General features: G+C 47.1%; 2 protein-coding genes across 6 annotated transcripts; both read left to right on the top strand.

The window, feature by feature from the left end:
• Positions 1–8,126: 8,126 nt before the first annotated feature.
• Positions 8,127–36,035, top strand: SLC25A36 (solute carrier family 25 member 36). The gene is made up of 7 exons (XM_078607777.1): positions 8,127–8,323; positions 13,265–13,495; positions 21,362–21,439; positions 21,946–22,046; positions 28,015–28,081; positions 30,169–30,485; positions 32,762–36,035. Exons 1-7 carry the CDS (start codon positions 8,283–8,285, stop codon positions 32,953–32,955), a joined length of 1,029 nt encoding a protein of 342 aa, XP_078463903.1. The 5' UTR covers positions 8,127–8,282; the 3' UTR covers positions 32,956–36,035.
• An 8,109-nt stretch (positions 36,036–44,144) lies between these two features.
• On the top strand, positions 44,145–132,495 carry LOC144728380 (SPRY domain-containing SOCS box protein 1-like). Of its 5 annotated transcripts, XM_078607774.1 has the most exons (4): positions 78,592–79,007; positions 80,342–80,438; positions 105,708–106,717; positions 129,193–132,495. In XM_078607774.1, exons 3-4 carry the CDS (start codon positions 106,000–106,002, stop codon positions 129,318–129,320), a joined length of 846 nt encoding a protein of 281 aa, XP_078463900.1. In that variant the 5' UTR covers positions 78,592–79,007; positions 80,342–80,438; positions 105,708–105,999; the 3' UTR covers positions 129,321–132,495. The 5 variants fall into 5 exon arrangements, with proteins under 5 accessions (XP_078463898.1, XP_078463902.1, XP_078463900.1 ...); XM_078607772.1 differs by lacking the exons at positions 78,592–79,007; positions 80,342–80,438 and adding an exon at positions 44,145–44,308; XM_078607776.1 differs by lacking the exons at positions 78,592–79,007; positions 80,342–80,438 and adding an exon at positions 44,145–44,308 and having other exon boundaries at positions 105,708–106,659; positions 129,193–129,319.
• The last annotated feature ends 11,684 nt before the right edge of the window (positions 132,496–144,179 follow it).

The following is a 144,179-nucleotide window of genomic DNA, read 5'->3' as shown; positions in this document are numbered from 1 at the left end:
AGGGTGTCTACACACACACACACACATTGTGTCTAGACACACACACAGGGTGTCTAGACACACACACAGGGTGTCTACACACACACACAGGGTGTCTAGACACACACACAGGGTGTCTACACACACACACAGGGTGTCTACACACACATGGTGTCTACACACACACACAGGGTGTCTACACGCACACACAGGGTGTCTACACACACACAGGGTGTCTACACACACACACAGGGTGTCTACACACACACACAGGGTGTCTACACACACACACAGGGTGTCTACACACACACACACAGGGTGTCTACACACACACACAGGGTGTCTACATCCACACACAGGGTGTCTACACACACACACAGAGTGTCTACACACACACAGGGTGTCTACACACACACAGGGTGTCTACACACACACACAGGGTGTCTACACACACACACAGGGTGTCTACACACACAGGGTGTCTACATCCACACACAGGGTGTCTACACACACACACACAGGGTGTCTACACACACACACAGGGTGTCTACACACACACAGGGTGTCTACACACACACAGGGTGTCTACACACACACACAGGGTGTCTACACACACACAGGGTGTCTACACACACACAGGGTGTCTACACACACACACAGGGTGTCTACACACAGACACAGGGTGTCTACACACACATAGGGTGTCTACACACACACACAGGGTGTCTACACACACACAGGGTGTCTACACACACACAGGGTGTCTAAACACACACACAGGGTGTCTACACACACACACAGGGTGTCTACACACACACAGGGTGTCTACACACACACACAGGGTGTCTACACACACACAGGGTGTCTACACACACACACAGGGTGTCTACACACACACACAGGGTGTCTACATCCACACACAGGGTGTCTACACACACACACAGGGTGTCTACATCCACACACAGGGGTGTCTACATCCACACACAGGGTGTCTACACACACACAGGGTGTCTACACACACACACAGGGTGTCTACACACACACACAGGGTGTCTACATCCACACACAGGGTGTCTACACACACACACAGGGTGTCTACATCCACACACAGGGGTGTCTACATCCACACACAGGGTGTCTACACACACACACAGGGTGTCTACACACACACACAGGGTGTCTACACACACACACAGGGTGTCTACATCCACACACAGGGTGTCTACACACACACACAGGGTGTCTACATCCACACACAGGGGTGTCTACATCCACGTCCGCAACGGTTAACCCTGGGTGTGGGTAGACGCTGAGATCCCCCACAGCCCCACCCCTCGGTGGCAAATTGGTATAAAAGGCGGGGAGCGAGAGGGCTCGGGGTTGAGTGTTGGAAGCTTAACCAGCGAAGACTGAAGACCGGCAGATAGGCCCTGGAACTCCCCTGGCTCGCCGTCCTTCTCAGGACTGAGCAAGGCAAGCCAGTGGCGCGGCCCTAGGGCCTCAGAGCCGGGTCTGTTGGCTGGGTGCCGTGATCCGTGCTTAACTAGGGCCGGATCAGATAGCCTCCCCTAGCACCCTTAGCGGAGGGACCTGGGAGCAGACCAGTTGGGAATAGTGCTAGGGGTGTATCCCAGCTCGGTACGGGTGAAGGGGCCGTTACCCCTTCAAGTGTTGTGTTTATTGCCCTGTGTTGGGAGCAAGTTGAAATAAACAGCGTGCCTCTGTCACGTGTGAACCCACTACACTTTCTCCACCCCTTACTTTTATCAACAGACACAACACAATGAATGAGGTTCGTTTTGCATCCTTACTGGATACAATTTCACATAAAAAAAAACCGCACACACGAGGTGGCATTACTTTTTATCACTACTGTACTCTCACAGACTCAAAATAAATCGACAATTAAGGTGACCTGATGCTGCACGCAGATTGACCTGTGGCTTCTACCCATGCGCAAAGGATGCATCACAGGATGTTCTAATATTGACAGTGTAAGCAGTAACCTTGCACCAGGGAGTGGGTGACCTTATCTCGGATTCTAGGGTCATGCCTACTGCAAATCTGCTGAGCACTGTGTATCAAAGCAAATAAATACATAAACTTTCATCAACCCTCACAAAACAAACATGACTTCATTGTACAATTTTCTTTGATTACAGCTCAATGTATATTTAGCACTGCCGTCTTAGGGCCGTGCCATCACTGTCATGATCAATCCACTGCGGGATGAAGGATTTCCTAAGCTGCTGCCATCTCTCATGGTCCTCCTGTGTTGTGACAATCCGCAGAGCAACACACTGATTTCATTGCTCCGTTTTCACGGCTGGTGATCTCTTGGGCACGTCGCTTTCCTGAGCTCCCGCTCCATCATTATTCTCAATGACCGGCCATCGTCAATGTATTGTCTACTGCGTGTTGTTCAGCACAGACGTGTTACAACCCGAAAAGATTCAGTGCCTGGAGCAGACCCTAGCGCGTGGAGGAAAACATCGGACATCATATCATACCACGTGCAGGAAAACTCTAAACACATTTAAGAACCACCATATGGCATACCTGCGATTACCTATGCAGAAATTGGGCCGTTGATTAGAAGAGCCTCATTGCAATCAGTTCTAAAGTCATCATTGGGTATTGCATAGGCTGCATGATAAATCACATTGCAGGAATCGTTGTAACGGAAGCTATGGGAACCACGTACAATTTAAAAATATGTATAAGAGCAAAAGAGATCCTGTCTAGCAATGGAGTAAACTATTTTAACATTTAAACCATTGTTTTACCAGTCAGTATGTATACACAATGCGCCATTGGGTAAATATTTGGTTGGCCTAGGACACGTGGTCACATAGACTTTGGAAACGTGACCCATTCACCAATTTGTTCCTGGAAATTATTGACAGCTGAAATGAGCAGATTTGTTTCGGAATGTGCAATGTTTAGATTATGCGCATTGCTACACAGCGTTCTAGATCGAGATGTCTCTGGGTTTTTTTTACAGAAACGAAATCCGCATGTTGTAACAAGAGGCCACGTGACTGCACAAGGCCACCCTAACGCGTTCATGACTCTTGATCCACAAAGCATTCACCGCAAGTGAACCCATTTGGCTCAGTTGAAACCGGCATGAAGAGTTGAAACGGCATAAAGAGATCGGAGGTAAGCGCAATGCTTTACGGGTTGTTAAATTGGTGTTTGGAATTGCTGGTAACCACGTGGAAAAAACCTGTTAAAGACCGATCACTAGTTTTCCGAAATAAATATTTTTAAAAATGTGAGCAACAAATAAAAGACGTTGATTTCTTTTTTACTGACAAATTAATGGAGCTGCCATGGTTTAATATCGCAACTGGACTTGCAATCAAAGAAGCAGCCAGTTCGATTACAGTTGAAACAATGTGGTAGCCATATTAAATCACCCCCTCCCCTCCCCCCACCTCTGTCCACCCAGCAGTGTAAATGGGTACACCACCTTTGTTAGTCTATCCGCAGGTAGAATGTGGTGGGGTAAAGTGTGGGTACGCCCACGTCTAACCAGCGCAACATAATGGGCAAAAATACCTCAACGGCTCCGTCCAGTGGAGGAGGACCGGCCAACAGTGACATGAGCAAGCAATCAATTGCATATTGTTAGGTTTTTTTCGGTAAAGTCACGTAGGTAAAAAATTAAAATTAATAAAAGTAAAATCAAACAAAAATGAAATTAAAATCACGACGTTTCGGAGGCAACACAAGCTTCCGTCTTCAGGTGGAACCGTCACATCACGATTGCTGCATCAAGTAAGATAAATTCCAAGAGACCCGTCCTTGTATATATACTGGTTGAGGGTGGGAGGAGCCAAGGCAGGCACCTGGATTGGAGTTTTGTATTATTATTGTGAGGTTGGTGCGGCTGAGGCCACTGCTAGGAATGAGCCTTTGTTGTGTAGACTGGTTGAACTGGGAGGTACCAGAGTTGTTCAGGTGCGGCTGATGTAAAGGTTTTTTTTACCTACGCGACTTTACCGAAAAATCCTAAGAATATGAATCCTTGCAGTCACGAAAGCTTCAAATCTGAATCAATAAATTGATTCGAGGACAAATGTTGTGATGCTGCGACTTAGGCCGCCGTGTCGTTTTGTACATTCGCGTGCCAATCAGTGCATGTATGGTGGGTTCAATAGAGGCACACACTCAACTTGGAGGCAACACTATTTGTTAACGCATAACAACCAACGTGAACACGATACATAAGGTGGTGACATTCCATGTCACTACACATTCATTACGAAAATTGCACCGGCCACGAGTGCCTACACCTGACTTTGAGGAAGGGTAATCGATTCTGAAAACGGTTGACCGGTTATTGTTGAATAGCCCTACTCTCGAGTGGGAATCTTTGAAAAGGAACATTATTAGAGTGACGACGTTTTAGCTAGTTCAGGTTCAAGATGTTTTGCAGTGCTGGATATGACACCAATGACAGTTTCAGTGGAGGGCAGTTGAATGTAACTCAGGAGCTTTGAGTGTTCTCCCCTTGTATGCACAAGATTTCTCCAGGCACTCTGATTTACTCTCACACGCCAAACACTTGTTGGTGAAATTGGCCAAACATAAAAAATGCAGGACCTTTTTGAACAAAAAGAAACACACACAAAGAGCCTAAATTTTAGTCTCAGCGAGGCTTTCCTTCGGTAAATAAACAGCATCGATATTATATTTGGGCTGGAGCAGTGGCACAGTGATAGCAGTGGCTTGTGCACTGTGTTGTGAACCCATTGACCTGAGTCTCATTCATTCAGTCATTGCGCACATCAGTGGAATGCTCTGGCTCACATCAGTGTCTCGCTCCCCCCCACCCAACTTCATCAACCCGCAAAAAGCAAAGTGCTGACGTCCGGTCAAACAACTCCAATGTCGTACACAGTGAAGCTTTTTTAGATAAAGTGTATCATTACGAAGCGTACGCAATAAAGTTAAGTACTTCGTTATTAAAGTTTTACCCTCCCCAACAATAGCTACACTTGCAAGATATTTAACCACATTTGTACGTCTAGGACTGGACTCGTCTCCCATATGAGAAGCCATAACAAGTATAACCCGTAAAAACAAAGTTTTTCACTATAAATCCTTTATATGCGTGGCGGCTAGAGTCCTCTCGTCCTCTGGCTAGAGATGGCTGCCACCTATGGGTCAGATGATTGCATGGCACCATTAAGCAATTGGTAATTAAATATAATATTGTTGTCCTAAAAAGTGTAAAATTTTGGAAAATGTTTTTCACGAACATTAATTGTCACGCACAACGAGTCTGTGCGGAAAATGTCAGCTCGATTGGATCACGGGAAGTGGGTTAAAAAACGACCGAAAGATTTGCACGGTCGTAAGCAAGCAAGCAAGCGCGCACGTGAACTTAATATAAAGGATTTAAGCCAATAATAGCTTTACACTCAGCCATCGAAACGACATGGTAGAATCCAGAACGGTCATTATTCTGTACAGTAGTATAATATTTAGCCGTGTTGTATAGTTCCCGATTAACTGTTGGATTGTCATGCTCCACTAAAGGTAAAACATAGGTGCAGTATTGCACGTCTCGATGTCAGTGTGTGTGTGTGCTATTTATATGTTCCGTTCCACATTACGTTCCATTCTGTCCAGTTTACTTTCAAAGAATGTTTCCACACAGGTCAGGGTACACTGTGTCACTCCTTAGAGAGTTTCCAAAATGGGAAGCCCATCATTTCGAAGCTTTGGCTAACCCAATGTTAAATACATCGTTGTTGCCGACCTACTGCACTGCGCAATGAAATATAATAATGCTTCCCAGGACAGCTTTTATCAGACAGTTTTTGGCACGTGCTGTTTTTAAACAAGCGCCTATCAAGGCTTGCGTGGCACAACGGGGGATGAAGTTCAGATATTCGTGTTAGCCTTGAGCGGGAACTGAATTCTGGTCGCTGAATACATTGTGCAGTGTGCTTACGACTACGCTACCGCTCCCCCACAAAATACAATGTAACAAAGACAAAGATCCACCGTATAGCCTTAACACACTGTTGGGGTAAGTACTGGAACGGTACACGAGGGGGTGGGTGGCCAGCACCACGCTCGACCGCCTTTGTCTCCTCAGTGGCGATGTTTACACACCGCACCAGGTACTCATTTGAGGCTGAGTCGACCTAGGGGAGGCCCAGAACCGGGTAAAATAATCGTCACCGGTGTTGGCTATGAACGGGAATCGAGCTTGGATCGCCGGGTTCATAGTGCAGCGCGCAAACCACTACACTACAGCTCCACACTCAATACCATATACAATTGAAATAGCGACGTTTTTAAATCTCCAATTAGCCAAACATCAATGAATAATTTTAGTATTTAGAATACGGTACTGTATAGGTGATTGTAATGGTGACAAATGTTGTATTAACTATTGTTTAACTAGTGTCCATAACTAAATCACATAAAAGCCCCCCAATCTCGTGAAATCTCGGAAGCTAAGCAGAAGTTTGAGGACCTCATCCAGCAGTGGATCCATTAAAAAGCTCTACATGACCATTAACTGTCGTCTATGAAGTAGTTTAAATGTATGCTGTATTACTATTTTGGGATGTAAATGATGTTTGAGGCATGCCCAATTTTAATGTAACTCGATGCCAGATGTTTCACAATCTGTAGACTGTTAAGTCACAGCACAACGTGAATCATATCTGACTCGATGTGACTCACAACTGAAACACATGTGTGATGTGCCAGTCTCAAAATATATAGAGTCCAACCCGTATTAAACCCATTACGCCCCTTATCTGCAGAGTCTGCTTTTTGTATAATTCCATACACGGTCGTGGTTTGAAGTTTTTCTTTATTTGAATGGCACCCTTTTGCGTGACCCGTTCTAATTCCAGCATGCTATTTATTGATCAGCCTTAGTTACAGCGTGTCCCATAGAATAGAATGTGAAACACCGTGCTGGTTTTTGGCAGATATTTGGCCGTACGGATTGTGAAGTCACGTGACGTGTGTGAGCATAGAAGTTGTAGAGCAACAATAGACTTTTGCTAAACCGCTTATATAGTAAAAAAAACGCTATTGAGAAATTCTGGAGGGCCCATTGAAAGTGGTCCAGAACCAAACTGATCATTAGTGATATTTGCTGAAACATTCCCCGTGAAAACTGATATGAAGTAAATAACAAACTTAAACTCAACACATTAAATATAACAGGTGCAGTTTTGGCCAATGATCCTTCATCTCGAAATAGAACCGTTGCTCAGAACGTCGGCGATTGTATTTTTGACTTTTCGAGCAGTGTTCTAGAAAAATGTGTTCAGAGTGGTCCAGACCAAACTTAGCAGACGTGCATATGTGCCACTGCCAACGCTGTATCACAAGAAAAAATATTCCATCGGTACTGTAATGCGTTCCACAGCATCACTGATTTTCTGTAGTCACAAGTCAACAATAACAAAAATGGGTCAAGGAAGCTGTCTGATGGGGATGTTTATCATAGGAACCGATATAATCCCTAATCAGAACGTGCAAATAACTCCCTTGCCCTTGGAGGAGGGGTGGGGGTTGTTGTAAAATGTGCGCACCCTAATAACTTATTTTAATATCAATGAATTGGCTCTCAACGTAATCAGGCCAAATAATATCGCCGAGTGATTTTCCACCCATTCAAGGTCTCGCCATCCCTCGTGGAGAATAAAATGTCTGTACAAAGTTCACGTTTACCTATGCTAATTAGGCGACGCGGCCATTGGTCAAAAATAAATATATAACGACAGGACGCGCTCCCATTGGTCAATCGTCAATCGTCGTATGTTAATCGATCTCACGTCACACAGCGCGGCCGTCCATTGGTTATAAATAAATAATATCTACACGTGCTGTGGTTGCCGACACGCGGCAGCCTTTTTGGCGATGAGTCGTCACGCGCACAACATCCCGCGGAGGTGGGCTCTCATTGGCCTGTAAATAAATAAACAACGCGGTGCCGTGCTCCCATTGGTCGCCGCGGACGCGGTTCACGTGCGCGGCGCGTGTCATCGTTGCCCCCCTCCCCAGCGGATCCGCGAGCCAATCGGAGTGCGGCAAGCGCGAGTCACGTGGTTGTTTGGCGCGGCGCGTGGAAAACTACCCGGCGGGGCTCGGGTTGCCACTCCTCAGACGCGCGCAGAGAGGCGCGCGCGGCGGACGCGTGACTCTAACGTCTCCTGTCTCCGCTCTTTCTTTGGCTATTATTGTTTTGTTCGAGATAAAAAAAACGTTTCAATTACAACCGCATCATTTCATCTAGACGTCAACGCATTTGCAACGACATGGCACAGCGGGATACCTTTAACCACCTGTTCGCGGGCGGGTATGTGGCATGTCTATACGCACGTTATCATCGCCGCGTTGTTTACGTTTGTAGCGGTGTCGCCTGGAAATGTGTACCCGGAGCCTGCAGTAGGCCCTTGGGAGGAGTCGCCGTTTGGTGGTTGAGTTGGGCGTGTCGAGCTTGCGTGATTTGACTGCAAAGTATGTTCGATTAAATATATATGCGTAACCTATGCTTAGTCCTCTTTAGCGTATCGATAATGGTATTGCGTCTACAGGGTATTGGTGATATTAGTGTGGCATTCATTGCCACGTGTTCTTAAAGGTCACTAGGTCTGGCAAAAAAATGTTTTAATTCCTATAAAAACAACAATTCACTGCTGCATGAATGCCTCCCCATGTCATTTCTATCGTGGGGATTTAACCGCCGTACTTAACGCTGGTCTATGCTGGCTCGTTTATTCATGCGTTGTTACGTGGAGAAATGTGTGATTCTTGGAAGGCATACATATGTGTAGGGTAAAGTTGAGTTCTATTTACGTGTACTGTTCCGTGTGTGTGTGTGCACAGCGTAACTGGATTATATGTCATGCCTTAGATACGCACTTACATATATTCATATGATCTCATGACGCCTGTTATTTATCACCTAACCTGACATACGCACTATCTCAGAATATTAGCTGCGTTGAGCCTGGATATTCCTTGGGGGGGGGTAGTACGTAGTGGGAAGCTGATTACAATCATGCATCGTTGTACCCAGCCGTCTGTTGTCGCCTCCATTCTATCAGCATTGACCACAGCGGTGAAGTATGGTCAAAGAGCCCCCCTCTAGCGTGGGGGGTGGAGACCTTTAGCCAGTGTTGGATTTTTAAAAAGTGAAAACTGTAGCTGCACGTTCTGCATAATTATGTAGAATGTGAAAACTGTAGCTGCACATTCTGATGAAATGTAGAAATGCAGCTCGTTTTAACTTTCTAACTTGTGTCCCAAACCACACGAGTTGTTACAGCTACGTATACGCTGTATCTAGTGTCAATGGATAATTGATATCTAAATCTGGCGTGTGTTTCCACTGGGTCAACTCAACCGAAAGTCACAACACCTTCTTGCTGCTGCCTGGTGTGGTCGACATCTGCGACGGAAAGGCAGAGGTGGAATAATCCTAAGTGATGATTCTGCCCCCGCACATTGCCTCCCTCCGTGTGGTCCGAAATTCGAGTTTTCACACCGCTCTTGATGACATGTTTATTCAAGTTTGCAGTGGTATCTGTTTGCGTGTGTGCAATTCGTGTACTGTATAATGCGTATATATAACACTTTATCGACTATCTTCATGTCCCAGTTTTCCCAGAATACCACAGTTTCTAATGATATTTACAGATATACGAGGCAGTCTATCTCTGTTCTCAGTCCAACAATGGGCTAAGGCCCCCGCACGCCATATCGACCATGGGGTTGTTTTGTTGTAGCGTACTTGACCATGCTGATCAGGTAAGTGGAGGAGAATGGAACAGGTTATGATGATAGCATCATTACGTTGCATGGGTAGGTGTCCACTGCACGCATTTCATCATTTATTTCCACTTTCCTCGGTCTTGTGTCAATATGCTCAAATTAGTGCACATCTTTCAGGGACCAATCTCTAATGTCAAACCATTTTCTCTTAGCTCTTCATCTCCTTCCGGTTACCTTCACTTTTTATGTTAGCCATTGCTGAGAATGTAATTCGGGCCGCTAGGTTTGTTCATTAGCGCGTTAACCACCGTTCGTATAATCCAGAGTTGATGTATGTTTTCATTTCAGCATTGCATAATCATTCTGCAGGTCATAGACATCTCACCCAGTTCAGTTGAATCTACAGCACTTCCAAAAGCTGGCACGGCTTTGCAGACTCGGGGCAGAGAGCTTGAAGATTAATCCCACTTTGCTCGGTTAGGTTTACAATGTTAAAAAGCAAACACCAACGGTGTTATCTGTGACTGGGTGTGTTTGAAGTGTCCATCGCCTCTTGAAGAGGTTCCGACCAAAGGCATCGCTGTGCAAATGGGATCTCGTTAATGAAACCCTGTCTGCTGCACGTAATAGCCAGTAAACTTTGGCTCCTTGTGGCCAAGCCAAGCGTGGGTTGGCAGGGCACATTGCTGACTTGGCGTCAAACTGCCCGTTGTCTGTGCTTGGTTGTTCGTACATCCAGGAATGCAAATTGTATGCCGTACTCATCGCGCGGGCAAAGGTGCACCGTTGTAAGAAGTGTCCCAGATCATCTCTAAGTTTAGATGCTAAGCGGTTGTTCGCATTGCTCGCTGGTGTAGCCTGAACATGGTCTGGTAGCGTACCAATGTGCCAAAAGAAAATAACAGTTCGTTCGGTGTGCACTACAGTACCTGTTATGAAATATGTTTCGAGAAAGTGGTTATTGACACCATATAGAATACAAACTTTAAAGTGCGCAGAGAAGCTGTGGGAGCCAGAAAGAGGAATGTGGGGATTAGAGAATATGACCAAGTCAACCAACCTATTGAGACGGTTGTGCAGAATAGTAATTGATTGTCAACCAATTAATAATGGGAAGCGTCGTAGAGAGAGTGTGTCCACCGAGGAGATGGAGTGAGGACAATCGGTTCGTATGCAGGTGCTGGATGGATTCTGGCGTCACAAGATCGTGGTGAGAGGCTGTGGAGGCTTGTGGAGGCCTTAATCGAGTAGTGGATTTATCATGGCTTGTGATGTCTGGTCAAGCAATAAGTTGAAGATACTTAACTTTTTGTTTGCCCACTTCAGCAATTGTTTCTCGCTGTGGTTGTCCCACCTGATGACGGGCACTTGTGTTGCGCCCAAAACGTCGTGATTTAATTTATTTTATACCAACATGACTTTACCGAACGAACCAAAGAGTATTAACTTTGAGGGTTTATCAGTATTCTCCGTATAATTTTTTTAATGAGTGTCATATAAATTCATCAACATGCACACCCAGCGTTTGCTGGGCTTTACCTGATTAATATATTTAGCTTTACCTGATTAATATATTTAGCTTTCGCCCAGATGATGATTTGTTTTCACCATGTGAGTTGGTACTGGAGCCTGCGGTCTTCTCTTTGGTGTACAGAAACAGGAGAGACAAGTTTTGAGAAATTAGCTCGAGGCATTTCAGCGTTTATGTCCTTTCATTTTAAATTGTAAATAGGTTGCAGTGCACCTTGATTTTCTGACCACTTCAGGGAAACGGGCAATAGCCGTCGAATGGAAACGTTAAAATGTGCTAGTCCTAGAGGCGCACAGCGAGACTTGCTCCCTGCTGGATATGAGTAACCTTGAAAGTTGGCAGCTGGATGGCTTCAACAGAAGGCTGCATATTAACAAGGTGTTCTGTGCCCTGGAATGTGAGTGAAGGTTCGTTCCAATGCAAAATCACTGGTCTTCCATTTTTGCTGCCCCCTCAATGTGTAGGTCACCCAGCATCTGCCTGATTTTGTGTGTGGGTGAGAATGCTCTACTGCTGACCGTGTTATTGTCGATTCGCCCGGGCGTGGCCGTTTTTGGAAAGGCATCCTGGGGATGAGAGTGTCTAATAGATGGGTGAAGGTTCAGGCTGGTGCATAATATATTTCATGACAGCTGTGGCTGTCACCCTGCCAGGTATATATTTGCAATGATTAGTCTTTGTTGGCAAGAGCCTGACTGTCACGCAATTAACAACACGCTTGCACCCTCGCCGTTTCTAGACGTTTCCGAGAATGTGTGGTTGTTTTGTTGTGCTAAAACCACATGCGACACACCATCAGCTCTCCATTGAACCCCTCAGTATATATTAAGTGTGTTAATTCAGGAATGCATTTTGTGGCTTGTTATCTTCACAGTTCATTATGTATTCCGGTTAATTTTAAGTAGAACTCCAATGTAAAAAAAAATGAAATGCAGCGGTGTGATATGCTGGCATCAGTGATGGGTACACATGAGTTAAAATGTACGTTGAACTTTTTTCGCACCGTAAGTAGCCAACGGTGCTCGTTTTGTTTCAAGAGATGAATGCAGCTTAATCTACAGGGCAACATGCTGACTAGCCAGTAAAGACGAGAATCTGAGCATTCATTATGGTCTAATGGCTCTAAGCTGCATGTAGCCTGCAACACTGTTTCCATGTCTGGCTTAAGTCAAGCTTTTAGGGGGGGTCCCTGGTTTGTAGCTGGTGCCAACCGCGTGAGTCACAGCAAGGGAAACGAGTGCTACACTTTTAATAAATGACAATCGTGCAAGACAGCTTCATGCCAAAATGAGGGAGGATACTCTAATATAGCTGGAGGCTTATAATCGCTCTTTTTGCTGACTAAATATCTGCTTAGTAAGTTTTAAAACAACACAATCATTGCAAAAACACCTTTTCAGTTCTTACTGGTAGGATGGTTTTATTTTGGACTCTTGAGGTTAAGTAAAATTTATTCCCAGTCCCAGCGCTTAGTTTGAATGTATTGACCGCAATGACACCTTTAAACCCATTCACTGAAGTTCGCACCATGCACTGATTATTCTGACCTTATTTTGGGGTGTTTGTTTTTTTTCTTCAAATAATCATTACCCTGTTTATGGTTACTTATATTGTGGGGTGGAGTGATGGTACCGTGATTAGCTACGAACCTGGTGACCTGCATTTGTTTCCTCTGTGGGTTACAGTCACTGATTTAGTAACGTCTGAACCTGTCCTGCCCCCACTACCTTCACCAGCTCACACTGACTAACTTTGTGAAGTATGTTCAAACAACCCCGATGAACAACACAACTTTGTGAAGTGCAGTAGTGGTTCTCATACTGGAGACTACTGGCATGGCTAGGGGTCCCACAAAGTAGAATCATGCAGGTGAAGGGGAATGAACCTTGCCAGATCCACGCACGAACACCCACCTTCCTTGCCCTACCCTCGTCGCTTGGTCGCCACCTCGCCAGTCATCGGCTTGACTCTCGCGGTGTCCGCCCTTTGCAGGTGTGGCGGCACGGTGGGTGCCATCCTGACATGCCCGCTTGAGGTGGTGAAGACGAGGCTGCAGTCGTCGGGCGTTATGTCACTATCGACCGTGTCCGGGACAGCGAGCCGCGTGTACAGCTCGCACGTCTTACTGCACGAGCTCGGCCTGTCTACGGTCTCCTCGGTGAACCCTGCCGCCTTCGCCCGAGCAGCGCCTTCCACGCCTCCCAGCCCGCTACTCTGTCTCAAGTGAGGGGCCCTCGTGATCGCGACGAGCTCATGACGCTGTCTGTGCACTCTGTAAAGAGACGATTTCTTTGCACCGTGCATTTGCACCCTGCATTTCCCGCACCTCCGATTATCACGGTTGGCTACGTACGGTGCAACAGAAGTGAAACATGCATACATTGCAAATCACCGAAACGAGCAGTTATATGTGTACTTTACCATAAAACATTTGAGAGTTCACCAGCATTGGTTCAAGCAAGCCTGGCTGCTGAAGAGACACTGAATGTTGAAACCGGTCCAGAGTGTGCTTGTATTGAACCAATTCTGCTGATAAAGTACACTCCCAGAAGGCCGTATGGCTGATGGCTATATGTAAAAAAGGAAGGAGGCATTATTTACTTAAAAATGGATTAGGTTTAGCATCCAATCCCCCTTTTTATTAAATCAAATCTCTGTTAGATGTAGGGCCAAGTTAGGCATGGTGCACGGAGCTGATTGGCTAGTTTTGCTAATGCTGGGCTAAGGCTAAGTTTAGTTTATTACTCTACTGTGACCCCCAACAGTGTGTGCCCATTCCCCTTCTGCTAAGTATGGCATTTTCACCGTATAGTTTACTCTTCGCTGTTGGTGTTTATAGCTCTAAAGGTGTGTGCGACTTTTGCTATCGTTTATCTCCCCATGGGTAGGTGGATGTGGACTCTGCACAGTGCACGATTGTGACAGCGGATCACATTGTGCATCTTTCAGTGAAAACCTATGCCAGGGTGCCTAATAACATAAACATTTCTCCTAATAAAGTTTTTTTTAATAGAGGTTTTTTTTGGGGGGTTAGATCGCGTAAGTATAAATGTGTCGTACCTCTCCACCACCCGACACGGCCAGTAAGGTTTGTCACGTACACAACACGCCAATTAGTTACTACATCAGCCCACCGGTGTGTTGGAGAGTATATCCGCAACATTTACAATTTGAATACGAAGTTTCGCTGGTAATTACCTCCAGCATCATCGTATGATTTGGCAAATTACATTCAGCATCATCGGGCGATTTGTTAAATCGCCCGGTGATGCTGGATGTACGGTAATTACCAGCGAAATGTATTCAAATTATAAATGTTGCGGATATACTCTCCAACACACCGGTGGGCTGATGTAGTTTCTAATTGGCGCGTTGTTTACGTGAACAACCTTGCTGGCTGTGTCGGATGGTGGAGAAGTACGACACATTTATACTTACGCGATCTAACACAAAAAAACTTTATTATGAATAATACTGGTCGCGAAAGTGTACGTGTTACACATTAATTTCTCATTTTACACTGTTAAATTACTGTTAATGCAAATACTCCCAAGTGACACCTTCAAAATGCTGGCTTACTCTCTCGGTTCATAAACTGAGAATGAAGGTTTCCTTGGAGACCGCAACCAGGTGCTGTTTCACTTTTAAAGTATTGCACTGGCAAGTGAGACGGCCTATGAATCACCACACCACACGTTCGTTTTGTTTGCTAATGACCCAGTTTACCTTGGGTCACTTTTAATTATCTACCGGGCAATACCAAAGCCCAATCTGCTATAGGGTAGTGGACATCCTTTGAAAGCGTAACATTTCCAGTTGTAAATTGAGTGCTGTCTGCATCAGTTTGGAAATTACAACTCTTTCAAAGGATTGTAGAATCTCTGGGTCTATACAGCAGATAGACACGTTTTGAATTTGGTGTTAGCTCCCTGATGTATTTTCGCGTTGCACTGCATGTTGTTTGGCGTGATGTCCAATGTTTCGCTGCATGTGGCTGGGAGCTTCTTGAGGAATTATCCAGGAACATCAACAGCTGCCATTTGCTACTAAGCGGCTGTGACATCACCACAGCGCTTGTGCCAGGATAGATGCACATTGATGAACGATACAGCACAGCCATGAAAACCTATGCAGTGGTGTTCGATTTCACGTGTATCTAATGCACATTCATATTTCTCATTAGTTTTGTGAATTAAAATTAATAAAGTTGAAAGGAAAGAATGCTTCTGCTTTTTGGCCAAGTCGCACAAGTACAGTCATGTTTGCATTCCACAACACTTGCATAAGAACAAAACCCTACATTGCTGCGTTAGGAAATGTTAGTGGGAGACGTTTACTGATTACACAGATCCTTTGTGATGTGGTGTGTGACCACGTAGCTCATTCTCTGTCCATTTGTTTGTATACTAACAGAGACAAACACCACTCTCATACTTAGTCGTCTGAAGGGCAATTTTACCATATAAATATAGATTATACACATTTAATATGTCTTACCCAAAGCACACAATCCTGTGTGATTGGTTTAAACCAAGTTGTATAACATCATTACTCAACAGCTCCCCTGTTTTTAACAATCCAGTGTTTAAACTTGAGTTGATCGAAGCCAATGTCTTATTTGGGTGTGGCCACTAGAGTGCAAGTGAATTAGTTGCCCCCAGCATAAAATGTTCTTTACCAAACGTGTGATGTTTTCCCTTCAGAAAAAAACACACACGTGCCTTTTCAAGATGTGCCGTGGCACGTGCGATGTTTTGAGTTAAAACAGTGATTGCATTTAAGTCGTCTTAAGTAAGTTCGGTATCCCGAAGGCGCTACGTTTCAAAGACACGGTCTGCGTTAAGTGTGCGCGTGTGACAAATATCGGTGTCATTGCGTATGCACTCCTGTTGTCCATACAAGTATCAAACCACCGTTGGGCAATAAAGTTGCCTTTCACCAAAATGATTTCACTGTGCAATTTGTAAGAAAGTTAATGGTAATTGTATTGAATACACATTGAAATAATTTCTTGAAAGGCTTATTGCAGCTGTACCCTACCGATTCGCTATAAGCTCATTCTCGGTTATTTGAGATATATTAAACCGAATTATCGTCATTGTTTAGATTGAAGAAGGTGGTTTTCAGTGCCTAAAATACATATCCCAACATTTAACTTCCTCTTGATCAACTTACCAGAGCTGTTCATAAACGCAAATACAAAACATGGCTCTCTGTAACTGTCAATATTAACACGTGTGGCTTGCTCGCCTCGCCTGATCCATTGCGTAATTTTTAAAGCAAGAAATGCTGCATTACGATGACGCCACACCAAGGTGGCCATCGCCTTTGTTGACATGAGACTTCTCATGTCTCCAAAGTCTCTTCTTAAATAGATAGTTCCTTTAACGTTGGCCACATTGGTGATTTGATCTTCATGGCGGTACCCCGGGGTACCAAATAATACAAAATGGATGAGGCAATTAAATATCTTATTTCTGGGACACTTTTTTTCCCAGGGGTGTACTTAACTCCGCGACTGGGGTACCAATCAATCCGAAATCGGTGTTACTCCGCGATGTCGAAACGCAGCGAGGACGATTGCGCCGAAACCCCGAACGCTCGTACACACCATCGTGCACAGCTCGTCCAGACGAGTCGATTGCCGCATCGCCGACCATCAACAGACTTAAATCGATTGCATCAGGGACATTATGCGAGAGCCGGGGTACTATGGTACCCCGGGGTGCCGCCATGAGGTTCATTTCGTATATTGCCCCAGTAGGAAGTCATTTCCGATTTGGATTCTGGTGTCTTAAGAGTGAAGGTTATTTAAGCTTCGCTAAGTCTCCATCCAGACTGTTGTTTTAGGGTCCTGCGTTGGGAGGTTGCTTTGGTCAGCCTCGTTAACGATGACTTGTGGAGTGAATAGAGTACCCAGAGAAAACACTTTATGTAAAGGGCTAACTCTTACACTGTTTCAAATCGATAGCTGTATTTTCCATCTCTTGGCCATCTTAGCCTTAGTGTTGATGTATATATTAAGGCTAATACATTATTTCCGTACTTTTTTCTTATATTGCTATACTGCAGTTGTCCATTGTGTCGATGGCTAAAATTTGCTGTGTAATTCAGCACCGCCTTGAAAAATATACACCGTAGGTTCTTGTCCATGTCACCTTTGACGCCAACTCGAATCTACTGGCACCAGGCATATGCTAACGTTCGGGCTTAAGAGCTGAAACAATGTGCTCTGAAACAACGTGAACAGCTCTCCTTGGTTGCGAATGACAAACATCCGTCTGAAGGAGGAGGCGGTGTTCTTAATAATCAACAAGCAAATCTCTCAGGTCAGATGCGCACGAACAGCTGGAAAAAGCCAGCAAGAGCCTCTGTTATCAGAGCTGCATTCTCACCACGTGAAGCCAGCAAACACCTGCTGTGTGCACATGCCCCTGGTAAGGTCTTTACTGAATGACCATAAACACACGCACGTATTGTGCTAGTCCCTCCCCCCCCGAGATGTTAACTACCTTGCCTTTTATGTAGGAGGTTGTAGGTTCGATCCCGACTCTTGACGCCGGTATATTTGGAGTTTGCGTGTCTCTCTCCGTGGTCGCGTCAATTTTTCTCCTGGTCCTCCGGGTTTTCCCTCCACGTTTAGAAACATGCGTTTGGAGTATGTGGCTGCTATACATTTCCACATGATGAGCCACTTCATTGGGCTATTATTTGTAGGCCAGGTCACTTATGAAAGAGAGCTAGAAAGCTCGGCAGCCTTACCTGGTAAAATAAAAAAAGTTTTTTTTTTTAATGCTGCCCTTCACTTGAAGGTTACTTCAGTGAACACTAATACGCACTCTTGTACCTAATGTAGCGTGTGTAAATATGCTTGAGTGTCAATTGTTTGTATTAGTAAGGACGGAAGTAGGCACAAATACCCATGAAGGCTTAACAATAGAATAAGAACTTGCGATACCCAGTGAACTGATAAATAGAGCTTAGAGTAAGCATAAGTAGGCGCACGCTAAGGGCTAGCAATCACAACGGTACGTTTTTTTACAGTAAGCACGTTTGTAATATCTGAATCAATACATCGCCTCACTGCAGCAGATTCGTCCCGAGTGAAATGGCACCTCATCTTCAGCAGCTACATCGACGGACATAATCTGTAGCGACAGTGTGCTAATTAGCAGTCTTGAGGCTAGCGGTGACAGGTCCAATGTGTGTTAACTAAAGCGATGATGTCATTTGTGGCTGATACACCGAGTCCAGGGAATTGGAAACTGTTTTTTTTCTTCCATTAATCAGTCATCCTAGCGCTTCTATTGATAGCCCTGCAATGGCAACATTGCAAATAAAAAAGTGAAGATTTATTTGTTATGAGCTTGAACGTCTTTTATCATTGGTAGAAGGTGGTGTTTGCAGTGTACATGGTTACGTAGGTAAAAAAAATAATTAAATAAAATTAAAACAACTACATTTAATCACTTTTTAAAAAATGTACCTACGTGACTTTACCGAAAAAAAACTAAAAGTATGGATCCTTGCAGTCACGAAAACTTCAAATCTAGAATTAGTGTATATGGTTCTGTTGGGCATGCAATGTAGTAACGCTTTGTTTCCGGAAAGGCATACAAGAGTGTGGCGTTCATCTTCTTGGTTCTTTCGGTAAAGTCACGTAAAAGGGAAATAATAAAATAAAAAACATAATAAAATGTAATTTTATTATGTCCCTTCTACGTGACTTTACCGAAAGAACCGAGAAGATGAATCCCTGCAGTCACGAAAGCTTTAAATCGAAAAGAGTGTGGTGGTTACAACAATTCTTACAGTCAGCTCGTAGAGTAGTATGTTGTCCTTGTTATAACAAGCTCGCCTTGTCGATGTCTCACCCGCCTCTACTGGACATCTGTGAAAATATAGTAGCTCCATCGCTTATCGTTGTTCTCCAGGATAAATAAAGATTCTGATTTGTTTTCTGCAAAGGTTTTTTGCGACACAGACCAAAGCAGTCCTCTTGGTGCCATCTCGGCCGTGTACACAGCGGTGCATCGTTTTACTGTCTTTGGTTCTGAGTTAAACGTAGAATGACAGACAAACAAACCCACTTAAAAAAAAAGCTGAATAGTTTAATGATGGAACAACTTTCTTTCCATCAAAATGTGTGTGTTAATATTGAAAAATATTGCTACTCGGCCTTCAGTCAATGTATGTTTAAACTTTTTTTCCACCGTGATTAGCCAACCGTGCTAATCAGAGGTGCAACTGGTGTGTGTAGCAAGCAATCACACAACCAAATACTATTCTATTTTTGTAATCAGGTCAGCAATGGTTTCCAGATTTTTTTTTGTTGGTGTTGCTCATGCAATGCTAAATTAAGCTCATGAATTCTAAGCGTTACAATAAGCATCTTGCAAAGAAATAAAGCGTATAATGATATTTTGTGCATATTTTGGGCACATTGCTCTGTGAACATTTTTTCTCAAAGTATTTGTAGACGTAGCATTTTGCATTTAATCTTTTTTTTTGCAAAGTTTTAAAAGTTGAATTTGCCCCCACCCCCTTTCACCGCCAAAGAGTGGTAATTGGAAACATGGCGGTATCACGTGTCCGCTGGATACACTCCGCAGCCTGCGCTTCGTATTTTGTCATGTCCACGCTGCGTGGCGCGTGGCGGGCGCATGCACTGCGCGTGATTTCGCATCTCTTCCTCCAGTTGGCTGCCATCGTCGAATAAGCGCGCGCTTGCACACGTGTGCATGTGCGCATCTCACCTCTCACACTCTTGGTTGGGTTCCAAGCAAGTGGAACCAAAGCTTGCAAATTGGCGACGGCAAACTCGATGCCCACGAGGACGCGAGGACGCAATATTTATAATTTTTTTGTTCAACGGTTTACTTGGAAATAATTTCGGTTGCATCGCAATTGGAACAAAGCAACTAGTGTTCGAGGCACTGTCACTAGATCCAGAATTGTGTTAACAAAATACCGGGGGAGCCGCTGTTATAATTTAACCAGAGGCACATTCCCAAAATGGATTGAGTTCTTTTCTAGCTTGTCTCTTTGTTGTCTGATTTATTTTTATTAACTTTTTGTTAATGTAACCTTTTGCTTATGCCCTTTCACCCACGTGGTTGAATGGTTTTAATTATTCACCACATTCTAATGAGTCTTGTATGCCTGAAGTTGCTGGCGTTTTTTTTAGGCATTAGTTTAATTAAGGGATGATGCTCATCTCTTAAAGATGCAAGTGTGTGAACTATTGATAGAGGAGGCTTCATTGTCTTTTGACCTAATTGTTTGTTTGCTGTTCAAAAACGTGGAAAAAAAAGACATTGAGGTGTGCATACAATATACCTCCAATGACCTTTAAAATCGCCACATCTCCACTTGTCTTATTGTATCCTGATACTGCATGTGGTAATCCCAAAAGAGAAAAGCAACGTAAACCCGTTCAGAAAATATAGTGTTATAACTACACATTGCCAAATGTCATACTTCATCAGTTTCATCTGGCTTTGTAGTATGCAAACGTGAAGGAGCAGCTGCAGTGCGATTGTGTGTAAATGTGGTGCTCCCCCTTTGCATGTGGGAATTGGTGCATTCCATTGTGTACAAAAGGATGTAGGCATCTACTGCATCCCATTGTCCATGCTTTTTGGCCTTGAGTAAGTGTGCCAACAACACTTGCGCGCACTAGTTTGGCTTTTGAAACCTTCACAAGGTGGTAGGCACGGAACAATGCCTCATGGATTGAGAAATAATTATGTAAAATATTTGTATTTGCTTTCTTAGTAGACTGGATAGTAAAATGAATACATTTGCAGGCATCTCTGTTGCCGTGTAAAAATAAAAGTGACATTTTGAGTCCATCAGCCTGTGAACCAAACTCTCTGAACATTTGTTTTCCAGCTGTGTTTGTTTGAAGCTGGCAAATTCTGACTTTTATAACTTCACACAACCCAGAAGTAGTTGGTTTCCAGGCTACACTAAAAAAGTTAATTACTTTGGCTTTTCTGTTCATATCGTTACGGTATTAGCGTTCATTGTTGCTGTGGATGCTACAAACTAACCGGTTTGCATTGTATTTTGTTGTTGTTTCTTTAGAACCATCTTTGAGAATGAGGGCCCTCGCTCTTTATTCCGGGGTCTGGGCCCAAACCTGGTCGGCGTGGCTCCTTCCAGGTACTGGTCACGCCTGGCTCCACACGTATAAGTCACCACGTAGGAACTCGCAGATGTCGTTTCTTCGCAAGGACATCTGTGATTAGTACGGTTGGCTACGTACGATGCGAAAGAAGTTCTCCATACATACACAGTCGTGGGAATGTGTACACCTGGTGTCTTATTCACCTGTGGTTGAATGTTCGTGAGTAAAGCTGGGTTTATTAAACCACTTGCTGTTTGTACAGAGAACTGCACTATATTGGCCCCTTTTCAACATTAACACCAGTTCACAGTAATTCGTGGTTTGTGGTGTTTTTTGCAAGTTTATTTATCAAACCACACTTGATGCTGACTTGTCCAAAGTCGATGCTGTTTTTGTATTGCACGTGTTGCGCCCTTCACGTTTTTTTTTACGACACTGGTGTTGTTTTACAGTTGGTTTTCACAATGCTGCACCAGACCTACTGCAATGTTGTACGTCGACAAGTTCCAAGTATTGACCGCCTCCAATGGTTGTGTCTCAGGGCTATTTACTTCGCAGCCTATTCTGGAGCCAAGGAAAAGCTGAACACCGTGTTTGTGGCGGAATCAACAGCAGTGCACATATGCTCAGCTGCGTTTGCTGGTAAGTGCGATATTTTAAAATGAATACTTTGAATAGTTTTGGCATTTACGGTAAGACAAAACTTTTTCAAGGGCCCTCTCATGGTTCATGAATAAAAGCCACCACTGTTTTTTTTAATTAATTTAGCACTGCTCAGTAGAGCGTAGCGAGATGGTGACAGAAACATATCGTGCCATTGGGTCAGCATAAACATGAGATGGGGAAAAAGGGGCCACCTTGTTCTGCCCGTGCCAGGAATTAGCGCAGCAACACCGAAATGATTGTGAACGGTGTCCGCAAACAAGTTGCGGCTCACTTTGCCGCAACCGCTAACGGAACAAGGAACAGGCAACAGGCGTGGGAGGCCTCTTGCGCAAACTGCTCGGTTTAAATTCCCTTCACTCCTTTGGGCAGCCACACGCACCACCAAACCCGCACCTAGCCGTGCTCGGTGTCCCGTGCCAAGCCACACGTGCTTTTGGATAGAAGCAATGCTTTGGTAGGAGTGGGCATTCGGCATTAGTGTGGGCTCTTTATTCCGTAATAATATTGCATTTTGGTTTTAATTTTGTATGTGAAACGCGAATACATTAACGTTTAAAATAATAACGTTTTACAGTAATTTCATAATACAGTACGCATAGCGTGTATTACTAAGCGAGTATAATTTCCCATTACATCTTTTCAGAGGGAGACCATATAAAATAGGTGAATTGGTACGCATGGAAATAGAAAGGAGAAAATAATACTGCTTGTATTATTTGGCATTAACCCCGTGAAATACAATAATTGAATAGCCCAGTGTTAAACGTAAACTTTAAGAAAGCTAAAAAAAATGTATCCAGTAAATTATAAGTCCTTTGTAACATTGTATTTAGCATTTCCCATCCAGGCTTTGGGCAAACCAAGAGACTTGTTGGTTTAAACAAATCAGGATTCTGGCTTAGAGGTTGCTATAATTTACATCTGTCACACAGAGAATGGAAAAACAGAAAGCTTATTGCAGTTAAGCCGTACAGCCAATAAAGGGATGCGATTAATTTTCTAGAAAGCGGCTTAACGATCGATCTGTGTGCAAGCTGTAACCTGATACACACGTCATCCGCTTAGAGACTAGTGCCTCTTAGTCCTCTCGCATTCTTGCGGGCATGCGCGGCTTATTTTTCACGCGGAATATTAGTTTTAAAGTTTGCGCCGATTTACGTTGCCATTACACGTCCAAGATGCCTGTATGCACATTACGTAACACTGCATATTGTCGATCAGTTTTTATTAAATTCCTCTCCGCTCTATTTCTATAAATGGAGCCTGTGCAAACCTAACGCTGCAGCGACACTCTATGGCACTTTACAGGAATAGCCCGCCACTCGATATACTAGCATCTGCTACGTAAACATGTTGTGGAAGGCTTCTCGCTGCACTGACAGAATGGAACGATGTATAAACGACGCATTGCTTTACCCGTTAAGGGTCCATCATAACACGCTTGCTCCGAGTTTAACAGAAATTGACCTGCTGCTTCGTCATGACCACAATTACACCCGCCGCAGATTGTTTGCATGATAGATATTGTAGATTTTAAGCTTTCGTGACTGCAAGGATTCATACTCTTAGGTTTTTTCGGTAAAGTCACGTTGGTAAAAATAATAATAAAAAATAGAAATAATAAAATGTACTGTATCAAGTGAACTTGATACAGTAAATTTAGCTGTGACGGTCCCACCTGATGACTATTACTATTTAAAACAATTTATTCCCTACGTGACTTTGCCGAAAAAAATCTAAGGGTATGATAAATATTGTGCTTAACCCCGTGAATGCTTCATTTGGCTTCATCTTTATGCAAACAAACGTGGCAGTGCTTGTGAAAGGACACCATAGCAATATTACACATCGCTTCGCCATTTTTGCCATGTCGTGATTGTTAATGCTATTGTGTTTAATCTGATCTGTTAGGAGTTGCTTCGGAATGTAAAATGGGATGTCTGGAAAGTTATTCTAATAATAAATAAGCAATTATTTGACAATTGACCCGATATAAGCAGAATGGTGTGTCTTACACCCAAAGGGCGATGGAGGTTCGTCTTGAAAATCCTCAAATGTTTGTGAAATGGCACATTTTAATAATTATATTTTGCATCCCTTTGTATAGCCACTGCTGGATGAAGACATCCCCACTCCCATGTCAATCATCGGAGTTGTTTCACCACGATTCCCCAACCTCATCAGTGTGGCTTGGTTGAAGAAACTTGCGGACTAATGCACCTCATTCTTTTTTTAAATGGTAACCTATCATCCAGCATTCTTTTTAAATGAGCAGCATATAGTGACAAAGCATGGTTAAACAACCCCAAATCACCAACCCGGCATGGTTATGCTTTCATCCAGCAGATTTGCAAAAAGCTGTACATATATACAATGTGCACTTTAAAATGAATCGCTTATTTGGAATGAAAAATCAATCGACGAAACCGGTATTTTCATTCGATAGCAGCTGCAACGAATGTAAAAATAAACCAATGGCCGACTTAACGCTACGATGCTTTTTTCCAGCCATCCCGTTCTGCTGATGGTGCGCGCGTGTGTGTCTATGTGTGTTCCCGTTTGCCGGTTTGTGTTGTTGACTTTCCTTAGCGGCACTGTGCGTGTGCTCGCTGCGCTTGCTGCCAAAATCGCACGGCTAGTGAGCAACGCTCGGCTCATTTGGGTGGGTACCGTGCCGGCACCGCTGTGCTTGCGACTGCGTTTGCCTTCCTCGCTCACTCCCCGTGCTCTTCCCCCACCGTCACCACCCCTGTAACTATCCCCTTAAAATAATGACACGAGCACTCAGCCCGCCGCGGCGGCGCACGTGTCAGAACATGACGAGTCAATGGGCTAATGCATACCCTCCTAAGGGGGGTAACTTAATGGAACAAACATATTAGCCCGAGCGAGCGGCAGTGACTGCTGCGTTGCTTAGCAATGAGCGCATTCACCAGTCATACGTTTGACTGCCATAGGTAACGTTAAACAAGGTAAAGGTACAGCCTTGCATGTCACTTGCATGCTTGCCCGTGTCACTGCAGACAGAAGTACCTCCAAATAGAGCGGGCAAGGGAGGCTCTAGAGAGCTCCTCTAGAGGGTAATAGGCCTACTCTTCCACACCAGACTCCCATAGCCACATGGTCATGCTGTGCCGTGGACATCAAAATACCCTGTGATATCGTTCATGAGAGCAAGCCTTTGTTCTGGTGTCATTGCTCGTATTCCTGTATTAATGAGTGCCGTGTTGCAATGCACACCTCCGAATAGCATGATTGGCTACGTACGGTGCGAAAGAAAGTCAACATACATAGATGGTGCTTTCAATTTCCCATTATGATGTGTCGGCCTCTGAAACAATTGCTTGCTATCAGCCCAGGCTCACTTAGTCCTGAAACATTGTAATTTTGCTCATTTAAACCTACATCATATCGCTCTCGATGGTCAGTTCATGGAGCGGTCTTTCGGATTGGCGACGTTGAAATTCAGCGAGTACTCGGAAGGCTTTCTATTTGGACATCACAATATAACTCCATGTACTCAAGGGCATGAAATATTTTTTCTAAAGCATCTAAAATTCCTGTAATTGCCATTCACATTTTATGTCAACACTTTCATCTATATATATAAAATCGCAAATCTGTCTGTCTGTCTGTGTGTCGCCGGACCATACGCAGTTTCATTGGACGGCGGTTGCCCCTGGCAACGGGTAGCGACGCATTCGCTGCCGGGTGGACGCCATTTTTAATTCCCGTTAAAAATATGCGCACGCAATTGTCGTATAAACTCGATATACCCAGCGTTGCCCGGGGGGAAAATACATTTAAAATCTTATGAAAACTTTCAAACATTACATACCAATGAAAAAACAACAGTGTAATTACTTTTAAACCCGACGCGCCAAGAATCGATTCTCTGAATCGCGCAAAGGAATGGAAGGTTGTAGATTCCTTTAGATTCGGACGATTCCCGTTTACTATAAGTTGGTTAAAGTCGATATAAACTGCTACGAACGGCAAATATCCGGCGTTGACCGGGGCAAAAATGTAATTAAAAACTCCTGAAAAAATAAAAAAATAAAATGACAATGAAAATGAAACTCTATCATTCAAAATGTAAACCCCCAACATGCCAGGAATCGATTCTTGGAATCGCACAAAGGACTAATCGAAGGTTGTAAATTACTTTAAGATCGCGCTTCCTGTTTAATATAAGTTGCTTATAGAGTTGATATAAACTGCTACGAATGGGAAATATCCGGCGTTGACTGGGGCAAAAATATAATGGTGAGGGCGGTTGTGAGTGGCGATTGTGAGTGGTGATTAGTGAGTGGTGAGGGGAGGTTGAGTGGTGAGGGTGAGTGGTGAGGGTGAGTGGTGAGTGGTGATTGGTGAGGGTGTGATTGATGAGGATGAGTGGTGAGGGAGAGTGGTGAGGGTGAATGGTGAGTGGTGAGGGTGAGTGTTGAGGGTGAGTGGTGAGTGGTGATTGGTGAGCGTGTCATTGGTGAGGATGAGTGGTGAGGGAGAGTGGTGAGGGTGAGTGGTGAGTGTTGAGGGTGAGTAGTGAGTGGTGATTGGTGAGGGTGTGATTGGTGAGGATGAGTGGTGAGGGAGAGTGGTGAGGGTGAATGGTGAGTGGTGAGGGTGAGTGTTGAGGGTGAGTGGTGAGTGGTGATTGGTGAGGGTGTGATTGGTGAGGATGAGTGGTGAGGGAGAGTGGTGAGGGTGAGTGGTGAGTGGTGAGGGTGAGTGTTGAGGGTGAGTGGTGATTGGTGAGGGTGTGATTGGTGAGGATGAGTGGTGAGGGAGAGTGGTGAGGGTGAATGGTGAGGGTGAGTGGTGAGTGGTGAGTGGTGAGTGGTGATTGGTGAGGGTGTGATTGGTGAGGGAGTGGTGAGGGAGAGTGGTGAGGGTGAGTGGTGAGTGGTGAGGGTGAGTGTTGAGGGTGAGTGGTGAGTGGTGATTGGTGAGGGTGTGATTGGTGAGGATGAGTGGTGAGGGAGAGTGGTGAGGGAGAGTGGTGAGGGAGAGTGGTGAGGGTGAATGGTGAGGGTGAGTGGTGAGGGTGTGTATATATGTAAGATTATTAAATATATTTTTCACCCGGGCAATGCCGGGTACTTATGCTAGTATTATATAAAATCATTTTGTTTCAATGGGAAATGTAAGGCTAATTAATTTGCTTTGCTTTTGCTAAAAACTTGGAATTCCCGCATCGAACCACACACATCCGTAACATCAGGAGTTTTCAACGAACTCGTTTTTAACACAGATGGCATAAAACGTCACATTGCATGCGTTGATGACAAGGACAGCATGGCCGTTAGGTACAACATCTGGTGCCACACTCTGGTTTATCTGGCGAAGACTTGATAGCAGTGGAGGGGGGGGGGGCTTTAATAACCCATTTAAGAGTAACTAACGATAACAACTGGGCATAAAAACCCCGTGGTCGCCATGCGGAGACCAAGGCGGGTGGACCAACTCGTATTTGTGCTTTCCAAAACTCGACGCGTTATCCAAAAAAAACACCGCCATAAGGGAGTGAAAATAGATAATCGGTGACGTTTTTGCCAATGGCACTCAATAAACTCGGCTACTAAGAAAAGGGCCATTGCCTATTATGTATTTTTTGCATTTTTAAGGCAGTGTGTTAATAGATAAAAGGCGTCAAGGTGGGCCATTGCCTGAAATGTTGCCTAATATATTTATGAATTTTCATCTTTAGAGCAGTGGTATTGAGGGAATGTTGAGTTTTTTTTGTTCTATTTGCTTGCGCACCATCACTGCCAGTGCAGTATTACCAAAACAGTTGTTGACATTTGTGTTTGGTTTGATTGATCGCGTCACCCCGTTCACGATGAGCCTGAGCAAGACACTGTGGCCGACCAAGCCGCTTGGGGCATTTGCCGGTTGACCTCGCTGCGTTTGACACCCGCCTTCTCGCGTATCCGTCACGCAGGTTTCTCTGCCATCACGGCCACCAACCCCATCTGGCTGGTCAAGACGCGCATGCAGCTCAATGCTCGGTAAGCCTCGGCGGTGCTGTTTCCCCTGTGACCACTTTTGAGGTTTGCCGTTGTGCGCATTCTCTCTCCCCCCTGGCGTGGCTTGACCTGAAGTTGAACTGCTATTTCGTAGTAATACGTGGAATGTATTTTGCTGGAGGCAGAATGTGTGTTCTGCTGGCCAAACTCTCTGATGTTACCGCGTGTTGCCCAGTACGAGTTTGAACGTGTCGGTCTTCATACTGGGAGCTTCTTCAGCTACTGAATGGCGAATGAAAAATTAGAGGGCAGAAGTTGTTACAAGTTCATATTACTAAACTTTAAAACTACGTAACTAAAATACAACATTTATATATTTTTATTTTATTGTTCTCATTTTGATGAGTTTTTCACCTGGGTAAATAAAGGATTGAATTACCAGTATGCTTTCCCGAAAATTATTGTTGACATTTTTATTGAATCAAGTTTGTAATTTCTATATTTATAACACTTGCATTTGATGTTCGGGCAAGCCAAATGATATACCAGACATATTTGGGTTTGATACGTCAGCGCAGCGAGTGAAGCTGCATTGCGAGAGTTTGGAATGGAATTGTCTTCTCATCACACAACTGATATCAGAAATGATAAATTAGACGAAAGAGAAAAATGCATTTGTGGACAATTGCTTAAAATTCGAACGCAATACCCGGCTTTGATGATGTGCGTTAGGGGGGCTAGGATTATTATCATCTGATTGGACTGTATCTTCAAAAGGCACATGAGTGCAGTATACTTGTTTGTTCAAGCCAGCACTGGAAATACTGTGCTTGACCCTGAATAGTGCACACACAAAGGAATGCCTTTGAGCAGATGGTGGTGCCATTGTATCTTAAAACTACCTCTGTAAAGACACAGTAGTATGTACGTATAACTTCTACCGCACTGTATGTAGCCAGCCTTGCTAATCGGAGGTGCAGGGCGCAAGAACAACAAACTAAAGATAAAAAGCAGTTCTAAAGAAGTGAGTTTAAAATCGAGTAGTGCTGGGCACGGAAGTTACGACAGCACACATAATGGGCAATTGTTATTTCGTGTTCCAGCCAGCTGATTACGACACTCGGGTACAAATCGGTGCCCTTTGTTTCGTCAGGCGAGGCCTCGCTGATATTGAATTTCTGTCTGACAAAGTACACCTTGCTCACCCGTGGTTACCTCGGGACATGTATATTTTTAAACGTTGGATTTTTTTTTGCTATGCTTGTAATGGTAAACTCAAGTTTATGTAGCTGCAGTCCATCCAAGGTGTCGTTAAATCATATGTTGAGTTTTAAGAACTTTTAAAAAGAATGAATATTAAGAGCGTCCCAAACTTGAAACACGTGGCATGAAAAAAATTACCCTTCCCTCCAGAGCATGAATCTGTGGTGGTGGCATCTTGTTTATAGACTTTAGTTCACTCCATTTACGTTAATATAAAATCGGCATGTTTAATTTGCACAAACTGTCAAATTATCATTTCTTACATGCTCGATACAACAACACGTCTATCCTGAGAGTAATTGTCTGTTTTAATCCAGAAACATGCTTAGTAATAAGATGTTAATCTCTTAAAAGGTAAAGGTACAGCCCTGCAATTTTTTGCTCACCTCACTCCTGGCGGAAGGGCCTCCCCGATATGGAGCGCGAGGGAACCCCGCGCGAGGGTATTTTGGCCTCCTCTTCTACGCTGGCAAGTCGTTTTGACAAAAAGGGCGTGTGTGCCCACAGTTTATTTACCCATTTAAACTGCTGGGTCGTCCGAGACAGGACAGACTTTAAAAAAATTGCCCATTGTTTCACCTGGCGCGTCAGAAGATGGAACCAGCGAATTCTGGATTGCACGTCCACAGTGTGTGCTAGCCATGCACGACACCAGGGCAGCGTCATGAGAGTATTTGACCGCTACATATTTCCAAACGATGCTCAGCCACTTAGCTGGGCTGTCATTTGTGATAGCCAGGTGGCTTCTGAAAAAGAGCTATATTGCTCAGTGGGCCTTACCCAGTAAATTTATAAAATTATATTTTTTGGTTTATCTGTTCATCTCCTAACGCGGCCGTGCACCTTTCGCTCTCACGGTCTGGCAGGCAGCGCGGCGACCGCGCCATGAGCGCCCTGCAGTGCGTGCGCTACGTGTACAAGCGCGAAGGCCCCCGCGGCTTCTACCGCGGCATGTCGGCGTCTTACGCGGGCATCTCGGAGACCATCATCCACTTTGTCATCTACGAGAGCCTGAAGCGCGAGGTCCTGCGGCGTCGCGCGCGGCCCCTGGGCTCGGGCGACGGCGGCAGCGAGCTCCAGGACGGGGCCTCATCGTCGGAGAAGGACGCGTTCGACTTCATCGGGATGATGTGCGCGGCCGCCACGTCTAAGACCTGCGCTTCCTGCATCGCTTACCCGCACGGTACGAACGAAAACGGTGAAACTAAACTATTTAAAGTTGGTTTTTTTTGTGCCAGGTAATGCCCACTGAGCTCTCATTAGCTATTTTTTTCAGAAGCGACGACCTGGCCACAAATGATAGCTCAACGAAGTGGCTTGTCGTGTGGAAATGTATCGCGGCCAATTAATCTAACCGCGTGGTTCTAAATGTGGAGGATAAACGGGGACCTGGAGTAAAACCCTCATGACCACGGGGAGAGACATGCAAACTCTGAATATACAAGCGTTGGGGTCGGGATCCAACCCACAACCTGCATACCAGGCGAGGGAGATAACATCTCACCATGGCGACGGTTGCCGGTTTGTGATTTCATCGTCGTTGCCATAGACATGAACCGCCGTTGTCGTTTTAATTTGGTCACGCATTGATTTGAGCAAATTCTTCCTCGCGATATTGTACGTTAGACACTGGTGTAACCCATCAACCCCCATCAGAAAATCAATGTGCCTATGCATGCATCTCCTTCGTAAATGGAAGATTAAAGACAAGCCGCCGTGTGTTTGTGGCCAGGCAACCCAAATTATGGACCGTATGGGAAACGACTGTAGTAGGCTTTCGCGACAAATATTATCCATAATTAAGGTGTTTTTTGGTTAGATCGTGTAACCATGAACCTGTCATTAAACCCGCCACCACCTGCACAAGCCAATTAGTAAGGTTTGTCACGTAAATAAAACGTGCCCGTTTGTTACTACTTCAGCACACCGGTGTGTTGGAGAGTAAACCCACAGCATTTACAATTCGAGTACGACGTTTCGCTCGTGATTGCAACAACCAGCTTCGCCAGACGATCAGCCAGAATTGCTAGAAAGTCCGCCTGTTTCGATCTTAAATATAGCAATGCTTTCAGCGGAGGAGGAATCGCAAAACTGCATGAACTCCTTGAGCCGTCTCATAGCTGCCGGACCTCGACATTGGTATTTAGCTCCTGAACGTTTTGCCTGAGGCAAGAATAGAAAAGTAATGTACTATGGAAATTCTACCAATGGAACATCCCCCCCCCCCCCGCCATTCTGTACTTGAAACGTTAATAATTCAACAAGCTGGTGGATGTACGGTAGACTGCTAAGTCAGCTTCAGTCAACCCTGTGGCAGTTGGTTGAGTTGTTTTTATTTGTGGGTGTGGGGCAAATTGACTATCTTATCAAATTGCACCAACTGGTGTGTCCTCTGTGTCCCCACACCCACCCCTGATTGTGCTGTGACTGAGCGTAACAGATTGTTGATTAACCACGAAAACTTGCTTGAAACTTTCTTGCACCCCCCCCCCCCCCCATGTATGTTTATCTTCTTTAGCCAGTACGTAGTAGCTAAACGTGCTCATCAGAGGTCTCAGATGCGAGGGAAGGACAACAAACTTAAACACAAAAAGCAGTTCTCAAGAAATCCGTTTTCAATCTAGATGATGATTTGAAAGTAGTGCATAGCTCCAGTAGCTTCCTAATATCGGAAGGAAGAGCATTCCAGACATATAAATTGTTTTCCAAATGTCACTGCAAACCAGTGAACAGCAACCCCACTCTTGAAAAAAGTATGTTCGAACGTTAAACCTGCGTGGATGAGTAGATGTAGACATTTTATAAACGCGCTTCTTACAGGCACTACGATGCGTAAATGTTTCAAAGCACAGTCACTGTGGATCCGGCGTTAGGTTCGGGAGGTTTCTCGTGACTTTGCGGTACAGTAGGCGAATGTTATGCCGTCTATTTATCGGATTCAATACAAGCCTTGTACAATGTAGAATTGGTAAACATGAGTGACTCAAGGTTAAAGAACAAAAAATACGGTCTTATTATGCTCGTTTGTATTTAAGAGTTATGGAATGCACGCATTGGTGTTGGGGATTGATTAAAATAATAGTGCTGCACCCACAATGCCGTGGTGTCGCGGTCAAGGACAGGAATTGCAATCCTAAATTCACCTCGCCTCTGTCCACCCAGCGGTGTACATGGATACACCGCAGTTTGTAGATGGACAGGTCGCTTGTGGTGGGGTGAAGTGTGGGTACTTTCACCGCTTCCAAGACATCTGGCCTGCATGGAAAGAGGTAGGCTCGCTTGAGCTCCCTCGAATACCCTTTTGGCCAGCAGTAGCGTTAGCAAGTAATTGCAGGGCTGCACCTTTACGCGTTTACCTTGTTAACTAACCCTGGCTCATGTGGCTCCAACCCCCATTCCCACTCCACACCACCCTCTTCTCCTCTACCCCTTGCCGTCTCTTCTGCCGCCGGCGTGCAGAGGTGATCCGCACTCGGCTGCGCGAGGAAGGTTCTCGCTACCGCACGCTGCCGCAGACAGTGTGCCTCATAGTGAGGGAGGAGGGCTACCGGGCCCTCTACCGCGGACTCACCACCCAGATGCTGCGGCAGATCCCCAACACGGCCATCATGATGGCCACCTACGAACTCGTGGTCTACCTGCTCAACGGCTGAGCCCGCGGCCGTGGGTCCAAGCATGGTCGCTAGTCGGCGGCGCCAATGAAAGAATCGACGGCGAGATGGGTTTTGGGAAGTGTTTGCTGACTATCGAGGGGGTTTAGAGTGATCAGGGTGGATGAGAGAGAGAGAGGGCTGCAATCCAGAGCATCGATTTGGCTCCCCCGTGAAGCTTTGTAAGTCACGCTGCTGCTGCGTGTGTGGCCACGGGAACGACTTGAACGTTTTTCTTTTTCCGAAAATGGGAACGGCTGGAGGTGTGGCGAGTCAACTAATGGTCTGTTAACGGATGTGTGAGATGGCAAGAAAAAGTGTCACGTGCTACTGAATAGGAGAGTGAAGTGTGTTGGTGGAACTGCACTGGTATATAATTTAGAGAGTGATATCAAGAAAATAAGACAAAATCCTAGGCCATATTGCTGCACATATTTTGAGTGATATTCAAATCCAACTGGATATTCTTGCATCTTCCTATACAGATGCACATTGAGTTTGGTTAACTACGACATGAGCGGCTGCCTACCTTTGGCACGCCACGTTTTATGATGTGCAATGTCGGCAAAGAAATTGCACCGCTTTGCAAGAGTGCAAAGTTTGTAATGTTGCGATGGATTACGGTGTCATGTTGACGTGTGCAATTGTTGCAGATGCTTATTTTATATCTCAAGAGTTTATGGTTTGATTTTGTAGATACACGTGGCCAAATTGCATCATTCCTTCATGTAAACATGGTTAATGCGTATAAAAAAAACATTGTGTACATATTACCGTTGATGCTGTTGTATAGTAACTTTGTCAGAGTAGGTGGAAATGAATTCCCGCAGAAATCTAATGTGTTTGGTTATAAATGTATATATAAACTTGCGTACATGTAAATATATGTATACACGTGTCGTGTACAGTGTAAGATATTGTATATCTACAATTAACGCGGTGTTTAAGATGTGTTAATGTGAGGAATCTTTTTTCTCACACATTTCCGTTGCGGTGTCAAATCCAATTTGGCTATAAAACTGACCTGGATGTATTACAATACTTATTATCCCCCGTTTACACATGCTGAATCAAATAGTATTACATTCTATGACCTTAAACACACCGTGAAAAAGCTTTAAGGACACTTGCGATTGCACTACCAGAGGGGACGTTCAGGTTTAAATCAAATTTAGCAGTCACAATAAATATGATACGTAAGGCGGCATCCACCTTGTATGATAGTGGTTTGAAGTACAAGGGTTTGTGGTGAATTCAGTTTAAAGCAAGAGGTAATTTCTATAACAGGTATTCTTTACAAACTGAGATGTAGCAAAGAAATACGAAAGCTGTGACGGGGCAAATGTAAAAAAATGTGCTCAATGTCACTTTGCGAGGTCACTGTAAAGCAATGCCAACTTTTACGTCCACAGAATAAATAATCACTTCAAATGAACACCAGTGTGGACAAAATTATGCCATCTTCAATATCGTCCAACAAATCACAATTTAAGCAAGGTGTGACACTTGCACGAAGTTAAATTTTATATTAAAGTTTAAACAAGTTGGGTTTGTTTCATTGATTAAAAAAAAGCTGTCATGTGACTGTTTTAACGGGCAATCGTTTTCAAGTGCTGGTTGGGTTGATATATTTAAAGCCTTGTACAGAGTATGCCTTCCTGTCAAGGGTATATGAAAGTGGTGGTGTTTGTTCAGCATTAACATGTGGAATTTTACCTCCGCATATAAAATGTTTTTTTTAATAAGCTGCATTCGCACAAGCAGTCGTATACTAGCAGTAGTACAAGGAATGGTTTGTGGTGTACGTTAACGTGCAGCCCATAACATAGAAAACATGTGCTGTGAATGTATATTGTAGAGTCGATTGTGAATATGTATTGTACATAGCTTAGTGTTTTTTCACATTCTATACTTGATAAAAAAAAAATCATTACCAAAAGGCATTCGGAAAGGCATTTTTACATGGATCTCAATGCTTGATTTTATTATTTTGTTCTAAATGTAAAAAACAAAACTTTTGCGTTTTTTTCAACACCTTGGATGCATTTTATTCAGTATTCAAAACACGATATTTACACCGCATGTGGTGCGTTGTAACCTGTTCATTTGCCATGGTGCCACCGTGCGTCTTGTCCTGCCAATCAAGCAGTTCGATGTGTTGATGAGCCTCGAAAAGAACGGGAACTCGACACGTGCATCGAGTGTAACGCTGCCTCTCCATCTCTGAGCTGCTCTGATAGACCTCGACGCACGACTGCTTATGCAGCCTCACAACCAAAAACACACACGTGTTTGAGTCTGGGGAGCGGTGGTGTGAGCGGACAGACTGGGGGCTGTTGGCCACCTCGCGTTTGCGCACTACTATTTCCGAGACAACATTGTTCTTGTTTCAACTTAAAATAACTATTTTTACGCTGTTTTTTTTTTACCCCCAAGTTGAACCGATCTAAACATTTTTGCCACTTCACCGTCATGGACGTGAAGTGTTGTACCCCCATCCACCCACCCACCCACTGTTGGACATTTCGTGCCGTTATGTACAGCATTTCAAATTGGTCGCGACATTTAACAAATTTCGGGTGACTTTTAAACGTGGACTGTTGATCTCTTATTCACATTGGAAGTGAAACGTGCCACGTGCCAAGCGTACACATCTGGCGGAGAATGCCCGGCTCCAGCGGCACGCCTTGTACGTTTAGCCACCACATCCTTGAGCACAACCGTAGCTTCGGTGGGTGCGCGCTGCAACACTGCATTGTGACTTTAAACATCTCGAGGGCGTTTCCCTTTCTAGCACGGTCAACAAGTGCTCTTGGAGTGCCGCACCTAAAGTCACACAGCCTGGTGGTGCCTCAAGCGTGGTTCGCAGACAGCGACGTTGAACGTTCTCCGCGGTCGTGCGCCGAATGAATAACGGCCATCGCGGTTTCCAGTAGCGGTGGTGTTGTCGCGGCTTGCTGCTTAAATGTGTGTTTTTGTTGATATGTTTTTGTCATTTGTACGTTTTTCGTCCGTCCGGTGCTGTAAATTCTTTTGTGGAAAACATTTTGTTTGTTTACAATTAAATGAGACTATGGTTCTGGCAGGTTTGCATATGTTTGCTATTATTGAGTGATATTTGCATTTAAAATTAAATGCTTTTCAGTTGAAGGTCATTGGTGGTGCATTTGGCATCGTCACCGTCCCCGTGCACTTTGTCCGTGTCCACAGGAAGGGGATCATTGTGCTCCTCTTGCTTCTCGAGTTACTAAACGGTTGACACTTTTTATTTCACCAGGTAAGGCCCACTGAGCTATATAGCTCTTTTTCAGAAATGCAGGCATCATCAATGAGATGCTACCATAGTGTAATGGTTACCACACCACTTACAATCCCGGTGTTGTTCAAACAATTGGGTCATATCTTAAATCCCTTGTCCACTCATGGATACACCACAGTTATTCAATTGCCAGGTTCCACGTTGTGGGGTAAAGTGTGAGTAAATTCTAGATTTGAAGCTTTCGTGACTGCAAGGATTCATATTCTTAGGTTTTTTTTCGGTAAAGTCACGTAGGTAAAAACATTAAAATTAATAAAAGTAAAATAAAATTAAATCACGACGTTTCGGAGGCAACACAAGCTTCCGTCTTCAGGTGGAACCGTCACAGCCACGACAGCTGTAGCTCCTGCAATCTCTCATTTACTTGATACAGCTGTCGTGGCTGTGACGGTTCCACCTGAAGACGGAAGCTTGTGTTGCCTCCGAAACGTCGTGATTTAATTTTATTTTACTTTTATTAATTTTAATGTTTTTACCTACGTGACTTTACCGAAAAAACCTAAGAAAGTGTGAGTAAACCCACCTCTTACAAGGTATCTGACCAGCATGGAGGAGGAGGCCAAAAATAGGCTCAAGAGGGGCTCTCTAAAGCACCCTCTGGTGGAGGCTCTTCTGCCAGCAGTGACGTGAGCAAGCAATTGCAGGGCTGCACCTTCACATTATTATTTACAATAAATTATATTGCTTGTTGTTGAAAGCCATATGTGCGTTATCATTGTTCCAAGCCACGTGGAGAGCACGTTCCAATGCTATACCCAAACAAACCCAGAGCGAAATGCTTATGCAATAACGTGCAACATCATATCAGCGAGTCATATTAACGCTCCCCATACTTTCAATATATTCACAACATTCAGCTAATTATAGACTAAAATCGCCTTAAGGGACCCAGTTCAATATTTATGCATATAATATTTCACAGAACCACAACATGGTTCAACCTTGTGCCACTCGGCAAACGTGATTGTTGACCTCTAGTAACCGTTGGACGGTTAAAGTTTCGTTCTTTCGCAAGCCTCGCCCAATTAGTTTTTTTTTAACAATTTGGAAACAATTTTCAATTCGCAGAGTGTGGAATAATCATTACCCTAGAAGATAATCGCTGACTGCCTAAACTTTTTTTTCAACAGTTTAACTCCGTATAATGTGGCTTGGCATGTCTGGCCAATTTTTACACGCAGGCATTGCTGGGCGCGACGGTAGCGTAATGTTAACCACCTCGCCTGGTGTCCAGGTTGTCGGTTCGATCCCAACCCTGACGCCTGGAGATTTAGAGTTTCCATGTTCTTCCCGTGGTCGCATGTATTTTTCTCCAGATCCTCTGCTTTTTGGCTGCTCTACATGGGCCACATCGTCGAGCTATCATTTGCGGCCGATTCGCTTCTAAAAAAGATCTACATAGCTCAAGTGGGGCTTTACCAACTAAAATAAAATAGTTCATAGTTTTAAGCGATGTCCACACGACCGAGTTCCATGCACACGTTGCTTGTGTATTAGCAGAAGCACACGCAAGATCCCTCATGCTCCGGTAACACCAGAGGTGGGACAAAGTCATTGTTATGCAAGTCCAAGTCGAGTCGCAAGTCATCAAATTCATGACTCGAGTCTGACTCGAGTCCAAGTCACATGACTCGAGTCCACATCTCATAGGTGGGACAAAGTCATTGTTATGCAAGTCCAAGTCGAGTCGCAAGTCATCAAATTCATGACTCGAGTCTGACTCGAGTCCAAGTCACATGACTCGAGTCCACACCTCTGGGTAACACTATACCCCATCATCGGGCGGCATGCTTGCAACCCGCAGCGAAGCACGGTTGGCACGGGCCTCTGGTTCTCAGAACGAAACGGGAGGACATCGTGTCCATGTTCGCTCCGCTTGGCGGCCTTTTCAGAGCCATGGGGTTGACCCTGAGTCAGTTGTGACCCGCCTTGCACACTCAATGGCTACGCCACTGTCAATCCACTGCTGGATGAAGGCCCGATATACACACCCTGTCGTCGTCCAAGGGAGTTTGTTTGACAAGAGTTTACGCGAGTTTGCGGGACACAGATCACTGGTCAATTGGTGTCGTCAGTCGTGGCCGTGAATCGAACTCGGATCGCCAGGTTCATAGCGGAGTGCGCAAACCACTCACAATCACAATACAGTGTTTCAGAATGAGAATATATATTTATACTGGAGGAATCCGATGTGCTATAAAGCTCTTTTTCACAGGTGTCCAGATGTTTTTCACTCTACTCTGCTGGAGGGGAAATCCCAGGCGTAAATGGCCGCTTCATAAAACGTGCGAACTTAAATTATTTTATCTTTATACGTGACTTTACCGAAATAACCAAAGAGTAATTCCTGCAGTCACGAAAGCTACAAATTTAAGATTAAATTCAAAAGCTGTGTGCTGTGTTTAATTGTAAAACACTGTAACTCATTTCAAAAGTTCTGCAGTTAAATATCAGTCTTTTTTTTATTCAATCGCGTGTGTTACAACAACAAAATCCACCGCATAGCACTGAGCTGTGAATCAATCACGCATATTTCGAATAGTTTGTCAAATCACAACAAGGGCTCCCTCACAGCATTGCCCGGTTGTATTTTGTTTGCACACTGGGTGGCGATGTCGCTTGTGGTATTGTTGTAAATGTGTAATAACAGCCATAGAGGGTTCACGTGGGGATTGGCTTGCCGGTCCTGCTTGTAGCCAATAAGGGTTGAGATAGGGACCATGGCCCATGCGTCATCACGACAGGTCATCAGGAGTGATTGGCCTAGCCATTCGGGGCCCCAGCCAATGGGGAGCCGGATGAGGGGCGTGGTCCCGGGATTGACAGGGAACCATCGAGAATGGTCGAAGCTGTCCATGTACGATTGGCTGGGGGAACCACGTGACGAAGGTATTAAGAGCGAGTGGAGGGGAACGATCGGGAGCAGACTGAAACTGACAAGAGCAGGGTCACACGCGGACGGGGGCTGGGGTTGCCACGTGCGCGGTGGGAACTTAGTGCGTGGTCTGTCCTCTCTCCGTTGTCTGCCAGCAACGGAGAGTGAGTGAGCAAAGTGTATTGTGGAGTGGAAATAAAAGGACCGATTCCGAAGCCGTCTCTGGAAGGATTATTACAAATGTAACAGACATGTACAGTATTGCTTTTCCGCAACCTTTGCACTCAGTTGGGAGCGCTCTGACAATAACAACGTCAATCCACTTGCTGGATGAGGGAATCCCCACGCTTTGTGGATTATGGGCCTGAGCGGGTTGGTTTGACCTTCACCAACCATCGCTGAGAGTTCATGAAGGTGGTTTAGGGCGGTACCAATTCAAATATCGCCACTGATGTTAGCCGTGGCTTGGAATCTCTGGGTTTGTGGCGTAATGCGGATCGCCACGCTCCCACTGCTCCAACTCCCAACTGAGCCAATAGCCTCAGCAACATCTTTCAGGGGTTGTTCCTCTGTGGTGATACGAGTGTAATGTATGTGTAATGACAGGGGAGTCAGCCTACGGTGTGAGTGGACTAGCAGCCACGTGAGGTAATGACAGGGGAGTCAGCCTGCAGTACGAATAGACTAGTTGCCACGGGAGGTAATGACAGGGGAGTCAAACTGCAGTAAGAAGGGATTGGTGGCTACGGGAGGTAATGACAGGGGAGTCAGCCTGCAGTACGAATGGACTAGTGGCCATGGGAGGTAATGACATGGGAGTCAGCCTGCAGTAAGAAGGGACTGGTGGCCACGTGAGGTAATGACAGGGGAGTCATCCTGCAGTAAGAAGGGACTGGTCGCTACGTGAGGTAATGTCAGGGGAGTCAGCTTGCAGTACAAAGGGACTGGTGGCTACGGGAATGATCGAGAATAGGAGCGTGGCCAGGTGATGGAAGAGGACAGTGGAGTCTGCAGGTAGAGCGAGCGGTCAAGAGCCAGCGAGAAGGTTCAGGAATGGGGGCGTGGCCACGGACCGTATATAAGGGAGATGCGCAGGAGACTTGGGCCTGTTGCCGTGGGGTCTCCGCCTGTCCCAGTGTGAGCACGTGGCTCCTTAATAAAGGAAACCTTCCCAGGACAAGTGCGTCGAAGTCATCGTCTTCAGTAAAATGTAGAAAACGGGTTGGAATGGTAAAAAAAAACTTTTGATTCCTACCCCTGGACCAACATAAGTGTTGAGTGACCAGGCGTCTTGGAAGAGGGGGGAGTACCCTCACTTTGCCCCACCATGAGCGACTGTTGAAACTTGTGGGTGGATAGAGGCTGTGGAATGTAATACACTTGCTCATGATATCAACGCTCGTTCCGGGAGATGTAATTGAAGAGGAAGACATCTGGATTGCAAGTCAGTCCAATGTACTTAGGAGCCGTCCATAAATGACGTCAGGCACCTAGGGGAGGGGGGGGTCAGATATTTGTGACGAGGGGGGCGGGGGTTGATAAATGTGACGTCACATCAAAATGCGCAACTTCAAATAAATATAGAATTGTTATAACAACACTAAATGTTATAACAACACTCCTACAACATCAGAGTGCAGCGCTACATTAAATACGCACTACAATGACAATAGTTTAAAGCGATTTGAAGAATGTTTTATTTTCAAAATGGAAATATGGTTTTGGGGGTGAGGCAGAGCTTTGAGACGTCATATTTGAGGGGGGTTTTGACTTTTTGTGACGCCGTGTGACGAGGGGGGGGGGGTCAAAAATCGTCCAAAATCGCGTGACATCGTTTATGACCGGCCCCTTACTTTCCATGGCGTTACTTCATCTTTTTTTGGCAAATGGGTATTTTACTTTTTTTTATCGGAGTTAAACGAACCATAAAGCACAAAGATTGTCACAGATGCCTCTAATGATGGATTAATCAAATGGGCACGCATGTCAACCTATTTCCAAGAATTTACAATCTCTGGCGCAATGCTGTGATGTTGATAAGACTCGACAGTGGATAGTGCACACTGGATACTGAGGTCAGTCAAAGTTCTGCCCTTGAGTCTGAAATCCATCACAAATCTCCTGAGTTACCCTGCTGTGTCAACAGTCATGCTTTTCACTCTGGCATGGAAGTCATGTTTATTTAAAGGCCGTGTTTTCCAATTGTTTTATTTTATAGTATATCAGTCTAAACATTTCACTGGGGAACAGTGATAGGCCGCTGGAGTAAGGGTCAAAAGGCCAGTTGACGAGCGTAGTCCCCGACTTACTAACATATTCCGTTCTGAGGCCCGTTCGTTAGTCGGGCGATTCGTAAGTGGGAACACACGAATGTACTGTATTTAAACAAACATACGGACATATTTTTCGATTTAAAGCTTTCGTGACTGCAGGGATTCGTCTTCTTGGTTCTTTCGGTAAAGTCACGTAGAATGGAAATAATAAAATAATAAAGAGTATTTTCTTTTATTTTATTATTTCCATTCTACGTTACTTTACCGAAAGAACCAAGAAGACATACGGACAGAGTTATAAAATGTGTTTTGAAACGCATAAATAATAATAAATATACTGTATGGTACATTTGTACATTTGGCGAACCAAATAGACCCGCGGTTAGGTTCGAAGTGCCGGTGCAGGTTCGCAAGTCGGATGGTTAAAACATATCACATGGAATCGCGTGCGTAAGTCCGGACGTTTGTAAGTTGGCCGTTCGTAAGTCGGGGACGGTCTGAATATGCAAATGTGAAGCCCGACATTTGCTTGCTAATGCCTCCGCTCTAAAGAGCCCTATCTGGAGAGTAATTGGTCTACTCTTCCATGCCGGCCAGACGTCATGTAAGAGGTAGGAGTCCCTACACTTCACCCCACCACACGTTTAAGGTCAACAATATGCAATACGTGCATTGAATCGCGCGTGTAAAAAATTAACCCGTAAAAACAAAGTTTTTCACTATAAATCCTTTATATGCGTAGCATCGGTTTTATTTTATTATTCATTTCTATTTTTCTTGAGTAAGAGTTTCATTTTTATCACATTGGTATTTTAAATTAAGTATGAAATTTTGTTTTTTCCTAAAAAGTGGAAAATTCTGGAAAAAAAATTTCACGAAAATAAATTGTCACGCACAACAAGTCTGTGTGCAAAATGTCAGCTCGATTGGATCACGGGAAGTGGGTTAAAAAACGACCGAAATATTTGCACGGTCGTAAACGCGCAAGCAAGCAAGTGAACTTAATATAAAGGATTTAAAAATCGATACATTTTCCGATAAATCTGGTTCACGGTATCCTTGCGGCCTCTAGAGGCGCTACAATTGATCGCAATGTTTATATGAACACGTCAATGATTATTGATTCGTGTGAATAATTCTACCTCGAGTACGCACATGTCCAGCCCCTTGGTCAATCCACTGCTGGATGACGGCCTCCCTAAGGGGCCATACTTCACCATTCTGGTCAGCGGGGGTTGGGGACCGTCCATAAATGACGTCACGCGATTTTGGACGATTTTTGACGCCCCCCCCCTCGTCACACGGCGTCACAAAAAGTCAGACCCCCCCTCAAATATGACGTCACAAAGCTCTGCCCCCCCCAAAAATAAAACATGCTTCAAATCGCTTTAAACTATTGTTATTGTAGCGCGTATTTAATGTGGCGCTGCACTCTGATGTTGTAGGAGAAAACATTTATTAAAAAGTCTATTTAATTAAGCAGAACATGTTGTCTATATTTATTTAAAGTTGCGCATTTTGATGTGACGTCACATTTCTCAAACCCCCCCCCCCTCGTCACACATCGTCACAAATTTCTGACCCCCCCCCCCCCCCCAGGTGCGTGACGTCATTTATGGACGGCCCCTTGGTGGTGCCGCGAAACGTGCATGTGGAAGCTTAAGTGCAGAAGATTCGCTACATGTTGTTGCTGCACTGCCCTCTACTGCCCGACACGCGTAACTTGCAGCCATATGGAAATCTCTCCAAGAAGACCTCTAAATCTCTCTGATCGTGGCTAGCAGACTTGGCATTTAGCTCCCGAACAAATTGCTGCCTTTAGGGGGGAGGGGACATTAATTAATAGGATCATCGCCAATGCCACTCACCATCCAGGCTTAAATCTCTGATTAGCTTCCAAGATCGGAGAGGCCCGCTTGGGCTAATTTGTGCTCATTTGGACTAATCAAATGCGCGGATCGTGATTTATCCATTATTTTCTTGCATGTCATTTAGGTGAATTTTTTGTTGTGTTATTTAAAAACAATTTCACCTACGTGACTTTACCGAAAGAACCAAAGAGTATGGATCCTTGCAGTCACGAAAACTTCAAATCTAGAATTGCATGTCATTGTCAAACGATTGCTTAACATTTCGTGATTATAATTACCCGTGCAACGTGCTCGCCTCCTCTACAAGTGATAAGCACTATAATCACACTATTTAACGCAACATTTTTTTTGTTCCTGGGTACTAAGTGTTATTTCCCAATTGCTTAAACCTCAAACGTACAGAAAATGGCTATTATTCCCCACAAACTTTGCTTTTTTATCCAGGACTTCATGTGAACGAAATATACAAATGCACACGTTTTCTCATTGAAACAAGGTCAATTTAAAAATATCACTGTCCTGGTCACAATGCAAAGTTTTTGGGGAATAATAGCCCTTTTCTGTACTTTTGAGGTATAAGCAATTAGGAAACAACACTTACTACCTAGTAACAAAACATTTTTTTGTTACAGTGTCATCAGCCGTTGGTTAAAACTCAGCATGTTGTTAATTAAAACATTGCCCTTTAAATATTACACCCATCAAATCCACGCGAGCTGCTCTGAAACAATTGAACCCTCTTACTCCCCCCCCCTCTCTCTGTACCTCAATGTGCGCAGCTTAATCATTAGACACTAAATAATATAATTGGGGGGGTGGGGATTGGAGCGCGCTATTAATAATGCGCGACTCTTGGTGAGGCTAGCTTGCGGAACCAGTTTGCCGACTGCAGGTGGCAGTAGTTTCGCTCGCAACCCTCATCATTAAAGTCTTAACACTTGGGCCAAAATCTACCAGCCTAGTTACTACTGAAGGGCGCAGTCCATTCTCACTGCATCAAACACATCGATGAGATCCGGTGAGTCGTCGCTGCTCCGCGCAATAACACCCAGTGTCACATTGTAACTTAACATCTTACACAAGTCTATGTTGAATGCTGTATGTAATGTTTTACCGGTGTTATAGCCTTGTGTCGCCGATGTATTTGGTGGCTAAAGATGTGTGCTGGTATTCGTTGCAAGGAGGAAGTTTGGGTTGGTGTGTACTGTATATGTTATAACATTTGCACTGGCTCCACGCTTGCCTGACTTTAGTCTGAGTAATTGTGCCGCTGGAGTTTGCGAGTGTACCTGTCCTAAATGTGTGCGTGCCAGCCTTCATAGGTGCTCACTAACAGCGCTCGCCCCAACAGTCTGTTTGGGCTATAGAGGGCGTCTGGGGTCTTTGGTCTTTCTGTGTATTTTATATGGGGAGCCGTGGCGCAAATGGTTGGCACTGCGCTTACAAACCCAGTCGCCAAATTCGATTCGTGACCACGGCAAACGTGGTTTCTTTTTTGTCTGAACCGGTCCTGGGGTCTGTCCGAGGTCGACGGTCTAAAATGAGTAGCTGGTGCGGTGTGTGCGTGTAAACATCGCCACTGGGGAGATAAAAACGGTCGGGCATGGCCATTACCCCCCCCCCCCCCCCCCATCGTGGCGGCCTTAATAGGTGCTCGCTAACAATACTTGATATACCAGCAACTTGTGTGAACCGCACCGGTCCAGTGGTGGAGTATTGCGAGGCATGATGGCCATTGGGCAGAAAGTTACTGGTGGGTATTTTTTTTCGTTACTTCAGGAAATGTGGATGTTTCCAAACTTTGTCCGTGAAATTGCTTTAATTCGCTGCATAGTTATACGAATGCACCAGACCACAAAGCCACGCTGACAATGCTGGCGTTCTGTAGTTATCTCGTTTTTGAATGTTTTTTTATTTAATGGCGGTATCTGTTTTTATATTGGGCGTTAAACCCAGTAGCGGAGCCGGTGGGGGGGGTGGCACGTGCCCCCCAAATGATCCGATCGAAATCCCTAATTTCGATCGGATCATTGGGGTTTATTAGTAATAAATCGGCATATTGCGACCCCCCCTCCCACTGCCACTATGTAGCATACTTCCAGGCCATGCGCCATCGCCGCACACGCGTCGAATAAGAAGCAAGGGACAAGTACTTGCTAACTACCATTTTTCATTGCTGGAGGGGTTGCCCCCCTACCTTAAAATCCTGGCTCCGCCTCTGGTTAAACCCCATTTGATTTTTGCGAACTACGCATGAAATGGACCTAATTGGGTTGTGATGTGTACGAATGACTGCAGATGCGTTGTAGCTTTTGTTTTATTGTAAAACAATAGCGAAATGTAAAGTCAACTCTACCGGTTTTAAACCTTTGTTTTTGTCTTGCTGACACTGCAGTAGCTGACATTGTAATGCAGAGGTGTGTGTGAGTGTGTGTGAGTTGCATACATTGGTAACTCCGCTGAATATAAATAAGACGGCGTCCAGTGAGACGTGTTTTGTTTTCTTAAGTTGGTGGAGCAACTTTTACCAGGTAAGGCCCACTGAGCTGTATAGCTTTTTTTAGAAGCCAAATGACCGCTCAACGAAGGCGACTTATCACGTGGACCTTTATCGCGGCAGCCAAATACTCCTAAATGTGCGGGGGGAAAACCGGAGGACCCGGAGAAAAATCCACGCGACCACGGGGAGAGACACACAAACTCCCATCCAGACCCCTGCAGTATATTTGAACTCACGACCTCCTGCATACCGGGCGAGGTAGTTGACATCTCCTAGCCACCGTGGCGCCCCTCTTAGTAAGTCGGGGGGGGGGGGGCTGCTTTCTAATGGCTTCGGCGTCGCACTCCGCGAAAGGCCAATTGGTTCGGGGATTATGGGACTCGTTTGTGTTTTAGGATGAGACGTGTGAGACTCGCTGAGGCTGGCTCTGCCTTACGAGTCGAAACAAATCAAAATCCGGGATGTAAGTTACGGTGACCGTAATTTTAAACGAAAAAGCCATTTTTCATGTAAAACAATAAATTTGTAATAAAAACACTTTGTACCAAATTACTAGTACAGTATAGCTAATTCTATACTGCATTTACACAGTGCCAATTGGATCGCACACTCAAATTGCACTGAACCTGGCTGGCCATGCAAGTTCGAGCCCCTGTCACAGCTAACATCCGTGGCGCCTGATATCTCGGCTGACCCCCCTCCCTTCCAACAAAGCTGCACTGACCAGAATGGTGAAGTATGGTCAAACAACCCCGTCAACTTCATCCAACATTGAATTGATAAAGGACTGATAATTGTTTTTTTACCCTTTTATCTGGCAACAAAACTGACACCTTTTTTTCAACTTCAAGGACAGTGCATACATACATTATCAGAGATGTTTTTTGTTTGTATTATGACTGCAGGTATTGTGGTCAATGCAAACATGACTCCTTGTAAAAAAAGGTGTCAGTTTTGTTGCCAGATTAAAGGGTAAAAAAAACGATTATATTTTTTTCTGGAAAATGATGTTCCAATGGTGATAAAGGACTGTTATTTCAATAATGAAATAATTATCAAGCGCGTCAAGTTATGTATTGTCAGTCAATCCAAATCTAATCCAATACTCGCCTATAACCATGTGAGAAACTGCGTTAATGCTTGAGAGTCTCTTGTAAGGAAGACCTTGGTTAGACCTGCAAATTCAGGGAGTGAGAAGCGCAGTACAAGTCAACGCTCGGAATAATAAGATGAAAGGATATGAATGCACAACAACGGTTAACCATAACGCTGCAAAACGGCTGTAATGTGAAACAGACTTCTGCTGCCAAAACAGGGTTAACGTTTCGGCATGCGTAACATCAAGGTAATGGAATTAACTTTTTTTTTACATTGAAAAATAACTTTCGGGTACAGTATATAGACCAACAATTGCTAAAATGATTTTGCTGCTGAATTGACAGTGCCATACAAACTAACAAAAACACAACTTGGCACACTCGTCAACAAGGCCACGTAAATATACGTGACGTGGAAGAATAGCCATTGCCCGAAACGTCGCCGATTGTATATTCAACTTTATATTTTTTTTTTACTTGTAAAGCAATGGTGTTGGGTGGTCAAGTTTTGTAAAAAAAAAATGGTATGGAAAGGCAGACTAACTGGAAATGACAAGGTCTTAAGATGCATGCAAGCGGATGCACAGCTTGTCAAGTAAGGCGAATCCGCCGAGCGTAACAACAATAGAGCACTGGTAACCGCCGCCGAAATGTGACAAGTCTGGATGCTCGAGCAGGGTGCAACAAAACCTGACGCACATCCCACTCTGGCTGGCTGCACACATCCTCGTCTGCAGCTGTGCGACCTGGTTCCCACTTTAATGCAATAGCCGTTGGACAATCTTCACTTTGTCCGTCTTTGTGGTGTGTGTGTGTCTGTGGAACGTTGACGCAGTAGTTGGCACGCTGCGCCACAGAAACGACAACCCCCTCGCAGCTACCGTCGGTTAAGAATATCTGAACCGGTCCCCTAGGTCCACTCGGCCATAAATGAGTACCTAGCATCAATACTGGAGAGATGAAGGTGGCCGGGCGTTGTGCTGGCCCACCCCACCCCCTCGTGTGCCGCGTCGGTCTTGGTAGGAGCTATTCGCGAACGGCATTCGCCCAAACGGTCTGTGGATCTACGGATGAAATGCGAATTACAAATGTCAATTATTATTATTATATTGGGAGGGGCTCCTTGTGTTGACTAGTTCTGGGATGTGCACTGTGTACCCTAAGAACATAATAAACCTATTCGCAGGATTCTAGAAATAAAATTGTATTTATCAGCCGTCGCCGCCACTCGCGATCCTGCGACTACTAATCCATCTTCGTGTGAACCGATTTTTCGTCGGACGCGTTCCGTTCCGTGGCTGCACACTCCGTTTTGTTATAGTCTTGACCATTATCCTTTCGCACGATGTGTCCTGCCCAAGTCCACTTTACGAAATTGTGTGGATGATTGCCCTTGCTTTTTTTTTTTACCTGGAATGAGGATTATAGGTTACAATAATATGGGATTATTAGGGATGGGCATGTACACTACCTTCTGCTCCCAGTGGTGGTAGTCCTTTGCGCCAATAATGCCCCGATTTTCAATCCAGCCTGGCAGCATTCTTGAAGAAAATAGTGAAAAATTAAGCCCCCCCCCCGCCCGTCTCGCTAGCCCAATGACTTGCGAGCCAGATGTCCCTGTTAGTCGATAATGGCACGGGAATTCAAACTGGCTATAATCCATGCTGTTAATTTGGATGAATACACTTGTGCTCACCTTGTGTATCCATCCATGTTTTTAAAAGAGGGGAAGCAGTAGAGCTCTGAACAATTCTGACAATCGCCCGATTTAATTCTGTGGCTGTAATTACCAGCAAAACGTCGTACCCTAGTTTGTAAATGTTGTGGCTATACTTTCCAACACACCGGTGAGATTTAGACTTCAAACTTTCGTGACTGCAGGAATTCATGTTCTTGGTTCTTTCGATAAAGTCACGTAGATATAAAACAAATGGGCTCAAGTAGTAACTAATTGCCATGTTTTGTTTACGTGACAAGCCTTGCTAATTGGCTGTGGCGGGTTAGCGACATATTTATACTTGCTCGCTCTAATCCAAAAAAACCTTCACGAATAATATTGGTCGCGAAAGCCTACGTGTTTAAAACTATATGTTGATTGACAACTGAGTGAGGTAGCGTTTGGCTGAGTTCCATTGCCTCTCTTGCAGAGCCATTATGAGGCAGAAGCAGTCTCTATCCTTTTGCCGATGACATGAAAAAGCGTTTGCCACAGGGACCCGAAAATGCGAAGCATCCTCCATAAAAAAAAATAGCTCCATTACAACTCTTTATACATTTTCCAGGAAATCGCTTTTATAAAAAAACAATGGTTGTGTATGAAATTATTGTATCATTTTAAATATTGATCGACGTACGGTGTTCGTACTGATTTGCCGTCCTGAGCGCGCGTGCGCTGCATGCTGTAGGGTCGCTTCTGCGGGTAGTGAGGCCTTGCTAAGAAATCCGTGTGCGTGTGTGATCTACAAGCATGCGTCATTTTTTGAAATCTTTTTGCAAAATTTCACGGAGCAATTTATTTTTTTGACAGCACGACATATTTTTACTGTTTATGCAAGGTTGGTTTGGTACTTGAAGTGTGTTTTTTTTGTGTGGGCAAGGGAGGGATCTAAATATTTAAGTGACAAGAAACTGACAAAAAACATTTTGGATGATGATCTTAATTTTCGGCCCTGTCAATCCACTGTTGGATGAAGGTGGCCTAGACTTGTGGGTTTTACTATACATCACCACGCCGGTCGGTGCAGGGGCGCAGAATGATTGGGAGTGGGGGGGGTGTGAAGGTTGCATGGCCGGTTCAAATATCCCTCGTCACCGTTAGCCGTGGTCGGGAATCGAACTTGGGTCGCTGGGTTTGCATAACGGCAATGCGCTCGCCACTGTGCTGCTTAGCCTATCCACCCTGGCCGGCCAATGTTCCCATTTTTGTACAAGCACTGTTTTTTTTATTTACATGAATAAAATATACGTTTTGGGGGGTTTCCTTCTTCAATAACCATTTTACAGCTGTGGAGTCAGTGGTGGTAATTCAGATGTTTTTTTCTTTTGACTATCTGTACGTGACACCCACTGGTGACTTCCATACGAAGTTGTTCTTATTTTGTCGACGACCACCCCCAGAGAGATGATGGGCTGAGTTCAACTCCCCAGCCAGGACTTGAACGGCTCACGCTTCTGACTGGGAGCTGCGCTCACTCTACCACTAGAGCCACCTTGAGCAGTTATTTTATCTTTGACCAAACTTTGGAATATAATTTACCGTAATCGCTGTGTATTTGCAGTCCTTTGTTAATCCGCTTTTGGATAAGGGCCTCCCCACGCTCTGGATTGTGGGAATTATTTGACAATACTGCAGCATGTAGGTATAGTACAATTAATATTTTCCTGCCCAATGTACCGCAGCCTATAACACCTCGACATGCACGGCGGTCGCCCATTCAGGCACGGTAGGCGGCTGAAAGCTTGCTTCCGAGGATCTGACGAGATTGGGTGCATTCGAGGTGATTTGGTCATAGGCGTGTGTCAACACCATGGCTCTTTACCCGCGAAAGTCTCGGCGAGTCTCGACATTCTTTGTACAGGAGGGACCGTGCATTGAATGTTTGACCGCAATATTTTAAACGTCACGAAGCAGTCCCCCTTTTTTTTTTGAAGGAGTCTTGTGCAGCTCCGGAGAGGCGCAGGTTGCCGACTCTTGGCATGTAGAAAACACTGCCTCCCATATGGAAGATGGTAAAGCACCAATGCAGCACAGACCTGTTTGGGGAAACTACTTGCTCTACTGCCGCCTCCCAAGTGTCTCTGCCTGGCAGGTGGTGGGCGGGGGAGGTCTCCTGCAACTTGATGGCTCCATCTTGACACCTCACCTGTATACCAGGTGAGGTAGTCAACATCTCGCCACCGTTGCATCCCAAAAGAAAGGCTATTGCCTAACATGGTTATTTTAAGGCGGTGTTATTGACAAATGTGATCTTCTTGGTTCTTTCAGTAAAGTCGCGTAGAAGGGAAGTAATAAAATAATAAAAATAAACCTAATATAATATTTTATGTTTTATTTTTATTTATGTCCCTTCTACGTGACTTTACCGAAAGAACCAAGAAGATGAATCTCTGCAGTCACGAAAGCTTTAAATCGAAATGTTGATTTTGCTTGTGCACCACTTCCAACGTAGCAGCGGTGGCATCGTCGCCAAATGATTAGTTGCACTGTTTAACCTTCGCTAGAAAGAATTGACGCAAGAATCGATGTAATCGAATTTGGGACCGTTCCTCGTCGCTGGAGAGGGGACGGACGAGGTTGGGTTGGGGGAGAATTGTTACGCGCCTGCTTTGCCGCTCCAACGGGGCCCACCACACGGCCACATCTGCTCCTCATTTCCCTGCTGCTAACCCTGTGTGTGTGTGGTGGTGGCGGAGGGGGGGAGCGGGGAAATGAGGGGAAGGAGGCGGCAATAGCCTCTCACATTCTCCACATTCCGAGATGAATTTGACAACCATTTGAAACTGCTCTGTGTCAAGTAAGCCAATTGCTGGCAGTGCAAGCTTTTCTCTCTTTGCTTGTTTCAGTTCAAACACAATGCTGTGTTGCATTCTTAACTAAAAAAGAAACCTAGTTTGTTTGTGCATTACGATGTCGCGTTTCTGACCACTTCGCGTCGATACTTAGTTTTTTTTTCGGTAAAGTCACGTAGGTAAAAAATAACAAAAATAAATGAAATCACGACGTTTCGGAGGCAACACAAGCGTCTGTTTGCTGACCAAATTAACTGTGCCCGCAACCCAAGTGCAAGATTTTGCGGACGGCGTGTGGAACTGTCGTATTTATTTCGTAATAAAAAGGTGAAGACTCTCGGCCCTGCAATTGCTTCCTCGTGCCAATACAGCAATAGCAGAATGGCCTTCACTAAAGGGCCCTTCCCCGTAAGAGGGTAGTTTTGGCCAACTCCTCCACGCACTAGCCAGACTTACTGGAATTGTTAATTTTTCTAAATGATGTTTTCTACAGGGCGTTACAAAAATCTTGACGGTCACGAAGAGTCTTTTCTATATTTTAATTCTCGCATTACCTGCCTTTTTTTTCAAAGCACGATGAATCCTTTGCATCACGATGCGCAAAGCGTTTTTTATTGTCCAGTCGCCTATTTTGAACAAGGTGATGTAACTGTCGTCTTTCATCTACGTTCACGCATCCATCCTTAAAACGTATCCGAGGGTGGCAATGTTAACTACCTCGCCTCGTATACAGGATGTCGTCGGTTTGATTCCCGACCCTAATGCCTGCTGTATATTTGGAGTTTGCATGTCTCCTCCCCATGGTCATGACGATTTTTTTTTCCAGACGCTTTGGTTTTTCCCTCCCACTTTTTAGAATCGTGTGTTTTAGAGTATTTGGCCTACTCTTCATTTCCACAAGCCACTTTGCTGAGCTATAATTTGTGGCCCAGTCTCTTTCTAAAGAGTTATAGCTTGGTGGGCCTTACCTGGTCAAAAGATAGACAAAATATCGGACATTGCATCCATCAACACTGCAGTCCCTAGCAAGCTCGGATATGTGACTGTTGTACGGTAAAGCAGTAGCCTGTTACGCTCTTCGACGTTTTATTTTTGACGTTTTGATTCCACTGTCCTGTTAAATGCCCAAATTTGGGGGGGAAACTGCTTCACATCCTGGGTAATGGTGATTCAGTAAATGGTGGTTCAAGAATGTAGAAAATTTCAGATTGGCACATTTTTGTTTTCGAACCATATAACAAGTTGTTCTCTGCCATCTGCTGACTTGGGTGTCCCCGTAAGTCTTCTTGCAGAGGCATGCGTGGTTAACCGGGGCCAGGTGCCTCGGCGATTGATCGAGCAGCTCCAAACGGTGAAGGTATATCGATAAAACAAGTGACACATTTGGCGGGAAGTCCAGTGGTTGACGTTGTAATGCACAGACTTGTCCCTGCCATATGCATGTCCACCAGTGGCCGAGCTGTGAACAGCAGAGGGCGACCACTACCTTCATCAATGCATATCTTAGCCAGAAATCGCGTTAACTTTTCAACCTTGTTTTTTTTGTGTGTGCGTGCGCGCTTTTTTTTTTCAACCGAATAAGGATTCCTTGTTCCAGACATAATAATTCAGTTTCCTGGGACACTATGTAACGGCGGCTTGCTTGGTCATATAAGTGTCTCGCCAAATTTCTCGCCAGCCTACGGGGGTTGAGGAACGGGTGGGGGGGGGGGCGGGGGGCTTGCCAGTAGCACTGCCCCCCCACGTGACGTGTGGGGCCCCGCAGACAAGCCGTGCCGTTGTCCGAGACTCTTTTTTTTATGGACGTTGCTCGCGCTGAATTTTTAAAGCTTGCGCGCTCTCTCTCTCTGCGTGGTGATGGCGTTGCTACCAACGGGCAAGGCAAGCTGATGGACATCCTGGCACAGTGGGGGGGTGGGGAGTCATGCAAGCCGGCGTTTCTACCACCCAGCTATATAGCAGCTCCAAAACTATTTTTTTACATTTTATTTTCCCACCGTGTTTTTTTTAACTCTCAACATACAATTAATTCACTGGCGCACTCCTTGAACGTAAAAATAAAAAATGCTATGACCTTTCCCAACACCTAATTTGCCTCCCCTAAACACGATAAACGGTGCAAATTTGTCGCATGAAGCAGCCTGCTTGCACGTCGGTGGCCAATTTCAAGGTGGGTCACGGTGTGGGGGGGGGGGGGATGGAGGGGAGATGGGCCCCAAAACCTCCCCCCTCGAGATGCTAAATATTTGGTAGCACATTGCATTATATTGTTAATTGTCAGAAAAAAATCATTATTTTTATTTTCGCCCATGTATTGGTAGCTCATTTTATTTTAAGTGCAATCTCCTAATCGAGGGGACTCTTTTTGGTGCAGTCTGGGGACTGTTTTCCTGCCTTGCCCAAAGCTTGCATTTGGTGTTTACATATATCTGCAGGAATTCATGAACAAGTGAGAATTTTACTTCAACGTTTAATTATGTATAACTTGCTTCACATCTGTCTCCCTTGCTGTGGTATCTAGTTTGTTGTTGATTTAACTTGCTGACCCACCCTGACTGGACATCTCTGAAAAAGAGCCTCATCGGATTCCTCATTTTTAATAAAGATTCGTGTTTTGATTTAATGTAGGGCCCCATTTAATTTCTATACTCGCACCAACCATAGGAATGTGGGATTTACACCACTAGTTCGGAACTGTGGCAGAATCGCCTTCATTTTACTCAACAAACGGTAACACAAATGCATTTTTAAAGTCTTCCTTCCAGGATTTGTACGATCAACCTCGCCTGCATCATTTGGTGAATGTCAACGATTATTGTGGTAATCCTGGTTTTTTTGACATAGAAATATGCAATGTCTTCAATTTGGCTTTTAGCTTGGGTCTTCGAGACGAGGATGAGTATCGCCATAATCTAAAGCTCCCCGGAGTGTGAGTGACACTGACCACATCGGTGGCTGTCAGAAATGAAAAGTTGATAGCTTTAAAGGTGCGGTACAATTTTGAGGCGAGGTTGTTAACGATTTGACCTTTTTGATTTCGGGTTGCACTGATATCGACTCGGTTGCACAAACCCAACCTTTGCCATTCATGTGTAACATTGGATGAGGAGCTTTGTCGGACTGTGGAGGGGTGGGTGTGTGTGTCCTAGGAAGATTGACAATTCCCCCATTGCTGATGTTTGACCAAATCTCTGTAAATGCAACCCCCCTCCATTTCTTGAGCTGCACAGGGTTCAGCCTAATTTGTATGTGGATGGAGAGACTGCCTGGCTCCGTGCCAGATGTTGTAGGCTTGGGCTACGAGCTGGCCAGGAGATGGCAGTCGAACAAATATATTATTAAACTCTTTTATATGGGTGGACCATTTTTAAGTGCTACCCCGTCCGTATGCTGTCCTCCTGGAAATTCAAGTTTCCCCTACTTACAAACGCTTCATTTTTTTAATGACCTTGCCAAGCCTTCTGATGCAGCAGGGCTCTCCCTGAAACAACTGCCTAGTCGGCAAAAGTCTTTTTTTCTGGGTAAAGGGCACTTATTATATTGTGTACGTAATCGTGTGGACTGTGGGAGGGCACGCTAACAATACTTGCCCCTACAGTCTGTTAAATGCTATACGGGGGATCTTGAGTTGTTTTTACATTGGAGTGAGATATCTGCAACCACGGTCAAGCCCCGAGGCCACGTGGTGTGATACTGTCAAGACGGTGTTGACCGTGTAACAGTTGAGCAATCTGGAATGAGGAACAACGTCAGTTTGATGGCATGAGCTGGGATGACCTCTTGATTGTTAACTCTTCAGGATGGCTTTCACTTAATGTTAATTTATTCAGCAACCCACTGTTACTGAACCTTTAGCATCAACATTTTATGATGCACTCGTAAAACTTCGTGTGGTATATATAAAAAATCCACGCTTTCGATTTATATGTTTATACGTAATGATGTCACCGGTGACCCTTGTGGTCACCATAATCGCCACTTTGTTATGAACGGCATTGATTCTGCAATTCTATCGTCACCCTGCATTGTGATAATCTATTGATTTCGCTGGTGGTTGTGATGACTCATTATTTAACCCGCACTACAATACCTCAATGATTATTTATAGCTCCGATAAGTCGGTGCACGTGGGAGTAAAAACATCGGATGTCGTGAGCAAACATGTGGTGGTGCACCATTGGAACCTCATTTGCCAGTAAAAAAATATGATAATTGGGTTTGTCAGTTTTGTTGCCAGATAGAAGGGTAAAAAGCCAATTATCATGTGGTGGTACATCCTAAAATCACTGGCAAGCTATATAGCACAACTTAATGCAGAATTTTTTTTTCTTTCTATCCTTGCTCTGGAAACCGGGAGATGGATGATTGATGTTTGGTTGCCGCGTTGATGGCTTTTGTCGCAATTTCTCACTTCACAGAGGTGGGGCTGCCTGAAGGCTGCTGCCATCTTCCACTCCATTATCCTATTATTTAAAGTCGATACTCTGTAACGATTATCACGGTGGCCTTCATAGCACGCAGTGCGATATCTTTTAATAAAAGCCCGCTGGTCAGTGCGGCGAAGGCTTGCTGACCAATATGGGGAAGTGGACCTTCATATGACAGTGCAGTGGCGTATCACTGCCCGAACGTCACCTATTTATTATATATACATTTTCCTGTAAGGCCACAGTGTTATTGACGAATGTGAGTTTTGGTGTTTTTTGTAACTGCACCACCCTGCCAACTCTAATCGCAGACTTATTTATCTCGCTCGTAGCCACTTCTCACCACCAGGTGGAGCCGAGATTCCTTTTTAGTCGCAAAGGTCCTAAAATGTGTGTGTATATATATAGAGATGTACCAAAATTTAAAAATGCTGTGAAGTATAACGCGAACGTGTGTGCGTGTTCATACGAGAGGATGCTCTTCAAATTTGATAAGGAGCAAATCTCTGACCATGCCAACTACCTCCGACGAATTAATTTTTTCATTTTTATTTAAACGCGCACTGTTCATTCGCGAGGTGGAAGGAGGGTCCATTATATACCTAATGCCACTATTAAACTGGCAACGGTAATTAACATTTTATTTCGTAAAGTGATTTTTTTTTTTTGCCCCAACCTCCCTGAGTAGATCCTGTCTCTCGCTTTTCTCGGAGTATTTTTGGCTCGTTTTAAGGTCTGAGTGCCCTTTTTTAATGACTATCCATTTTTTGATCCTTGATTTCTTTTTAATGAGCCGCCTCCCTAATATTGAACAGTGGCTGCACACATGACCTAGCTTTAGGTGAAAAATATTCAAGCCCCCTCTCTCTCTCTACCTTCTCGTGTGTTGCCATGTCAATTTCCACTTAGTTGCTTGCCAATATCTATAAAAAAAAATATTGCTGCTAGCATCCATCACCTTGAGGGGGTAAAGCTAAGTCTGTCGCTGGCAATCTCCCAACTGCAACAGCGGACCCACCAACCACTCTGATGTTGTGTGGGGGGAGGGTGAAAGAGCTCCACTGGACCAGAACGCAAATCTTAATTCTACACCAGACTGCGACATATTATGCCCATGCGTAGAAGTGTTTTATTTATACAACAAAATATTTTGCGGTTGTGCAATTCGTCGTCGTGTCCATGAAGTCAGAAAAAATGCATTTGGAGCTCGCAGCGAGTAGCGAATCCCCTCCGTGTCATCAGAGGATTGGCCAAGACGATATGTCAGAACTATTTGAAGCCTCTTCGAGGGAATTCTTTGTTCACATTTTAAGGGGCACGCATTTTTAAATCTATGAATAAGTGTTCATTGGATGGTCGTCAAACGTGGTTTTTCATGTTCTTTGCGGAACTAAGACGACATGTAATCGCAACCAGGATCTAATGATTTCGTGCAATCATTGGTAACATCTGAGGATGACCAACTGGCTACACTGGAGAACGTAATTTTTTATTGAGGTGGCTGCAACCCAAATCTAAGCCAAAGGAGTTCGGTGTTGCTGGCTCCGTGCTATGTTGGCCATCTGACCTACCTTAGCAACCTCTTGTATACTTAATCTAATAATATTATATACACATACTGTATATACCCTCAATACTTGGTCTAGCTGATTTTTAAGTGCAAATTGTAATGTTTGTAGATGCAGAGGTAGTGCCTGTCCAAACGATTGATTTGGTGGCCTAAAAGCAACGATGACTCGTTTAAGTTCTTCTGACATTTTCTGGAGTTAATTTCTGTTGGACGCTCATGACTTCGTCAGCAAATCTTTGCTGGTTAATATTTCCTCTTATTAACTTAAACATTCATTCGTTTATGCCAAGAGAGCAATGTTTTATTGCACCAGAATCAAAACCATACGTGGCCATTCTGTGCTGGTGTTTAGCCAAATTTAATTGCAAACCCATATTTAATCTAGCATTTTTGTTTGTGCAGTCCATTGATCAGGTCTGGTCTCCACCCACTTCTCTGTACTTGAGAAACCCAGGTTAACGACGTGACGGCGGGGGTGGGCTGCCTGGGATTCATTCGCAGGTGACCATCTGTGCTGGCTGGCGCTCTGATCTGCGAGCTAACCTAGTCGCCACAAAACCCACATCTCCTCCGTTTCTGGGCTACTGCTATTGTGCATTGTTCCTAAAAAAACGTAATCAAGAATGCTATTCATTGTAGGGCTTAATACTTCACCATGAGGTTTGTGCTCAATATGCACCAGCTTGGTAATCCGTGCTGTATGAACACATTTGCGAATCTACATTGTACAGTTCACTTGATTATGAACATACTTGTCTAACATGCTTTTCTATGCGGAACACCTATTCAAGTAATTGCTTTATTTTAGCCCCATAGCCTTTTTGGGTGGGGGGGGGATAAATGTGTAATACAGCAGTACAATAAAAACAACCCCCTCCTCTATGTTTAGTAAAATCAAGAAACACTGCAATGTATGTAACTACTGGCGACGGTTTTTCTTCAGCCTAGTCCTTTTAAACTATTTGGCCATATTGTACTTTATTTATTTATCCGGTAAGGCCCACTGAGCTATATAGTCTCTTTTTTTTAGACGCGACCTGGCCACGATTGATAGCCCAATGAAGTGGCATTATGTGGTAATTTATAGCTGCCAAATTCTCTAGACGTACATTTCTAAATGTGGAGGGGGAGGGGGGGGAACGGGAGGATCCGGAGAAATCCGCACGACTACGGGGAGAACGTGCAAGCTCCAAATTTACAGGCGGTCAGGGTTGGGATCGAACCCACGACCTCTTGTGTAGCAGGCGAGGTAGTTGACACCTCACCGTTGTGGTGCCCCACGGGGGCAGGTCAATGAGACTGGCTCTTTTACAGAAGCCGTGTGGATTGTTACATCACAATACCATGAAACTCGGCTGTCAATCATTACCAGACACAAATGGACGTGCGCTTCTTTCAGGACCGATTCTCGTCACGTTGTTCACATGCAATGAGGCTCTTTAAATATTGAGGTTGGGTTTTTTTTACTACCAAATTCGAAAATAAAATTCTCATTTTGCTTGCAGACCCATGGACTAGTGCGTGGGGGTATGCATGGTAGGCGAGGTGTCTGAGCAGAACGCACTCTCGGCAAATCGCGTCATTATTCATTCTGTTTAGCGTTTTAAAGTTAGCTAAACATCGATTCGTAACCCCCCTCCCCCTCGCCGACCCACACATACACACACTTAAGAAGAAAGGTCACGATACGATAGGACTGGTCTATGCCACATGGTCCATAACCTTTTCGGGGGGTGCCAGACGTGGGCAGACTTTGTAAAGAAGTTAAGCACGTAAGTACATATTCTTAGGTTTTTTCGGTAAAGTCACGTAGGTAAAACATCAAAATTAATGAAAATAAAATAAAATAAAACAAAAATCACGACGTTTCGGAGGCAACACAAGTCTCCGTCATCAGGTGGGACCGTCACAGCCGAATGCAGCTAATTCGGCTGTGACGGTCCCACCTGATGACGGAGACTTGTGTTGCCTCCGAAACGTCGTGATTTTTGTTATATTTTATTTAATTTTGATGTTTTACCTACGTGACTTTACCGAAAAAACCTAAGAATATGATTCCTTGCAGTCACGAAAGCTTTAAATCTAGAATTCACGTAAGTACAACCACTTGGTTTCATCAAACCTATGTACTTATTAACATCGTAATTTGTTTAATGCTCGAAAACCAAATGGGTTCACGGCTGCAGTGAAGGGTTAAGAACCACTGGTCTATGCAGATTGCCCAAATGGCCAAACAGAAAACGTTTAACGAAGGTTAATATCGCAAACGGTGGCGATAATGAGAAATTCAAGCGTTTTTTTTATAAATGTATAATTGGCTCACGAAAGCGCTTTCCAGAAACGAGTGTTCCAAACCTCCGGAGTTGTGAAATAAATTTGCCTCTCCCCATTTGTTAGAGCACAAAGCGGTCCCAATCAACGAGACTCGGGTGCCACAACCAAAATTATAAACTCATTGTATTCCACTGATACATTTATTAACGAGGCGGGGGCGGGGGCTTAACGCCCGCACGGCCGCTCTCTCTATCTCCCCCCACCCACCGGCTACTCCTTCACTCATTAAATTATTCCTTTATGGCAGTCAAACGCGGCACATGTTTCCTCGCAGCCCTCTCTTCTGGCCCAGCAACAGTGGGGTGGGGGGGGGCACTATTTTTTTTGTTCCACCCCGTTATAATAATATCGTGGGGGTAGTGACAAACGGGGACCGCCACGGGCCCCCCCAAATAAAAAGGGGGGGGGGGGGTGGAGGCAGAAATGAGCGCGAGCGTGTCGCGTGCGCGCGCGCGCGAGGTCTTTTTTGTTTGTGTTCGTCCTCGAGCCCGAGGCGACGATTGGCTTCACCTCCCATTGTGTGCACCCGCACTTGGCTGGCAGGTGGCCGATTTCCCTACGGGCACCCCCCCCCAGCCCCCAGGGCTCCTGCAATCTATGGGGTGGGGGGAGGTTGACATGTGCTTTGCCGGGAGCTGTGGACGTGGAGGGGAACGTGGATGGGTGAGCGGTGGTGTAGCGGGTTTAGTGCACTGCGCTACCAACCTGGCAAACCCCGGGATTGTAGATTCCCGCTCGTGGCCAGCAATACCCGGGTGTCGATTTATCTGGACCAGTCCTGAGCCTCGCATGAGCACCTGATGCGATGTGTAAACACGTTGGCACTAGGGGAGACTAAGGCGGTCGGGCGTGGTACTAGCCACCCACCCCCTCCCCTCGTGTGCCAAGCCGGCCTTCATAAATGCTTTCTAACAGCATTTGCCCCCAACAGTCTGAGGTTATACGGGAGGAGGGGGGGGGGATCTTTTGGTTTGTGGGAGGTGGGGCTGGGGGGGGGTTGAGTTTGTCCGACCAGACGGAGCTGGGGGGGGGGGTGTGCCTCTGCTGCGCCACGTGCCGTGTACAGCGACAGCTGCTGAGTGGGACGCACGCTCCAAGAGGCACAATGGGGCAAGGGACAATGAGGGTGGCGCGCGTATGATCCGAGGGAGTGTGGGGGGGCTGAGAGCCACCCCCTCCCCCCCCCCCCACTGGCCCCATCTTTGTGCCGCCAACAAAAGGCGCTTTTCAAAAATTGTAATTTATGTGGTTAAGGTCATGAATGCTGGAAGCTGCCGTGGAACATTTGCCGTGCCCCCCCCCCCATATCCCTTTCTACGAATGCTGTGCAGGGGAAGCGGCGATTGTGAAAGGGGTAAAACGCGTTTTTATTTTCTAATGCGCAATGTCCGACGTTCCGCTCCACATGCAAGTGCCTTTCTGTTTCATACACTGGGCAGTACATTCTGTGTTTTTTTGTAGAAAAAACACACGGCGCTTTACAGAAAATAAAAGAATCCCACCGTATAGCTTCAACAGACTCGTGAGCACTTATCGGGTTGGGTGGCCAGCACCACGCCCGGCTGCCTCGGTCTCCCCAGTGGCAATGCTTTTTTTATACCGAAACCAGGTCCTCATTTGAGGCCGGGTCGACCTAGGGGGGGGGAGGCCCATGACAGGTTCCGGCAATCGTCACCCTGGTGTTTCGCCGTGATGCGGGATCAGAACTCGGGTCCCTAGCCGGGTTTTCGTAGCGCGGTGTTCTCTGTTGCAGCGCCAACCGCGAGCCCACCGGGTGGTGTAGTGTCACTGGCACCTGTCTCGTGCGTCGTCACGACTCCGTCATGTTCGTGGGGATCCGGCGATGCCGTGCGCCTCGTGTCACCTTGCGACAGACTCGTTATTGCATCATCAAGCCGAGGTTTTTGCTAAATGTAAACCTCCCCAAAGATTACATTGTCATGCTTCTGTCTCCCCCCCGCCCCCGGCCCCTTTTCTTGTATCCAGGAACGGGCATTTTAAAATCTTGGCAACAAGCTGCGATTCAATGGTCCCTGTTTTGCTCATCGCCCCCTAACAAGCGTGGTGAAGTATGGTCAAATAACCCCCAAAACGCTCAAGGGCCCCTGAATTAATGGCAAAACAATGTGTTGCATCCAATTTATCTCCAAAAATTAAATCGTAACAAACCTTGTATTCTAATCGGTCTCATGTCTAAAGCGCTTTCCTCCTCCCATCCATATATTTTAGTCAACATTTCATCCTCTTTGTCTACAGCTCTCCTTCGTACATCTTCCGAGGAATTCATAAATCCATGAGGGGGAGGGCGACCCCCCCTCGCAAAAAAAAAACTCGGTCCCAGCGCATTTTTTTATCTATAAATAAAAAAACGCCACCCAATGATAACTTACGCCTTATTTGTGCTCTGTAGAATATCGACAACATTTTAAAATAATTTCCCCCCCCCCCCACTACCCCTTCAACCCCTTCAATAGGCCCCGCCACACGTCCACTGCGTACACACACGCGCGTGTACGTGGACACACGCGCACACAATTTTGCTCCTTTGACTCGTAACCAAATGAAAGTCTTTGTCCCAAATACCCCGCGTGGAGCCGAGCGGGCCAGGGCCCGTGCCACGTGTGTGGCAGGTGTTGGCCGTAATGGATCGTCGGGGTGCGGACTGACGGCGAGTGCGTGAGAGGGGAGGGGGGGGGTGGGCGGCTCTGGTGGGGGCCAGGCCACGCGGGACTTGGCCGAGGGGTGGCGGTGATGCATGCAGCTCTCTGCGCCTGAGCCCGGCCAAATAGTGGGCGCTCGACGAGCACAGATTTGCTCTTGTCAGTGGGCAGCTGTGTTGCTATTGATGGCTTGGGGGGTGGGGGGGTGGTGCATGGTGGGTGCTTGAATTGATTGTGAAGACACAATGGCCGTGCAAATAGAGATCTGTTTTGAGTTGGCCACGAGGCTATGACACAAAGGATGAGGGGGGGGTAGAGCCCCGAAAACTGGTTTGTCCAAGTGCAGGAGGGACTGCGAAATAAAAAAGCCTCTTGCGCTTGTCAGACGGTTACTCCCATCTCGTACAGGTGAGAACATTAGCAGCAACCCATTGTGAACCGCGATTTAATGTAGCTGTGTTGGGGGTATTCGAGTTTTTTTGAGAGGTGGATGACACGTGTGCACGCGGGTGGTGGTGGTGGTCGCGCTGCGCTATGAACCCGGCGACGCAGGGTTCGATTCCCGCTCGTGACCCAACACGCAGCGACGATTACACTGGTCAACACACTTTTTCTGGCATAAGGTATTCCAACGGTTTTAAGGTAATTTTGGGGTGCTGATTCCAAATCTGCCATCAGTTTTTGTCTATCACATCAGATTTTTGAGATATCAAATATTGCATTTTCAATAAAAACTGCAGAAGAGAAAATATTAAATAAATTTGGATATCTACATAAAATGATATTACAAACACACTATCCTAAAAATACAGCACCATATTTGAACACTAAAGCAGTCCCTGACTCGCAAAAACTTGCAATCATAAGTGACAGAGTTAATTTCGGGTAAAATCAATGAAAATGGGGTATGCCGATAGCATGAAAATGAGATGTGATAGAGCAAATCTGAGATCAGATTTGGAATCGGCATCCTGAAATTAGTCTAAAACAGCTGCAAAAGTCCAGGCCAGAATTTTTTTTGTTGACCAGTGTTATCTGAACCGGTCCTGATGTCTGCACCGATGATTTTAGTATGGTTGGCTACGTACGGTGCGAAGACACGTTCTGCATACATGTCCACTAAGCCTCCAAATTAATATCTGATGCGTTGTGGAAACATCGCCACTCAGGAGACAAAGGTGGCCGGGCGTGATGCATGCCACCCTCGTGTGCCGTGCCGGCCTTCATAGGTGCTACTCTCGCTTTACCATCACTTGCCCTGCCCCCCCCCTAACAGTCTGCGAATCTTGTAGGGAGAGCTTTGTCTTTGCATGCTTAACAGTTGCACTTTTTAAGACGGGAGGGCAGGTTGACCCAGCGATAGTGGAGTGACTCGATCGGAAAGGTTGCCAGTTCAAATCCTTTTTGAGATTAACTCTTATATCGTCCTCCTGGGGTCTATTTTTTTAATGAGTACAGCACCTTTTTGTAAGATCTACAACACCGATTTTCGTAATGGATAAACTTGTCACTTTTTTTTGGTTCTTTCGGTAAAGTCACGTAGAAGGGAAGTAATAAAATAATAAAAATAAAACATAATAAAATAATTCTCATTATGTTTTATTTTTATTATTTTATTACTTCCCTTCTACGTAACTTTACCGAAAGAACCAAGAAGATGAATCCCTGCAGTCACGAAAGCTTTAAATCGAAATTTAAACTTGCCACTGTCACACAAATGTGTAGTTATCACCACCTGGACAAAGGGCTATGAATCGAGAGATGAACACACAACCTCAATACTCATTCGAGCACGAAATCGCGGACTTTTCTTTTCTTGTTACATAAGATGGCTCCTGCCGATTAATTTACGTGGATATTCAATTTCAGTTGGTTGGAGAGGGGGGTGGACTGTTGTTCGGTAATGCATTAAAGTACAATGTTTTTTTGCCTCCCCCCTCCAATTGAAATGTTAGGGACAGGGCAGCATGGCAATCACTTGCTATTCCCTTGTACGGAACGAACACAATGCAGACTCTGCTCCAAATTAATGGACGGGCATTGAGACATTGCCTCTTACCTTTTTGATGTCCCTCCCGACTGCACTCCTCTCTCTTCTCCCCACCCCGCCACCGCATCTCAATCCCACGGTTATTCAAAAGCCTCGCTGTGCTCCAATGCGGAGTGAAATGCACCGGTTATTTTTATCTCTTTTAGTTCTTTCGGTAAAGTCACGTATAAAGATAAAATAATAAATTAAATACTAGCATACGACGTTTCGATTGCAACACAAGCAATCATCATCAGGTATGAATGAAATAGCAACAAAAATCTAACCAGAAAACTATAGACAGACATAAAAGCAGACCGATATCACCAAGATACATAGAGAGAGCAACACATAGGCACACAGAGAGAGAGAACGTCTCTGTGACGAGGCCTTAAATAGAGTGAGGGGGTTAGAGAAAATTAAGATATTTTTTTTATCTCCTTTCGTACCTTTTTTTATCAAGCTACCGGATTTCTCCCCCCCCCCCCCATTGATGAGCAGCAGTGATGTGTGTACCCGCTGCTGTGGCTCTCCCTTCACGGCAAGCTAGGCCAGTGTGCATTAGTGAAGGATGGCCAAATGCCCCCCCCCCCCCCCAGCGTGTCACCAAACGTGCTGTGGGATGAGGCCTTCATCCAGCAGTGGATTAATAATTGGCACAAAAACACCCCAAAAAAATTCCCGGATGTTTACACCACTTGACTATTTTCGAGTGGACACTGGTTGAGATGCAATCATACGGGGCCATGGATTTGCCAAGCGCTGTATATTACTCTTGAGCGTATAGTATCGTACGTTTTATAGCCATTGGAGAATAAATAATGCAAAGAAACTAATATTACTTCTGGGATGGTTTAAAACGAAGACCTCTTCGGTTTGCTTCTCAATGAACGCCTCTCCGTACCATGTTGACAATGCGGATTGTCTAACTACTTCACTATGCTGACGAATATTTGTATTTTTTATTTTTACTAAGTATAATGGAATTTTATCAGATGTAATACTTTTCGGTTATTGAAGGGAGTCCGGTTACACTTGCCGGCATTTTTTTTAGGTAACTATTTGCACGACTTTTTAACCAGTTGGAAAACGTATTTCTCATCAGGCCCTATCGCTTTGTGATATTAATAAGGGCCATTGGTGGACACGTCACCTAATATGTTTTCCTTCAAAGGCAGTGTTAACGATTTAGTTTTTTGGTTATTCAGTGACCAACATGATTAATTGCTTGAACGTTTGCGGGGCCAGAGGAGTGTCGGACCAGTTCGGATACCGCTCGCCAATTACGTTATCCGTGGCTGGGTCTCGAACTCTTCAAAAACTACATCGGTCCATCGAAGCGGCAGTAGTTACACGTGTGTGCATATATTTTGTTTTTAATGGGTATTTGTTTTGGCACTCGGAGAACGATGGCGCGTTCTTCGACAGTTGACTTGGTTTGTGATTGCGATGCAGTGCACTGTAGAATGTTGCAGCGCTGATCATAAGTGCTTTGTCCTAACAATAGGACGATGTGTTTTTGTGTTGAGAATGTAGGAGTGGTGGTGTGCAGTCCTTTGCCTGCTGTGCTAGATCCCTGCCACCCTGCGTTGTTGACGCTTGGATGCACACCACTGGACCAAGTGTTATCTGAAACCAAGCCTGGGCTCTTTCCCCTAGGTTGATTTGGACTAAAATAGCAAGCTGCAATGGGGAGACAAAGGTGGCACGGCATGTGGGAAGCCATAACCCCCTGCTGCTTGTTTTCCACATCAGCCTTGGTGAAATGTGAAGATGAATTGTCAATGTTTTTGTACTGATTAATCAAAGCTATTTTAACATCGCAGTAACCGTGGGCCCATTTTTAAAGCCACACTGATGTAAAAAACTGTATCGTGAGCTTAAGAATTGAAAAATCCGATGCATCTTTACACCCAAATATCGGCCTTCGTAGCCTGCAAGCCGCAAGAGTCTGTAATGCTGAACCCGGATGTCTATTACACTTGTTTATACAGTGGAGCAACTTTAATATTTACACCTTTTTTATAGAATCCTAATTTCACACGATCGGGCAAATAATGCTGACATTTCGCAATTAACATCGACGCGCTGTGACCCACTTGCTCGGAAGAGCCCGATCTCTCCCGGTGTTCATTGGCACATGAACACGTTGGCTGATGCGAGGGGACGGTGGCGAGCGGGACCTGCTGTTGCGTGGAAGTGGGGAGTGGGCGGCATGGCCACCGAGAAATGAACTTTGTCCTCCAAAGGAAAGCCCTCTTGGTGTTCAGACCACCCAACCGCAGAAACGGGAAAGAGGGAGGGGAAAAAACACCATGGGCCTATCGATTTTTTGAAAATAAGAGGCCGAGATCGCTGACCACGGCACGGCGGATTCTGCTCGATAAATCAAAGATAATCGCTGCAGCATGGTGCGTGTGCGCTTGTTTATTTGTATGAATGTAATGCGAGCGTGGGGAATTGGAAGAATGATACATGCAGCCATGCCTAATTAAATCGTTCGAGTTGGCTCGTATGAAATAATACGGGGCCGATGTTTTGAGTACGAGGCGTCTCTCGAATACTCGCTTTCTCTTGCGGGGGTAGCCGTAGCCGTTGTATTCTGGTGCTGTCCTGCGAAGTTTTGGCAATTTAACTTTCTCGCACTGTACGTAGCCAACCGTGCTAATTCTAATCGGAGGAGTGGTGGGAAAGACGACTAAAACGCAGCAGTTCTCAAGAAAATAAGTTTTTTAAAATTTACAATTTAAAGGCGCTTGGTTCCAGTGGATTCCCTGATATCGGAAAGAAGAGCGTTCCAGACGGCCGCAAAAGCGCACGATCGGGTGACTGCCTTTATTCGCTGGCTAGCCAGAGGCCGCTGAGTGACTGGCGTTGGCGTGATTGGTTGATGCTTCTTTGACAGATCGGCAACGATTTGTGGCGAGCGCTTCGTGTGTAAAAATGAGTGCGACCTTTACAACGTATTCATTCGGCAACCGGAAACTTGACCATTGCTTTAGTCACGTTCTGATGATACAGCGTTGGGTTAACGCGGACGCGGCTAAACACGAGCGTGTGTGCACCACTCTGCCTGCCCTGCGTCCCAATCGTCGAGTTTGAGTTTTTGTCTCCCTGCGCTCTGGACGACTACGACCTTCGGTCACCCAAGCACCGGCAGGCGGCGGCGGCTGGCGCGGAGTGGATCCGGTTTGTCCGTCCCATGCGCAGCTGACACTGCAAAAAAAGCGCGTGTTGGTCGTACACCCTAGCCACCACCACCACCCGCGTCCTCACCCCCCCCCCCCTGACCGTCTCTTCATTGGGGTCTCCGTTTCACAGCACGTGGGCAGAAGGAGCGATGTCCGTCGCCCTTTGATTTGCTTTTGAGCGTGACGTTGCAGAAGAACAAACGAATCGTGTCCTCGTGATGCCACGCGTGTGGTTTGGTCCTTCGTGAGTCGGCAAAAATAAAACCTGATTATAGAGTCTTATGCACGAGACTATAAATAACATTGCGGTTGTAAATAAGGGTGTTTACCGATCGTGGTGAAATGTCCGTTCACCCTTTTCAACTGGTACAAAAACTGACACCTTTTTATACAAGGCATCATGTTTGCAATAACCACAACACAAGCAGTCAAAATGCAAACAAAAATAAACAACTATGATAATGTATTGTACTGTCCTTGAAGTTGATTGGTCCACACCTGAGACAGCTTTTCTTAGAGCCTTGTCTCCATTGGTGTTGGACCAGATGACGCCAATAGGCGTACACGATTGCTTTATTTATTTCAATCATCATTATCAGAGTAGTTTATTTTTGTTTGCATTTTGACTGCTTGTGTTGTTCATCTTCTTGGTTCTTTCGGTAAAGTCACGTAGAAGGGAAGTAATAAAATAATACAAATAAAACATAATAAAATAATTCTCACGACGTTTCGGCCACAACGCAAGTAGCCGTCCTCAGGTGAAGAATGAAACGCCACTAAGCTTGGAGCGTATATTTAAGCTGGGTTGGAGGGGGGGGGAGGTGGGAAGAAGAGCGCCTTGCTTGTGTTGTGGTTATTGCAAACATGATGCCTTGTATAAAGGTGTCAGTTTGTGTACCAGTTGAAAAGGTAAAAACCTATCACTATACTTTGCCAATGGTAAAGGAGATGTCTCCTAGTGTCAGTTCACCGTTTGTCACCCTGTCCCACGTCGGTCACCCATGACGGTTGTTTTGACCATACTTCACCACGCCGGTCCATACGGGAAGGAGAAGGGGGGGGGGGGCCCAAGATTGATTCAGATGGCACTCGCCACTTTTGTCCATCTCCACAACTTGGCCCGGGTCACTTGGTTTTCAGTGCGTGAACTACTGTGCCATCCCCCACATCTCGCCTGTAATATAATAAGAAAATATTAAAGAAACTGTTTGAAATTACAGTAATGATACATTATTTGTAGAAATTGCAACTTTTTTTTTTAGATGTCAACCTAGATTAATGGTGTTCATTTGTCTCCGTGCTATATTTGACATGCGTGTTTATTATTGTAGACGTTGGTTTTTCCAAATATGTGTTACATTTCTTTTCATGAACGTCCTGTTTTTATCATTCTTGTGGCTCTGTCACTATTTTTTTTAAACGTTAACACTACTGCAAAATCTAGGTTTTTTTTGTTTAAATACCCCAGTGCTTCTGAAGACGGGTGCAAGATTGTCCATTTTAAACGCCGCCATGATTTGCAAACCCAATTTGCCTTGGACCAGCTTTTAATTCGATTTTGAAAATGGGGCAAACGACGTTATAAACGCCGCGAGCCTCTTCGAAGCAGCTGTTCTCAAGCGGATTTAGCCATAGCCCACGAATGGACATTGAATTAATAAGTTGGCGTAACATTGCTCTCTTTGTATATAGATTTGGTCATTTAATTGAGATTATTTGTTAATTCTTTTGAAGGAGCGCCAAAGCGGTTGGTGTACTGCACTTCTGCAGTGACCCGAGTTTGGTTCCCCAGCTTGGCTAGCACCACCAAAACCACCTTCACTAATCCACACTGACCAGGGTGGTGAAGTATGGTCGGCCAATGCCTATCGACCAGATGGTGGGGGGGGGGGGATATGTTGATTCTGTAGGGCTTGACAAAAGGGATTTCCACGATTGCTTTATTTCAATGTGATAATTAAATTTGCTCCAAACATTGGCACGAGTGTTTTTATAACTGGTCAAGTGGTTTCCACAGCCCCTTTTGTCAATCCACTGCTGGATGAGGGCCTCCTTGTGCTGTGGGGGTCATTTAACCAATACTTCATCCTTAACTTAGTGATATATTGTAACCATTGGTCCTAATCAAGTGATAAGTGCCAAATTTGCTGGGGGTTTATTTGGCGCGCTTGTTTTTCCATTTTGCCTTGACAATTTACTTGGCCTGCATTTCAACATTATTCGGCTAATGTGTTTTTTAACACAATGTTGAGACTTGTTAACCTTTGCTGATTTTTACAGCCCTCTCCGCTCATTCATTTTTTTTGTTACTCCTTTTTTATTTCACATCATCCAGAGGTTACATCGGCATGCTGCCAGCCTTTTAAGAGCTTGTGGGGGCCCAGTGGTCGTGTCTCATTCAGCTGTTGAGAAGCATCCTGCCAAATTAGTTTTTTTTTTCGTGTGTTGGCCTGGCCTGGAATCCTGCGGTTTTTAGCGTGTTGACCCCCCCCCTCCCCACGTCCGTCCAAACCTAGGGGGTGGTGGGGGAAGATCGCCCGGGCAACTTGAACGCGCGCATCACGATCGACCTGACGTCATGCTCCTAGCACGAGCTCGATGACCGTCTAGAGACTTGAACATACCAAAAAAAACCCACCCCAAACATTAATCTGGATGTCCTCAATACCCTCCCCTTGAAAAGGGCCCAAGCTGTTGCCCGCCGAGGCACCCGATTGGTTGCTGAGCAAGGGGGCCCCACAGAACACTTAAGTGGCCACCAACAAGCGCCACACTTAAAGTTGCAGGCGATGACGTTAACAGCTTCTGGACTAGAGCGAGGGGGGTAATGCGAACTTGGGTTTGGGAGACTATTGGGAGGTAGTATCCGAAGCTTGGCGGCGCGTGCGAAGAGAACCGGGTTTGTGACCTGCAGTGTGTGGTGGTGGTGGTGGTGGTTGAGACAATGGTGAGTGATAGACTGAGTACTCAACCCAAGGGCGGATGAGAAACCAACGAGTGAAGTTTACGTTGCAAGAGAAGAACGATGCGGAGAGAATTGGCTGTTGCTTGGGGAGTGGGGGGTCGTCCGTTTGGCAACACATTTGTGGAGCAGCTGCACTCTGAAATGAGCAGTGCAAATAGGGCAGCGAAATGATCGCCCGTGCCGCCGTCATTTGCTGCATCGTAAACATTGCGAGTAAATATTGGCTGTTTGGCAGCTTGTAACCTGATTGCATTGCTGCATGCAGTGTGGCGTGATTCTCTTTGCATTTACCAAATAATTTTTTTTATTTACCTTCTGTGTTTCATATAATTTGGTTCTTTCGGTAAAGTGACTTTGCCGAAAGAACCAAAGAGTGGATTCCTGCAGTCACGAAAGCTTCTGTTTCATTTTAGTCATTTTGCATTCCTGTTGATATCGTATTTATCTGCTTAAACAATTGTTGTCCTGTTTTTTAGTTTTCTTGGACCTGTTTGCCATCCCATTTTTTTTTCAACTTTTGTTTACCCCCCACCCCCCCCCGATTTTTACATTTACAATCGGTCCCCTTTCGCTATTCCGGTTTCGAGAACGAGGTTTAACTCGGGATTTATGTTGCAACTGGATCCGTTTCTCCTGCCGTGCAGAAGTTAAGAGCATTTCACTCGACTCAGGTGTTGCTGGAACAAGAGACGCACGGTCTCAAAGGAGAGGACTCTTACTGGGTCTTAAGGAATGTTATTGCTGCAGGTCTATGGGACATTGTGTGTGTGTGGTATGGGATAGGAGCCATAGGCGAATGTGGATAGAGGGAGACACGAAGGCGATGTGGGGGGGAGATGGGATGGGAGCCACAGGAATTGCGTTTTGCTGAAGGTCTGCAGGATATTGTGTGTGGGATGGGATTAGCAGGATAATGCGATGCCGAGTTAGCTACCTCTCCTGGTATACAGGAGGCTGTGGGTTCAACCACGACGCCTGTAATATTTTGAGTTTGCATGTGTCTCTCCCCGTGGTCCTGTAGATGTTTTTTCCCCACATGATAACTTAATTGAGCTATCATTTGTGGCCAGGTCTCTTCTGAAAAACCACTACATAGCTCGGTGGGCCTTATCTTGTAGAATAAAAATGGTTTGGTTTTTAAAATATTTTTTTAGTTTATACGGTTTGGATTTAAGACTACAGAAACGCTTGGCGTGTTTTTTTTTAACCCTTTTAGTAGAGGCGGGCAGTCGCAGGTTGCGGCCTGCACTTAAACAAGAGGCCGGGAGAGTCGACAGCACAGATGGTTGGGGGAAGGGAGCTCGAAACTGTGGGGGCAGCAGAGTTAAAGGGGGGGGGGGGGCGAACTTGCTATCAGCGAAGATTGGACCCCCACAGGATTTTTGACAGAGCCCTTTTTGCTAGAGCAAAAAGTGCGTAGAGGGGATTTGGAGTGGGACCAGAGGGAAAAAAACCATTAGAATGTGTGTGGGGAGGAGCAGAATGAGATGAGAGAGGGGAACAGGTATGGGGGTCTTGGAGGGGATTATAATTTGAGAAGGGAAAGGTCGGAGAGCAGTGAGATGATTAGGGACAAGTCCATAGAAAGATATTTTGAGGCGGGCAAGTGCTGCACGGTAGATAAGCATAACAGGACATTGTGGATGGGTGTGAGGAGACCTCAACTTTGGAGATACTGTACGCGAAGCGTTTGAAGGCACAACGCCGTGACGCACGGCTGGAGAAACGCGCACACGAGGCGGTGATAACCATCTGTAATAGACGGCTATTTTTTTTCTTTTCGACATCTTTTCCAGCAATCGGATTAATAATGCTTTAATTTGTGCCGTTTAATGTGTCTCTGGTTTCAGGCTGTCTCATTTGCCCTCTTTTCTCGGCTAATGGCGTCGTTTGAAACTTGAAACGGGTGCCGATTGTAAAAAAAAAATGTACCCTGCGGATTTTAATGCAAGATGATGGGTAGCAGAGTGGATTCGACACGACGTGCTAAGAACCAACAACCCGAGTTTAATTCCGGGCCGTAGCGTGCTGGACCACCACCATGACCAACTTGTGCAGACCCGCAAGGTGACATACGGTGAAGCGACGCACGTGACTGACACGGCATGGGTAGAGGGGGGCATTCGTCTGGCAGTGGTTTGACGAAGCGCTGTTAATAACCATTTATACATGTCCCAGCCTTGAGTCCGAAAACGGAAAAGTCTTTTTTTTAGAATGTTTAGCTAATTGCCACAGTGTGTGTGTGTGTGTGTAATATATATTTTTTTATTTGTATACAAGAGTCGGCAATCCGAGCTCCTGGGGATTACCCACGCTACAGGAGTGTAAGAACCCGGAGCACCGCACAGATGGGTACAAACTCTTCTCCTATTGCCTACTACAGGCACCTAGTTTCCCAGTCGGGAGAGGTTGGATATCTCGTAAAACGACGGCTCCATCTCTGAGTGACCCCGTCGACCCCCCTACCCCCAATCTCATCTGGTTGACTACAGACGTGTCCACCAGCACGCCTGACAAAGCGACCCAGTCGTTTCATTGCGGGAGGAGAACTGCGCAAACCGTTAAGAACAAAGCGGCTCGCGAGGAAGCACGCAGCCCCGCGTGTGTGTGGGGTGAATAATGGACAGATGACAAACGCAGCCAATTACTGGGTTTTGAGGGACGGGGTGGGAGGGAGGGAGGACGGGGGTTGGGGGAGGGGGTAAGCCACCTTATCTCCTTGTGTGTCTCTGTCCAGGCGGCTTATTACGTTCGGGCTTGAGGAGATGGAAGGGGGATGGTGAGTCTAGAGGAGAGGGATTGGTTGGCAGTAGCGGTGTTGCTGGGTCTGCTTACAGTCGAGGGTGGGGTGGGTGTTGATTTGAACCACCTGAGGACTGGCAAATGCTACCAGTGTCCACCCTGGGCAAGAAGCCTTGGGGTCGATACCAGCCATGTGAAGTCTACAAGCACCGCCTAATAAAATTCGGAGTCTAAAGATGTCACATTGCGTTCGTGTTTCATGAAGCCGTGAAACGGCTTGCAAATTTTGTAGCATGTTGCCCCCCCCCCCGCCATACGAACGAATTGTTCTTTTGAACAACGCGTATCTCGTAAATACAATAAAACGCTACCGCTGTGACCTTGCAGTCATAAATGTTTGCGATCGAGACGACGAAAAAAAACTGCTTCGAGGACAATAATAATTTTCCACCCTGCGTTGGTGCTGATAAACCATTTTGGGGGGCCAATAACTCAATTATGATGGGTAGGAGGGGGGTATCTGGGTGCAGGGTGGCAGCAGCAGCAGCAGCAGTGGCCGGGGTAGGGGAACTGGCGTCGAGGCACATGCTCGCTAGCTCGTGCACGCGGTTGGGTGTTTGTGTAAAGAGAATAACGGAGTGTGTCGTCTGTCTTCGACAACAACACGCGCCACACTCTTCCCACCCCCGTCTCGCAGGTCTACAGATGGCGTTTGTCCGACCCAGCCAGTAGGAGGAATGCACAACAAAAGCAAGGGGTGTCCCCTCCTCCTCCTCTACCACATCACCTCCTCCTTCCAGCCCCCTTTTCCGCTCGACCGTCCCTAACCCCCCTTAGGGGCTCTTCCAAATTCAGCTTCATCCCCCCCAGCTTCTGGAAGTGCCCCTCCCCCACGTGCTTTGCTCTTAATGTCTCGAATGAAAACGGAAAGCTGGTCCTGCTTTGCTGCTGGTGTTGCATGATGAAAAGGATATACACTTTTTGAAATTTGTTCAGACGCTATCCCCTTGCAGTCTTTTTGTTTGTTTAGAAAATAGAATGCCACGTTGGTCCTCAATGTTCTTTACAGAGATCGCATGTCCGTGCCTCGCCGAAGTCGATTTGTTTTCGTGTGGTTTGTCACCCCAACCCCACCCGCCCACGCTCAATATTTCTCCTGTACGGTATCCATGCCGCAGCCTGTGCCCTAAAATGGGAAACTAAACCTGTTTTATTTTTTACCAGGGAAGTCTCACTAAATGATATAGCTCTCTGTTTAGGAGCTACCTGGTGATACATGATAGCGCATTGAAATGGCTTGTGGAAATGTATAGCAGCCACAAATACTCTAAACGCGTGTCGATTCTGAAATGTGGCGGGGGGGGGGGGAAACGGAGGACTCGGAGAAGACGCACATGCAAGCGCCAAGTATACAACAGGCGTTTTTGGGGTCTGGATCGAACCCACGACCTCCTACATACCAGGCGAGGTAGTTAACATCTCGGCACTGTGGCACCCTACCCTGAGTTGTGCAAAAACCTTTTTTGGGGGGGGGGGGGGAGGTGGCCCACGGGTAGATGACTGTTCTTTGGAAAAAGAGTCCTTGCCCAAAAGCTTTTCCTAACGTGTACGTGACCTTCTTTTTACCACCTTTTATTAACAAATGTGACGTTTAGTCTTACACTCTATAAATTTTGATGCACATCGCCTGTTCTGTATCCCCACATACAGTGAAACTTTGTATTTTTAGACTTTGTTTTAATTGACTTTCCGCCACACCATGCTGTGTGACCCACGAACATTTGGTCAAGCTTGCAAACTCTGGGGCCGGTCTTGCCCCCCCTTTGCAAGACTCATCAGCAGTCAGCCATACTAAAGAAATACTGCTGGTTTACGAGCTGTTAGTGGCCGCTGCCCTGGTCCACACCACCCATGGGCTGCAATTTGGTGCACATCATTTTCTGAATTGTAAAACCTCACTGAACCCTGCAGTGACACATTTCTGGGTTTGCCCAAAATATGCTGCGCAGAATGTGGGCATGGTGCGTGGTCTGAAACAAGGCTTCTTTTCTCTCCTTGGACCTCTGAGCTTTTGGCAAGTCCAGATGGCATCCAGACATACTTGACGTGTAATTAGTTTGCCATTTTTTTTGGTTTCTACCCACCCACCCCTCCGCCCATCCCCAAGTCAATCATCTAGGCGTTTTGACTACATTTCCCGTCTAAGACCCTCTGAGTTCTAATCGGACGGCATATGTCGATAATATAGGGGGGGGGGGGGTTGGATCGCTTGACTATAAATTTGTCGTTAAACCCGACAGCCAATTGGTAAAGGTTGTCGCGTTAACGGAACGTGCCAATTCGTCACTAGTACAGCACACACGGGTGTATTGGAGAGCAAATTAACAATCGGAGTACGACATTTTCGCCAGCAATTACAACCAGGATCGTCAGGCGGATGGCCAGATTTGTATATATCGGTTGGCTTTTATAAATGTAAAATTAGTTTTTATCAGTCAAAAAATCCCCCTTTTGGCGGCCAGTGTGATTTTTTTTTTTTAGAGTTCGGCGCGTTGAGCTGGGCACCGATATCCTCCGTTCGGATCAAGGTGGCTTGCCTGGTTTTTTTTTTCAACGTTGTTCTCTCAAGCGTTTGTTTTGTAGCGAGGTTGATGGTTCGTCAGTCGACTCGGTCACCAACGGCTATAAGAGCAAAGCGTCGCCTGAAATTGGGTTCCGCGCTCAATACGCCCGGAGCTCTGAAATGAAATATCGCGTTTGGCTAGCGTACGGCAAAGCTTCGCCGCTGCTCCTCCATATGCAGAGTGGGTGGGTAAAGTACGGCCCCCCACCACCCCCGTCACTGGCGTGAATCGTGAGGTCACTTGAGGGAAGTGGGGGGGGGCATCTCGACGACGGTCGTTGTGTGGATTTACACCGATGTAAACTTCCGTAACGCAGCGGGTGCTGCCGCTGCTGCCGTGCGTGAGACCCGAATGGACAACTTCGCCTTGTGACGATTTGCCAATCGCAGTCCGGATTAATATTTGGGGGAGAAATTGCGAAGTAAATGTGTAAAAAAAAAAAAAATTTACCCGTAAAAACAGTTTCTCACTAAATCCTTTATATGCGTGGCGGCTAGAATCCTCTCGTCCTCTGGCTTGAGATGGCTGCCACCTATGGGTCAGATGATTGCCTGCCACCATTAAGCAATTGGTAATTAAATATAATAATAAAAAATTCCTAAAGTGTCAGCTCGATTGGATCACGGGAAGTGGGTTAAAAAACGACCGAAAGATTTGCACGGTCGTAAGCGCGCAAGCAAGCGAACTTGATATGAAGGATTTAAAAATACATGTATTATTGTCGATCTTTGCAGACCCCCCTATGAGGATTTACTTCATCGTCATTTGATCACAAGGTGTGGTGGTGGTGGCTTCTTGAGTCCTTCATCCAGCAGTGGATTGGCCACGGGTGACGATGACGATGTTACTCTCTTAAGGAACACGGCTAGACGTGGTAGGATCGTATTGTTGACCTTCTTGCGTTCCCCTTGGCACATTTTTCTTTTTGTCTTTTTTAGGTGGGTGGGGGGGGAAATGGAAGTTGCGCAACCATCTGGAGACTGGCTGTGTGAAATGAGACCCGGCTGACTGCGCGCGCATTGCCCCAACTCCTCCATGCGGCTTTCTGTTTGGGGGGGGTGGGTAGACGAATAATAATATTCTTGTGTTACCGCACTGTTGCTAACAAACAAGTACAGCTGGTGGGAGGTAAGGCGATCGTGACGTCGACCCATTTCTGAAACTCGGTAAACAAGTGGCGTGCTGAGTGAACGCGCCGTGCACGTTGTGTGCACTCTGACCAAGAAACCCATCGACTTAGCGGGTGGGAATCAATGTTTTTAATTAGTGGTGGAATGAGCCCCCCCCCACTCCCCCAAGAAATTCCATGAATTGGCACGATTTTCAGTAACACCTTCCAAAACCGAACCCGTTGCGGCGGTGAACGTATCGGCCACGAGAACCCATCACGGTACTTGCAGATTTTGAAATCTCCATTGCTCCATCTCCGTGGCGGACGTGCTCTCTCGTGCATCTTCTTCCTTCGCCTGGCACGAGGAGTCCAAATTCTTCTCCGCCGCTGTCCACGATCGCGTCCAGTGGCGTCTGTGTTTGTAACCAAACCCATGGGCTGCAACTCGAACGATTTTTAGAAAAATAAAATTGGCGATTCCATGCTTTGCAAATCGACTCGCTGTGCAAGGGTACCACGAAGGCGCCATGTTACACGTGCGTGAATTTCTTTCGCACCGTACGTGGTCAACCGTGAGGTGGGTGAGTCCGTATGTGTTTTAAACTCGTAGGCTATTATGGAGTGTAAGTATCTTAAACTTTTTTCACACCATACGTAGCTAACCGTGCTCGTCGTGCGGGAGAAGGACAACGTGCATGTGTCGTGAGCTTAAACATAGCAACTGGTTGATTTGAAATCGATTTGCATTGTTACTCCAGGACTATTTTTGTTTTTAACCTTAAGCCCATTTTAGAAGCGAATTATTTATTACAATCGTTCTAGGAAACTTTTCTCAAACAATGCAGCTAAACATTTCTCACTTATCATATGAAGTTCAAAACGCTGGATCTGAAAGCTACACCCACCATATTCATAACAAGCTAATGCAACGCCCACATGAAAATAAACACTGATCCGGAATCTCGAAGAATAACACCATGGGAGGTTGCAAGTTAATTTCAGGTGGAGCTGTACGGGACTGAGCTCTGGAAACTTCCCCGCCCCCACCTTTTCATAATAATTTTTTTTTTTACTGGAGGAATCCGATGAGCTATGAAGCTCTTTTTCACAGGTATCCAGTCGTGGTTGGTGTGGTCGAGTCAAATCTGTGTTGGGCGCCTTCGGGAAAATGCTCCCTTGAGAAATGAAACCTTCGGCGGCGGCGAGGCTGTGGATGTTGTGGCTCTGGTTGTGGATGTTATTTTTTTCATGAGCGAGAGAGAAAATAGGGGTGGGGACGAGGGTGGTGGGATGGTTGGAGGGTAGTGGAGAGGAGGGAGGGGAGAGAGAGAGCGGAGCAGGACAAGTGGGATGGGGCAGTGCTCTAGAAGAGTGGCGGTAGGGGGAGCCACGCGGCCTAAGCCGGGGTTGGAGGGGAGGCGAGGAGGAGGGGGGGTGAGCCGTGTTGGAGGCAAGAACCGGGGGGGGGGGGTGGATGAATGGAGAGGCGTGGTCTCACCGTGGCTTATCTGGTGGGCTCGCACGGCTTTGCAAGCCACAGTGCGGCGTCGGCCGAGCGCGTTCAGACGCCGGGTGCGGAGCAGTCGCGGGCGCGTTAGGCGCGCGTGTCATCTGGTTGGTTGGGGGGGTGGGGGTACCCTCTAGTTGTATTTATGCCTCCCCAGTATTTTTGTGCCCCACCACCACCACCTCCTCTGCCCTGTCCCCTCCGTAAGCAAGCGGTCTTTGCCCGGCTTCCCTTAATTAAACGGCAGCGTCTGGGCGATTTTTATTTTTGCGCTGTTGGCGCTCTCTCTCTCTCTGCCCTCCTTTGCGTCTCCCTCGCGATGACCGTCTGAGAGACTTCTGCTAACGAAAGCCGAACCTCTTGCGCGGGCTGCTGCTGCTGATTTCACGCGAGACTTTGTGTTGTGCGACCACGAGTCCAGAAACCTGCCGTCTCCTCCTGCATCGCCAAGGTAAGGTTCGACTGCGATTTACTTGTGGAGGTTTTTCTTTCTGGTTGGTTTTTTTTTTAAATCGTTTCAGGTGTTTTCTTTTTTGCTGGCATCTTAATCCTAGGGTTATGACATGTTGTGATTATTGGTATGAGGCTAAGTCCACGTCTTGTGAAACTTAACAGAATTGATGGAAATCGCGTAAGCATCATTTTACTAATTGAATGTTTAACATTTTGATGGTTTCGCTGCTCTTTGTGTGTATCCGGCTCCTTGGGTAATACAATATTTTCTCCAATGCCAGACATATATTCGCATCTCCATTTCGCCAGCAGAGCTAGCCCCCGGCTGAGACATCTTACTCCTTTATCAAAGTTAACAGCGACTTGACCTGAGATTCGTTTTTCCTTTAATTTCTGACGCCCAAGAAATACTACAGAAGTTTTGCGGTGGACTGCATTGAAATCCACCCGACTTGTACCACGCTGAACGGTAGCAATCCAGTTGGTTTTTCTCGACACTTATTCACGAACCCCCCCCCCCCCGTAAACGTCGCATCTTACACGTGGTTAAACCTGTTGTGCCACGAATACCCGCGGTTTTTGTGGGTCCATATTTACTCCGTAGCCTCTGGTTTGTTGTTATTGGGGTTGTTATTAGTAACATTGTGTTCCAACCCTCGCGCGTGTGTGTGGCTTCGTCTTGCCAGTCCGCTGCAATGATTGAGACGGGGGGGGGTGTAATGCTGGCCTCAATTGCCAATGTACAACGGCCTGTGATTTCATTGTGCCCGATCTGCCGGATTTGGCGGAACACATACACACACACAGCGCCGGCGCCTGGTTTATCGTTGCGAGTGTCAATTTATGTAAGTGAGCACTTGATACAACAAAGCGCTTTTATTTTATCTGATTTTCAGTACGATATTGTGGCTAGCTATCATGGTGTTCCTGGGGGGGGGAGGGGGTTATCGGTTTTTGAAATGCACTTTTCGTGTGTCGTCTGCACCGTGTCATTGACTATAAGAACACTCTCTTTTACTGCTCGGGTTTGCACGATTTGCGCTGCACAGCACTGCGATTGTGTTTTTTTCCTGCGTGATTTGTTCGGCATCTCTTCGTGCTGGGAACTTCATTTTCTTGAAACCCCCTCCTTCCCCCTGCGTTGTTGTTCGGCTCCATGTCCGACGTTTTGTTCCCCATGCTTGGTAGTTAGGAGATAGGTGGGTTTTTTTTCCCAGTTCACTGCCCGAAAAAAAATCTCCCAGCCTAGAGGAAAAACCTTCACACCTGCTATACTAAAACTATTTTTTTTATTGTACCAGGTGAGTTATCTAGCTCCTTTTCTCTCTCCAGAATCGGACCTGGCCATCACAAATGAAAGCTCCTACCAAGTGGCTTTACCACGTGGAAACTTTATAGCAGCCAAATACATCCTGCCGCGCAACACACGGTAACACACTCGCAACAGAGCTTGACAACGGAGAACGCACGTAACGTAGAATCGCATCGTACTGGGAATGAAGCGAGGTTGGAGACACACTAATTTCATTTGACTCGGAAAAACCCACACTGCTCTTGGTTTGAAATGCTGCTGCTGTTTGAAAGCATGATCAACTCCTCTATGTTTTTGGTGCGTGCGAGTTAACCGAGGTTACCGGGCGAAGGGTTAACTGCTCTGCTTACACAGACACGCACACAGGTTTAGCTTTACCATCCACTGACCATGGGGTAAAGGTTAATTTCCGAGTTTGCGAGTGCTATCCGCTGCTAGATGATTAAACGTGAGGTCGTCGGCGGAGATCTCCCTGTGGGTACGTTTTCGTAGTAGTGTCTGTTTAATTTGTAATCGAGGGCGGTGGTGGGGGGGGGGTAAGGGGCTGGAGGCGGCAGTGGTGGGGCAGGGAGAGGATGTGTCAAATATTTGACCTGGGTGACTGTTCCGTAAAGTCATCGGTGGCTGAGGATGAGCCAAACCTCGTCCCGATCTCCGCGCGTTCCAACTTAACCCCCCCCCACCCTTTGCCACAACACGATGTTGGATTAGTGCCAGAAGCCACAAACGCCACTTAATTCGGGAGGGGGGGGGCAGGTCTTTGCCTGTGGCAGTCTTTGACAAACTGTGCGGTGATTGTGGCAGAGAAAGCCCGTGGTTTTCGCGAGGCTGGATCTTCCGCGTGTTTACTCGGCAGTGTCGAGTCCACACCAGTAGGTGGCAGGTCGTGTAACGTGATATTTTTTTTTAGTCTGTACTGCTGTATAGATGGTGGTGGTGTAGTTTTAAAGCAGGCGACTCCACCATCCACCAAGGAGGTTTTATTTAAAAGTCTGATTGCCTGCTCGAACGAGCAAATGAGGCGTTGCTTATCTCCCGTTTTTGATGGCAACTTGGTATTTCTATCTGAATTCTGAACGGTGCTTTGTTCCTTGTATTTAAGATTCACCATTGCCCAAATACAAATGTCTATGGCATTAAATCGTTGTTTCTCTCTCCATTACTTCCAAAATAGAACCCTCCTGGTTTTCCCGTTTGTGCGAGAGGGCAGTTGATTGTATTTTACGATTGGACCAAACCCACATGTTTACTGTTTGCAACAATAATTCTCCCCCCCCCCCCCATGGCTTTCAAGGCCACGCTTAAAAAAATGAGCGCAATTCGGGGCGGTAAAAAAATATTTTTAACCCACAGAATTAATTGCGCGTCGGCGAGCGATCCCTGACAAATTAACCCACGTGCTCGTATTCCGTAAATGCATCGCCTTGTTGTTCATTATTCGGTGACCGTTGATGGATGGCTTGCGCGTGGGATTTGTTCTTGCGTTTTTCGAGCTGCATGATTTGATTTTTGTTTTTGGGCCAGGATTGGATGAATGCATTGTTTGTGTCTCCTGAAGACAGGCGAGAGCAAGACGTAGTTATAGATCCGTAAATTAGATAAGAGAATTTAAACTACATGTGGGGAGATTGTAGATGCAGACAGGATGCAAAACGAGGGAGAAAACGTTATGCTGATGAGATCGTTGTTTATTTCGATTAGAATGTTGTGCTAACATTTGCATCCTTTTTTTTTGCCACCCCTTCAGCTGCTTGGACCCCCCCGAACATTGGCTTGTTTATTTTTTGGGCCTACTACCTAACTACCTACCACCTCCACCTGGACAATAACGTAGAAATAGGTGTTTTTGATGTGTGTAATTCCCATTTTGTCTGTACACTGATACCTTTTTTTATCTGATATGTAAGCCCCAAATAATAATCTGGTACCATTTTTTTACTTTCACAACATTGTAACAAAAAATTGGGAGGGAAATTAGCATAGTGGGGTTGATACACTACACCTAAAACGAAACGGTTCAATTTCCTACCATGGCTAACATCGGGTCACGAGAGTGGTACTTTTGTGCCTGTTCTTGACCACCCCTTTGATGGGTCAACTCAACCTTGAACATGGTACGGTCAGTGCCTGGTTATGGTTTGCGAATTATCACCACTTGGGCGGGTGGGAGGGGGGGATAAAAGGCAGTCGGGCATGATGCTGCAAATACAATGCCGGGCCTTGACAGGCACGCTGGCTTACAACATCCGCACGCCCGATTTTTTAACACGGTTGGCTACATGCGTACGGTGGGTGTGTGAAAGAAGTTCTACATGCATGCACTCGACCCAAAAGTCTGTTTTACGTGGGGGGGGGGGACACGAGAGATATCGCCATCTCTTGCAGCGATTACAGCGTGAATTGTAGAAATGTAGTGACGCAATCAGAACCCTGATATCTGTGAAAGGAAGGCAATTATGCAAATTGGAGAATTCTATTACATTGCCACTGTCGCCATCGTTAAGAGAATCAAACATTTTCTCGTGTAATATTGTGGTGTTAATTCTGCCTGGTGAGCTTATCCAATGTATGAGGAATTAAATCGTTGACAACGAAGCATTGGTGAGCGAAACGCTCCTATAATTGAATGCAGATTGTGCCAGGTTGCAATTTGAGGCTGCCATAATATATTTGCATGCTGCCCGTTGTGTAATGGTTTGTCACGCTGAACTTGCAGCCTTTTGGAGGTCTTTGGTTTGATTCCATTCCCCGGCACGGCAAGTTTAAACAAAGCTGATTCCTCACCTCACCGCCTCTCCATCCAGCGATGGTATGAATGGTTAAACCCATGGCAAGTCAAATGGCAGGTTGTGGGTGGGCTGAAGTGTGGCTACTCTACCTCCCTTCTGAGACATCTGACCAGTGCTGAAGAGTAGGCCCAAGACCTTTCTGCAGAGATTTCCCTTCGGCTCTCCCTATGGTTGGAGGTTGTTCAACCAGCAGTGGCATGAGCAAGCAGTTGCAAGGAGTACCCTACTACAGAATTTTGGCAATTGCTTTTAAACTACGATTCTAAATTCATTATTTTACCAGGTAAGGCCCACTAAGCTATATCTTTTTTTAAGAAGAGACCTGGCCGCAAATGATATACTCCAATGAAGTGGCTTATCACGAGGACATTTATTGCAGCCAAATACTCTGAAAAGCCTTTTTTTTCTAAATGCGGAGGGGAGAAGCGGAGAACCTACAAAAAAATGCAAACGCCTAAGCGTACAGATGTAATGACCGAGGCAACGGGCCGCTTGTCTGACAAGCGTACGTGCGAACAGACCGGTCCGAGTCGACCAAGGCCTCCGATTTTGTGCAGGGGGGCCTCCAAAGACGATTGATCAGGAGACGAGATTCGAACGTGGAGGGCGGGAAGCGAGGGGTTGACTTGCAGAGGCGACGGTTGACAACCGTTGGAGGAGGACGAGGATTGGCCGAAGAGTGGGGTGAGCGGCGCTTCCAGAGGCGGGGGGGGGGGGGAGTCTGAAATTTAAAAAGGGGACTGCAACGAGGGGGGGGGGGGAGGGCACGTTCACAGAGGAAGGACCGAAGTTCAAGCATCAAGATCCGAGAAAGGGTTGTGTCTGAAATAAATGCTCTGAAGAAAAGAACGTGTCCAGCGTCATTGCACGGCCGTTGGGGTTGGGATCGAACCGACTGACCTGATTACCAGGCGAGATGGTGGGGGGGGGGCTACCCATGAGTGAAGTAATATATTTGCAGACGAGTGTTTCTCGCCAAGAGAAAAAATTATGGATTTATTTTGCCGATTTTAACTTTTATATTCTCCTTGGGTCTTTCGGTAAAGTCACGTAGATGGGTTGAAAGAAAATAACAATCTACGTGGCTTTACCAAAAAGACCCAAAGAGTTTGAATTCCTCATCGCGAAAGCTTTAAGTCCAACATTTAACTTTTATGTTTATGGCAAACGCATTTATTGTTGAAGAAGCCATTGGCACAGATGACTGGTGCATTTAGCGCAGAGAGTCTCGGGTACAGTAACTTCAGTTTTTTTTTGCCAAAGCTTCTTTGTTGCGTTTGGAATGAACCGAGTGGTAAATTTAAGAGTCGTCTGGACAGCAGGAATGTTTGAGTACCGGGGAGGCAGACGATGGCTGAAGGATTAGCGGTGTGGGTTTGGGGGGGGGTACGCATATATTTGGTCCTCTTGGTCTGTGGTGAAGGCTTTAAGCTCCGAACTTTTAAACCTTTTTATTATTCTAAACTAAATCACTTTTTACCGGGGAAGGCCCCCACAGAGCTCTCTCTCTTTCAGAAGCAGGGGGGGGGGGAACCGAAGGATGTGGTAAAAAAAAAATGCAGGGGGAAAAGGCGCGCAATTACAACCAGGTTTCGGATGAGACTCCACGACCTCCTCGTCTAGCAGGCGAGGTAGTTAACGTCTCCTAGCCACCGTGGTGGTGCTTCTTATTTTTATTAAATAGCCCTTCTATGGAGGGCCTCAAAGTTTCGCGAGTTCACGTCGGGACGCCGCCGTCACCGATTTCTTGCAGTCTTTCCACCCCCCCCCGCACACACTTGTCCTTGGGGCTAAAGCCACGCTTTCAAGAAATTCCATGGACCGTTATAACGCGTGCATGATGAATCGTCAAGGATGACTGCAATGGCATAATCAGGTGTTGCATGGACATGTCATTAGCATTGTATAATGAAGGCTGTGCGTTCTGCTTGAAGTACTGACGGTGATGATTGCTCTTTTGACCATCTCCAACCAAGCATTTAATATCCTGGTGTGCTGCCAATTCTTCAGATGTTGCTTCGTGCCCAACCGTGCAACATTGTCTCGTTCCGTACGCATGTTGTTATTTCGTTTGTCTCTGGACGATTGTTAGCTTGTTAATCTGTTTAAAGATTCACCCCCCCTCCCCTACTGCCCCCCTGCTTTTCCTGCTGAAGTAGGAAAGTAATTTGGCGGTACAGGGTGCTTAAAAAGAACGTTTAATTGCAACAATACCACCAAGACATGCGCCCTCCCGTGCTCTGGAGACCACCTGGAGAAGATTTCAGGCGCACGTTGACAATGATGGTGAACCAGTGGAGACTCGTTGACTTTTTGAAGCTATTAACATACATTGTCATCATGTTACAGTGATTTATCCATTATTTTTCCATTTAAAAACGATAGTTCCAAATGTGTTTTTATAAAAATGTAAGCACCCTGTATTATGCCAAAACCTCCTCGTGTCCAGGGTTGCAAAAAGATAATTCTCCCATCCTAGACTAAAAACCGGTTTAAAATATACATTTACAATTTTTAGTAAACTGCCATCCACGGTTGTGATTTTGATTAAAGAAACGTTGATTATATTTCATCCGTGGTCAATGATCCCCAGCTGCAAGCGACATCAGTGGTGGCTTGGGCCTGGTCCCCCTTTTCAACCTCCGTTGGCCACCAATATAGTGAAGTATAGTTAAATGAAATATGGTACCTAATAAACAAACATTTTTATTTTTTGGAGCCTGGTGTCCATGGACATGGAACTCCCCAAAGTGCACCTAGCCTGGCACAAGTGCCACTTGCAACATCGGAGCCACATGGTGCCAAATTGGCTGCAGCTACTACTGCAGCTGTGTGACAGATGGTTGACGAACCTGACCTGGGCTTCCCCTACGTTTGACGCTGGCTAAACTGAGCATCTGTTGTTGTTATCAACATTGGCGATGGAGGGGGGGGGAGTGACTGGGCTTGGCGTTGGCTCCAATACCCACCTCCTCTCCTCGTGTGCTGTGCCAGACTTTTTTTTTAATGAATGCACGCCAACTAACTTTAAATGCAACAAAATTAAAAACACAACTGCAAGGTGTAATACAGAAGCGTCGAGGTATGGAACATAAATGGATGAGAGGAAGCTTTTGCGAGTGTATGCATGCTGAACTTCTTTCGCACCGTACGTATCCAACCATGCTCATCGGAGGTGCAGGGGTTAGGACCACAAACTAAACGCTTAAAGTAGTTGCCAAGAAATGTAGTTTTCAATCTAGATTAAAAAGTGTTTGTCTCCAGTGTGGCGAAGCACAGTAAATCGTCTTCACGTCTGCCGTTGTCATCGCGAGCGTTCCTGACGTGGTTTCATTTGGCGTTTAATCTGCGCTTCCCACATTTGCGTTGTGGATTTTGTGGCTAGCGAGATGTGCAAAGGGATTGGGGCGGGGGGGGTCAGAAGCTGGGGAGGGGCATAAACACTGCGCCTCCCCTACCGCGCTCCGCAACCGTGAGCGGTGATGCAAGTCTGAGGGCACCGGTAAAGTGTAGATGTTGCAACATGCTACAGCTGATGTAACGTTTGCTTGGTTAGAGTAAAACAACAACCACAAAAAAAAACTTTCCAGCGTTTGGATCGGGGGTAGTTTTCCGTGCACTGCGCGTTTGTGCCCGGCAAGCCGAGCTGTTGAATTCCTTTCTCACGGCTCTCCATCGGTGGCAAGGTGATAGCAGAACTGGGGGGTGTGGGGGGGGCCTCATCTGCTGGTGGTTGGATTTTATAATTGTTAAATCGTTGCGTGATATTCTTCATGGATTCGGAGGGGTGCTTGGGATTACTCTTTGGTTCTTTCGGTAAAGTCGTACGTTTCTACGTGACCTTTACCGAATTAACCAAAGAGTAATTCCTGCAGTCACGAAAGATCCGAATCAAGTTTCGTGCTTGGGATTGATATTTTTTTATATCGATGTTTTATTCCACTCGACTTTTCCCCCTCCTTTTATTCGCATGGTCAAAACTAGACTCGTCCCACCAAAATGGATGACGGTCCTCCACTGTAACCAGGTCAAGTTTGTTTTAATCGGGTGATTTTACTCGTGTCTGAAAAGTGCTCTTGTAATAGAATCCTAACGAGGGTGAGGTCTTTCTCCCTCCGGTCAGTTCGGGCGCGTGGGGATAATGGGAACCATCAGGGTTTGCAAGCACATATGCCAAGGGTAAGCTGTGTGCCCCCCCCCCCCCCTTTCATCATGTGATTTATCATTGTTTTTGTTGATGGAGTTTATTGTTGTGGCCGTGCTCGTGCACAACGGATGATTTCCATTGTAAACAAAAAAAAATAGCCGGGCAACTGGCTGAACGAGATCGTCCGTGCAACAATTAACTTGCCCGACTTGAACACTTTGATCGAGAGCAGCGCTGAAGAAAAGGTCACTGCCCCAACAAAAACCTTGAGCTTTGCGGTGCATCGTGGGCACGGTGCAGTGTGCGTAAACGCGGGTATAAATATTGTACATTTTTAGTAAACGATCAGTCGGCAGTTGTTTGGCTTGATGCAACAACTGGTGCATGAAGTAATGGATTTCTCCCCCCCCCCCCCCCCTTTGGCAATCTCTCAATTTTGAAATAAATCTGCATGCAGATTGCCGAGCCCTGTTTGTTGTATAACACGGCTTGCGTAACGCAGGTGGAAAATGTGCGTACGCAAGTGCCGGCTGTGCCACCAACCCGAAAATCAGAATTTTGATTCCCGCTCGCAACATTCCCGCTCGCAACCAACAACGGTGGCAGATGCGGTGGGGAAGGGGGGGGGGGGTAATTGGGGGTGGGGCGGAAAGTGGTGGGGCAAGCGATTTTTAAGGGTTGGCAATGCCTTCATCTAGCAGTGGAGTCATCATGGCTGATGGTGATAGCCATACCACCTCCCGTGTCTGTGATGGGGGGCAAGAGATGGGTCTTCCAGTGGCATTCTGCACAATGCTACCATTTGCAACTGAGATTGTAAGCCCCGTGGTATGTTACGGGTCTATTCCTTTTTGTGCGTGTACCGTGCCGGCCTTGGTAAGTGCTCGCTAACGGCACTTGCCCCTCGCAGCCTGAAAAGTCGATGGGAGCGGGGGTGGGGGGTTCTTGTTGACGTTTTAAAAGTGGCTTTCCGGGGTGATATGGAGAGCGAGAAGAGCCCATCCCAGGGGCGGCTTGTATTTGGCATCTGCAGGGGATTGCACTACGCAATAGGGCGTGTGCTGCGCGGGGCTTTATTTTTCAAAAAAAGTTTCCATTTGATTTATTTGCTTGCTTATATTTATTTTCCGTTTTGCGCGTGGCGAAATGACGCGGCATATTTTGTTTGTGTGGGGGGAGTGGGGGGGGGGGCCCGGGCCCGTGGCGCGAGGCCGCGTTCACCTGGCCGCGGGCGTTCCGCCGGGAGGTGACGGAGCTTGTCACGGTTAACTGGTGTGGTTTTGTGTGCGCGTGTGTTTTGTGTGCGTGTGTGATGTACCCCCCCCTCCCGTTTTCACACGCTCGGAATAACCGCGCGACAACACTCGTCGTCCGTCTTCCCCCCCCACCTTCCCCCCCCCCCCTCCTCCTCGCTGGTTTTTGATGACGGCTAAATAAATTTTCGTGGTGCTCTTTGCAAAATAAAGGCGTGCGCATGGAATGCATAATGAGTTTAAAATAAATAACACGAATGAAATTAGCTATTCGGCATTTTTCAGCCAATGTCCTATCCACGGCTGGATGACTGCCCCCCCCCCCCCCCCATGCCGCCTGCTTATGCCACCGTTTTTTCCCCGCTGCGACGCACGAGCGTTGACTTTTGTCCTCGGACGTGGTGCCTGATTTTTGGCTGCCATCCCACCTTCGGTGAACATCGGCCGTCCGTTCCCAGCCGTCCATGCGCTGCGCAAAAGCCACTTGCATTCTTGCTTTGTGGCATAATGTTGGTTTTGCGGCTCCATGTGCGTGTCTACTTCCCAGCATGCATCATTTCGCCACGATGCTTTTGGTAATTTTCATCTCTTTTTATTGTTCGTGTCCATGTGCCATAGCGGGTGACGTGCACTAATTTGAATCCTTTGTTCATTTAGGCGCAGCGGTTTGCTGCTTTCAACTTACAACATTTAAACTAATGGAATCCCAAATGCCTTGTTTTTTGCTCCAGTTACTGTGTACACCTTTTAAACGCAGGTGGCTTTTCCCGTGAGTGACTCGTGCCTGTCACCAGAAATATGGAATTCTCGCCCTGTAAGTCTTAGGATATTGAACGGGATCTCGGCACCTTCCCACGCACTTTTTTAACGGGGAACCCCACTGCGTCTGCCTCCGTGGGCTTAATGTGCCAAGGTCTTATCGGTGTTATCAGACGCTATCATGAAGTGGGGTGGGGGGTTATACGGTTTGAAACTTGATAGCAGATGCAATGATTGGCTTGCGCAAGTTGTTAGCGTGTCCAGTGCTACCGTTTCTATATATCTTTAGGATTTAAACGTTATTTTCTTTTCAAATTTTTACTTTTGTAAAAAGCTGTTACATAAATTGACACTTTCGGAACCCAAACCGATAGTGGTTTCTGCGCTGCGAGGTCTGTCAACCAGAGTTAAATTCCCTGTCGGTGGCATCCCGTGTCAGAATGGGTTCCTTGGGAGCCTCCTGCACCAACCTGCTTTGACCAGAGTGCTAAAGTATGGTGAAACAAATCCACTCGTCCAGTCCCTGGTAAGGCCCACTGAGCTATATAGATCATTTTCAGACGTGACCCTGGCTACCACATGTGATGGCTCAATGAAGTGGCTTGTGTGCAAATTTACAAGCAGCCAAATACTCTAAAGGCAGGTTTTTAAATGTGGACGGATAAAACCGGAGGATCCGGCGAAAAGAAAAGAAATCCATGCGGCCAATGGGCAAGAAACCGTGCAAACTCCAAATATACAGCAGGTGTCGGGGTTGGTTGGGATCGAACTCGTAACCTGTACAACAGGCAAGGTAGTTAACATCTCGCCGCCATGGCGGTGTTTAAACCTCGCCGATTTTTTTTTCAAGGGTAAAAGACGCCGCTTGTGGTGCAACAGTTCGGGCGCACTGGAGTTGCCACCCCAGTGGCCGCCCGGTTCGACGCCCATCTCCCGGCAGGGCAGTCGAACGATTTTTTCCGAGCTCCTAAAATCTCCCCCGCCGCCTCTGTCCACACCGAAGTATCAAATGTGTACACAAAGGTTAGTTCCATCGGCAGGTCGAGTATTTAGGGAGGTGGGGGGGGGGTAAAGTGTGGATGGTTACTTGCACCCTCTTCCAAGACGTGGAAGAGTAGGCCAAATACCTGCTCCACTAGAGCTCTCCTAATTGTAGAGCTGCTGCACTTTTTACCACTTTTTTTTTTACACCTTGTTTTTAACGCAGCCTGAAATCGTGAGCTCCTGCTACGCTTGCCGTTTCTTTTGACAGCCTCTGTGCGTGCCATGCCGCGCAGCTGAGCGATTTGCATATTTTGTTTTCAGTCCCCTATGGCGGGCATGACGTAAACCACACAATGCAGATTGCCCTCCCCTACGAAGAAGCCAATCTTGGAACGATGCCTCGTCGGAAATCGCTTGCGTCAACCCTGTACAGAAAGCCCTCCCGGTTTAATCGATCCCGTGGTGGTGTGGTGGGGGGGGCAGCAGCAGCATCATCGCCACCGTCTTTTGTCGGCCGACTCGTGACCCCGCTGCCACCGCCGCCGTCTGCGGGGGAGCGGCGTTGGCGCGCCCACTTGGGAGCTCGGTCCTTATTTGGAGACTTTGCCGACGACGCAGCCAGAGCCCCCGCTGGATGACGATGACGACGATGGTAGTGGTGATGGAAAAGTTGTTTCTGTCCTTGCTGTGACCTCCATTCGCCGGGTGAAAGCGTGCACAAGCACAATTCCGTTCTGTCTTTCACATGTAAAATAAAATTAATGTTATGATTTCTCACTGCTTTCCCAACCAATGGCACTCCCCAACTGCGTTTTTGTTTTGGAAAGCAATCTCCTACCCCCCCCCCCCCGGACCTGTTTTTCGACCTTGTGGGTCTCGTCAGCAGAACCAATGCAGAAGGTCAAAACTAGTCTGGAGTTTTACGTTCTTTCACCAAAAAAATGCCGGATGAATTTTTATCTGGACTTAATACTTTCGTAATGTTGAGACGTTGAATTGGCTTCTGCTTGTTGGACATGGTTGCCACCAAATGCCTGCCGCCCGCCCGCCGCTACGAATGGTGAGCTGCGTACTTGGCCAGGGTGCAGTGTCCTCGCTTGCAGGGCTGATCGTTTTCTTCTTCCCGACCGATGACACGGTGGCGCAAACACTCTCCACGTGTTCCAAAACACACGGCGGCGTGTTTTTGCCACGACCCCCCCCCCCCCCCCCCCCCCCCCGTAAACGTTACTGTTAAACTGCAAGAATAACGCTTAAAGCCAGACGGAGCTTACAGTCTGTTGTGAAATTCTGTTATGACTTGAACTTTTTTTTTGTCCAGTTCTCTCTTGGATAACCCCCCCCCCCCCCCCAAAAAAATGTTTGCTAAATGCGTTTTTCCCATAATGCGAGAAAGCTGCTCAGGTTTTTGTTTAATTTCTATCGCGGACTTCCACTCTGCATTAATAAAAACAACACTGCGATGGTCTGGTCTGCCTTGAAGCGAGGGTGCAATCGATGATTCCCTTGGTACCATCGCCTATCGACTCCCCGTTTTTAATTTATTTTGGGTAATTAATGTGACAAGCCACGGAATAAACGGCGCGAGGGGAAACGCTGTGTCCTGTCGTCTGGCGGTTGGGTTTATAGAACCACGTGGTGAGGCAAGCATAAGCAACGCTGTGCTTTGTTCCCTCCCAGCGCGGTGACCGAACACTCCGCAGCGGGTTGCCACTTGTGTAGGAAGAAGTGGGTTTAATCTGTTTTTTAGTTTTCCCCTGAAATATATCTATACTGTTTTTTTTTCCGTGCAACAATTATGCAATTGAGAAAAAAATGAAGAAACGTTAGAATTTTATTACACCACGTGGGCTGTGGGGAAAAATTGCGTTTAACATTATTATTATTATACATTTAAAAATTTATACAGGGTGCCTAACGGTGTAATCCATTAAACAATTGTAATTGGACGGCAGTTTTAACCGTGTGGTTGACATGTCAACGATGCGTTCCGAAATATAGACTTGAGATTGTTTTCGTTTTTATATCGAACTTCAATGGCGCACGACGGAAGCATTCGAAACCGTCCTCGGCCGAGGATGATGGTGATGATGAAATCCTGGGGACTCTTGCATTTTTTCTAATGAGAGTCGCCATCGAAACAAAAGATCAACCGCATCGCGCGCTTTCAGATGTGCTTCTCTGCAGCATCTGGAACGGCTCTTCCTTCCGATATTAGGGAGTCGCTGTAGCTATGCGGTGGGCTAATACGGTGCAGAATAAATTGACGCGCAGAAAAGCACGGCGGCCAAGTGGAGATTTGGAGAGACGAGGCTCCGACGATTTGGTCTCCCTCCAGCCACGTCTGCGCAAAGTATAGCTGTAATCGACCATGCCTCCACAACTGCGTCTAATTACACCAGGTATTCAATAATGGATGATCCTTCTCCTCCCAAGACCTCCTGAACATTGTGAAAAAGTTGATGTCACCAGTAGAGCTCTCTCCTCCATAGAGGGTTCTAAGAACTCCCTCTAGTGGAGGCCCCCCACCCAGCAGCTGTGTAAACAAGCGGCCGCAGGCTGGCTACACATTTCTTTGCCGCTATACGCTTTGTGGACGGGCCTGCCCAGTGTTCACGTGTAACATACACCCCCCCCTCCCGCTACAAACCAACAGCAATAACACGGACTCGTGTTGTTGTTATGGGTGCCCAGTAGCTGCACCACCACGAGGACTAGACCAGCGAGCTCGGTTTCCTCCTTGGGATCGTCTTCCGAGCCAGGATTGTGGTACACCGCTGTCCTTGTTGTGTCTGCTCGCCCGCCCGCACGCGGCGCGCGTTGTGGAAATGTGGGCCTGGGTACAGCTGGGCTTGCCTTTGATTTTCTAGTGGTGGTGGTGGTGGGAAAGGGACTAAGCCGTGTGATAGGTCAGCGGGTTTAGCGTTGGGTTTTCGTGTTCTTTGTGGCGGTGGCGTGGGCCCCTCGCTTCTATGTCCATAACGGACGCGGGCGGGCTCGTTCGCTCCTCTGCGGGAAGGAAGCGCGCGTGGGGCGGGGGGTGACCTGCGTGCAAGGTGACTCAGGCTGCTGGCACCGCGACGTCCAGAGGAAGTCTGGCAGACTCCTCGCTCTCGGTGGCCCCACCACCCATTTTTTTATTCCAGAAATGCGAGGAAGTGAGTAATCGAATTTTCTGAGCTGGCTCGCAACAAGCGGGTGATGTACGTCTGCTGCGGGCTGAAAATTGCGTTGACCGGCGGTCGGTCAGTGTTGCTGGACAAACGCGCGCGCTGGCTTTTTGTAATTTGAGGGGTTGGGGGGAGGGGACACGAGATAATTAACGTGGCGGCCAATGTCCCTTCTTTACAACCGCAGTACATCACAATAGCGCATTTATAAACCTCTAAAGGCAACTGCATCATTGGTCGATGCTGTTAAAAAAAATCAAGTTGGACGTGCATCACAGGGGCAGGGGGGTATAAACGATTTGAGAAGGACGGGCAGACATAGGCAGCTCCATAAAAGACCTTGAGTCCTGGGGGCAGACAGGAAGTGACCTCCCACAAAGTCTCGCTTGGACGATGGGTCCCTTGCCAGGCGGCCCTTGGGTTGTTGCAGCAGGGGGCACGATCTGGGCAGGAGAGTGGGTTGGTGATGATGGGGGGTGGGGGGTGTCGACAAGGGGCTAGTCCCGTGGTGGGGATCCCCAAAGGCTGCGGTCTTGAATTAAAATTCGCAACAACACGGCCAGCCGAGGACGGCTCCCGTTGTTGTATATGTTATGACGCCACCGTGTGTGGCAATGGCCCGGATGCCGTGTGTGCGTCCTGTTAGCGATTTTGGCCCACTGCGATACGGACACAGCGGCCCCGAGGGTTTGATTTCCCACTCACGGCCAACAACCCAGGTGACGATTATTTGAACCGGTCCAGGGCCTCTTCTTGGTCGGCTCTGCTTCTTCCATGAGTACCTGGTGTGGTAAAAACTTTGCCATTTGCGGAAGACAAAGGAGGTCTAGCGTGGTGTTAGCCACCCCCCCCCCTCTCGTGTGCTGTACCGATCCTTGCACGTGCTCCGCTAAAAGCACTTGCCCCAATAGTCCGAAGGCTATGCCGGGGATTTTTGACTGTCCGAAATTGACCCGCTCATTTGCTGCAACCACTCATTCGCTCTCTTTTTTGCACAATCCCACTCCTGCTAATGTATGTTGAACTCATTTTGGCACCGTACATAGTGAGCCACGCTAATCGGAGGTGCGGTATGCTGGGGGAGGACCGCAGACTAAACCAGAGCAAGGAAATGTGTTCAATCTCTAGATGGTTTACAAGTGGCATAGCTCCCAGGTGGCTTCCGAATATATCGGAAGGAAGAGCGGTTTGTCCTCGCGACTGTTGCTGTCTGAAGACCCCTTGTAAATGGAGCTGCTTCGCTATGAGCGCCTCACCCGGCTGAAATGAAATTCCCCGTCTGACTGCAGAGGCGTTTCTTGGTATAAAAACAAAAACTCTTAATAGGCAACTTCCTTTATATATTTTTTGGTTTTTTTCCAACTCCGCGTCGATATTGACTCCCCTACGAAAATTACATTCCGTGTAATTCCTCACGCAACTGACCTTTTCGGGACGCGTGGTGTTTTATTCTGCATTTTCACTTGGTTTGCGGCGCGTGCAATCGTGTGCGGTTTTTTTTTACCTAATCACACTCCAAAGGTGCTATTTTTTTTTATTTGCACACGAGTGCAGGGATGCTGGCGGGCGGCTCTGTTGTGTTTCGGGTTGCACCGGCGGTAGAGGAAATTCTTACGTAAAAAAAAACCCAGTCGAATGGCTTTATGCACTTGACGTTGAGCGCCTATCGTCCCCCCCTCCCGCACTTGATGAAAAGGATAAGATGAATGAGAAGAGTGCACGGAAACATGGCCTCGCTTCAAACGTCAATAATCCAGGCCACGTGAGACACCGCCGCCAACCTCCTGTCCCCTGTAGCATGCGTAATGTTCCTGGTTTTAGACCGTGCCAATATATATGTACACTTTTGACCATGGCCTCTATTGATTAATCCACCCCAAACCTATGCAGATGATATGGATCCCCACCCTATGCTATTCCTTGAAGGTGAAAATGTATTAAAGGTTTCTATCTAATGTTTTTTATCTTGAGTTTGGAACGGTATTAAATTAAAGTGACTTAAAAAAACATGAGTTTTGGTCTAGGGATCTTTTTGGGACTAATTCTGAAGAGGGGCTATTGCCTGAAACGTTGCCAGTTTTTTCCCTTTTTTTCTTTCTTTGGAAGTTTATTGATGAATGCCATTCCCCCCCCCCCCCCCCCCCCCGATGTTATTATCTGGCAAAGTCTGTTTTTTTAAATAACAGCTCATTATGCACTATTATGTAACCATTGTGGACAGTGCAATGAATAAGCTGCCCATTAATCTCTGCATGTGAAATATATTTCCATCTCTCAGCCCCCAAGTGGCCTTTCAGACAAATCGGCCAACAGTCGTTTTAATCCAGCAAAATCTGGACAAGCTTTAAACCATTGTGGGTTTCACCAGCAGGGTCCAGCCTGTTTCAACTTGCACATCTCTGGCCTGACTCTGTTGATGAGGATCATTTTAATGTTGAAGCTGATCCCGAACGAGCCCACAACGTTTACTCTTGCACAAACCTCCTTTCTTATTAGTCCATTTTAGTTTTTCCATAGGGTGAAATTGTTTTTCCAAGTATTTTATTATGAATGTTACCAGTGTTCCTGTATACTGCACATGTATAATCGTTTGCCGTTAAATGGGGGTGGATGAGGTAATTTGCACAAAAAAAAACCTTTTTGGGCTTTAATGTTGTCAATGTTTTTAAGGGAAGCCTGGATTGATTGTTGGTTATTCGCCACCGATGTAACCTTGGGGCGAAGCTGTGTGGGGGAGGGGTGTGAGTCATCGATTAACAGCTCTGACCACCCCCTGGCTGCCGGGGGTCCACTTGCAATGTAAAAGCCCAGGTGGACTCCCGGTGTATATTCTGGGAACGGTGGGTGCGGATAACACGGAAACGCGTCAAATGCAGCAATAGCGAAACGAGTGAGGGTGGGTAGGGCCCGAGTGGGCGGGGGGGTGGGGCACTGATTTGCCCCTTTTTTTAATCGCACCGCAAATGTACTCGCTTGGGATTACACGGAGAGCAGTCTTCGCCCCCTGCCGGCAGACTAAATGCCCGTGCCACTCCTTTTCAGACCAGGTGCAGAGTCCTCTGCCACACAGGGACAGCTGCCATGGGGGGGGGGGGTGCTCCTTTTCAATGTCTTTTTAACGTCCGCTGAAGTGGATGGTGGCGTGGTCCAGTACTACGTTTTGTTTTCACCCGCAGTAATTATTGGGGACGGCCTCTTGGATTCAAACCGCGAACCTCTTCAACAAGAAGCGGGCGAACGCTCTCCCGCCAGGCCGTGCGAGCGCCCACATTTCTTACTGCACTTTTCTAGATTTCTGGACGCGTTGTCGGTGTGCTCTTATGCTCGAAGGATATTTACCAAAAGTCAATTGGGAGTCGTCAATCGGGGTTGATGGCTTAAAATTGCTCGCCTTTGAACGCTCGTGCGTGATGCGAGGGAATGGCTGTCCATTCTTGCCTGCCCAAAAACCGCAGCACTCAAGATTTCCGATGCACTTGAGTTATTATTGATTGTCGACTTCATCCCATCTCCTGATGCTCTCATCATCTCTATTTTCGTAGATCACAATGCCTCTGTTTGCACGTCACCTTTTCCCACCTTCGCGCGGCAGCGATGCCTAGTTTTATTTTGTTTAAATTTAAGCGCTCGCATCTGTGGGGGGGGGGGGGGGTGTGTAGTGGCGACCCCGGTTCCTAGTGCGGTGCAACTTGGGGTTGAAATTGAACGTGTGTGGAAGCAAGCCTCGGGCCGATTCACTCCAGCCACATGGCTCTGGCGGTCGGTCGCCGCCTCGTAAATCTGCTATCGCTATTCCCCTCTTGCGTACGGCAACGCGTTTCAAGAGCTGTGCAATGTCGAGGTCTGCTGGCCACGGCTAGAGAACCTCAGAGCGCGAGTTTGTTGTTTTGTTGTTGCCATTTTGAAGGAAGGCAAACTATCCTGTTTCCTATATATGGGCCGTGTTAGTTTATGTTTTTCGCCGTGTGCACGCTGAAGTGAGCGGTCCTCTGGGGGGGGAAAGTAGTTTCGACACAACACCTCTTAGAAGAATAGAAGCCACACAAACGGCCGTTGGCACGTTTTGCCTGCTTTATAGTTTTAATGCGCAAGCGCTGTCATTGGGTTTTTTACGGAAGACATACATGTATTGGGACAACAGGAGTCCAAACAAAGTTTGCAAATGTGCAAGGAAATGAATAACCACACAGTTTGTGTGTGTGTGTGTGGGTGTGGCTGGAGTGCAGTGGTTAGCACATTGGGGGGGACGCGCGTTCTATTCCTGCATCGGTGTCAAGTATTTCAACCGCTGTCTGAGATCGATGTACCTGGTACAGTGTGTCAACCTGAGTGGTGGGTACTCTTTCCTCTTCCTCCTGAGGCATCTGGCCAACGTTGAAAAAGGCCAGATGACTCTGGTAGAGGCCTTCTCTAATCCTACCTCCAATTGGAAGCTCTTTTTGCCGTGCAAAGGACACTGAGCAAGCAGTTGCACGGCTTGCGCCTTTGGCCAACCTTAGGGCGCCGAGGATCCAGGACCTGTTCGGATTTCACTCGGGGAATCGAACTCGGGTGGCGTTGGGAACAGCGATTTTTTTTTGCGCACACGTTCCTGGCAGTGCACAGTTTTCTGAATTCGATTTCCCCTGGGCCAGTTTTGAGACTCATCCGTGGAGAGGAGGGGTGGTGCAAAGTCCCTGGCGGTGTCCTTTGCTGGAACAATCCCTGCTTGGCTTACCCGCAAGATTTGACAAATGTGCACGGTGGTAATAAGACAACGCGGGTGTAGAAGTAATAGTTCGAAGAAGAAACACGGAGGAGGAGAGGAGTTGGGCGGAGCGGGTAAGATTTACATTCTTGAACCACGTGAGCGATTGCGCGTGTGCTGAAGGATCAGAATTCTTGGCATGCTGCCCGCAGACAAGCCAGCTTTTGGGGCTGGCAGTGACGCCATCTCCTTGTTTAACAATTTCGAGATGGGAGGGGGGGGTGATCTTCTTGTTTTACGTGCGTGTGCGCGTTTTTCTTTTTTTAAACGTGGCCTGAAGTGGCCTGGAGGCACAGTGGCGAATTTAAACTTGCGTCATGGAGGCATTCCGATTTTGGATTTGTGACGACGAGGGTACAAACTCGCCCATCTATTTATAACCCCACCCCCACCACCTCTCCGTGTTATTTACAAATGCACATCATGCTTCTCTTCCAATGTACGTATGTGTGTGAAGTTATTTCGCACCGTACGTAGCCAACCTGCGCTAATTGGAGCGTGCGCAGATCGTGACCTTCAGTTCACCAGGGGTTGCATAAACCTTGCCCGTTTATACAGCAATTTCGTCAATTATGAAACAATGCAGCCGCATTGCGTTTATACCCACTCTGCAGTGTTTGGCACGCATGAACAGAATGCTTTTTGTTTTTCGTCGATGCACTATTTACAATCGCGTCTGCACTTGGAATGCATTTCATCGTCTTGCTCAAGGTGGGGTGTTGGGGGGAGGGAAACCTCCGATTACTTTTTTTTCTAAGTTTCCACAATTCTCTATACCGACCCTTTTTGGGGGTGGGTCATACCGTGAAACAATATCCATTCGGATGCTTCTGTTGGGCAGTGCAACCAACGCGCTCGGTGTTTTATGGAGAGACCAGCCTCCTACTGGATCATCACCGAGCGAGCCACCTCTGGACATTCTTTTTTTCTTTCACGTCTCACGCAATCGGCCACTGGAGAGAACGGTAATTTGAAAAAATAATTACCCGCAAATGACTCTATTTTTTTAATATACATAGCAATCACCCCCTCCCCCATTTACTACTGCCAACATTTGCCCAGGACCACCCTTACTGAAGAGAGTAATGAGATTCTGGTGAGGCTTCCCTGGGTAAATGAGCATAAGGATAATCATGTTTGTCACGTGAGTCAAACTCAATATTTACAATTATCAGAATGGGAATTTAGCTAAGTTTATGCACAAGAACTACATTTTAATGGAATGGATGCTTTGTTTTTATTTTGCGTGTTCCAAGTCATCTGTGTAGGGCACCTGGGCTATGACAAACACGTTAGCTCCGCCACGCCTTGAGTGGGAGCCACTTGAATCACAAACGGCTGCCCTGGGTTCAAAACCCAGAATTCTAGCCGGTGCCAGGTCTGGGGGGGTGGGGGTCCTTGCTGCCTTGAGCCAAACCGGCAGCTTCACCAGCGAGGCACCTTGCTTATGCAACTTGTATACTTGATTTATTAAAATTTATTTACTTATTTTTCGTGACTCGTTGACCTTTTGACGACATTTCGCACTCCGTGTTTTTGTTTGTTTAGCTTTCCGACCCCTTTGGGAAAAAAGAGCTTCATAGCTCATCGGATTCCCCCAGGACAAATAAATATTCTGAACCATCTTCGCCTGCTGCTGCTGCTGTAGTTCTCTCTCGTCTCTGTTCACATCGTTGTAAAAGCTTCAAGTGGATAGCACAAAACCGGTACGAAAGTAGTTATTATTTGTTTTGAACGTCGAAATAACAAACTTCAATTCCATTTAACGAGGGCGTGCCGCCCCCCCCCCCCCGGTTCCTTCGCACCCCCAGAGTTTTACTCCATCGCTCTCTGTTCCTTTTTTTTTTTGAGCTCTGCTACCCAGAGCCTTCGTGGCGCCATGTAAAATTTCGCCATACCCCGAGCACACAAGGAGGCCGCTTGTCATCGACGTCTTGCACAGAAGTCGTCGCGGGCGTCGAGCTATTTTAATTTCAGGGCGTTCTCAAACCACGGGCGAACGCAGTGACGCAGGGAAACCAAAAAGCCCGTCTGGCCTGATCCAGCAGGCGGATGGGGGCGGGGGGGGGGGCCTTGAGAGAGGTGAGCAGGGGAGGGGGGAGAGGGTTGCTTCTGCTCCGAAGGGTCGTTGAGAGGGTGGTAGGTGCGGTCATGGTTGTCAAATGCCCCCGCCGTGTGTCGCACACGATACGGTCGGTGTAAAACCTTTTTTAGAGCAACGTGTTTAACCCCGAACAAGGGGGAATGAGTGACCGATGCGAGCTGCTTTGTCGATTGTGTGCATTCGGCTCTAGCTGCCCCCCCCCCCCCCATGTATGAACGGTATAGCGCGAGTTTGTTTTTAAAGGAGAGAGGGGGTCTGCACAACAGTCGATGTCCAGCAAACGCTAAACAGAAACGATACGGATAACAAAACCCGCCACTGGTATTACACATTTGACGATTTGTTTCTTCACTTGATTGTCAAACGTTTTCCGAGGGGGCAGCCGGCAGTGGGGGGGGGGGGAGGTCTGGCTGGAGCAGACGGTGGCGAATGCCATTCTGCTGAACATCGAGGGGAGAGCGTCTGAAGTGACGGGGGTGGGAGGGGGGGGGTGGCCCCAAGGTGGTAAGCGAGGAATGCCGCTTGCCCCCGATGGTGGCATCCTGCCCTCCGGTGCGGTGGCGATGCAGGCGGGCTGCTGCGCAAACTTCACGCCGCTCGCCACCCCACCACCACCACCCACCCCAGGCTGTCTGCTTGCGTCACGGCCATGCGTAAGAAGCAAGCAGGTGGGGCACGAGACGGTCGGCCTCTGTGGAGGGGGGGGTGGTGGTGTTTTGAGTACAAAGGCAGAGGAGGGAGGAGGACGAAGGGGAGTAGAGGGGAGGTGATCGCTCGCTCGCTCTACAAGTAGAGGGCGGGCACTGCAGCCAGACGCTGCGTCTCTTATTTACGCACGCACGGGCCGGCCTTGACACAGACAGAAAACTCCACGCGAGTAGCCAAACACCCCCCCCCCCCCAACATACGCTACCTCCGCGTGCCGCCGTGGCATCTCGCACCTCGGAACCGCCGTCTGTGCGAGCGAGCTGGGTGAGTGGGGCCACGCTTTGCTAGAGCACGCACCTGGATTTTGTGCAGTTTGTGGTGGTATTGGTGCACTCTCTGAGTGAGGTGAGTTTGTGTGTTTTTGTGTGCTCCCGTGGTTTACGGTCAGTGTGGTGGTGATGATTGGATGGTCCGGGCTGCAGGCGCGAGAGGGATGAGCCGCGCCGCCGGTAAAAAGTTTGAGAACTTGGAAGTTTTTTCTGTCGCTTTACGTCCAAACGGCTGATTTCTGTTTTCCTCAATGATTTTAGTTCTTGTATTGGCTCGATCCTCGTGGTTGCTGTAATAATTCAAGTTTTTGTTTTAACTTGATCACACATACGGGGACGACTTTCATCCCGTGGAAGTATTTGTGTACATTGTCACATTTGAGAAATTTCGAACCGATTTTCTTTAATTCCTCCGTACTGAATCTGGGCAAAGTTTGTTATGCGTATGCTACACCAGAGCACAAACGTGCACGTCGAATAAACGTGCGTGTGCAATCGCATATTAAAAATAAACTAAATATACTTACAAGTGCCTAAAATAAGGTGTCGACTTCTGAAATGAGAGCCGGCTGCCAGCCACTAGTGTAGCGTGACGGAATACATTCTTGGTTTCATTGTATTCCTCCCCACACATCATTCACGTTGGCTGATGAGCAAAGAGACTAAGAGGAAGGCAAAATAAACAGAATTTGCATCGACTGTTGCCCTTCCCTCCCATAATGAAGATAAAATGCCTTTCCAACATCGGATCACAAAGATGAAATTACATTTTTATTTGTTGGCAAGCTGGAAGTTAGTGGTGCAAATTGTCTTGCTCTGCCAACATCTCCCCCCCCGCCCCCCCTTTCTACTTACTGTGAACAACTCCCAATGTGGGATTCATTTTCTGAGCGTGTCTGGGGAGGAAGCTGCGCTACGCAGCGGCTTGGCACCGCTACGCCATGAACCTGGCGACCCAAGGTTGGATTCCCAGCCAAGTTCAACGCCAGTGTCATTTACATGTTTTTAAAATGTCTGAACAGGTCTCTTACCAAAGGCCCACACAGACCAGCGTGGTGAAGCATGGTCAAAATGAAACCCACGACAGACTGTCTGGGGGAAGCTTTGACCCAGCAGGGGAGAGTGACCCTGAGTAAAATAAGTTGCTTGTACTAAATTTTAGTTTTCGAATTATATTTAAAACGATTGCCGTTCGTCTTCAAACATTGCAGTAGGAATGTAAAAACGCTAACTGCCTGCGCAATTTTCAAGCTCTTTGTATGCTCCACTGCTGGATGAGGACCTCTCTTCTCCTACGCCATACGTTTCCTGAGGGGATATTTAACTATACTTCACCTCGGTCACCCGTCGCAAGAACTATCCTAGGCTCAATCCTGCTTAGATCTGATTCTGGGTGATTTTGGTCGTAGGCAAGCTCTTGTCATAACAACAAGAGGATGTATTTACACTGGCCAGTGTAGCCTAAACACATGGTGGTGGGTAGTGGCCACTTGCAGTTGACGTTGCTTGTTCAACAGCACACGTGCACAGCAGCAGCAACAACAACACCCGCCATTTGCCACCAAGTGGTGGTGACGTGACCCACGGCGCTGGTGCCAGGCCCACGTGAAGTTGTCGAAGGCTCGCCCCGCTGCAACCAGGTCACGGGACCCAGACCCAGGTGCCCCCCATGGGTTTCCCGACCTGAGATATGATCGGCAGATGCTTGCGACACGCGTCCTCGCTGAACTTATGCGCGCGTTTTTAAGCGCAGATGGTGGTTTATTTGTTTCCCCGCACGTCGATGCGCGGCGATGTCCTTGAACACCCTTGCGACCACTTTGACGAGCCGTGAGAGAGGTTCTGGGGGTGGGTGGGCGGGCGGGTGGGTGGGTGGGCGGTCGGGCAGGGTCCGGCGAATGGACGGACGTTGCTCGATTGGGCTGACTGTCTTGCCCCCCCCCCCGCCCACCTTTGTTAGCCGCCCGGCAACTTGTGCTGCAGCCACCACCGCTGCTGCCACCACTGCTGCCAAAGTGGCCTTCGTTCGGACGTCTGGGCCAATTCTCCCCCACCCACGGAGGGTGCGCGCGAATTGGCATCTGTGGAATTCGCGGAGCGCTCCGTTGTGTTCTCGCGCTAACGTAACGAGTCGGCGGGGTGGGGGGGGGGACGTTCAAAATAGATTGTCATGTAATCGTTGTAGGTTGGGGTGGGGGGCGCAGTGAGCTTTCCCGATGGCTGGATGGTGTGGTGATCCTGTCTGTAACCACCAGTGAAAAACACTCTGCTGGCTTGAATTTTTTTTAAAACAGTTTAACGCGTTGAGACTTTTGCAACCAATATTATCCATAAGAGTTTTTTTTTGGGGAGGTTGGATCGCGTAAATATATAAATGTGTCGTTGAACCCGCCACCACCCGACACAGCCAACTAAGGTTTGTCACGTAACCAGAACGTGCCAATTCATTACTAGTACAGCACACCGGTGTGTGCAATTGTACATTTGCAATGGTAATCATTGTGGGTTTACTCTCCAACACACCGGCGTGCTGTACTAGTGTAATGCATTCAACTGAGTCGCAGACTACCAGCAGCCTCCTCTTGCCCGCTTCGGCAATTGTTTATTGCTGTGGTTGTTCCACCTGTGACGGGTACTTGTGTTGCGCCCGAAACGTCGTGCTTTAATTTATTTTATACCTACGTGACTTTACCGAAAGAACCAAAGAGCGTGGATCCCTGCAGTCACGAAAACTTCAAATCTAGAACGAGTCGCAGACGTAAACTTTGTAGGTAACACATTTATTCAGTCCCAACAATGGTAACTTCCCCTTTTAACACGATAACAACCCAAGGTGGTAACCACCCGGCTAACTACACTAGTTACCACGCAACTGCTACTACGGACCCGGGACTAAAACATCTGCCCGGGTCCACGTGCTGGAAGACTTGTTTAATGGAGATGGTAGACGAAGGGTTTCTTTCCCGGGATGAACAACCCTGGTCCCTCCCCTCGGGACCCGGCTTATATTCTCTGTGGCGTGGCCGGCTCTTTCCTTGGCCACGCCCACCTTCCAGAATCCTTGGGAAGAATCTGGGTCCCAATCACGTGACCCCCCCCTCCCCTCCCCCCCCCTGGGGCCCCTGTCAACTTAACCGGTCACGTGTCCTCCCGGGTCAACCAGAGTGCCATGGCCTCGCACAACCTCATCCTTCCCGTCGGCACCCACACACACTGTCCTGTAGGGTCGGCACTGCATTTACAGCCTGGTGCCATCCAGCGCCATTATTCCGTGCACACCGTGCCCCTTTAGGGCCAGTACTACAACCACAACGTGGTGGCATCCAGCGATGTCATTACGTCATTCACTAATTGGCATGTTCTGTTTACGTGACAAACCTCTAATTGGCTGCTGTGTCGGGTGGTGGGGGGGTTTAACGGCACATTGACGTGATCTAACCCCCAAAAAAGCTCTTGGTGTCGTGCCCGTGTCCTTTAAAATTTGTATTACTATTTCAGCCTCCAGTAGGCACGCTTTCAGTGCAGCGAACAACGGCCCACATTTGTCAAATAACGCCACTCTCAAGGGGGGTGTAAAATAACACAATGTATGTAATCGGAGATGATTCTGGCAAAAACGGCCCTCCATAGAGATGGAGGCTTATTTTCCCGAGCAACACGGTCTTGTCTCCAATCTAATTTATAACAAAACGCAATGATCAATGTGGTGGTGACGGTGGGAGCAAGCTGATAACAAAATAACCTCCCAATATTTGTCTCCGTGTAATAAAAGAAATTACGTTAAGTGTTTTTTATTTTACACTCTTGGGAATTCAACTTGGCTATGTTGTTGCTTTAAAACCGAGGTGCCAAACAACAGGCAAGCGAAGGTCGTATCGTACAGTGCAACAACGAGAGCACAGATATTAAAATTGATCAACTTTATTTTTTCTTCCCCAATTCCATGTGCACGTTGTTGAAATATGGAATCTGGTGCAGGAGCAACTGCAATTAAAAAGTTAGACTAGGGGCAAAGTTTTTTTTAAATGAAAGCGCTTATAAGCCTGTGATCCTGAAAAATGCGTGCAGTACAGTATGCCAAAGACGGCATTTGAGGAATTTGGCTCGACGGTGTGACATTGTGGTAACATTTCATGGTGCGGTTACTCTTTGCAGTTTCGAGGCTCTGTGTGGATTTGATGCCCTCTTAATATTTTCTCCGGCACCTGGGTCCAACTCATTTTATTTCTGGTTCATTCAATGTTTTGTCATTTTTAAGACGCCAGCAATCCTGGAACGTCTCTGCGCGAGATCGAGGTTTGCGGACATTTCATCGTTTTTCATTGCGAGGACCTTTTCGTTGAAATCGGAGAATGTCGGTCGCCGTTGTCGATTTTTTTTATTTGACACGCCGGTGCATTCTACTCCGTTTGCAAGCTCAAACATATGACGACTTCTTTTTTTTTTTGCATTGCAGGCTCCTGCAACGGCTAATTGAATTTCAAGACGCTTGCCAAAAGTGGAAGACGGTCAACCTTGTGAAGAGTTCCCCTTTATTTATTTTACTCCCCTCCAGCAAATCTCTCATCGGAATTAATGCCACCTCGACCACCTCAACCACAACGATAACCGGGGCCCCCCTGCGGTGTTCAAAAATCGCTGGCGGGAGGACGAAATTGCTCCAGCTTGGTGGCCTCATCGCCGCGGCCCCCCACCCCCTCTCCCACACCCCCACCCCCCACCCTCCTTTTTGTATAATCATCGTTATTATGGGTCAGAAGATCTCGACGGGCGTGAAGAACGTCGACGACGAGTCGTCGTCGTCGTCCGTCTGCCGCTCACTGCGCCACCAGGCGTTCCTGGGGCCCGACTTCTGCCGTCCGGCGCGTCTCGACCTCCTCCTCGACCTGCCGCCCGCCAGCGCCGAGATGCGTGCGCGCCACGCCTGGAACGACCGCGACCGCTCGCTCAACGTCTACGTGAAGGAGGACGACCCCGCCACCTTCCACCGGCACCCCGTGGCGCAGAGCACCGACGGCATCCGGGGTCGCGTCGGCTACACGCGGGGCCTCCACGCCTGGGAGGTGACGTGGCCCGCGCGTCAGCGGGGCACCCACGCCGTTGTCGGCGTGGCGACGGCGGACGCGCCGCTCCACTCGGTGGGCTACACGTCGCTTGTCGGCTCCACCGCAGACTCGTGGGGCTGGGACCTCGGGCGCAACAAGCTCTACCACGCCGGCAAGGCGGTGGGCCGCGACGGGGAGCACAGGACTTACCCGGCGTACCTGACGGCGGACGAGAGCTTCGTCGTGTCGGACTCGTTCCTCGTGGTGCTCGACATGGACGAGGGCACCGTGAGCTTCGTGGTGGACGGCCAGTACCTGGGCGTGGCGTTCCGCGGGCTCAAGGGCAGGAAGCTGTACCCCGTGGTGAGCGCCGTGTGGGGCCACTGCGAGATTACCATTCGCTACATTAACGGACTCGATCGTGAGTACAGCCGATTTTTTTTTTACTTTTTGATTTTTGCGAGCGTGGGCGTCGCGGTTTTGCCGTCGTGATTTTGTGTCGCCGATTCTCGCCCGTACGCCGTTTGGGGATGTTGGCGGTTGCCACGGTGTGGGTGGGGAGGGGGGGGATGGAGAGAGAAGGTGGGGGCTTAAAGTTGAACTCGCAGGTGCTGCTGAGCAGAGAACGGGGCCGACCAAATGGACCTGTTGAAGGTGTCGTGGGGCTCTCGATCCCTTCATGGCAGTGGTTCTCAGGCGTCCTGACCCACGGACATCACCTCGGGCGATTTAATTTCTGCAGGCCCACACAGACCCTTAATAGAAAATTATTCGGATTTCCGGGAGAGCTTTTTTTGTACACAGCTTAAAGGTTTTAGTGGGGGGGGGCATTTTAGATCTTCGGCTTAGGGTAGTTTTATGCACGGTAGTTTACCAAACTAAATTTAAATGTCATTGGTAAAATATTAATTAATGTCCAAATCAAAAGGAAAACCTTGCCAGTTCCGGATCTCAACCCATTTGGAGGTCGGGGGGGGGGGGGACCACACTTTGAGAACCACAGATTCATGGGAAATGGTGTGGAGCATGGCGTGCCATGTGCGGTTATTCCCAAAACTCCCAGTTCCATGAGCAGTGAGGTATCTGCAAAGCAGTACAGCAAGTATAGGTGGCAGTCGCATCCTTGAAGCGCTTCTTCCGAATCCCAACTTTTACGTGACGCTACTCAGAAATGTCCTCTTCAATTGACTAAATATCACAAGCAGGAACCTTGAATCAAATTGTTTCGGCAGCTCGTTAAGACTTCCCCGTGGGGTGCCACTGGCGATGTTAACTACCCCGCCTAGTATGCAGGAGGTTGTGAGGTAGATCCTGACGTCTGTATATTTGGAGTTTGCATGTTCTCCCTGTGGTCACATGGATTTTTCTCCGAGTTCACCTGGTTTTTTCTATCCACATTTTAGAAACATTCGTTGAGAGTAAAGGGGCTGCTATACATTTCCACATGAGCCACTTTGTTGAGCTATCATTTGTGGCCGGGTCACTTAAGAAAAAGAGCTATGTAGCGCAGTTGGCCTTACCTGGTAAAATAAAAAGTTTAGTTTAAAAGAACTACTTTTAACAATATTAATTGTAAAATGTGGAAGTGCTTTATCCTTGTGGTGCTGTCACCGTGAAATAGGACTTCAAAGTAATTTGGGGTCCTCCAAAGAATCCACTGATGGATGCCCTGGCCATTTTTTGTTGCCACAGCCCTTGAGTTGACCCTAGGCGCTGTCTAGGGTTTGTCGACCAGTAAGATGGCTTTTATTGTTTACCGAGACAAGACTGGTCATTTGCAAATTTAATGCAAGTAGAAGAATAACACATTTTGAAACGTTCACGTTCATTTTTTTTGGGTCTTCCCACGCTAATTCCACTTGTGCTGTAGGGGTGAAAACATTTACATTGGGACCTCCTGCGGATAACCACGCGTTCATGAATGGCTCCTGGAAGTTGATGTCGCACTGCGACTTCTAAAGTCATAAGTAGACGACCGATATTTTTTTGAGGGAGTGGGCGGGGTGGGTGACGGAGTACTATTTGATGCATTGGAAACATTGTTCATCACACGTCCACGCAACCAAAACGTTTAATTCTCCCCAGAGCTGTTTTTTTATTCACGCTGAGTTGAAAAAAATAATACCTTTTTTTTGTCGTGAACGTTTTTTGGTGCGGCCGTTGTGGTGACCGGACCGACAAATTTGCTGCACGGCAGGGGCCGGATTACATCCATGGTGGCTGAAACCCAGAGATGTGAACCCACAATCTCACCCCGAGGCTCTAACCACTGAGCCATCTGGCCACCTCCAAAGTAGTCGCAGCATTTAGCTTCTTTCATTTGTGGCCTTGAACACGGGCCTAGTTCGGTACGGCTGCATTAACAAAATCTGCAATTTGTCATTTCTTTGGACCGTATTACGTGTTACTCCCATAATTAACTATTTGTTCTGCGACCCATTTATGTATGAACTTCTTTTGCACCGTACGTAGCCAACCATGCTAATTGGAGGTGCGGGGGGAAGGACAACAAACTAAACACTTTTTTTTTTCATCAAATCGAGCATGCCAGTAAAAAGCAGAATCAAAGCCCAGGCTTTTTTCAGCAAGGCCACTTTGCTCATCTCTATTACCCTTAACCTTGAATGCATTATCAACTGTACGGCGCACGGATGCTTCAGGCCACGAGCGACGAGTACGATTTCAAGTGGATGTTGTGTCAATTGGACCACTCGCAATAAGGGCAGCGTGACAGAAACAAAGAGCCCCATTGTTTGGGTTCCCGTGGTCTTCTGAGGACGAGCGCGCCAGAGCCGCATGAAACTGAACCCCCCCCCTCCTCTGACCCGGGAAAAATGTGGTACCATCTGCTCTCTATCTCGGTTTACACGTGTCCGTTTGTGGTTCGTTGTGACTTGCTAGACTGGGCAGATGCTGATGCGTGTGCACACTCAATCCTCCGCTTTTGGTTAGCCATCGAACGAGGGGGGACTGTCATTTAATCGCGTGCTCTTGGATGCGCTTCCTCTGTCGTATGGAACGCTTTTCTTTCTCATATTTGGAAGCCAGTTTTTATATACGTAGGCTTTAGTGACCAGTTATCCATAATAGAGGTTTTTGGGTTAGATCTCGTAAATGCAAATGCATCCTTGCTATATATACACGATCTAATCCAAAAACAACTCTGGATTAAGAAGCCACTTTTAAATCTAAATTGAAAATTAATTTATTTTAAGAACTGCTTTGTTTTAGTTTGTCCTTTCCTCACACCTCCTGGCTCACACTGGCTCCGTACGGTGCAAAGTGAGTTTTGCACACGTACAATGGGTTCACCCGCTAATGGATTAAATCTTATTTTGCTCCAGCATTATATTTTACCACACCTTTTATTAATACAAACATCAGGTGGGCATCTATTGTTTTCTCCGTATTCTCACGAGGCCATGATAAGTAAACTGCTGAGTAGAAAGCCCAATGCGTTGTGCGAGTTAATACATGTACCTGGCATGCTAGGGATTAAAATTGGAAAAATAAATCTCGTGGATGAAAAATCCTAATGAAAAGGAAATGAAACCTTTAAAAAAAAAAGACGTGGCTTGGTTGGCTGTGTTCTAGGACGTGGCCCTACTATCTCTGGGTTCGAAGTTGGGTAACAACCCCATAATTACAATCTCAAGTGTAGCAAGTTGATGGTCTTAGCCCCAGTCATCGATGACATGCGCAAAAAGTAAAAACCATAAAAACAATCTGGTAGATTGCTTTCTTTGTGCATACTCCCAGCTCATGGGAATGTAAAACGTTCGGTTTAACATGCTGCAGACTTTGCAAAGACACCCAGGGTTTCCAGTGCGTCGATAGTGTGGGGTAAAGAGGTCGATTTTTTAAGCGGATTCAAAAGTCGATCGGGCGGCATCTTTCGTTGTGTGACCTTCGTGACTGCTCGGTGATGCACTGCCCACTGCAAAAGGTCAGAATGGATTTGTTTTTATAACACGACGGCGATATGATGGTTGGAAGCGGTAGGTGGGTTGGATGAAAAGGAAAATAGTGAAAAAAAATGGTTATTCTACAGACCACAAATGAGGGGTAAATGTTTTGGTCGTTGAAGGTGTTCATTTAATAAATACACCAATGAGTTCACCCTTTTTTCTTCCCATATTTTAGTGAAGGCCAAAATGTACGAATCACGTATTTTTGCAATACCTGCTCTCCTTGTATTAAAAAAAACCCAACACGAATTGCAAACTGCGGGGGAAAGTTTTACAAAACTGTTAGCACGAGTTTGGGTGTTTCAATATTTGTTCTGGTACACACGCCCCAAAGAATGACCCCCCCCCATCCATCCAGCAACAGACAAAACGGCATGAAACAGATGATACGGATCTCCTCGTTTACAAACAAATTATCTTCGCTCGCAAGGCTTTTTTTATGGATTGCGGTGGAAAAGTTTTTTGTTTTGTTGAAGGAACGCGATGCACGGCATCTCAAATATTAAACCGCACTTTTGAGGACGATGACTAAATCTGAGCAATGCTCTCATAGCATAGGGCAGTGTATTTGATTCAAATGTGTGGTTGCATTTTATTTTACGGAGTTCCCCAAAAGTCCGGCCTCTGGGTTACATAATTTACTTGAATACTGGCATGAACATGTTTTAATAGTATTTATTTATTTATTATCATGAATATATCATCTTTCCTGGTGGAGTCGCCTCCTCAATCGGTTGATTTCCAAAACTCGACCAAGAACCCCGAATGAATTGAAACAATACATCATTTAATATTTGAAGATTTCGCCTGTAGTCTTACAATAAGCTCCTTCAAAAATTTTTTTTAAACAACGGTTTTTATATACTCTTAGTTTTTCGGTAAAGTCATGTAGGTAAAAAATGGAATGAAAATTAATACAAATTAAATAATAATAAATCACGGCGTTTTGGAGGCCAACACAAGTCTCCGTCATCAGGTGGGACCGTCACAGCCAGATTTGCTGCATCAAGTGAGACAGGGATTCCAAGATGCAAGCTCTTAAATACAAGTTAAGGGGGAGGAGAGGGGGGGAGCTTATCAGAATGTGGTAGCCAACGGTCGAAGTACGTCAATGGCGCCTGAGACACGCGGCACCTGCGTTTTGTGCGAGCCGATTTCCACGGTTTGGGGACCGTAGCGTTTTTGACCTACACATTTATATATATATACTTAATAAGCCGTCCATACAAAAATTGTAATTGCTTGAAAGGAGGCAATTAATTGAATTGATACCGATTTTCATACCGGCATGCATTGCCACCGGATCCGAGTACGTGTGCAAAATGTCAACTTGATTGGAGAACAGGAAGTAGACAACTTTTGATTTACAAGATTAGACCACGACACAGGAATCGGGTGAAGTAAAACCGTTGATAGAGCTAGTATTCATTTCATGCGTTTTTAATGTTCATGGAAGTCCGTTTGAACATTTGTTCAAACCCATGTAGGTATTGTGTAATACGAATGCATTGAAAAGTGATAGGAATGTAATGGCACGCATATTCAGCAAAAAAAATGTATTTTATTAACATGCATATTTATTCATTCTAGATCCTCAACGAGCATTGTATATGGTAAAAATCGGTGGTGGCCCAGCGGTTTGCACTGCGCGGCGACGAGAGTTCCACTCCTGGCCACGGTTAACATCAATAGTGAAGTGACGTCAGGACCAATCCTACCTTTTGCCCCCCCCCCCCCCGACCAACGTGCCCTGACCAGTGTGGTGAAGTATATCTAAACCTCTCACGGTTGGTTATATGGGGAGGAATGCATTCATTTGCAGATGGAGAATGGCTCTGGTTTTTTTAACTGCTCATGCCGCCACGCCTGTAGCTACTGAGAGGCCGCTACCATTTACCGTAACCGTTACAAAAAAGAGCCGATTTTTATTTTATTTGTCCGAAATTGTGGCGATTCATCACGTCGCTGGGGTGTGGGAGGGGAAATGGTTTGTGAGTGTTTGCGGAGCTAAGCGTTTGAATTCCAACTTCTGACCGTGAATTCCGGTGAGGGAAATAAAATTTCTGTCTGACCCCAACGTTGAAGAGGATCCCGTGAACATTTTTCAAGAGCGGGCCCAGTGTGCAAATGGGAGTCCGTAGGCTCGCAGCCAAAGGTCGTAAATCGGAAAGTACTACGTGATGCATAGGCTCATGGTAATATATTAGTAATTGGCCTGCACAACTACAGTTTCCAGACCCTCCTTTTTGCAAAAAGGATAATGCGTCTCAAGAGGGGAGCAGCAGCAGCAGGCTGGGTTAACTAAAGGACACTGTCTTACAAAACCGAGTCTCTCAATGTGTAACTCCTTAAGTCTGATAGAAAACCTTCATATGTAACGGTGCAGGGGTCTGTTGCATGCGACTTGGTTGATCGTGACTCGTGAATGACTTTATGTAGATATCTCCACAACCAAATTGCGAACCGTTGCATGCAACCGGCTGCTACTGTGAAGCAATTTGCTCGCGCGACTGATCCGGTTTTGAACATCGATTTTTGTGTGTCCATATATAGCGAGTTGAGACAACTTCCACCACCCACTTCTGCAGAGACGAGAGTCCACTATATTTGCCACGTTGTAGAAAAAATAAAAAATATGGAATGAAATCGCCAACCCTGAATCGCAACGATTCATAAATTGTCGGGTTGGTGAAGGAGGAGGGGGGGGGGCTACAACCCCCACCCCCGCCAACCCCCTCCCCGCACCTCCCTTATGAATAGATGGACATTGATTTCAAAGCAGGTAAGAGGCTGGGGCGAGACTGAGAAACCTGGTTCTCTGATCGTACAGACAGCCTCCTTGTGTGCAGTGGCGCTTTGAAAACTGGTTCTGTTTTGCATGCTGGCGGGGAGCTCGTCATGCCAAGAAATTCCATCTTGCCCTCTCTGCTTCCCTTGAAATACTGAAGGAAATTCCAATGTGCTGTGCATTAATTACCCGCAAAAGAAGACTCGGGCATGCGGGGGACGATAGCATCTCAAAATCTCATGGGTAGAGAGAAAGCGAGAGAGAGGTTTTTCTTAATTAAACTGCAGAAATCGTCCCCCTTTATCAAATTAGATGTCCAGTTAAGGAAACTTGGTGAAAATATGTTCTTTATAATGCTGTAAAAAAAAAAATTTTTAGCTTTGTAGTATGCACGTTGAGATCCCTCTTGTGTTTTCAATATAGATGTGAAGTGCTTTATTTGCAACGGTTTTTTGGAACTTGATAAGGGCATGCAGATTGTGAGGTCTTTAATCTTAATTTAGGAGCTTTCGTGACTGCAGGAATTATTCTTTGGTTCTTTTCGGTTAAGTCACGTCTAAAAATAAAATAATAAATTAAAATAAAATAACATATTACGACGTTTTGATTGCAACACAAGCAATCATCAGGCATAAAAGAAATAGCAACAAAAATCTAACTAGAAAAAACTATAGACAGACATACAAGCAGACAGACATCACAACGGCACACAGAGAGGAGCAAGCTGACAACGCGGCACGGGCACGCAAGCCTGAAAATCAGGAGGCAGGCACACGAAAATTAAATAACCTAGTAAAATATCGAAATGTGATGTAATACAACACAGAGAGTCGGTTAACACACCAATCAACGCATAGCCTGGTTGATTACGTGTTTCAAAATTTGCTAAGTTAGAATTTTAATATCGATGCACGGGGTGCAAAGTGGTTGCACGAGCTCGCCCTTCTTTGAACTCCAATTCCCCGGTTTGATTCCCGGCCACGGCTAGCTGTGGGTGACTTTACCACTCCTTTTCACCATTATATATACACACACCAGTGTGGTGAAGTATGGTCGAACAACCCCCCCCCCCCCCCCATAGCTGACATGGGGTGGGGAGATCTCCATCCAGCAGTGGATTGACAATTAGCTAAACGATATTATGCACTTCTGCTTTGTTGACTCAATCTGCGAGTGTAGTCCCCTCAGGCTTTGAGGCTTAGAATTCAAGGCCGACGGAGTGAATCGATGGCACTTGAATTTCCAATTGCATATATTCTCCAAAAACCCTTCTTAACAGTCTCCCCCACCCACCCACCCACGTGTTCGCATTACATTGTCCCCGGCGTTCGACGCATGAATAATGAACTAAATTGATGTCCCCAGCAATCGAGTCCGGTGTTTATAACAGAGATTTGGGTGTGGGGAAGCGATGGGGGCGGGGTTCGTCATGAATTATTCAGAGGCAATTTACGCCGGCATTGCTGGGGGCGGGGGGGGCGTTGAACGGGTGCGGTGTTGACGTGTTCGCTATATAACAGCACTTGCTCCGACGGTCTAATGAAGGCTACACACGTGGCGGGATCTTTTGTCTGTGTGCCCCACCACCGCCCCGACACCTCCATCCCATCACCACTGCGTGTGCCAACGATGGCCCACGAATGCCACCAGGCAATTTCAAAATCTGCGGGGCATCCACCACGTGAAGCCGTAGCACCTGTACTTGCCCCTACGTCGTGGTGTTAGCGTTCAGCTCTGAGTTGTATACCGTCGAGTGTAGGGTTGTGTGTGTGTGTGATGCACGTCGGGGAAGCGGTCATAGGCCCTCCCCTAGGTCAACTCTGCCTCCTAAATGACTACCTGTTGTGGTGTGTCCCTCCCCCCCCCCCAGTGGCAATGTTTTACAAAGGCGGGAGTGGTGCCGGCCACGCCACCCCCTCGTGTTGCCCTGCCGGCCTTCAATGGTGTGCTGCTCCCTTAACGGCACTTGGCCCATCAGCCTGCGCAGGCTATACAGAGAGGGGGCCTTTTGGAGCGGTAGTGCAGTGCTTAGCACTGGCGAGACAGACTTGGCCCAGGTGTAGTGCTGGTCGATCTCCACCCCCCTCTCGTTTGCCTTTTTTTGGCTTTTTAATAGTCGCTTGCTAACAGCACTTAAACCAACAGTCGTCTGTGTGGCTACACAGAGGATCTTTGTCTTTGAGCATGTGTGTGTGTGTGGAGAGCCAGGTGAGCTCACTGCATTACAATCGTGGCAACTCGGCATCAATGCCTGCCCCACACCCAGGGGCGTGCACAATTTGGTTTCGGAGCGTAATCTGTGCCTCCCAGAAGTGAACTCAACCTAAGAACGTGGCATGGTGCGAGGGAACCGATTGCTACGTGTGACAGCAAGGCAACTGGGTGTGTCATTGAACATAACCATGCCACGTTACCATTCTCGCTCGCAGCATTTGCACCAGCAGTGTATATTCTGCTGCGAAAGAGGGGATTTCGCTGTTAAGCGTTTTTTTTATTTTCGTGGTCCGTGAGAATTTTTATCGGCGTTACGAAGAACCGCGACGGGTGCTGGTAATTCTGACCAAAGGAATGGATCAAATATGCCAAGGTGGCCAGTACCCTCCAAAAATCACTGGATAAAATAAATTCTGATGTCACCGTTTCTCTGCTACACGCAAACCAGGATGTATAAACCGTGTCCTTTCCCCCCCACCTCCCCTAGTTCCGATCGTGCTGTCGGCAGCATTGATGCTTTGCGAACCACAATTCCATTCACAACTCTGCAGCTAAGCCGTGCATCGCCATGTGTTTTGGGGAACAGCCCTGGCCAATGACGTTGCAGGACTACTTCTGAAGGCCCGCTGATTTTGATCTATCGTTAGCACCTAGGGGCACGCTTGTTAATGCCCTACAGGAGGTTGTTCGTCGCTGGTGTGCAGTCATTTGTGATCCAGGCTCAGATTCAACTCTCTACCCTTGAACTTGGTTCAATGAATTGTGGATTCAAGCCCAGTATCTCAGGTGTGCTGGCTCTGTGCTCCGAACTCCGAAACCACCAGGGGGTTACCCCTGAAAAGTTAGGATTTTGATCACGGCTGCTGCTTCGTTCGTATGTTGAACTTCTTTCACATCGTACTTGGCCAACCGTGGGTCAGTAGGTGAGATGAGTGTGAACTTCTTTTGCACTCTACGTAGCCAACCGTGCTAATGGGAGGTTGCGGGAAGGGAAGGACGTCCAACAATCGGTTGTAAAGAAAAATTTGTTTTGTTTTAAATCTTCAGGTTAAAACTGGAGAACACCATTTTGGGCTGGGTGGGGGTGGTGGGGGTGGTGACGCGTGCGGCTGTGTGTGGGTGGACTGGGGAAGGAAGCTGAAAGTAACATTCAAAAAATGCATTACAATTTGAATTGAAAACAAACACATCCGAGCGTGATTTATAGTTAGAATTTGGGCACATGGGGGAAATACATTTTTAAACTCGTACTGTACAACGCGGCTGAAAATGAATTGCATTTTTTGCTGTGGGGTTTTTTGGAAGTTGGAGAACGGCTATCGTTTTAGTGTTTACGGGCGGCCACGTCTCGTAATCGTGCGAGGGTAACATTTTGTAGGGAAAGTACTCCGGTGTTTAGAAGTAATAATAATTTGTACAACTGAGGGATTGGTAACTGCATTGGGGGGGGGGGGGGCTTCATCCAGCTGTGGATCGACAGTGACCTGCTTCTGATAATAATGTATGTACTCTCTGTGCCATAGTTTTTCTAAAATTGAAGTGACCTAAAGGACCGGCCCAAGAAAAGGTATTTGTTTTTCCTCCTGTGTTCTTTTTAATCACGTCTGGTATTGGTGATATTAGGAGTGGTGGGCAGAAAGCAATCGCTGACCCCCCCCACCTCCTTTCACTTTTGAAACACTTGACTTCCCTTCTCCCACCGCAAAAACCTACGCCCCCACTGCTCGCAGTCCCTACGTGAGTGGGACAGTGAGTGAGCCCCCCCCAATCTCCTCTTCCCTGAGCCCAGAAGCACCGAGTTCAGACCCCCCCCCTCATTGCCGGATCATCCCAGTAGCAGAATTATCTACAAATGCTCCGGGCCGCACACTTTCAAGGGCCCCGCACTAAATGCTTTCAAGCTATCAATTGCAGTTCAGTGACTCTGCACTTACTTTTACTATAGTACTATACTGCCTTTAACTTTTATGAACAACTGGGTGTTTAAGATTAGCGATTTGTCATTATCTGGCTGTATTGCAAATGTAAAAATCCAATTACTTTACTATACAAGTCGAATTTATTCTTTTTAATGTAGGGTCCCTATATCACATGCTCCAGGCCCTGCACTATCTTCATCGGGAACTGCCCCCCCCCCTCCCACTCTTTTTTTTTACTATTTGTGCCTTTTTTTTGCCCGAGCTCTTGCAAGAATAAATCGCAAAAAATTATCACCGGCATTTTGACAAATGTTTTTCATACATGGTCCCCTTGAAGGGCAGCCGACCTTGCTCCGCCTAAAATATTGTCCAGGCTTTTTATCCCCCACCCCCCGTGAGAGGTCGTCATCGTCTTCTTGCATTTTGTAGCCAAGCTGTAAAGTGGCCGTCCTTGTGAAATTTTCCAATTCTCGGAATGCCCCCCCCCCTTGCATCTCGCTTCTTGTACCGTCCTTCCAAGAGCCTTGCACCTCCTGTGGACTTAGTTCCTCCTCCCCCTCTGCCCCCCCACCACTTCCCCTCTCCATTTCCCCCCCATCAGTTGGAGGGAAGCAATCGCGTGTATATATTGTTAACAATAATTAAAGTGTGCTTTGGGGTTAGGTTACACTTGTAAAAAAAATTGCCGTTTTTTTAGCGCGCAAGAACAATCCTGGAGTTGACCTGATTTTTTTTTGGTTTGCTTAAGCCATGCCATTTCTTTAAAATGATCCGATTCGCTTCCACATTGGCCGCCCCCTGGCATCGCAGTTGTTTCCGATGGCACCTCAGGCATTTGACGCTCCCTGCCCGGTGAGTGAGAGCTTTGCCAAGGGAGCTCATCTGCGCGGCCCACTCAATGAGAACTATGCAGCCGGTTTGTGCTCACTTGGCCCGGTAAGGCTGTTGTAGGAACTTGGGCAAAGTCCATTTTTGCCTGGGTTCATAAACCGGGGCCAGGCTGCTTTTCTAAAATGGTTGTGGAAACATTTCCTTGTGTGCTTCTTGTTCCTCAAAGCAATTTGTCGAAAGCAAATCACTTGTCACGCGGTCGCTTTTTATTCACGAGTGACTCTTGTCACTCCGGACACACGAGGAAGCCGCTGGGAGCCAGTTCTGCTAAGCGTGGGCCCTTATTTAGGTTTCTGAACGTTCAGATTTTTTTTTCTACCTCCCTCCCAGATTTCTCTGGATTTTATCAGATTTTTGGTCCAGCTTTTACTCGGATATTTCTAGTATCTCTGCGTTTAAGGTGAACACTCACGGACGTCAATGGTAAATGCCTCCCCTAAACATGGCAGCAACCATGTGCTGCTTTTTAACACGTTCTCGTTTTGAGACGCTTGCAAGTTGCAGGGTGATTCCCATTCACCGCCGAACCTCAACGTGCAAGTGGTTCAGCGTTAATTTTATTTGGAGAGGCAAGGCACCATTGTTAAAATACGTCGTACTCGCCGCAGAGAATTGTAGCGACACGACTGCACTCTGATAGCTGGAGCCAAAATGTGCCCGCACGCCCTCTCGCATGGCCTTGTGGGAGCTTCGGTGTATGTCTGGAATCGAAGAAAAACTGATGTATGCGTACATCATCGGAATGGGAAAAGGTTAATATTTGGGTGATCCTGCTGAATTCCATCTTTAAATTGAAATGTCCTTTTAAACAGAACAGCCACCCTTGTGACGAAGGTGCCACCCCTGTCAAGCCACAGCCTTTTCGATAACCGCTTTGTGATTGGTCATTTACGTGTGGTAGTCGAGTATACAATTCATCTTCTTGGTTCGTTCGGTAAAGTCACGTAGAAGGGAAGTAATAAAATAATAAAAATAAAACACAATTAAATAATTCTCACGACGTTTCGGCCACAACGCAAGCAGCCGTCCTCAGATCTGGTTTTCACCTGAGGACGGCTGCTTGCGTTGTGGCCGAAACGTCGTGAGAATTATTTAATTGTGTTTTATTTTTATTATTTTATTACTTCCCTTCTACGTGACTTTACCGAAAGAACCAAGAAGATGAATCCCTGCAGTCACGAAAGCTTTAAATCGAGTATACAATTCTTTATTCTTGTTACAGATGTACTGATTTCGAAATGTTCTAAGTCAATACGTCTGGCAAATATAACCGTTGCTAAGACATCCCAAAGGCAAATTTTGTAGACGATCGGACTCGTAGCCATTTCACGTGGAACTATTTTTATACCAGAATCCAATGACCAAACCAACCCATGAGTTGTGTCTGCTTGTCTCCATGGTTACTGCCCACGATGGAACAATGAAGCAGGCACTTCGAGGAGAGCGAGAGAGGTGCAAAGCCTACGTCTGAAATCTGGGCAAGCCTCGCCTGTGTTTTTCAACTGGGTTCCCAGGTTGACCACGTAGTCAATGCCAGGTTGGTGTTGACGCAGTCGTCAATGACTACACGTGTTAACAAAAAAAACGCTCGCTCCCTTTCTAATCACTTTTTTGTTTCACTTTTTGGCGTGGGCCAAATTCGGACGGAAGAAATTCATTTACATGGAATTTGATTAAATGCATGTAGTTGCATATGTGACCTTTTTGCACCGTACGTAGCCAACGGTGCTAATGTTGATTTTTGCAGAAAAATCGGTCGTCACGGAGAGTGACGCTCCCATCTGCTATTAAGCGCAAGTCCTTGGAAAGTTAACTCCATGATATTCTAGACTTATGAGCTATGTGTGCCTGGTTATTAACCAGATACATATGGAGGTGTTTAAAGTTTTTTTTATTTTGTTTTTAAACAAGTGAACTCGGCACCAGGATGAGTCTCCTTTGCAAGAGAGTAACCTTTGGAGCATTAGCCGGGGGGGGAATATTTGCTACGTGCATAATCCCAATTTGAGTAATTTGCGGTGTCATTTTTGAAATGCAGCTATTTTGGACCCTGACGCCATGCAGCGCAAACATGGCCTACACTCGCGACTGACATGGGGGGGGGCGGGCGATCTTTACCGTCGTTTGCGTGAAGCAGACTGCGCATTACAATGGTTATTACGCCCCCAGTAATAATCAGGGCAGCCTCTGCAACAGTTGTGCCCCTGGAACAGCGGCGCGGAGGTTCGTGCACCTGCCTGTGAACACGGCGACCCGAGTTCAATCGATGGCCACGGCTGATGTCAGGTGGTGTGACCTGTTATCTGAACTGGTCCTGGTGCCCCTCTTCGCAATCTGTAACACTGACGAGCATGGAAAAGTATGGTCAAACCCCCCCCCCACCACCCATGACCGACATGGCATGGAGAACCTTCACCCAGCAAATCTGTGATTCCGTCTGTTAAATTTGTATTCTTCTAGGGCTTTTCCCTGATGCAATGTGGCACCCATCTCTGCTGGTCCAAACAGTCTCTTTCTGAAATTCTGTCGCTATTGGCAACCTAATACAACTCCAACAGCTCGAAGGCTGGTGAAGTTGTTGATCGTAATATGCTAAAATTATACCACGTGTACAATCTGTCCTCCTGTAAACACGGTAGTTGCGTTTCTGAAGACCACCGCATTATATAAAAAAAATCTCATAACTAATCTATAACATGGGGCAAAGCACAGTCGGTGATAACACACAAGTGAGATGCATATGCAGGCTGAACACGACTGGGGTGCGTGGGTAGCATCTCGCAGCATGCCGGCTTCTGCGAGGGCTACGCCGAAGCAGCCGCACGACCGCTTGGTCCTCGCGCGACCGTAGCTCCGTTCACTCGATCGCGTTATCCAATCCGTGCCCGCGTTTTTAAAAAGATGTTCCCTCGTACGTCGATGGCGTTTACAACCAATTCGCGTTATGAAAGCCACGCGGCGTTTACAGGGAGAACAAAACTGTATTAAAAAAAGCAAAGGACATCCATCCTTGTTGTACCTCCGTCACCTGAGCGTGGAGCTGCGTGAAGTAAAACAGAAGCCGTAGCCTAGTGAGGGGGCATCACAAGAGCACAACACGAGCAAGCCCCCGGGAGGGTTTTCGACGCTGCCGCTCTGCGTGCCTCCTCCTGTTGCTGGGAATTTTGCGCTTTGACTTTTCCAGCGCTGGCTCGGCGCAGGAAGCCATGGCCGCGTTCCCCCCGGGAACCAATTGCATAACGTTGCTGCCGCTTGCCAACCAAAGAAAGCCGCCGCGTTGCCCATCGGTCAAGGGTTTCTCTCTCGTGTCCTCTCAAGGTCGGGCATGTCCCACTGCCGCTTTAGTTTACGAGGGGGGTGCCTAGTGCAAATCTACGGGTAAAGAGGGTGTCTAACGCTCAAAGCCAGTATAGGTAAGATACCTATTTTTGAGGTAGCTTGGGATGGAGAGGGGTCCCCTTGCCGATTTAAACATCTGGCAGTTCACACCAGCGTTGGTTCAAGCGCGGCCTGGCTGCTGATGAGATGCTGAATGTCAAGATCGTCTCCAGAGTTTCATTTGACCTGAAACCAGCGCTGCTGAAATTGTGTGACTGAATAGCTGTATGAGAATATATAAAATTTACTTTTAATGTGGAGAGGGAAAATCTGGGACGGGGGGCGGAGATGTTATGTCTGCTCGTTTTAGTTTGGTTCTTGCGCGTGCTTTAAAATCCGGGGTTATGTGGTGAGGTTCAGGAAGCTTGGAGTTTCTCCAGACAACCATCGTCTGAGTATTTCTGTAAAATATTTTTTGTAGTATTTAAGTTCATGGCAAAGAGCAGTGGATTAAGGCTACGAAGTCGGCTCTTGGGGTTTTTTTTTTCCCCTAACACGGCCGCAGTAAACATTAATTGTATGCTTGCACACTGAAGAACGGGGGACCAGTGCTGGTTTCTCCTGCTGTTCCCTTGGCCTGCTGGGCCAATCTCGTTGCCCGATATGTTGGACGGTACATGATTTGAAAAAATATTTTTTTTTACAGGTTCCAACTCATTGCAACAACATCGGCAGCAAAAAACCCAATGTAATTTAAGTCATCTGGTATACAAGGGAATGTATGAAATTATTGTGACCAAAATTTTAAAACTGATGTGGTCTGATTACAAGTCTCTTTTTTCCCATGGACCATTCGTAGGAAACAATGTTTGTGCGCCCCAGTAAAATGTAATGGGAAATTGTGCAAACTTTCCATGCAAAGAGTTGACACGAGGCGGGTTCTTCAGCAATGAGACCTTTCGACGTTTATTTTACTCGGCCTGACATTCAGAACAAAGTCTTGCGCTAGACTAATTTTGTGGAAATGTTGAAACTTATATTGTAATATTCCAAATCACCTGGTCAGGTGACTTGGAATATTGAATGAGCAGACGCAACACAAGCGGTCGTCCTCGGGTGGAAAAAGCAACCCAGCAGTCGCCCACGTGACTTTACCGAAAGAACTAAAGAGTATGGATTCCTGCAGTCACGAAAGCTTCAAATCAAGATCCCAAACCATAACTCTTTTGGAGACTTTGAGGCTCCCCCCTGGCTATCTAAACAATTAGAAGCACCGTTGTATACACTGTTTATTATACATCCTATTTATTGGTAGGGGGTGTAATCGTCGAGTTGCGATTTTCGATTCGTGAATCCTTTCATCACGAGGCCACAATCTTCCCCCATTTCCTTGGCTCGCAATGCAACCACCGCACAGCACCTGAGACCATGGCCTTCGATTAATCGATCTGGATCGTGAGAGGTTATTGATTTGCTGGGGGCGGAGAGGTGGGGGGGCTTCATCCAGCAGTGGATTGACATTGGCATGATGATGATAATTTTCAGTCGCAATCTACACCGCCGATAAAGCCCATTCTCTCTTTTTGCCGCCGCGGCCACCGTGCAGATGATTGGAGAGGTTTCTCGCGTGCTCCATTATGGGGTGGTATGATGGGCGGTGGTGCGGCGGGGGATAGCGCTGGTGCAGTGTGGGTGGGGGGGAGACTGGACTGGGGTGGGGGAGAAGCGGTCGTTGCGGTGGTGGGGGTGGGACGTGAGGCTGGGACAGGAGGAGGAAACCTGGGGTTTCCTGCAGCGGGCACGACGCAGCCCCCTCCCTCTCCTTCCCTCCCTCCGCGCCCTGTCTGCCGCCCGTCTCGCCCCACGTCACGGCCTGTGCACGCACACACGTGCGCACACGCACACGGACAAAGATTCCCCCGTATAGCCTGAATGGAGACTGTTGGAGCAACTGCTGAAGCCTGGCACGGCACACGAGGGGGGGAGGGGGAGGGGTGGGTGACCAACTCCACGACCGGCCGTCTTTGTCTCCCCATTGGCGATGTTTTACACACCGCACCGGGTGCTCGTTTTGAGGCTGAATCGACCTAGCGGAGGCCCAGAAACTTAAGATAATTTCTCAACTGGCCGTTTGTCCATGAGCAGGAATCGAACTTGGGTGGCTGGGTTCGTCTGCTACCCCCCCCCCACCCATGAACATTTTATCCACGCATCCACAAGCGCACGTACACGCACACACTCGTCTGCGGGTTATTATGACTGCACGCATTTTCCTTCCAAGTGCTTATTTATTTTTATTTTTTATGTTTTTATTTTATTTAGTTATTTTCTCGGCGGATATTTGGTGATGGTAGCTGTGTTTTTCAGTTGCGAGGTGCGGCCTGCGTTTCTCGTTAAATGGAACTTTGCCCCGACCAGTCTGGTCAAGGCTGACACGGGATATCTTTTGGCATTGTCTCGTATTTTTTATTTTAAGGTTGCTTGGCTATAATGTGGCTTCTGTAAAGAAAATAAATCCTTCGGCGCATGATACACTCGATACTGACGCATCTTAAAATATAAACGTAATTAAATCCCGCGTAAAATTAATGGACTGCTTTGGCAATGGTTGTTTGGGCAGAGATTGACGGTTCTAGTTCTATGACGTAGATTCTTGTAACTATGCCGGGAGAGCTCCCTGGTGGCTCCCCTGAGATTATTTTAAAAACTGGTGAAGCTCCCAGGATGTGCAGCAAAACGTCAGACAGACATCGTGCCGACAGACACGCAGGGCAACTTGAACACGCGGATGATCGACGCGTGTGTAGGTTGTTTGAAGTGCTGTTAGCGAGCGCCTATTAACACTCCTGTTCCGAGATGTCGGCAAGATGCATGCAGGGTGGGGGTCCCGTTCACCGCCGAATCTTGCAACGTGCAAGCGGTTTGGAGTTAATTTTAGAAGCGTAACGCGATTGTAGCCACACGAACCCTGCGCCGTGATAGCCGGTGCCAAACTGTCGCACGGCCTTGTGAGAGTAACGTCACCGATGACGTACATGTATATGGACGTCATCGTTCGTGTACGTCGTCAGAACTGGATAAAGTTAAGGCTAGCTCGATGTACCGGTGGGGGGGGAAGGAAGAGGTATTGAGAACCACGCACAGGGTCACTTCTCTCTCCCCCAACGATGGCGTTTACGCACCGCACCAGATCTTCTGTTTAAGGTCGCGACGGTACACCTGCCGGAGGCCCCGTAACAAGTTTAGGTAATCGTCGCTGGGGTTTGGAGCGTCATTCGTGAACCACCTAATGATGATAAAGTTCCGTCCCCTCGTATAGCCTCGACAGACAGTTGGGGCAAGTGCGGCTCGGCATACGCCGTTGTGGACACGTGGACGCACGCATTATGCAAGTGCAAGCGTAAAGGTTAAACTAATAATGCCTCGTGATGCGCATGTATCAACCAGAGCCCGCTTTTGAAGGTGAAACAAATGGGTGGGGGGGGGGAGAAATCAATTTTGCAGACTAAATCAAGTAATCCTCACGGCGGATTTAGCCTGGAAGCGCCTTTTTTTTCTTAATGCTTTGAGCGGCCGTTGCGCACCAACTCCTCCTAACCTGAGCAACCGAATGTCCACGCACATGTAGCGAGAGAGCACACCACCATGAGAGGGGCTCGTATCCTAACTGCAAATAGTGATGGATGGGGGTGGCTCCACCGTGCTTAACGGCTCGCACGGTGGACTTGCCATCCCCGAGGTCGCTGGTTCCATCTCTCGGTTTGGCAGTCGAAGCGATGGTGCAAGTAACTTAAATCCAACTTCCCCCCCCCCCCTCCTGCCACCACCTCTGTCCACCCAGAATTATAAACCGGTACACAGATGGTCAGCGGGTTGCCTGAGGTGTGGTAACGTGTGGTGTACTCCCCACGCTTGTAAGAGGCGGCAGGTCAAATATCTTCTCGCAGCTCGCGCGAGGGTGGAGAGGTCCATCTGCCAGCGCTGCCGTGAACCGGCAATTGCAGGGCAGAGCCTTCACCTTTGACCCCTTTGACTCATGGATCGGGCCCCATGTGGCAGAGCCCCTGAAGGAAAAAAAGGAGCATCTCTGGCAGACTAAAAGTGTCTTTGTCTTCCTCTTAACACCATCCGATCCGTGTGAAATTCCCGCAATGGGAGTGTTCGTGTAGGGGTATTTGTTTCATCGGTTTGCTTTCGCCGACCAAAAGATTCTGAGCAATATAATTGCAAAAAAATTAGATTCCTAAGTCGGAGGTTGATTTTATTCTTCGATTTTCTATCGATCACATTGGTTTAACGCCTTTCAAACTTGTTCTGCGGTTTTGAGGCCTAATTGTGCGCATATTTTCTACAAACCATCCTCCACTCGAAGACGGTTCTCCAATCGCCTTGCATGAGATTCCAGCGTGTTCCACGCATGAATACCATTCCAGTAATCGATAAAAAAAATTGCTGCCGACGTGTTTATTTTATAAGATGGAATTTAGCATCTGTTAAGATCTCTCCAATCCCAGTATACAATTTTAGTCTGAATATTTTTTTTACATCAAGATTCTTGACGGGGGTGGTTTTAAATACATAAGTTTTTTTAAATATACACGTGCTATGAATAAAAGGCAATTGCCCCAAACATTGCCTGTTATATACTTTAAACGTCGCCGTGGTATTGTCAAAATGTGAGCTTTGTGTTCTTTGCGCTTGTGGAAACCGCTGCCAATGCGCAGTATGACCGAAAAATAATAACTTCAAATATAATAATAACATCGTCGGAGGCGAGGACACTGCATTGTTGTCCACTAGTTGGTGGTCTTATGGTGCGTTGTTTTTTTTACAATCTAGCGATAACATCGGCCCACATTCCTTCCTGTGGGGAGCCTGTCTGGACTTAAAAAAATATATATATTGCCTGCAGTTTATGACAGAGGCCATCGAATTGCGTTTTGAGTGTTGCAAGTAATGCGACCCACTCCCTCCCTGAACGCTGCGCTTTGGAGTGTATATATAGTGAAGTGGAGACGCAAAATAACATTTATATACATAATGAAGCAGAGACGCTGGAGCAGCCATGGAGAATATCTTATGGTGTCGGCCGAACTTCTCCCGTCGGAAGTTTGATTACTTTTGGGCAAATGCAACGCGACTTTGTTTTTCCAATGTGTGGGTTTTTTTGGTTGCAAATAATTGTGACCAATGCCAACGATGGATGTTGCTGGTTAAGTTTAACAATTGATTTGAGAGTTGCTAATTAAACTTGCATTTGTTGTTGTTGCCCAACGCTGCTGGTGCTATATTCTCCACGAATATTCCTCATTCACTTGCCTCAAATTTGCACTCCTAATACAAGGGGGGGTACACTTCACATTCTTAATGGCACTTATAATTCTCACTGAGCTATACGCGAAATGTTTACTGCATCGGTGCTCAAAATAATACTTAATTTATACAACCCGCAAGGAATTGGTCATGGAAAGAGTCGGCCCTAGGCTGGATATGAACTCTTGGTTCACGAAGGAAAGTTCAATTGCTCTAACAACTCCATATTATCATTGAGTGCTGAGCGGGGTATTTTAGTGGGCATTTTTATTGTAAACTTTCCCCAATATGAATCCCATTTTGCACAATCGTCGTCCAGTCCATGAGACCATCCAATGGATCTCTCAGGACAGTGCAACTCTCTCCGTAGTAGACGAGCCGCTCACGGAAGCGGGAAATCGCAGAACTACTTATGGACATCGGTTCAAGAGCGAGGGGAGAACCGATCCCATGCGGTAGCAGGCAACCACTCTCCCACCGCTCCACGTAACGTGGGGTTAACGCGCGTCGCATGACCATCCGACGTGGTGGCTCTTCCCGTGCTGTCCTTTGGTGGCTGGGCTGACGCCAATCAACGTACACTCCACCTTGAGAAGAACCCCAGTTTAATCGCAGATGGCCGAGACCTGGATTCCAAATCAAGATCTTGTCCCTCTGACTTTTGAGCCACCCAGTCACCTCCTCCACTTATCTTGGATTTTTTTTTTTTGCTGCTTCTTGGTTTCGTGTGATGGGCTTACACGTTTTTGTTTTTCTCTAAAACCCCCCCTTTCGCTCCCCCTGTCCCATTGTAAAACTCGAGCTACTTTATTTTTCCAGCTAAGGCCCACTGAGCTATGGAGCTCTTTCAGAAGCAACCTGGCCACAAATGATAGGTCAACGAGAAGTGGCTTATGACGTGAAAATGAATATCGGCCAAATACTCAACCCATGTTGGATTCTAAATGCGGGAAAAAAACCGGGGGACCGCTGGTGAAAAATCCACACAACCACGGGGAGATACAACATGCGTTGTCTGGGTTGGTGACCTCCTGCATACCAGGCGAGGTAGTTAACATCTCGCCACGGTGGCGTAATCTGACTTGCGCAAGGCGTGCGCTTATTAACCGCACCGGCCACCCTCTCGTCGGGGCCGTGTTGTTGTGTTTTTCTTTTTTCATGATGTGGACGGCGACCAAGAAGCAGATGGCCGTCTTGTCTAGACCACAGCCGAGAGCACAGATTGAACCCCCCTTCACCCCCCCACTCACCCCACCCCCAACTCTTCGTAAGCCGGCAGAACGAGACCTCATTGACGTTCCAGACCAGGGGCAGCGTTGTGAATCAAAGCTGCTTTGTGGTCCACGCTCATTCAGTGCTTCGGCTCCCGCCTAACGGCACGTGTGCACGCACGCACGCGCCGTCCCGTTCCTATAAACAACATTGCAGCAATAAACAACCCTGCCCTAAAGTCTTTTTTTTTCCCCCCTCCGTGCTGTTTGTTTACATTTTTTTAATATGTGCGTTTGTGGATTTTTATAACGGCGTTTTTTTTTTATTTTTTCGTTTGCCTTCCATTTGACTTTTTAAGTTGGTAAAGTTTTTCGGGGATTTGTGTGTGTGTGGGGGGTGTGCAGGGCTCTGTATGAAAATGCTCCATCTCTCATCCGTTAGGATCGATAAGAACAAACCATGCTGTACCTGAGCAGGGAACGGAACCTTTTATTAATGATGCTGAAGTCATGTCGACCACACGAAAGTCGTCGTACATCTCTGCACCGCTTGTACAAGTGCATTGATAACAAAAAAATTGAGGCCTGTGTGGGTAGTGTGTGCCTTTTTGCCCCCCCCCCCCCTCCTTCAGGCAAACATGTGGGGGCATCTGATAGACACCATAATCGCCTATCAGCATTTGTACGGTGCGAGCGGCTCAGATTAAGAAAATCTCACTAACGAGCACAGAAATGCGAGCCTGTGATCCGTACATTTACCAACTGAGGAAGGAGCACCCCGAAGCAAAAGCCCATCCATCAGAAGTGAAAATGAGCAACTGGGAACCACCGAGCAAAGTCAACCCGCTGTGCCACGTGTGCCGTTACAACGGGAACACATACCACGTGTTCCTGACCTTAAATATAAAACGTAAAAGGGCTTCCACTCGAGGGATCTCTCAGAGGAAAAACCTCCCTCTCTAGGAGAGCATTTGGCCTAACCTTCCACACCGGCCAGACTGTCTAGGAAGAGGTCAACTTGCCCACAACTTTGCCGATGTACTAACCGTGCTGTGTGGATGGAGAGAGAGCGGGGGGGTTGGAATTAAGAAACTCTCCTGTCCATTTTATTCACCCCGTGTCACGCCTTGGACAAACAAACATTAAGTGGCGGCCCGCGAGATCGTGCGTTTTTACTCCGCGTCCATAAATGCGTACGTTTTGTTTTTAAATGAAGTCCGAACTCACGTTCTGTTTATTTCTGCCCCCCCCCCCACCCCCTTTGTGTCGTGTAGCCGAGCCGTTGCCTCTGATGGACCTGGCACGGAGGTCCGTACGAGGGGCCATGGGGAAAGATCGTCTCCACGAAATAGAATCCCTTCCGCTGCCCCCCGCGCTCAAGTCCTACCTCCAGTACCACTGAGGGGGGGGGAAGACGTGGCGGCGATGGGCGGCGACTGCCATTGTGCTCGATGTTGAGGAGCTTGGTGGTGGTTGTTGTTGTTGTGAAGAACCGCAACCGCCTCCTGCCCGGCGTCACGTCGCGCCCGTCCTGCACGTCCAGGCCACGGATGTGTTCGTTCGCAAACGCAAAGACAACCAAAAACGCTACTCTGCTCTCGGTTTCTCACCCCCGCCCCCCCCCCCCCCTTTTGATTTTAAGAAAACAAAAGTGGAATGCACACGACGACGTTCCACGAACCGACCGTTTCGCTCCTTAGCTGATGTCTTGAAATGTTCTTTAATTTATCTCGTGAACCAGACAAAATCCTGAAGTTGTGCCAAGGTCACCGTGACAACCTTGCTCGACAATGATACCACCACCGCGCAATTTGTACAGTACCTTTTTTATCTTCAGAAAATTCTGGACATGCGGCGTTGCTTTTTTTTCCTTTGCTCCTACTGTGGCGGGAGTCTGGAACCAGGAATTTTGGGACCGAGGACAAGCCGTGCAAGTTTTTTTCACGTGTAAATTAAATACAACACGGTTAAGGGACGCGAGAGAAAGAGAAGACCGAGAGAGACTGAACGCTGTAGCCAGCCAACCCAAACCGCACGTTTGCTCCGGGACTTGGAGGGGATGGAGTTGCAAGGATTGGGGGGGGGGCGGGGGGTTCAACTTGAAATTAGTCCGTTATCGTTGCTGACGTTGATCAGGCATTACACCTCCTCATTCCTAACACTGAACGCAAAATTGAATGTGAACACAGAAAACGTCATGGTTACCGCCATTATATATCCCACTCTCCCCTACATGGCCAGGATGCAATGCTGTGTTATCCTAATTTTATATATTTCTCTGGCCATTAATCAATCGAGGCGATGTGCTGGAACAACATTGCCGACGAATGGTATATACTGAACTGATCAATTTACCATAAAAATGCTGCTTCCTAATGATATTTTTTAGGTTTTCTTATTAGTTCTACATCGTTGATCTTGACACCCTTGGTGTGTGGGGGGGGGGGGGTGCACGTGGGCCTCATGTCTCTAGATTTATGTTGGTGGTTTCTTATAAAGACAAAAGCTTTTTAATTGACAAATGCAGCAATGTGAGTGGAGCCTACAAACCCTGGCTTGCCAGCGTTGTTGAAAAGTTGCATGCAGTGAAATTTCCATTTCTACCTTTTTGTTAAAGCTTTAAATTTCGTCTTTCACCTCCCTCGTGAGCCCTCACCACCACTTCTCTTCTACGTCTCGTTTGTCCCTTTTTATCTGCCCCCCCCCAACCCATTTTTGACAACATTCTGCGGTTTTGCAGAACGACTTTGTTGGTGTTTTTTTAAGCAAGGACGCAACATCTTAATATTAGGTGGTGCATCGGAATTGTGCGAGGACGCTCCGTGCTGGACAAGCGGGGAAAGCTTCATGTTTACTCCCGACCCCCTCCCACCCCCACCATGACTTGATGCTGAGTGGGTGAACCTACCCGTGCATTTATACGCTTGTAATTTAATTTAGCTTTAATTGTTTAATTTTTATTCGGATGTGTGTGTGTGTAAATGGGTGCTTGTTTTTTTTGAGAGGTGGCTTTTTTTTTTCCCCCCAAGTGCAATATTTGTGGTGCATGCTATATGACAGATGGTTGACTGGCAAGTGTGTAGGGAGAGAGAGGTGGAGTTTATCGAGATAAATGTGCGCTACATCGTACTTGTAGGCCCTCTCGTCGTGACGAGATTTCCACGGAACACGGTAGAGAATTTCGCTTTGGGTGGGGGGGAGGGGAGGGGGATGTTCCTTTGCTTCATTTCAAATTTTCATCCAAACCTCCCTGTGACTGTCATTCATCTGGAGGTAAAATCCCAGGTAGAATTATTTTTGTAATTTATTTTTTCACAAACGGCAAACTTAGGTCTCCCGCGCGCTACTGATTTAGTGGGGTGTTTTTATTTCAAGGAGATGCTTTTACGTAAATTCCCCCCCGCCCCCAATTTGGGGATGCCCCTTTATGTACATATCTCGGTGACTTTCAAACCGTAGCCATAAATTGATGTATTAAAACACCGCTTTTAGCGAGAGATCTGTCTGGCTTTACCGTAAAAACCTCATTTTCCCACTTTTATCAGAGAAATAAAAATACGATGATGGTACCTGGCGAGGAAAGAGTGCTGGCTCTTGTAACTCTGCTTTATATTCAAACCTGAATTCCCTCCTCACGCAATTACAATTTTTGATGCACGTCTTTTTGATAAAGGTTTATATGCTCGACTCAAGTGTTGCCTTCTCTGAAATACCAATTCATTTTTGTCTTTCAACCTTCATCATTGCTCCCAACGATTTGGCTTAAATTCTGTCGATGGGGTTCAGTGATTCTTCTTTTTCTTCTATTGGTGCTGTAATTCTTGGAAAAGTCTCCTCGAATTTAAAATACCGTAGAATCCATTTAATTTGCAGTTGTTATACGTGTTCTTTCAAAGAGCAATTCCTCCCTCCCATGTGCAGATTAAAAAATAAATAAAAATACAAGTTGCGTCCAGGAATGTTTATTCCATCAGCATTTGTTTTGCACATTCATTCATGAGCAGTCCTTAAACGATGCACGGTTAACTTTTTTTATTTTAACGCACCCCTCCATGCGATGTGTATTTTACGAAGTTATAACAAAAAAGCACACCTTATATTTAAGAGCAAAGCTACGTTTTTTTTGTAAAATATAAAACGTGTGGAAGCCCTGCGCCCTTATTTTATATTAAAAATGTGACCCGCCCCCCCAGAAAACCAGCACGTTGACTTTAGGGGGGGGGGGGGGGGGGTTGGGTGTGTGCGCGTGTGTGTGTGTGGTCTGTGTTGTGCTCATTCAACTCCTGGTTTTAAATGTCCAAGCGAGGGTTACAAGGAGTTTTTTTTTAAACAACTCGTTAGAATTCCTCTTCATTATCAGTCCGAAGCCTTTTTAGATGCTGTGCATTTTTATTTTGGCGAATGGTTTTCCCATCACAACCCCCCCCACCCCTCCACTCCGTTACATTTGTGTTTTCCAGTACTGCTTGAACGTGTTTTTACTTTTGTGAACCCGAGTTTTATGGTTTCATTTGCTGTACATTTTGTGAAAGTTCCCCCCCTCCCCTCATTAAATAAAACTATTGTAATTTTAAAAATGCCTTCCCGCGTTCGTTTGTATGACGCGCGAGAGGGACTTGTTTATCGTCTGTGGTGTGTGGAGGTTCGAATGAACGCAGGGGCCTATAGGGGGCTTGAAGCCTGAGGCGTCAATATTGGATGGGCCCCGAAAATAAACTCCTAAAAATATAAATTAACGTATTGGTGGTACGCCAGTGCGCGATCTACATAAAAAACACACCTTTTCGCATTAAATTTCTGATCGCAAATGCCGATCAGGAAATATTTCAGGATGGTGGTGTGTCAAAATCCGTTGCCGTGGTTTCGAAGCGGACCGAAGATTGATGTTCACGAGTAGCTGAACAAGGACTTCAGTCGCCATGTATAGCAGCACTCAGCCCGATGACGATTGGCTGGCTCCGTGTTCCCAAGGCAAAGATTTGACTCTTTGTTCCATCGACTTGGTCGGGACTGTTCCTCGATTCAACTGGAAACCAAATCGACGGTCAATATTGAGCTTTTTCTTTTTTGCAAGTATCGGGAGACTGAATAAACCTTCGAATGGCGTCGAACTTGGCGACGAGGTCAATTAAAGACTGATTAAAAACAGATTTGCATATTCCAATTTAAATGTGCTTTTGAGGCCCGGTGTGTTAATCTGCACCAGTGTACCATCAATTCATCTGTCTATAAACTCCTTTTAATGTTCTGAGCCCCTTCCTACTTACCCCAACCCCCTATCGCAGAGCTCGTCACTGAAATGAAGCCCTTCTGCGTTTGTAACGCGACCCGCCAGAACTTTTGACCAAATCGTTGAGGTAAATTTGGTCGGTCGGGGCGCTGCGTCACCATGTGTATCGCTACCCAGTTACGGTGCCAAAATTCAAAGTTTCTTTCGTGCTCGCCTCGATTTGGCTCCTACGATTTGTCACGGCACTTTTCAAAAGGCAGAACTCCCCAAACCTACAACAGGCCCTGGATCCACATCAAACTTAATCTGGCCTTGTGTGCGAGAGCTGATGGGAGGGCATTGGTTGCGTGTGGTGGTGGCTTGCGCGTCGCATTCCAAACAGCCGAGCGACACGGGTTCAAATCCCAGCCACGGATGTCAATGACGGGATGGCATTGGAAATTGTCCTGGGTCCTCTCCTCGGTCGATTCTGCATCGAATGAGAAGTTGGTGCGGCAAGTAAGCGTCGGTGCTGGGGAGACTTAAGGCGCTTGCGCCTGACCCCAGCCACACCAGCCCCCTTTGTGAGCCATGCTGACCTAACTAGCTGCTTACCAACGGCACTTTGCCCCAGCAGTGTAAGACGACGGGGGACTTGAATGTGTGTGGTGCTGGCCAGTCACCCACTCCTCTCGTGTGCCGTGAGGGCCATCATAGGTGCTCGCTAACTACACTTGCCCCGACAGGATGTTGAAGGCTATACGGGGGGGGTCTTCGCCTTTGGTGTTGCAAAGAAAAGTTGATCGCATCCAAACGGGATTTTCTTTTTTGTGTCCACTGAGTGTGCCTTAATGCTTGTTGACACCGATTACATCCATTGCGACCGATGCAGAAAGACCGGCGATTGGCAGGCTTAAGGGGAGAGGAATTACCAAACTGACTAACGGCCCCCATGGGGATGTAGCAATGGAATTGGGTTTGTGTGCAGGAGCGAGCTGGATCGTGGCGTCGCAAGACCGCGAAGGACGTTGCTGGTAATGGGGGTGGGCCTTCATCCAGTGGCCGATAGACCGATGGACAACCCACGTGAGTTAGCAGGCCACACGCATTGCCCTGTACACACTGCGACCAGGCCACCACGAGCGGCGCTGTGGGCCGCGGGTTTCCCACAGCTAGTGTAGTGTATAATGTAGTGTAGCGTACAATGTAGCGTACAGTGTATATTGTCGAGTGTAATGTGTAGTGTAGCACAGTGATGGGCAACCTAGACTAGTTAGTGGACCACGTGAGTGGCCCTCCACCTCAGTGGGCCACAGGCTTGACATCACGCTTGTGCACTGATCATCACCCCACGCATCGCCCTTGACGCAGAGACCAGGCCACCACGAGGAGCTCCACGGGCCGACAGATCGTGGCTGTTAACGACAGATGATGGGGAGGGGGTGGGGGGAGGGGCAAAGTAAGATTTAAGAAACGAAATTAAACCTACAACTTCATTCGACTTGTCATGAAGCCCGTGCCAGGCTGCTGCAGGAACTTGCGACCTCCAACATCGTACATAATATTCCCGCTTCGCTCGCTCCTCTTGTTCCTGATTCAAGTACCTGATGTCGTGGATATATTGGCAGGTGGCCACATCCCTGTCGCGAGGCTCACCTGGAAGCACACCTGCGGGCGGAAGCTTTGAACGAGAGGCGCTTTAACAAGGGTGGCTGTGGGTGTGTGTGGCGTGCAATTGAACTTTTCTGCATTTTTAGCGCCGTAAAAACAGCAGTCGGCCGCATTCGTCCAAAAACCACCGCCCCCCCCCCCCCCGCTCTTCAATTCGCGAAAGTGGCTACGCTCCGGCAAAACATTTACGCGCGTCGGAAGCGGCCGGTGCCCGTGGCGGAGTTTGCAACCCAACCCGTTGTCTGGTCTCAAGGTCCGCGAATGCGGGCGGTCTGCGAGTCGTCCTGGCAATCCAACTTGGGCTGCTTTTCACGCATTGAGCAGAGAGGGCGCCGCTGTGGCGAGACGTTAACTACCTCGCCTGGCGTACAGGAAGGTCGTGGGTTCGATCCCGACCCTGACACCTGGATATTTGGAGTTTGCGTAGTCTCTGTGTTATCGCGTGGGATTTTTCCCTGGTTCCTTCTGTTTTTCCCTCGATATTTCGAAATATGCGTTGAGAGTATTTTTAAAATTTCAACATGATAAGCTTATTCCGTTATATCATTTGCAGCGAGGTCGCTTCGGGAAACACGTTCCTTCGGAGTGGGCAGGTAACTATATAGCTGAGTGGCCCTCACCTGGTAATTAAAAAAAAAACTTTTAGAGTTGATAATATGATGAAGAATGTTTTTGCATTTATATGGGCCTTACGTGCCTCAGCCATTGTGTCTTTAATGACGTATATGCGTGTGTGTATGTCAACCTTTGGCAACCGTATTTATCCAACCGTGCTAATCAGAGGTGCGGGGGGAAGGACAACAGAGGAAACGCAACAATGCAGTTCTAAATAAATGACTTCAATCTACACCCCAACGGCAGCTGTCCCTGCGTGGCACACGAGATGACTTCAGCAGCGAGTCTGCAGGTGGACATTAGCCTGCCACGTACTCTAGTTTCCTCCGAATGGAATTGCCCAATGGTACGAAAAGCAGGACCCTCCTGGAAAAAAATAATATTCGAGACACTCGGGAAAGTTGTCCCAGATTATGTAAAAAAAAAAGCATTATTATATTACTTGGGTGAGCGGTGGCACTGTGAACACCTCACTTCTTCCACAACATCGAGCGACCCTTTTTCGATGGCCAGGCACGGCTGCCATCAGTGGCGAGTGATATCGGAGCCAGTCCTGGGTCGCATTCTTCACCAACCCATCCCCCATGACCGACGTGGCTTGAAGAGGCCCTCATCCAGCAGGACTGTAAATTAATAAAGCTGAACATTCCTGAATTTGTTTTCAAAGGAGTTGCGTCGTCTTATGATGTGCTCAAGATCTTATTTTTTTTTGTAGTCTCTATGCTATCCAAGGAGATGGGGAGCAGATAAAAAAAAACCTGCAATGTCATGCAGGCATTTTTCTGGCCTGTGTAACAGTAAAAGCCTGATCTTGGTGATCAATTCCAGCAGTGGCTATGCTGCTGCTGCTGCTTCAGTACGGTACCGGTAGAGCCCAACAATTCCCATTTCCTCTCTTCCCCCAAGGGGGTCGCGGAGTGGTGGTTATGGTGGTGGGGGGGGGGTTAAAAAATAATCTTTTAGTTGGGGTTGTGGAAGGCCGTCGGAGATGTACCCTAAAATGAGCAAACGGCTGCAAGCAATTACCGCCGCCTCGAACTCACGTGGAGGCCTCGACCCCTGTGAAGTGTAGACGTTTATTTTTCTTTTCATCGCGTCGTAAAAACGCGCTTCGCTTTTGTGTCAACCCCGCAAAGAAGCGTCGTCGCCTGGACTGAGATGCGTTCATCTTCATGGTTCTTTCGGTAAAGTCACGTAGAAGGGAAGTAATAAAATAATACAAATTAAACATAATACAATACAATTCTCACGACGTTTCGGCCACAACGCAAGCAGCCGTCCTCAATGCAAACGGCTGCTTGCGTTGTGGCCGAAACGTCGTGAGAATTGTATGTTATTATGTTTTATTTTTATTATTTTATTACTTACCTTCTACGTGACTTTACCGAAAGAACCAAGAAGATGAATCCCTGCAGTCACGAAAGCTTTAAATCGAAATTTAAGATGCGTTCGTTTATCCTGCGCAGGGCTTTTTTTTTTGTTTGCGAGACCCAGGCCCTTTTTCATTTCTTCCCGTCGTATTTTGTGAGCGTTTCTGCTGCTGCTGCCTGTCGCTCGCATCGGCGGTGCTGTACAATGCCGAGGACGACTTCAACGTGGAAGAAGCCTCGTGTGTCTCAGCTGTGTTGTCCGGTTGACTAATGCGCACCAGCGCTGATTGAAAGTTAAGTCGTCTTTGACGGGATGATTTATAATGGTCGGGATTGGTCACGGAACGGCAGCCAATGTCGGGTTTGTGTTGGTGTGCTGCTGCCGTTGCGTGTGCGCGCGCGTGCTCCCAATCGTGTCGCATTAAAGCGGGGTCACGAATCCCTCCCCTCACCCGTGATGCGATTTGTGTTTGATGAGTCGCCGTCCCCTTTTGAAGCCCCGTGCGAGGAAGGCGTTGTCCACGTGGGGCCCTCTTTAGGAAGAAGGAACTTCCGATATTCGCTGGAAACCTTTACGGAGTGGTTTTTTTTTTTGGAACGTCGTGCTTTATCACAGGCGGCGTTTTTTTTACCTTGTAAACCACACGACAATTTGTAACCATTATTATTCTGACGCTTCATCGCCCAGGAAAAGCCTCGCAGAGTCTCACTTTTTTTCAGGAGAGCCCTGTCAAGATTGCAAACTCATTTCATGTCGAACTGCTCTTCGTGTTTTTTGTTTCGTGTCCATCTTCCGCCCCACCGAATCGCACGGATGGCTACGTACGGTGCGAAAGAAGTTCAACATACGTACGTGCAAGATTTCAGGAGAGTCCTGCCAAGTTTCCGCAGGCAGGCGGCGATGTCACTGCTGTGTGTAATCCCAGTGGTGTCATTTGCAGCATTGCTACGTTTGGCCGATATCATTGTTTGTAAGTGTGTGTGTGTGGTGTGTTTACCTATGGGAGTTGGGAGCAGTAGTGTAGCGGTTAGCGCGCTGCCCTACTGAACCTGACAACCCGAGTTCGATTCCCGCTCACGGCCAAACACCAAACCGGTCATGGGCCTCCCCTGGTTGACTCAGCCTCAAATGGGTATCTGGTGTGGTATGTAAACATCATCACTGGGGAGACAAAGGCGGCCGGGCGTGGTGTTGAACACCCACCCCCTCGTGTGCCGTCCCGGCCTTCATAGGTGCTCGCTAACAGCGCTTGCCCCTACAGGTGAAACCCCATTCAGAACAGAGAGAACATACAAACGCCACACAGAAAGTCGAACCTGAGATTTCTTGCTGTAAGGCACAGACGTTACCACTGCCACCCGTGTAGCCTGTAACAGACCGTCGGAGCAAGTGCTGTTCGCGAGCACCTATTGACGGCCAGCACGGCACACGATGGGTGGCCAACGCCACTTTGTATCCCTAGTGGCGATGTTTACACACCCCACCAGGTACTCATTTGAGGCTGAGTCGACCTAGAGGAGGCCCAGGACTGGTTCAGATAATCGTCACTGGTGTCGACCGTGAGTCGGAATCGAACCCGGATCACTGGGCTCCTAACGCAGCGCGCTCACCAACCGTTCCCCATAATTATACACACGCGCACACATATTTTTAGAGGAAATTGCCAGGTGGCTCAGAGGTCAGAGGTCAGAGCGGTGAGCTGGTAACTCAATCTCGGCAGCCACCCTTGAATTAACGAGGTTCTCAAGTGAAGCACGTTTTTTGGGCACAGTCCAGCCACCGATAACCGCACGTAAATCCATCAGAGTTAAGTTTGGTTTACACTTCATGTCTTGCGCTAAATTCCGAATATGATAATGGCAAATACATTTTTGTAAAACAAAATTCACAGTCAACTGAGCTCAAGCCCCGAGGCCCAATATGCTCGGCGGGCAGCAACAAACAGCACTGTTGAATTGTGTACTCCATACTGGAATTGAGCAAGGTTATGATAACTTGGGAAGAGAATTGATGGGAGGGTTTGGCTGGCACGCAATTAATATTTCTATTTTGAAGTCGGGTGGGTGTAACATTTCTGTCTCGAAGTGTAGACAAGAGATCACGTGAACAGAGTTATGTGATATCTGCTTCTGCGGACCATACTCTTCAACGGGTTGATGCATTGCTCCGTGAACATTCCGAATGGAGTCTTCAACTCATGACAGGGATGTCAGTAGCTCTGTTGAGAACATATAATACAGTACTGGAATAGACAAAACATTTCTAAATCATAATTTTACATCCTTGGTCAGTCCACCTTTGGATGAGGACTTCCCCAAGCCATGTCAGTCATGCAGGAGTCTTTATTTTTTACCACACTTTAGCATTAGCACACTCAATGTGTATCTGAAGATACTGCCTTGCAAAAGAGCCGTATAGCTAAATGGGCTTTACTCGGGGTCACAATCTTTTGACTTCTGACATATATACAGCATAGATATATTTAAATAACGACGAAACAAAAATCAAGCCAAAATTGCACGAAACATTCCGCAATTTTTTTTATTCACCAAACTTCTGTGCACGTGACAACCTATCTCTGTTAATAGCGCCAAGCGTGCAACATAATGCCGCTCGCTAGGCATCCCGTTAATTTCCCGTGTGTCATTCCAGACACCGCACCTTGTGCAAGGGGGGGTGGGGGGGGAAGAACAGACGGCCATTTAAGTCCGTGACTAACATGAAAGTGGTGGGCAGTGACGCAGCCTCGTGAAACATTTCCTGCCCTCCTTCCCCCCCCCCACCACCACCACCACCACGTGTGCCTTTTGTCTATAAATCCATCGCCCTACCCTCGGCGGTTTTGTTTCCTGAAAGAAAAAATAATCAATCGACGTTGTGTGTGCCAGGTGGGGGCGGGGGGACGGGGCTCGCAAAGTCGTTTCTGTCGCACACCTTGACTCCGATCTCGCATTGCAGGTGGACTGACGAATCGCTCTTTGCGAACGCGACAGGATATTGCAAAAGATAAAAGTGTGACTGTCTCGGATTAGATTTGCATCGCGTTCACCCTCCCCCCCGCCGCCCCACCACGAACAGTTTGTTCGGTGATGTGTTTGCGACGTGTTTGTGACGTGTTTGTCTTCTCGGGCCGTGCACCTTTTGGCTAATTAGCTCGGGGGATGGACTCACTCCGCAAGGGTACCACATGTTACACACACGTGTGTGTGTGTGTATGTTGAACTTCTTTTGCACCGTACGTAGCCAACCGCGAGTGGGTGAGTGTATGTGTGTACTCATGACCGGCTCTGGTTTGACAGCAGAGGTCTCACTCCGAATCAGTCGAGCGGCATTTTCTTTTCATCGGTTGCGTAACGCTGTGTTGAAGCTACCTGGTCTGTCGCTCCGCACGAAGCTTCGGGTTTTCTCGGCCACAGTCATTCCCTCCCTTCTCTACGCTTGCGAAACGTGGACCCCCCTAATGGAACATCTTCGCTGGTTAGAAACATTTAGGCTGGCCTGCCTACGATCAATCCTGGGTTTAACCAGGCTGGATTGTGTGAGGAGCTCACAAATCCTTGAAAGATCTGGGAAAAGTCCCATCGGTGAGCTCCTCCGGCAGGCAAGGCTGCATTGGCTGGGTCATGTAGCCCGCATGCCCAGCTACCGCATGCCTAGACAGCTTTTGTTCGGCCGGATAGAGGGGGGCAAACGGGCTAGAGAAGAGATGGAGTGATGTGGTACAAGAGGATGCGGAGCTGAGTGGACTTGCCGATGACTTGTACCAGCGGTATCAAGATCGGCCTCTGTGGAGGAGCGACGCTCACAACAACGAGTGGAGTGCCAGGTGGCTAAAGCACAGCAAGTTGGCACAGTAGGGGGCACAGGTGGTGCATCGGCCAGTCATCTCAGTCAGTCGACCCATGGCACCTGGGTCTGCCCCGTCACCTGCCAGCGGAAATTCAACACTTCACATGACCTCAACGTGTACCTAGCCTGGCACAAGCGCCGTGGTGACGTCACCGCCACTTAGTGGTGAATTGCGGTTGTTGTTGTTTGTGGAACTTCTATCGCACCATTACGTAGCCAACCGTGAGTGGGTCAATGTACGTATATTGAACTTCTTTCGCACCCTACGTAGTCAACCATGAGTGGATGAGTGTACTATGTTAAACCTATTTCGCACCATACGTCGCCAACCGTGGGTGAGTGAGTGGGTGAGTGAGTGGGTGGGTGAGTGGGTGAGTGAGTAGGGTGAGTGAGTGGGTGAGTGAATGGGGTGAGTGAGTGGGTGGGTGAGTGAGTGGGTGAGTGAGTGGGTGGGTGAGTGAGTAGGGTGAGTGAGTGGGTGAGTGAATGGGGTGAGTGAGTGGGTGGGTGAGTGAGTGGGTGAGTGAGTGGGGTGAGTGAGTGGGTGGGGTGAGTGAGTGGGGTGAGTGAGTGGGTGGGGTGAGTGAGTGGGTGGGTGAGTGACTGGGTGAGTGAGTGGGGTGAGTGAGTGGGTGGGGTGAGTGAGTGGGGTGAGTGAGTGAGTGAGTGGGTGGGTGGGTGAGTGAGTGGGTGGGTGAGTGAGTGGGTGGGGTGAGTGAGTGGGGTGAGTGAGTGGGGTGAGTGAGTGAGTGGGTGAGTGACTGGGTGAGTGAGTGGGGTGAGTGAGTGAGTGGGTGAGTGAGTGATTGAGTGGGTGAGTGACTGGGTGAGTGAGTGGGGTGAGTGAGTGAGTGAGTGGGTGAGTGACTGGGTGAGTGAGTGGGGTGAGTGAGTGAGTGAGTGAGTGGGGTGAGTGAGTGGGTGAGTGAGTGAGTGCGTGAGTGGGTGGGTGAGTGAGTGAGTGAGTGGGGTGAGTGAGTGGGTGGGTGAGTGAGTGAGTGGGTGAGTGACTGGGTGAGTGAATGGGGTGAGTGAGTGGGTGAGTGAGTGAGTGGGTGGGTGAGTGACTGAGTGAGTGAGTGAGTGCGTGAGTGGGTGGGTGAGTGAGTGAGTGGGGTGAGTGAGTGGGTGAGTGAGTGAGTAGGGTGAGTGAGTGGGTGAGTGAATGGGGTGAGTGAGTGGGTGAGTGAGTGAGTGCGTGAGTGGGTGAGTGAGTGGGTGAGTGAGTGAGTGGGTGAGTGAGTGGGTGAGTGAGTGGGGTGAGTGAGTGGGTGAGTGACTGGGTGAGTGAGTGAGTGAGTGGGTGGGTGAGTGACTGGGTGAGTGAGTGAGTGGGTGGGTGAGTGAGTGCGTGAGTGAGTGGGTGGGTGAGTGAGTAGGGTGAGTGAGTGGGTGAGTGAATGGGGTGATTGAGTGGGTGAGTGAGTGGGTGAGTGAGTGAGTGCGTGAGTGGGTGGGTGGGTGAGTGAGTAGGGTGAGTGAGTGGGTGAGTGAATGGGGTGATTGAGTGGGTGAGTGAGTGGGTGAGTGAGTGGGTGGGTGAGTGGGTGAGTGAGTAGGGTGAGTGAGTGGGTGAGTGAATGGGGTGAGTGAGTGGGTGGGTGAGTGAGTGGGTGAGTGAGTGGGTGGGTGAGTGAGTAGGGTGAGTGAGTGGGTGAGTGAATGGGGTGAGTGAGTGGGTGGGTGAGTGAGTGGGTGAGTGAGTGGGGTGAGTGAGTGGGTGGGGTGAGTGAGTGGGGTGAGTGAGTGGGTGGGGTGAGTGAGTGGGTGGGTGAGTGACTGGGTGAGTGAGTGGGGTGAGTGAGTGGGTGGGGTGAGTGAGTGGGGTGAGTGAGTGAGTGAGTGGGTGGGTGGGTGAGTGAGTGGGTGGGTGAGTGAGTGGGTGGGGTGAGTGAGTGGGGTGAGTGAGTGGGGTGAGTGAGTGAGTGGGTGAGTGACTGGGTGAGTGAGTGGGGTGAGTGAGTGAGTGGGTGAGTGAGTGATTGAGTGGGTGAGTGACTGGGTGAGTGAGTGGGTGAGTGAGTGAGTGAGTGAGTGGGTGAGTGACTGGGTGAGTGAGTGGGGTGAGTGAGTGAGTGAGTGAGTGAGTGGGGTGAGTGAGTGGGTGAGTGAGTGAGTGCGTGAGTGGGTGGGTGAGTGAGTGAGTGAGTGGGGTGAGTGAGTGGGTGGGTGAGTGAGTGAGTGGGTGAGTGACTGGGTGAGTGAATGGGGTGAGTGAGTGGGTGAGTGAGTGAGTGGGTGGGTGAGTGACTGAGTGAGTGAGTGAGTGCGTGAGTGGGTGGGTGAGTGAGTGAGTGGGGTGAGTGAGTGGGTGAGTGAGTGAGTAGGGTGAGTGAGTGGGTGAGTGAATGGGGTGAGTGAGTGGGTGAGTGAGTGAGTGCGTGAGTGGGTGAGTGAGTGGGTGAGTGAGTGAGTGGGTGAGTGAGTGGGTGAGTGAGTGGGGTGAGTGAGTGGGTGAGTGACTGGGTGAGTGAGTGAGTGAGTGGGTGGGTGAGTGACTGGGTGAGTGAGTGAGTGGGTGAGTGACTGGGTGAGTGAGTGAGTGGGTGGGTGAGTGAGTGCGTGAGTGAGTGGGTGGGTGAGTGAGTAGGGTGAGTGAGTGGGTGAGTGAATGGGGTGATTGAGTGGGTGAGTGAGTGGGTGAGTGAGTGAGTGCGTGAGTGGGTGGGTGGGTGAGTGAGTAGGGTGAGTGAGTGGGTGAGTGAATGGGGTGATTGAGTGGGTGAGTGAGTGGGTGAGTGAGTGAGTGCGTGAGTGGGTGGGTGAGTGACTGGGTGAGTGTATGTGTGTTGAAATTTGTTGCGTTGCATCTCTGTGTGATGATGGGTGACCTGGCCGTTTCTCGTGTGCCCCCACCCCATGGAATTAACGTCCACTGGATGTTCGCTCTGCTGATTCCCCGCCGCCTGCTAGTTTTATTTAGATCAAGCCTTATGACGCAACTTTTTATATATTAATCCTTTGCTTTGGGGATGGATTTCATTGGTTGTGTGTGTCTAGCTGCACGTGTGTGTGTGTGCCAGAGGTGGGACAAAGTCATTGTTATGCAAGTCCAAGTCGAGTCGCAAGTCATCAAATTCATGACTCGAGTCTGACTCGAGTCCAAGTCACATGACTCGAGTCCACACCTCTGGTGTGTGCCTGTGCGGATTGTGCGGGGAGCGGTAGTGTAGCGGTTAGCGCGCTGCGCTATGAACCCGGCGACCCGAGTTCGATTCCCGCTCACGGCCAACACCAGTGACGATTATCTGAACCGGTCCTTGGCCTCCCCTAGGTCGACTCAGCCTCAAATGAGTACCTGGTGCGGTGTGTAAACATCGGCACTGGGGAGACAGGCGGTCGGGCGTGGTGCTGGCCACCCACCCCCTCGTGTACCGTTGCGGCCTTCATAGGTGCTCGCTAACAGCACTTGCCCCTACAGTCTGTTGAGGCTGTACGGGGGATCTTTGGTTTTTGCAGCGCCTTGCGAGCCTCTGGGCGAAAGGTTGCTAGAGAAGTGGGCATTTTATGTTTGCTATTGTTAATTAGTAATATAACAATATAGGT

The sequence above is a fragment of the Lampetra planeri genome, chromosome 28 (assembly GCF_965212315.1).
Source record: "Lampetra planeri chromosome 28, kcLamPlan1.2.h2, whole genome shotgun sequence".
Taxonomy (NCBI): domain Eukaryota; kingdom Metazoa; phylum Chordata; class Hyperoartia; order Petromyzontiformes; family Petromyzontidae; genus Lampetra; species Lampetra planeri.
This window is presented reverse-complemented; position numbering and strand designations above follow the sequence as displayed.

Coding starts and splice junctions, on each gene's coding strand:
- LOC144728380 (XM_078607772.1), top strand. CDS start 106,000: ATGGGTCAGAAGATCTCGACGGGCGTGAAGAACGTCGACGACGAGTCG. Junction 106,718..129,192: donor CTACATTAACGGACTCGATC/GTGAGTACAGCC, acceptor TGTGTCGTGTAG/CCGAGCCGTTGCCTCTGATG.
- SLC25A36 (XM_078607777.1), top strand. CDS start 8,283: ATGGCACAGCGGGATACCTTTAACCACCTGTTCGCGGGCGG. Junction 8,324..13,264: donor AACCACCTGTTCGCGGGCGG/GTATGTGGCATG, acceptor CGCCCTTTGCAG/GTGTGGCGGCACGGTGGGTG. Junction 13,496..21,361: donor AGCCCGCTACTCTGTCTCAA/GTGAGGGGCCCT, acceptor TTGTTTCTTTAG/AACCATCTTTGAGAATGAGG.